This window comes from Manis javanica, chromosome 8 (assembly GCF_040802235.1).
Source record: "Manis javanica isolate MJ-LG chromosome 8, MJ_LKY, whole genome shotgun sequence".
Taxonomy (NCBI): Eukaryota; Metazoa; Chordata; class Mammalia; order Pholidota; family Manidae; genus Manis; species Manis javanica.
The window spans coordinates 54591278-54735456 of NC_133163.1; positions in this window are offsets into that span (position 1 = coordinate 54591278).

A 144179-nucleotide genomic window follows, 5' to 3' on the forward strand; every position below is an offset into this window, starting at 1 on the left:
TTTTAAGCAAGAATCACACAAAAATCAGGTGGTCATTGGAACAATGGAATTTAAACTCAAGAAACTCCTAACTACTCAACACCTTAACTAGGAGTATTTGTTATTAAATATGTTTTATGTAAAAATTACCACTTAGCATCAGAAGCATCAGAGAATAGAAAATATTGTGTTAAAATTTTTCAGTGACCATTTTCTACTGTTTTCCTAATGGTATAAAATATCAGATTTTACTTTTTAATAAAACTACTACTTAGCTGAGTTTCTTTCATTTCATATCACATATTACAATTACAATGTAGGTACATGGTGTTTCTGGTATCATCAATTCGGTTCATACCAGGTTATGATTATCTGTGATTAGGTTACTGATGTTGTTGTGTACATCTTGCTTGTTTGGCTAATTTCTTTAGACTCAGTCTCTCAAACAGAAAAGATTTCTGCATCTCTACATCTTTAAGGAATTTATGTTTTCCCATAAGCTTATTTTAAAAGATTTTTCTCTTGTCCACTTTTGAATCTTTCCAATATAATTTAACATGCAGTTAGGAAAATATAAAACAAAATATAGTGCTTTTTACTATGATTATGAAATGACTGTATAACATGGATAGAACTCAGTAATATGTATAATATTGTAAAACAGCAAAGAATTTTAAATAGGCAAACACCAAGCTTCATGTGATGCAACACCATCACAAATGCATGTAAAACAGGAACATATACCGTCCAGCCGTCCAGTGTTGCAAACTAATAAATGCATATTTCAATGCAAGGAATTTTGCATATAGGCTAGGCAATCATCAGTTGAAACACAGGTTATAAATTAATGAGTTATTTACAAAGTCCAACTGAGTAACAATAACAATATTGTTTTCTTCAGATTGATCTTTGCAAAAATTGCAGTAAACTATACCTTTACTCCAATTCTCTAGGCATAGACTCTGAAATGGAGAATTTCTTGCAGGAAGTTTATCAGGGGGGTCCTCTCAGTATCAAAACTTGTGTTATAGATTGAATGTCTGTGTCCCCTCAAATACATATGTTGAGACCCTAACCCCAAAGTGATGATAATTAGCAGGAGGGAGCCTTTTGCAGGTGATTAGGTTAGGAGGGTAGAGCCCTCATGACAAAGATTAGTATCCTCATAAGAGCTCCCAGGGAGATACCTTGACCCTTCTACCATCTGAGGTTACAGCAGAAAGAGGGCTCCCTATGAACAGGGAAGCGAGCCCTCACCTGACACCACATCTGCTGGTGTCTTGATCTTGGACTTCCCAGCCTTCCAAACTGTTAGAAATAAATTTCTGTTGTTCATAAGCCACCCATCTATAATGGTATCTTGCTACAACACCCAGAAGGGGTTTAAACAACCTGTGAGGGAGGGAATGAAGGAAGCAGATCTGGTACAGTAGCTATAATGCCATGGGAGTTCTGCAGCTGGGTCATCCTCAGAGTTGTGACTTGAAACAAGAGGGCTGTGACTTTGTATCCATGCATAGAACAGGAACTGGGAAGGGGTTTCAAGATAGCGGGAAGCATCTCCCTTGGGTTGATGGCAGTTTTAAGGGAGGGATTCACCTGTGGACTGATAGCAGGTGACACTTCTGGCAACTGAGGGAATGAGTGGTTTAATTTGAAGTAATGGGGGATATAGGCAGTTCACCCTAGCATTTACTACTGACCAATAACCCAGTATATCCTGGTGATGTTCAGGACTTTAACATATTTTTGTAATTATGGTGAAAATGTAATGACCATTTGTCAAACCAACAACTGTTTAAAGGTAATGGTTATTTAATGATGTTTTGAACAATATAGTAATACATTTAAATTAAATCATTTAAATATCCTCAAAGAAGTGAATATAAAATTATGTGTTAATAAATCATAAGACTGAAGTTTTAAATGCAGTAGGAACTTAAAAACTTTTTCGAAAACAAGTATTAAAAAGAAAATGTAAAATACAGTATATTAACAGTAATAATTTCTTGTTTTAAGTATTTTTTGGAGCAAAGGTATTTTATGCTTTGCATTCTTTTGTCTATGATCATATATTTTGATGAACAGGTGATTTTTAAGTTAATGTCTTTGGGGAATAGCTTAAATATGTATGAAAGCTTGAAGGAATCATGTAAGAATCATGACATTCAATGCTCGATGTCAGTATAGTTAGGGACAAGCACATGCAGACTCTTATGTTGATTTTGCAAGGCTTGGATTTCTTGACATTGGTTTACTTTGTCACTAGTCATCTGTTGGTATTTTTAGCATGGTTGTTTTGCCCTACAGGTTGCCTATTTGCTGAAGCACAACCACACTATCTGGAAAAGCAGTATACCATTATATATATAACTTTGGTTGGTAGTTAATTTTCAGCTTTATGCTGCATTTCCTTGCATCCTTGAGGAACTGTGTAATGCCTTGCCTCAAAGCAAGTATTGACATGCTCATCAGCCTTGGTTTATTTCCTTTTACTAAGGCACAGTAGTTCTGAAAACTGACTAAAATGTTATCTTTTCTAAGCTTGTCCTTATCAATGTCTCTACCAGAAACATGAAGTAAATGATTATTTTATGGAATAATTTAGTATTTCTAAGTAATGCTGATATATAGTTATTATTTTATTATAGTTATATAGTATATAAACAGCATAACTATATTAAATAATAGTTATTATTTTCACTTCTGTAAGTAGAAAATACAGGCAATGAGTGTCTCTGTAAGAGATAAATGGGATTTATATTGTATGCAAAAATAAAAAAGTCATCAAATACCTATAGGAAAAGACAGACTCATGAGGGAAGTTCATATAACCTTAAAATGTCAAGTCTTTATAACTTTACAAAAGTCCATATATTAAAAAAAATGACTAGGTTCTCTTGAATATAAATGGTATTGTAGCTTACATTTTATTCCACAGGTGAATATGTCATGTCATAGAGATTCTGAAGGGAGGGTATTGTTAATGTCCTCTGTATATAAAGTTAAATTTCAGTAAAATTTGAACTGAACTAATAAACCTCAAAGGCAATAGACCTGTGATTCATACTGAGTGTAGAACAATAATTGATGTCTATAATTATCTTGAGAGAAGTGATTTAATAAAGCATTAAAACAGACTTGAGCATATGTTTCTTGGTTTTGCTTCTATATACACAAGTTATCTAGATATATGGGTATATGGGGATCATACCATCTAGGAAGAAGATCTGCAGTAGGATGTGGTGATGGTATCACTAGTTATTATTCAAGAAAGTGCTAAGGAAAAAGTAGATAAGACAGTTAAGGAGGCTAATAATTGTTTTCTGGATAGATATGAGTAAATCAACATACAAATCCTTGATTGTTTTGGTCACTCTTGCTATGCTGGCTTCACAGAACTCTGAGTGCCTAGAATGAAGTTTCACTCCACCATGAATAGTTGAATTCAACCAAAAAATTAAACTGTACAGTTTGTGCAATGAAGTGTGAGTTTGATGGCTCTTTATTTCAAGTTAATTCAGTTGTTTTCATCCCCTTTTTTCCTCTCTTCTGTACTCTATTCTTCTAAACTAAGAGCTGCTCATCTAAGATACAGATGAGTAATGGAGATTCAAAGACCAGTGTTGAAGAAAATGAAAATCCATACTTTGAAGACATGAATATTGTGTCTGCTCTACCTAAGTCACCACTCCCCACCTGTAAGGCTAGCTTTTATCAAGGAATGGGCAGAGGACTGATTGCAGGAACATAATCACAGTATTCAGGAAGCAGGTAAGAGTGGAGTCCTTCCTCTTATCTTGATTTTTCCTTTAGACACAAGACAACTGTAGTTCCTTGAGCCTTGCCCTACTGTTAGGAGAAAAGGAGGACCTATTCCCTGTTCCTGGAACTGTATGTAGTGCAGGAGTACAGCCCAGCAAGTTGTTCTGAGATGACATCTTCAAACAAAATGGCTTGACTTTGTCTAGGTTTAGGAGGATCACCTATGCTACACGCTCACATTTATTACAAATAGACAAGGTTGTTGTCCTTTTAAATCCTTAGATAATAAGCATACTACTTCTGTTTTAAATATAAGCATTAAATAAAACCTACTTGATTTTTTTTTCAAATGGAAAAACGATCTTTCAGTGGACTACTTTAGAAAAATCCAAAAAGACTTCCATCTGCTAGCTATAGAGAAGATTGTCAACATTTTTATCTTTGTTTGGGATATAAGCTACTAAAGAGATACAGTGAAATTTAAGGACCACAGTACCTAATAGCTAGCAGATTTTCAAATATTTTGGGGCGTCTTAAAGTTTTAGATACATAGTCATTTCATTTTCTCCTTTCCTTCCTTCCCTTTCTCTTCCTCTTTTTCTTCTTTATTTTTTAAATTAGTTAAAACATTCTCAACCTGACTGTTAAATCTAGTTAATAGCAACATACTGCTGAATCTAGACAATTGGGTCGTATGTTTCCTAGGAAAAGGCTTTGCCCTATCTTCTGTTTCTGGACACAAAGAACGAGGAAACCCAAACTAATTCATCGGCTTGCTCTGACCACATACAATCTTTGATAGGCTTCCTTCTGGCTCCCCAACCCTAACTGTATCCCCCACTCCCAACCCCTGTTTCTGGCTTTCTGCCCACCTTCCCTCCCTTGTTAAATACTCCCTATGGTACTATGCTGGTCGTTGGGGAGATAATGAAAACCACATAGTCAATTCTTGAATTTGATTTTTCTTCCTCTTGTTGAGACATGAGATGAGAAAAAATGTGTATGATCTTAGAAGAGTGTTCATAGTTGATTACAAAATCATTAATATCCAACTCCAAAACATATTTTGAACAGATTCTTAAGTTTATCTGTTATCTACAAACATCATCAATGCAACATTTTTATTTAGCTGGATAGTTTATTTTTTTTCTAAATAAGCTATTTTTATTAATTCATCTGTGGGGTAAATGGCAGAATTTCCAGAATCTCAAGCCTAGACTTAGTCCATTTAAATATCAGTGGGTGTTTACCACTGCAGAGCCTTTCAGTTGATGAGGACAACGGGTGGAGAGAGAACAGCCTTCTCTCATGTCCTAGGTATGTGGTACCTAAGGGGTCTGGTGCCAGTCAGTCACCGTGGAGTTACCCCTGGAGCTGTTCCTGGAAGGGGTGGGCAGCAGAGGGGAGTGCGAGCCACGGCTGGACGAGACAGATGGAGCCAGGCCTGATTAGTGATCCCAAGCAAACTATGGCAATACGAACTCCCAACCTGTCCTTCCCCCTGTCCTCCTTCAGTTTCATGGGATTCACAGGGGAATGTGTTCCAGGAGGGGAATTCCCTTTTCCCCCTCATCTACGTCATCTTTCTTTCCTTCCAACAAAAATTCAATAGAATCCTCCAAAATTAAAGAAAACATGTTTTTCCTATGCCCCTAATTTTAATTTTATTTTAGAGTATCAGTTGGGAAAATTATTTCTCATTTTCAAAAATTTAAAGAAATGCTTAGCTAATCAATGAATGTTTGTTTGATATTTCATAATTGAACATTTATGTCCTCATTAACTGAGTGCTATCTAGCTGCTTCTTACTGTCTAGGTGTTGAATTATCTGGTTAAAAGTCGTCATCCTTCATAAACTCAGTCTGTAGGAGGCAGACATGTGCAATTTCCTTAACCTTTATGGGAAATACTATGTCAGCTGTTCAGCAAAGAAGAGAAGCAGATGATTAGCACAGTGACGATTTCATAACATTGAGCCCTCCTATTTTTGAAATTTAGTTGAGGAAAGTTAAAAAGCAATACAAGGCTCCATACAGTAAGCTCAAGCTTAAAGCCAGGCTCAATAGATTCTGCAGAGGTTCAGATGGAAGAATTCTTTCCATTTATGAAAGTTAATCGTAGGTATTACAAGACGGAGATGGAACATGATAAGCAGCAGACTCTGTTTATAAAGCAAGGTGAAGCACTCATTCTTTAGATCCTTTCAGGCAGATTCTGCTTTGCTTCAGGAAATGTTGTGGCAGGTTTTCCATAGAAGATGTTTGCTAATCATACCTGAGCAGGAAAAAATGGGCAATAAGCTGGGAATCGGGAAGGTCCCTTTTTGGTGCTCTGGTTGACATTATTATGTGAGTAACATTTGCACAAGAAATCTAGTTTCTTGCTTTATGAGATGAGGATAGTATTAAGTATGCTTACATTCCTTACAGGATTATTATATCCATGAAATTAGATAAACTTGAAAATATTTTATACAATTGAGGTATAATTTTTTTTTTTTTGTAAAATAACTTTGAGCCAATAGACATAATCAGAAAATACAGTGTCTGATTTCTTTATCCCGCTGGACCTCATCTGTGTAGTCTTTTTCTTCTCTGCAATTGTTAAAAATGTGGGTATCATTCTAATACCAAAAAACAGAGATTTTGTTGTATATGGTGAATTTCCAAGATAAATGGTTCTTACATTAATGGGAGTTGGGTACAAAAAGCTTGATTCAAGATTCATCTTATTGGAAATTCTAAGATACCCTTTAAAATTCCTAAAGCAGGTACTGTAATGCATTTAACTAATATGGAATCACAGTTAAGTTAGATGCTAGTTAATGGGAAAGTTGAAACACAACCTGAATTCTGTAATTTCATTTCATTCTTTTTTATGAATATATAAACCAATATGTTCCTTTTAAATCTTTATTATGTTTGAAAAGGGAAAGTGCTGTCACTGAGAGCTGCTTGTAATTGCCTATCACTGGCTATGTACTTTAGCTAATCAGAAGCATTAGTTCCCCTGTGGGGAAAATTAACATTCATAAGATACATTAAAGATCCTGTCAGTTTATCATATCTCTGCAATGTGTAAGCCTCCTTTCTAGCTATGCATAAATTAAACAGAGAATTATACATGTACTTTCTATGAATCTGCTTTATGCATTTTTTTGTTGTATTATATATTTTTCTAAATACTATAGCTCTTTATTTCTCATGAAAATTCAAACATCTAATTGCTCTCCACTATAACCACTGAACTCTAGATTTTTGATGATACATTAAGTGTTTAGTGATTTAATTTTTATATAACTAGTATAAAGCTTTAAGAAATTAAAATGGCCTTAAAAATAATTACTTTCAACCTTATTGTAAGTACTTATATTAGGTACATTATTAGGCATAAATAAAGAATTAAATATTGTCTTCTTGATATTACTGCATACAATACTGATAGTTATATCCAGTGTGGAAATTTAATTGCAAAACTTGACATCTGTGACAAAATTAGTTGCAGAAGGGGTTATCTAGCTTGATGATTTCTAATTGTTGCTAGAATTATTTATCACTCCATAGAAATCAGCTGATTACATGTGTTAAACTGTCTATTAGAGATGATTAAAGTAAGATATATATATTTGACTTTTAGGCTGATTTTCTAGCCATACTCAAATGAGCTTATTAGAAGAAAAATTTAGTTAAATACATATTATCTGATGAACTGAAATAGATTCAAAATATTTTTAAAAAGCAATTGCATTTATTAGTGCCATTTAAACTAGGAAAATGTAAAACTTTTTTTTACCTAGCATGTAGAATGGGGCCTAGAGACCCATTTTAAGACATTTAAAAAAGTGTCTAATAATTAATATGAATGGGGTATTGCAAGTGAAAACTGAGAGCCAATCAGTTAAAATAAGGTCTAAACACAATTCTTTATGGGACCCTAGGATTTAAACTGGCTATAGCACTGTGAGAAGAACATTTTATTCTCTGGTATACATAAAATTTATTGTCCTAGTTTGGTAGATGCAAATTATTTGCAAAATGGCTAATCAGAACTGGTTATAGTTTAATTCTAATGGTCTATATGAGTGGGAGATGTTGTGTCATTCTTACATTGAATGGTTTTATGAAGGAAAAATCAAAGTTCCTTCAAGTTTAATGAATAAATATGACTATAATGTATTCAGTAAAAATCTGAAGTACCTTATAAGTAACATTAATTAATGTTCATGCTACCCCATTCAAGTTAATAACAATAAATATTAAATTCAGAATTAGGACACATAATTAATTTTTTAGCTTTTGTTAGTTCACAAAGCAATATGTCTTTTTCGTCTATCTCTTATATAGCCTAAAATCAGAGTTGGTTTATTTGTGTTGTAGAGGTTATTAAATTTTATAATAGTTATAAACTTGATTTTTTTAAGTCTATTAGAGTTGTAAGTTCAAGGATCAAGATATGTTCTCCAGCTTTATCATTTGCAGCATATCTTTGTCATTTTTATAAAAAGAATTATTCTTAAAGCTAATGAATAAATGAACCTGGTGGAGCATTATTTTCACACTTCATTTTTTAGAAATATGAATACTGATGAAAACCTGCTGTTAGACATTAGGATAGTTTTTATAAACAAAGACGAGTATTTTTAGGTGGATCTAATATTTCCAATAGAAATGATATCTGTGTATTCTATTAGTTACATATATATATATACTATATTTTGTAAGCTAGTTTTATCATCACTGTGGTTTTCTCTAGTTCTAGTGTTTCCCTGTGTGGGCTAAAAGAACTGAAGCAGTTCAACATGAAACAGTCTATCATGCTTCCTTGGTAAAGAAGCTCCTTGGAATCCCAGGTGCTTTTGCAGGAGCTTTTATAGAAATGTGTGAATAACATAGCAAATATAAAGCAAAAATATTGATCTAAAAGCATACAACCTTGAGCTCTGTTCTCTGTGGGTAATAAGACAAACCAAATAGAATTTACTGACTATGAAAGATAGTCATTCAGTAGCTGTAAGAGAGCATCCTTACAGAGCATAGATGTTAACCAAAAGACAACCCTAGCGTATAGACAAAGAGAAGAGGAGGAGGAGAAGGTAGGTTCAGACGCACTGTGGGGCTAATGTGATCAATGATTTCCCCATCAAATATTGTACTAATAGGTCTTTGCTTCTGATGTTAGGCATTCTGTTGCAATACTAGTGTCAGAAATATAAAATTAAATGCCACCTATAAAAGGGGTAAGAGTATTATACTAATGTGTAGATTACAACTAGGCATTTTAAAAAATTTTGAGGCAATATCATCATGTGAGGTATGTGAAACTTTGAAATGATTCCTTCTAAGATATAATTGATAAGCACTTTTCATATTTAGCAATATACTCTGCATAACCATAAGGTTACATTCTGTTTTACAAATTGGTGAGTACAAATCTGTGATGATAGTAAGGATCAAGCTATTAGAAACATCAAGAAGATAGTATACTATATTTGATGATATCAAAATACTTGATTCTTAAAGCTTAAACATGGTGATATTCTAGCTTGGAAGCAAATAAATTATTTGAAAGACATATTTCATTTTCAAGTGCATGGGTTTAGATGTGTAAGAATATAAGGAATTTAAAATATGAAGGTCTGAACTGAATTTAAGGGAAGATGCCACATAGGTTACCCAAATGAACTGCCCCAGGAAACAGCCCACTGAAGTGGTCACAATTTAAAATCCTTTTACTCAATTTCAAATTTTATTTTCTTGAGAACTCAAAACATTAGTAATGAATGAAGAATAGAAAATAAAAATAAATCGTATGTTCTCCCAAAGTAGTGAATCTTTTTAAAGCCAGGAAGCAATGTACAGTCCTGAAGCTTGGTCCTATGACAGCTGGTAATCAACAGGAACTAGCAGTCCCACTGGGGCTCACTTTAATCTTGTTCCTTTGATACTGAGCGGAATTTTAAGACTCTACACCAGCTGCTCTTTTAGAAACATGCATTCTTGCAACATTTTTGCCTTGAGATTGGTTGCTTGCACATATTAAGAGCTATGAGAACAGATTGAAAATTCCTTTTTGGAGTGTTACCCTGGTAGCACAGCAATAGAGAGTCACCTCCTGGGTGCTGGGCCCATTAAAAAATTATTTTGTAGCCAAAATGTATCCTTAATATAAGTTGAAGATTTAGATAAAAATGGGCACACTGATATTTGGTGGCTTATATATTTTGTTAGTAAGGATGGCACAAAATTCATCTTGATAAGCCACTTACTTTTTATTCCTGATTTAACCAAAACAAGTAAGTAAAATGCTTACATCTTTATTTAGAAGCTTTCTATTATCATTACTTTCTGGGATCAAATTTAGAAATAAAACCCTTTGGGACTTTTCTTAATAAACTAAATGTTGTATCCTGGTTAATAAATTAGAGAATGAAAATACTTTCTTTAGGAGAAGTGACTTATCTCAATTCCAGTTGTCATTATTTTGTAAATGGGGAAAAGTAATATCAAGTATCTAAATGAAGTTCTTGGATTATAGCTCCTAAATCTGGTTCCTGAACTCAAAGAGGGTATAATTTAACAGCTATCCTTCGTTTTTTTTTCTCTCTCTCTCTCTCTCTCTTTTAAAGGCCCTCTCACTTTTAAATCTATCTCCATTTTTTGAGGTAAACAGAATCAAATTATACTTTTTCACTCTCTTGAATAAGCAGAGTGGTTGTTTTAAATAGTGGATTATTAAGATTATAGATAAAAGCAAGAATAATTTTTTAAATATTTTAAAATAACTACCTCCTGACTGAATGTACAGTAATGAATGACAAAAAGTGAACATTCTGATCTCATTTGACTTAATTTCAATGTAAGCTTAACATTCATATCAAATTAGATAAGACTAAGGCACTACACTATCTGTTTTAATTGACATAATCAAGGACTCATCATACTTTATTATATCATTACCATTTTAGGAAATGATAGCAGAAAATTTAGGAAATACTGTTTCCTTGTATCACTTTGTTTCTGGTTACTCTTTAATATAATTTGAAGCTAAGTACATCAGTTCAAAGCAACTTTTTATGTGCTCATAATTTACACTAAGATTAGAAATATTAATCATTCTTCTCAAAGGTGAGCTGATATGATAAATTAGACTTAGATAAGGTATACCATCTCTATTCCTTCTGAAGATAATACAAGGATTTCCTAACTTGATAGCAGAAATATGTCTGGTTTCTTTGACCCACAACTCTAGAAGTTAATATTATGTTCTGGGAAATAGGATAGCGCAGAGGCTAAGTGTACAGTGATATGATCAAATGGCTTTGAGTCAAATCCAGTAATTACTTTTGACGGACAAGTTACTTAATCAGCTGGGGCCTCAGGTTTCTCATCAACAGAATATGGGTAAAGTATGACATAAAACATGTAACATTCTTGGAAGTTAATGGCCTAGAATGGAAAAAGACCTTGCAAAAGGTAATTTTAGGTATAATATGTTAGGGTAAAGGGAATCATAGAAGAATCAAGAAGTTTTTGGAAAACCAGAAACTTAGACTAACAGGATTTTCTGAAGGGAATAATGCCAGAGCCAAGACTTCCTGAGGGATGAATCTTATTTTCCTATGTAGGAGTTACAGATATTTCCTAGTTTCATTAGAGATGCTACATTTCTGTGTTTCTCTGTCTTGTTTTGGGGCATTGTTCTAAGCATGAAGAAATCCAAGTGCCTTCTCTTTGAAATTAAATATAGGTTTTATGGACTGAATTTTATCCCCAAAATTTGTATGTTGAACCCTAACTCCCAATATGACTAATTGGAGATAGGCCCTTTAAGGAGATAATTAAGGTTAAATGAGATTATAAGGGTAGAGTCCTAGTCTGATAAAACTGGTGTTCTTATAAGAACAGAAACAAGACCTCCTCCTCCCCTTTCCAGCAAGGCCATGTGAGGACACAGTGAGAAGGTGGCTATTTTCAGGTCAGAAAGAGAGTTTACTCATCAGAGAAATGCAAATCAAAATTACAGTAAGATACCACCTCACACCAGTTAGAAGGTCACCATCCCAAAGACAAATAACAAAGTTGGTGAGGATGTGGGGAAAAAGAACCTTCCTACACTATTGGTGGGAATGTAAATTGGTACAACCTCTGTGGAAAGCAGTATGGAGGTTTCTTAAAAAACTAAAAATAGAAATAGTATTTGACCCAGTAATTCTATGAATTTACCTCAAGAAAACAAAATCCCTGATTTGAAAAGATATACAGAGCCTTATGTTTCTTGCTGCATTTTTTACAATAGCCAAGCAATGGAAGCAACCTAAGTGTCCATCAGGAGATGAATGGATAAAGAAGATGTGGTACATACACACAATGGAATTTTATTTAGCCATAAGAAGAAAACAAATCCTACTATTTGCAACAACATGGATGGAACTAGAGGGTGTTATTATCTCAGTGAAATAAGCCAGGCAGAGAAAAACAAATACCATATGATTTCATTTATTTGTGGAATATGAAAACAAAGCAAAACAGAATGAATAAACCAGCAGTAGACTAATAGACATTGAGAAGTGACCAGTGGTTGCCATGGGGAAGGGGTTGGGGTGGGTGGGTGAGAAAGGGGGGATAAAGAGGCACAAAAATTCTCAATTATAATATAATTTGTACAGTATGGAGAATATGGTCAATGATTCTGTAACATCTTTATATGTCGACATATAGTAACTGCACTAGTGGGGGTGAAGATTTAATAATATGGGTAACTGTTAAACCACTATGTTGTACATTTGAAACCAAAATAAGATTGTGTAGCAACAATACTTAAATTAAAAAGAAAAAATATTATATGAAACCACTGTATAGTAACACATATAACACATATACAGTTTAAGGAAAATTGTGTGTGTGTGTGTGTGTGTGTGAGAGAGAGAGAGAGAGATTCTGAAATATGCTTTAGATTTAAAAAGTTCTTTAATATTTAAACCTTCTCTTAGTAAATAGTATTTTTCCACAATTTATTATTAAGACTTTACTTCAGAGCTGAGTATTTATCTAATTCCATAAAAGATGTGGTTGTTCATTAACTTGTATAACCCTTTTGTGTGTGTGTGATCTTTACCCTTAATGGTGATACCTCTTTTCTTTCACTTACTAATATTTCACCCATTAATCATGATTCAGATAGCATTATAAAATGAATTGTGTTCCCTCAAAATTCACACATTAATTAAAGTCCTAACCTACAATGTGACTGTTATTTCTAATTAGGACCTTTAAAGAGGTTAATTAATGTTAAATAAGGCCATAATGGTGGTACCCTAATCTTGTAGAACTGGTGTCCTTGTAAGAAGAGGAACAGACAGGGAGCTCTCTCTCCGCAAGTGCTCATGTGTCTGCAAGATGTAATGTGACCACAGAGTAAGATAGCGGCTGCCTGTAAGAGAATAGGCCTCGGAATGCAACCAACTTTGCTAGCGTCATCTTGCACTCCCCAGTCTCTAGAACTGTGAGAAAATAAATTTCTATTGGTTAACTATCCAGTCCATGGTATTTTGTTAAGGCAGAAGCAGACTAAAAGAGATACTAGCCCAGCAACCAATGCAACATGACAATTCTATGACTATTAGAAAGTCTTTTTTGAAACTCCATTTTTGGTTATAATTTTTAGTCTTTAATTCATATTTTCTCATTTCTCCAACTAAAGTTTAGGCTGAGGCAGTTTTTACTTCATGTTAGTTTTGTACAGCACTGTCACCTAGCAGAGGAGTGAGTACAAAAGCAGACACTTGTAAGTTCATGGCTTAGGCATTTTGAAGCTCTAAGACCTGGAAAATTTATCTGGAAAATTCTGTAGTTCCTCATTCACTCTTGAATATAAAACTTTAAGGTGAGTGCCTTGATGAACATCTCAAAAATCTTAAAGGTAAGTATTCTTGATTTAGCAGGTTTTCTGAGTTTGATTCAATTCCTAAAAGAAGGATGCTTAAATCAAGTTTTCTTTTAATCATGATCATCACAATTAGCACAGTATTATGGCAATAACACAAAATGAAATAAATGTATGTGAACATTTTAAGTTGAAGAGTTTGTCAAGAAACAGAACATAAATGTCAATATATATCCTATTATTTTTGCAAGAAATTTTTAATTAGGTATTCAGCACACTACAAACATGATTTAGAAAGATTGCTTTTGTACTTCAAATAATTGTTTCCAGTTAATTTTCAGCCTAGAGGCACAGGACCTCTATTTTTGTCAAGAGTGAATACACGTAGAATTTTGAATGCACAAATAAATATCAGATTTAAAAGAAATTAAATTTTCCATGGGTAAAATGATGAAAATTTCCATAAGTTATTAGAACTTGACACCAAACCTGCTGGTTTTAATGCACAGGACCTATTTTTTAGCTGCTGAGCTGAAAATTGGTGTTGGCAGACACAAAGAAGCTGGTTTCATTTCAAGAATACAACTAAATACTAATTATAAAAGTGGATTTAAATTTACCAGAGGGAACATTTTTCACAAGCCTTATGAAAAGAACTGCTAGACAATACTCAATTAAGACACCAAGAGAGTTCTTTCATTCCTGTGTTCTATTAGCTCAGTATTACTCATAGATGAGATAAAAGCAGTATGTTAAACTTTTCATTTGCTGCATTTTTATTTTTGTCTTTTTAAAATGTGCAATCCTGTCTTTCCACACTGCTTGTTGAAATTTTGAATAAGTTTCCCTAGCTGTGAATATGAAGCATCATAGGAGAAAATAGAGGAAGAATGTTTAGATTTCTAGATTAAATGGTCCATTGATATTAATCAGGAATAGATATGTTTTGCTTTCAATAGTATGTACAGCACAAGCATAATGAAACAAACTCAGACAAGTATTTATATTTTCTTTTCACTGATACACCATTTCATTGAATGGTGAATCATGTTATAAAAAAATGTTTTTGAAGAATATAAAGAAATGACTGGCCAAAGAGGGTAATAGTTTTAAGGGTCTCATGTTCATTTATTCATTCAATTTATTATGCTATCCTTTATTGCCATTAATAGACATTAAGCTTGCACGTAAATCATCAAATTCTCTTTCAGTTTTACATCCTATCTTTTCACCATGTTATTCAAGTTGTATATATATGCAAAAAAAATTAGTTCAATTTTGCAGTCATATATAGTTATTTGTTAGAGTTTAAATATTTCTGTAAATGAAGTAAAGCTTTGACAAAAAACATTTTTTGGAAATTAGTTTTTAATGACTTGTTTCCCAAGAAGGAGCATATGGTAAAAAAAAAAAAAAATACACACAAAAGGCTACCAACCACTGGAACTTCTTAAAAAGTATGTATTTCTAGTTGAGTCACAGTCTTTGAAATTTAAACATGAATCTTTCTCAGCCTGTTTCAATAAAAAATAGAGAATGAAGGCCTGGTACTTTCTTTTTCTTAGGAGGAGGTCAGTTGACAGTAAAACCCATGTAGTTTTGGTGATTTATTTAAGACAAATCTATCAAAGAAACATTAAATTAATATTATAGCCATTTAGAGTAACTCTTAGAGAAAAGAAATTAGATTGAATAGCATAGTGTCCCTTTATCAGAGTACAGTCAAGAACAAACGATCCCTAGGGAATTATGAATTTGGGAGCATCCTACATTTGGCTTTCAACATGAATTGTAAAAGACAAATGGGAACAAGTCGAAATAAATGCTCACAGAATATAAATTTGCTTATTTCAGGTAAACCAGAAGAAATAAGAAAGAAGAAAGCATATTAACATTTCAAGATGTGAGATAAAAAGTTTGGGAATTGACCTTACAGTTATCATTCAGAAGATGATTAAAATGTTAATGGAATTTTATATGTTGCACAAAATCTTGGCAATATTTTGATGTTGGGTGATTTAATCTTCATATGAAAGTGGTAACAAATGGCTGGCTCAACAGTGAGTGAGCTTTCATTTGCATAATTACCTGTCCTTCTCCATCAATAGGTGTGAGCAGGCCAGGTGGGAAAGCAAGATCTGCCTACCTGAGGATTTTTTGCAAAGATCAGTGAATATATTCTCAGTTGTGCCCAGAACAAGTGTCAGGAGCTAAAAGGAGGGCAGCATGTCTAAATACACTTTCAAGATAGTAGAGAATGGGAGTATCTACTGGGCATCCAATTTGAGTGAATAAGGCAGCATCATTAGAAGTCTACTCATTGAACAAATGTGTACCAAGTGCCTATAATGTGCCATGTGATAGCCCATGGAACACAGTGATGAACAAGAAAACCCTGTTGCTGATCTAATAAAAATTACAGGTATGCTTACAGAGAAAATACCTGTATTAGGGAGAGCCAAGCTACATGGAGTCTTAAGTTCCTTCTCCAATATTTGTTCATTAAAGCATAAGGGGGTAAATTATTGTACAATGATATAACTATCAGATAGCTGGGGGTTTTTTTTGTTATCATTATGGTATTTACAATGAAGAGCATAATCATTTTGTCCAAAAGAGTCTTAATGTGACTAAGCCTTCTGCAACCACAGTGTAACACTGTGCAGAAACTTCCCTGGAAACTCTCCACTGATCATACCCAAATTAAAATCTGGAGATTTTAATTGAACCAATCCTCTGATAAATATTGCGCCTTCTCTGAAAGAAAGCAAAAGACCTTCAATTTCCCTTCGTTTCTAATTTTCTTGGAAGCAGTTTTTTATTTCAGTGAGACTGGCCAGAGTGAAAGTCAGTTGAGACTCAAACATTGACCAGGTCAACCATTTAATTCTGCTATGTGCTAATTCCATTTTAATCTCCATGTTCATTCATTTTCTTTTCTAAGACTATTTAAAACCTTATGACCTTATTTTCTCTGATATACCAAGGGGTTATTAAATGTGTAATAGATTTCTCCATCTAGTAAAAAAACGTCCGGCTTTCTAGGGTGTATGGTATTTGCCTTATGTCTACTCTTAGTTGCTCATACGTAATGACCTTTTGGGTGATCCCCTGCATTCCTTCATGATTTGGGCCTTTGTTTCACAATCTTATGGCCCACCTTATTTTCTGCAGTCATTCTGAGGGACTTCGATGTCTTTGTTGGTAATCCTTCTAACAATGTGATATTTGGGCTCCTTGACCTCCCCTCCCCTTAGACCATTGCTTCCTGACCTACCTCACCCACTCCCACAGTCACCCTCCACAACTGTTTTTTCTTGATTTCCCCCCTTCTTCATATAAATTGTATTTTGATACTGTGCATTACTATGGTACTATACACAATGGGAAAATATTTTGTTTCTTACTACATTTCTGGCCAACAATTCGCGCTGCTACTATCTTTTGACCTCAGAAAGACTTGCAGCCCATAGACCCAATTATCCTTTCCCTCTTCATGAACTTTTTACCCTTAGTTCCCTCTGTTTCTAGTTAGCATGCTATGACTTTCTTTTAATTACAGTCTTTACTATTGACATTTGCCTGTATCTCTTTCTGTTGTTTATGTTTGGGAAAATCAAACCAAACCAAACATATTGTTCAACCAAACTCTCTGCCCACGCTATACCTGCACCTAAGCAACTAAACCCTGGTGTAGATGTTCACCCAGCTGGGCATGGTGATGGCACATCTATGAAACTGAAACCATCTGTATCTTTGGGTCCTAAATGTAATTTGATATTAATGCATTTCCTTAGTCAACTTGTTCCCCTGTGGCCTGCAGTGCTGGAAGGACAGATCCAGAAAAAACAAATAAAGTTGGAATTCTAGATGGCAGATAAATATGCAGTAAAGTGGAACACAAAAACTAGACGGGTAGGGTTGCTAGGTTAAAGGTTATGTGGATTTACAATTTTGAGAGCTCCTTTCAGATTATTTTCTCCCAAAGAGAAGCTACTTATATTCCTACCAGCAGCATATGACAGCACTCCTTTCTTAGACCCTTGCTTGTATGGATGTTAGTAAATTGTTTTGTATTTCTAATCTGATAGGTTCAAATGGATGATACTTCATTCTTAATTATGTTTTCCTGAGTAATGTGAGATGAATTGCCTATTAATATAATTTTCTTACTTTCAAAGTCATTTTTTTATTCCTTTACAATTCCTAGAGTCTTTGTGTTAAGGTTTAGTTGTTTTGTCTTTCATATATTTTGTAAATATTTTCTCAGCTTAACATTCAGTAGTTAATAGTTCTTTGTACATTTTGGGTAACAGCCCTTTATCAGATACGTGTTTTGCAAATATATTCTCTTGGCCTGTGGTTTGCTTTGTCATTATCTGGACAGTATCTTTCTTAGAAGTATTTAGGAAACCTTAATGAAGTCCAGCTTGTCAAATTATTTCTTGGATTGTGCCTTTGGTGTTCTATCTAGAAAGTCATCATAATCCTCAGGGCCATGTAGGTTTATTCTGTGTTATCTCCTAGTAGTTTTATAGTTTTTCACTTTATATCTAGGTCTATATTATGTTTGGAGGTAATTTTTGTGAACGGCATAGGGTCTGTGTTTAGATTGGTATTTTTCCATGTAGCTGTCCAGTTCTAGCACTATTTATTGAAAAGACTATCATTTCCCCATTTTATTGCCTTTGTCCCATTGTCCAAGATTAACTGACTATATTTATGTGTATCTATTTCTGAATATAATTTCTTTAATGAAGATTGGATTTCTTTAATTGGATCTGCTTAAACTGGTAAAAGCTATTATCTCTTAAACTTTCCTTTACCCTGATATTCAGTTAATTCCTAAACTACACTTTGTGTCTCCATATTAAATGCCAGATAGGATTGTATGACTAGTAGTACCTATAGTTCTTCTTCATAAATTCATTATAATCATAGCCAGTTTATTTCTTTAGAAAGTGTGTTTCTTATTTTAAACATCCCTTAACTGGAGAATGGATATAATATGCTACATACATATAAAGGAATAATAGTTATAAAAAGGTGAACTGCTGATACATAAAACAATGTTGATGAATCTCAAATGCATTGTACTCAATGAAAGAAGTCAGACTCAAAAAGCTGTGTATTCTATGAATCAATGTGACATTCTGGAAAAGGTAAAAAGCATAGGGTCAAGAATCATATCAGTGTTTGTAAGAGGGTGGTGGTGTTGACTGAAAGGGGCACAGCAGAAATTTTGGTGGGTAATAAATCTATTAAACATGTTGATTATATGGATTTTTCAAAACTAGCAGAATTAGACATGAATACATTGTGTATCAGTTACACTCTAAAATATATGTGTATTTATTAAGAATTTTATTGTTTTTGTCATTATTTTGAATATTTTTTTTTCAGTTCCAATGCTAGATTTTTTTCTTGAATAGGTGAAACTTAAAACTGGCTGTCTTAGCAACTCCCTTAGTAATTTAAAAAAAATGCTAGAAATCCACTTGATTCTCTGTGTGTATAGTCTTGTCACCAGCAAAAGGAGATAATATTAGCTCTTTTTAATTTTTTCTGTCCTATTTTCATGATCTGGTTTTACTGAATTGTCTGGACACTCCAAGAACTATCCAGTAGTCGTTGTGATGGCAGACATCCCTATATAGGTCCAAGTTTCATTTGAGATATTTTAGTTTTTTGTTTGGAAAAGTGTATGTCTGTTATTTGAAAAGCTGTCTTTATTATACATAAAGAGTTTCTTTTTATATTTTATACTTAGCATCATTTATATGGAATGTATTAGATATAGTAAGTGTAGTAGAAGGTTTTAAGCATCCTTTCATATAATTTCATGACATTTTGCTATAGAGACTCACTGCTCTTTCAAGAAGATATCAGAAATTCTTAATTCTGTGAAATGATGACCAATGAAAACACCATTAAAAACAATTAAGTGGAAATTTATCATCTAGTAATATTTATTTTCCAGTACCCCCTTGCTTCTTTAAAATAACCCCTGAAAAGTTATGTTAGGGATGATATTCAGTTTGTATATATACGCTATGAAACTTTCACTTTAAAAACAATCTTCAGAAGATGTTATTTCCAACTTCAAGTTGAGCACACTTTTCTCCCAGTGTATAACTTCAGTAACAATAAGCATAACTGCTTGGGTTGTGCTGATGTGTTTTATCATATTAGCTAATTTTATTTTTTTACTTTCAGATTAGTTATATGTTTTATCCAACACCTCTGTTGAATATTCAATTGTATAGGTTAACAGTTAACAGCAGATGGGTTTATTGTAGAGCATTTAATAGTCTGGTTTTGTCAAATCCACCTGAATTTATGCCTTCACAGTTGTCAGCTTATTCATGTCACACTGTCCAACTTGAACTTATGAAATAGGCTTCAATTCTTTAATTATAAGGAAGAAATGTTTCTTAGTTTGGTTATATTGATTCTTTTAAATATGAACGCCTCTTCATGTAATTATGCCCCAGTAGTAGTAGATAAGGCAATGCTTTAAAGAAATTATTTTTTATTTAAAATAGTTCTCATTAAGAGAATAAATAAAATTGGTTTAAATTCTAGTTTATTTCAATTGACAGTATACTTAGGTCATAAAAATCATGTGCACTGGAGCCAGACACACCTGACTATAAATCCTACTCCTCACCCAAGCAAAGTAAATAAGCTCCATGAACTTCATTTTCCACAATTATAAATGGAAATATCAAATATTGTTATGATAATTAAATAAGATAATTTATAAAACAAACTAAATATTGGTACATAGTAAAATAACAAAAAGTAAAGTAAAACTTGGCACATAGTAAAATAAAATAAAAAAGAAACTTTTTGGCGATGGTGACGGTGGTAGTTTCTGTTTAAATAGCTACGTGATATACTGAATAATGAGGCATCCTCAATCTTGGTAGATTTCCAGAAAACATTTCAGGGAATAATAAGTATCTTTTTCCATCCTATAAGGTTAATCATTTCCCTGATGGTGTCAACTTTTGTAGGATTCTTGTTCACACCTTGCTTAAACTCATCTGAAACAAATCCATATCCAATGCCAGTAAAACTGTCTGGTAATCTGTGTGCTGGAGCTACTGGGACTTCAACTATGTTTCTTAACAAACTTGGAAAAATTTAAGTGTTTGAAGATATTTTCCCATCAGTAGTAACAGCAAAGATTTGACTGACATTAGGCTGATGAGATGGATGCTGTTTCTACTGCCTTTTCACACAAATGCTATTTACAGGGTTCACTTTTAGCATTTGGCTGAGTGCCGGGAAAATTGGTCCTCAGCAAAATCAATCCTTTGAATATTATTGACAGATCAATGCAAAACCACATGAATAAATTTTCGAACTCCTAATCGTGTTGCAGAACAACAACAAAAACTTTTCCTTTCAAGTGACAAAGTTTAGTTGTGCTTTGATCCATATGGAATAATGTAGTAACATATGGAAGAAACTTCAAACATACTGCAAAGTGCCATCAGTAGAAGATAAGTTATCATTTCAGAGGACTGTATGTGAAAAGGTGTGGAAGATTAGATTGATTATGCACTGATTTTAAGATATGCACTGACATACTTTCATGTATTTCCTATTTTTCCCTAAAAAGCAAAGTGCACAAAAAAGTAAATTCTATTCATTTGGGTTTATTCTGTCACTGATAAAAAAAAAAATGAAAGCCTATTGACGGTTAACTTTACTTCATCTTAAACATTATTCATATGCATTTATGTCTCTGGCTTTTAAATACAAGCAAAAAGAAGATAATAATTGAAGATACCTTTGAGAATAATTGTAACTGGAAAAAGTGAACTTGAAAAATGGAAATCAAAACAACTATTATGAAAATATTTGTTGAATGGTAATGAAGTATAGATGGGGAATATAAACTATAACTTAAAGAATAAATTCTTGTTTTGGGAAATTGTGGTTATTTCATAAATATTTTTGTGTAGTAAGGAATTTTGCTTCCCCAAGAAACCTCATTACAGCCAGGAATCTAATACCAATAGGGTAATGACCCTATATTTATACATATTTTATGCATATGCATTTCCCCTTACATGAATATAAAAAAAAATTGAAATGTGGACAATAACATAATCAAAATCAAAATAAGTAAACTTCAATAAGCATTTAAATGGACTGGACAGTATTATGAGCACTTTTCATATGAAATAGTGTCATTATAACCATTTTGCTAAAGAGAGTCTGCTTATATGCCCAAGCTCTCAGAGCTAGAAAGGGGTCACCTAGGAACCTAGGATGACAGTATGTAGAGGTACAATTAAAAATGAATTTAATAGGAATTTATGGCCTGTCATCTGATGCCATGCACTTCTAGGTCCTGAGATACAGCAAACAGGCAAAACCTGTGCTCTCCAGGGGCTCATACGCTGTTTGGGGAAGGAGATATTTACAAATAAATATACACAGTGTTCCCAGTTAGAGGTAAAGATTATAAAGAAAATTAAAGTAACCCAAAGGGTAGAGAGTTGAGGGTCTAGAATGAGCTCTGTGAGGAGGTGGCATCTGAACAGAGACCAGAATGCTCTTTGGAATGACCAGAGCTGTGTGTGGATGAAGAGAATTCCAGGCTAAGTGGGAACAAGTCTACATGCTTTAGGTGGACACATCCTTGGCACAGTCAAGTTATAGCAAAATGACAAAGGATGGATCTTGGCAAGGAAGATGAAGAATAGCAGAGCACTTGTAAAGGATGATTCAAGGAGTGAGCTAAGGCCAGGATACCAAGGGAGGAACTCGATATTTTCTTCCAAGGATGTAGGAAAACAGAGGAGTAACACAAAGAGAGGATGGCTCTGACTTCTGTGTAAAGCATAGGATACATAAATAAGATCAAGGCTATTTCCACTGTCTACCTTGGTCAGGGAAAGAGATAGATGATGGCAGCTGGATTATGTAGTGACAACGGTAGAAGTAATTCTGGATATATTGATTGGATGGATTGGACTCCTAGTGAATGAGCTCAAAGTGCTTCTTTTCTTTGTAACATCTGAAGTTATATAACTCTCCCTTTTCAGTTTAGTTTTTCTTTTTCTATAACCAGAATATTGCTTTTGAAAATAAGAGACAACTTTATCAAATATCCTTTTCAAATATCTTTTGAAAAGAAGAGACAACTCAATAAGTGCCTGTTGAATAAATAAATGACATAAATATATCTCTTTCCTATTTTCCTGATCTATTTTCACATGCAGTATTAAATAATTTATCATTCCATCTACTCTGGTAAGTTCAGCATGCTCCATAGCTGCAAGATCTTTTCTTTATAACAGTACTTTTCTGAGTAATCCTAAAATGTGGCATCGAGTGTTGGGTTTAAATTAAATAATCTTTTCTTGTAGTACTGTAGTGAATATCATATCTTATAAATGTCACCAATGCTAACCTTTATTGTTATATGCTGATCAGATATCCTGCAGATAAATTGTTACATCAGTCTTCACTTTTTTTCTGAGACCTAGGATAAAGTGCAAAGAACTGTTAAAAAAAAATTGTACAAAACGAAAATGGCTTCTAACGCTGCTATTATTTTTATCCTTACATATTTTTGAAGGAGAAATACTAATAACTGCATGTTCAATATATATATAGGCAATGAATGAAAAGAATGGAAAACACATTTTATTAAGAGACTGTTGAACTGGCTTTAAACACTGTACTGTGCATAACTTTGCTGTTTTTCTGAGAACTTTTTTTCTCTGAATTATGAAGCCACACAGTGTAATGATGTAGAGTTGTAGGTGAATACGTTTTCTGCCATTTGGAGAAAGCTGGCAGGAAAGGGAATAATGCAACAGACATACAAGGAGACTCTGAGGCAAGAGATGCACAGGAGCCCTGGAAGCTCCAGCCTGACTGCTGTGCTGAGGTTCTGTTAGGCTCCACAAGGATCTTATAAAGTCCCTCCTTAGTGAGAGGTGGATTTGTAACAGATTTCAATAATACGAGCAGCTGTTTAAAAGACAAAGTTAAAAATACTTGAGATAAATGTATGACTCCTCATTATAAACACTTCAGTGAGAACGTGTAAAATCTGAGGTCCTAAAAGTTTTGTTTAAAAAGAATGTATTTTCTATATTGATATTCTATAGATTATATAATATTTATATATTGAGAAGCTCAGCTGTCCAAAACACTACAAATGAGCAAGGAATACCATTAATGATATCGTTTAGTCTCATGGCTCTAAAAATATTATTTATATAGTAATGATTATTTCCAAATTTATATCTATAGGTCAGACATTTCCACTAAAGTTTATATACATGTAACTCATTCTTATATTTTTGAAACTTAACATATCGTTTCCTTGTTTAATAATTCATCTTCAAATCCTGTTGGCTTGACCAGAATCTGCTATTACCTGACCACTCTTCTCCGCTGCCACTGCTGTTTTCCTGCCACAATCATTTTTCACCAGAATATTTCATTGCCTTTTAAATCTGTCTCCCTGCCTCTGTCATTGCCCCTTTGATATAACTATAAGCAATGGTTATATTAAAACAAAAATTAGGTATCTCACTCCCTAGTTAAAATGCCTTTGGTAACTTTCCATCCCTGTTAAAGTAAAAGCCAAAATCAGAATCTGGCCTACTAGACTCCGCAAGATATGCTTCATCCTCAGTCTTTTCCTTTCTGTGACCCATTTCTTACCACCCCTGGACTCATCCCTTCCCTCTCCACGCTGTCTCCACGCCGTGTCTTGGAGCTGTCTCCCCCCATCTCCCAGACCTTTGCACTTACTGTTCCCATGGTCCAGGACACTCTGGACCCAGATGACCATGACACATACTTCCACCTTCTGTAGTATCAGGGTCCACATATTAATTCATGAATTTTTTAAAGTCTAAAATATTTTGAAGGAGGAGATTTAACACATGGACTCAGCTTTACAAGTAATAGGAGAGCTGAAAACTCTTGGGTTTAGGTAGTAGGAGGAAACCTTCTAGCTCTGAACAAGAGAGACCAAGGAAAGAGGCAGTGTTATCAGAATTTAAGTCCTTAAGTCAGTCCAGACTGCAGGGAGGTGGGAGGTAAGGCCACAGAGAAAAGGCAGCTATTAGAGGAACTGTTCAAACAGAGGAGAGGAACATCCTGTTTGCTTCCTTCCCCTAGGTCTTTAGTTCTCCCCATTAGCCAAGGCAGTTAGATGCCTCTGGCCTGGGTCAGAATCCATGAAACATAAAGTAGGTCAGGGTCAGGCTGAGCAATGGTTCTGAGGACAGATGTGCTCCTTCCGGCATGCATTTATTCAGCTATCTGAGAAAGAGTGTGGACTTCTCTGAACACTACAACTTCTCTCAACACTACATCTAAAATTGCACTCCCCCAACAATACCCATCTTTCTTTTTTATACAATTATTTTCCATTGTATTTATCATCATTAAATATTATATAGTTTGTTGTTGTTTTTTTTACTATTTTTTTGTACCTGTTTCTCCCAATAAAATGTGAGCTTTTAAGGGTCTGGACCATTGCCTGTTCTATTCACTGCTGGTTTCCCCAGCACTTTGGATTGTTTCTGGCACACAGAAAGTGCTCATTAAGTATTTGTGAATGAATGACTAAATGTGTAATATTACTAAATATGTAATAAATTAACTATGAAAATGATCATACAGTGAAGAATACACCTTGAACTGGAGAAGCTTCATTTAAGTGCTGTTTATGCCCATGCACAGAGCTAGTTAATTTATACTTCAGATGCAGTTTTAAAATGTTAGGTGGAATCATGTTTCTGCATCCTGCAGGTTCCAAGGAACAAGTTGGACATAGCAAAATGAAGCATCCCAGTAAACAGGTACACTCATGCCCCAAAGGAAGTCACTGAGCTGTCCAATAATTAAATTTAAAAAAGAGGTAACTAGGTAACTATCAAAAAATAAGCATAGTAGTCCGGGTTCCACTAGGGGGAAGACAAACAGATCTTCAGTGTCACTTAATGCATGGCTATATTACTGCTCCCAACACAGCTGATCAGGTTGGTGACCTGGAAGGGATAACAAATGATGAACATATTTTATTATGTAAAAGAGCAATCAGTATATTTCTTAAAATTTTTCCATAAGAGTTATAAAACTAAATAACATCCTTATGCTTAAGGGTTTAAACTTTAGTTCTAGAAAATTGTTTTATGGGTAATTTCCTTGATGCTGATAAATGCTATTCTCTGTGTGTGATATATATAATGCACATATAAAATATGATAAAGTATCTTTAAAAATTCTGTAAGTTTAGTCAAAAGACATAATTTCAAATTATCAAGTTATTTGACTTTGGGTAAGTTATTAAACTGTTTTGAAATTAAGGTTTTTCACATACTGGCTTACTGCAAAGACTAAATGAAATAACATTGATTTTTTAAATTACCTAGCACACTACACTACCTAGCACATAGGGAATGCCATTTTAAGTCTTTGAAATGCAATTATATATACCCAAGTACAGTTGAGTAAATATGTAAATTAGAAAATTGCATTTGGTTAGATATGATTTTCATAATCAGTATTTTGAGATAGAATGTTTGAAATATAATCTACAATTAAAAGTCTAAAAATCTATTTAGAATAACTACCAAAATAGAAATAGAATAATTCTACTATATATCACCAACTAGGTATATTATTAAACATCTTTTGAAAACTTAGGATTTCAGCTTATTTTCTGTAAAATTAAATTCAAAGTTAAATTGGTAGTTGAGGTATAAAGAGTCATGATGTCAAATGAAAATTCTCCCTTCTTAATGTTTAATTTTCACAGAGTGATAATACAGGTAAGTGGCATCTTTTCTCTAAATTCTTTGATACCTCTGATATAGACTTGCTTAAAAAAAAAAGAAAACCAATCACTCTTTATATCTCATGATGACCATTTCAACATAATTGCCTGGAAAAAAATCAATCAGGTGATTATGTGTTACTCTTTTTAAGGTATGCAGTTTGGGAATACAGCAATTCATTGGCCCATTTATTTTCCCCAAGCACAAGCATAAACAAAATTAAGATGCAGTTTTGATTTAAGACATTGAGAATTTTTTTCATGAAGAGTTAACTACATTTTTCATGGTCTTTGATTTTAATGTTTGGGATTCTATTGCTTTAAGGTGTGAAATGTGTTATAATTGCTAAAGCCCTAGTAATTTACAGAAATATAGTGGAAGTCACTGGAATGCTATTGATTTGGGGTTGATGTGATGAAGAGTGTATGGTTAAGAAAAGTTTAATTCTGCTAGTAAAATTTAATGATTAGGTAGTGTAGTGTGCTAGGTAATTTAAAAAATCAAAAATTTATGTTGATGCCCCACAACAGTGCATCAAAATACTGACCAAGAGATAGAAAAAACATGGGTAAGATAAATGAGTGAAATTTTTCTGAATGTTAAATCTAAAAAGAGGATGAAAATTTCTATAAATTACAGTATTAGATGCTAAAGAGGAAATATAGGGGAACTGAATAGACACTGATACATATACATACTAGTGAGAGGAAGAAAGAAATCAGTTGTGCTTATTGTTTGAGATGTTGCTCATGGTATGTGTTGTGCACCCCTGGCTTTAGCTCCTTTCCCTAGCCTGTGTGCAATGCTTCTCTAACAGGCTCAGTGCTGGGGTTCTGAATTTTTAGTACCAGGGTGAGCAAAGTCCTTGTGTTAATCTGCACCCAGGGCTATTCTCTGCCTTGAATGATTTTTGCTGCTCAGTTGACTTCAGCCTGCCACTGTAACGGGTTGATGGTACTGTATTCATTCTATGACAAAATGCTGACAGAATTTAGTAATGGAAGAGATTCCAGCTGGGCAGATCAGTTAACACTTCATGGAAGAAGTTACCATTGAACTTGGCTTTGATGGATAGATAGGATTTGTATAGACAAAGCCACAGCATAAGTGCTTTCTAAACAAAGAACAGTATTAATAAAAAATAAATAAAATCTAACATCTGAAAAGTATACAAGATATTCAAGGAGTCTTGCTGACTGGACAGTAGGGTATGGGTAGAAAGCAAGACTGCTAATATGGAAGAATGACTGTCAGATTACAGACTACCATATCAGGCCTCATCCCGGCTTTTCAGAATGAATACCTAGCCATTTGCTGTTTTATAATCTCTCTACTAGAAACAAAGAGTGACACTGCTTGGCATATTAAGGGCCTTCTTCCTAGAACCAGTAAGTATTAGGAACACCATTTCTGAGTCTGACTCTGAAATCATCAACCTCCACATCACACAACTTTTGTCCTCCAACTTTGAACTGTTCTCCTGGCACAACCAGGTCAGCTCTGTGGCTTGCTTTCCCTGGAGCTCTCAAAGGCAGGGTTGCTTATCCCTATCTATCTAGGAAACTAAATCAGTAAAGTGAAGGAAAAAGGAAAAAAATCAATCCAAGACACAACTTCCTTGTTAACGCCAGCCTAGTTCAAGGGCACTGGCCTTGTTTTCTGGCGGCTTCTTCCCTTTTTCTGATAAAATGTCTGGAAGGACCCTGACTCTAGCACATCTGCCATCACTACTCTGCACTTTCAAAATGATATCCAAGCTCCATTCCCAAGAGTGAGTTCCCTCGTGGCACTTCCAATACCTGAAATAGACTGCAATAAATATTGTAAAATCTGTACTTGAAATTGGGATGAATCATAGTCATAGTGACATGTTACAAAAGTGAGTGTGGCTAACATAAATAGAAAACATAATTTATTGAAAAGATTTGAGGACTATCATGATTAACAACAAAATATTGTGAAGAACAGGTTTGTGAGAAAGAAGGAAGTAGTGAGGATAAAACAAACCAGAATTCTGCCCCTGCTCCCTGTCCCAGGAGCCATACAGGCCCTCCATGATGGATACAGTAACTACCGTTACTGTCACTGGGCCCAAGTGTTGTCCAACCCTCTGTCTTGAGTCCGGTCATCCTATGTTTCTTTGTATTACCCACTTCGAACTCAAAGTTCTGCAAAACAGAATATGGTTAACTGTAGGTTATGGCCTTTGTCTTTGATACTGTTGTGACAAATTGGATCCTACCTGTCACCAAGATCTAGAAAATGGAGCAGTCCTCCAAAATATAAAGGTTCAAATGCAGGACAAAAATTAAAATAATCACAAATGTCCATTGGTCTACCTCTTGACTACCCAACATCCATATACATTTTTCTTCCACACTTACATTTATGAAGTTAAAATGCCCCAGGAATCTTTGGATTTTTTACTTCATATTATGGCACATACTATTAACTATGTTTAGTATATAACACTCCTGAGTCCCTGTTTCCATAAAGCAGCAAATGAACAATTTTAATTATTCTTAGATCTGTGAGTGAGGACATCCAGTGTCAACTCACTGGCAAAAGCACTCCTAAAAATTCACCCCATTCTCAAGTTATGTTCTATATGCCTTTGAAATCCCTTCTCATATCTGATCCCAGATTTTGCCGATGGAAATTAGCAAAGTCCTGCAATTCTTTCATGTGACCTTCTCTCCAACGTTTGACTTTGGCCAGATAGGAGCATATTAGAATTCAATTCCAGATATATATAAGTCTGGAGACTGAAATAGGCATGAGGGAATTTCCTCAAATAAGAGAGAATTTATATTATTATAGAGGAGAACATAACTAATTTGAACAGACATGTTCGGTGCGCATTGGGAGTTTGGGTTAATCCTAGGCTCTTTGAATGTTCATGTATATCTCCACTGCAGTGTTTGTGGTTTCACTGCTTCCTGATGAATCCCCTAAATTTGACATCAGAGACATGGAGAGGTCATGGTTTAATGGATGTTGTAGTTTCACAACTTGCAGAGTCAATTTCTGACTCCAGTTTTTACTACTGTGGGTAGAAATGGAATAAATTGTGTAGCATCATCACAGAAAGTTTCTCTCAGTGTTGCAGTTGTTCCATTCCATGTCCATGAAATTCACATGCCTTTCCTGCCATTCATACTTCCTATGGCAGGGGCTTCATAGACTCCCAAAACATTTAAATTAATTTTTAAGTGGCTATAGGTGATTATTAAGTTAGCTGTTTTTCTTCAGCTGCTAGATTCCAATCCTTGAATACCAGAAGATTTTCTGCCTTCTAACATACACAGTTCATTTTACCCAAATCATAGTCCAGCATTTGCCTGAGGACCTCTGTCTTCAGTCCAGTTATGGTGCTTCCTTCAATATATGGATACTGACCTACTTAATTCATGCAGGAAATTCTTTACTAGAAGGATTTTTTGCACAACATCCTAAGTTGGCAAGAAAACTTGAGGACTTATTTTGAAAATGGCTAAGAACCAGGGGAAGTTAGGCAAAAATCAACTTGGTCACAGAATTACCATGGACAGAGACCACTTCCGCAGTCACCATCTACAGAATGAGCCTCTCACAGTACACAGCTACATATCATTGTTGCTGCCATCAATGCAAACTCTTCTTCCATTCCTCCTTAGGACATTTCTTGATGAATCACATTTCTAGATGATTACATCTTACTGGCTGAACCTGAAGCATTTGCTGTCGGCTTGTAGGATGTAGGGAAAGGAAAACATCTCTGTTAGGTTGTTATATATAGGTAGATGCTCTACCTCCTTCATAGGTAAAGAGTTACCTCTAAAATAGGAAGAGGTTTTCTTAATAGGAAGTCCAAAAAGACAAATGTCCACAGCAAAGTTGGTAGTGTATTCTTTAGCTTTCCTTGCATTCCTGTTACGTAGCTGACAAATGACATTTTCCTGTTTGCATCCCTGTTAGATCTTAGAATTTGCTATAGTTGTATCTACATAACTCTAGCCTCTCTCCTCACTGGGAGCAAACATTGATGATGTGAACTTTTTAGGAGGTAAAGAGAAGTTGTTGAAGTCTGTGGGAAGGGTAATGAAATACTCAGGGTGAACCTTGTGGATATTATCTGACAGGAAAATGGATGAGTGCCAGCCAGTGGAAGCTGTGGTTCTGTTTTAGGATTTTTTGTAAAAGACAAAATGAGAGGTAAGGAGCGACTTAAGTAAATTTATGGCAGTAATGAAATAAAACTGAAGTCCAGTGCACAAAAGATGATATTTAATGATACATGCTATCTAAAGAGAAAAAATACATGCCTAGTTTTCTAGCATGAATGACTAGAAGAATAGTGGTGCCATTGGCAGAAATAGGAAAGTTAGGAAGAGAACTTTATTGTAGCAGAGGAGATAAATGATAAACATGATTCTGACTTTGTTCAGTTTGATGGGCTCTTTAAAAAAAGAAAAAAAAAACAACTGTGGGGCATTGGCAGTGCAGAACTGTTATGTGTACTCCTTCCTGATTTTTGTTTGATTTATTAGGTGGTTTCAAGCTCTCAAAGGAAAATGAAATGAGGTGGTAAATGGCACTGAGCATATGAGTTAATGATCATAAACCAGCAATGGATTTCTTATTGATGATGTACAATTTAGAAAACAGATTTCTGAAGTTTTAAAACCACTTGATAAATAGTGAATATGAAAAAACAAAAACAAAAACAAGTGATTTATGAAGCTTATTAAACAACTCTCAATCTTTTTGAAAATTCTGCACTTTATGAAGATGAAAAAAGCTGAGAAAATAAAACTCATAGAAATGACCAATGTTCTAATAAAAGCAGTATATTATATTTATAAATCTTTATTATTTTAATTAAAGCTGAGAGGCAATTATTTGATTAATTAGGTTTATTGGGAAGTCAGCTTATACAGAGAGATGTTTTTGTTAATTTTCAAAATGAGCAATTGAATTACAGCAATTGGTACATAATTGCAAGTAAGAAAATTCTACATACATAAATTGATTGGACTGAAAAGGAACATTCATTTTTTAATCCTGATAAGCCTATAGAAAAATCCATAAATTCACATGAAATTCAGTTTAGAACACTTATAGAAAAATGATTAACAACACAGGCTGGCTCACAGAAACAATTGCTGTATCAAAAAACATTTCCAATATTGAGGTACTTCTATCTGCATTTATTTAAAAAACTGATAAATACTTCTTTAGGCAGTCCATAACAATTGACTTTGGTGTGATTTGACAAATATTTCTGATTTATAAGACAAAAATCTTGATAATTAAGATAATTTAACTAATGTTCCTGTCTTCTTTCAATAAGACAGTTATCCAAATTTATGCAACATTAAACACAATTCCATCTTGTTTTATGTTGCTTAGTCTTAGATTTCTAATAATGATTCAAATTCTTTGTTTTCCTAATGTTATGGTCAGTAATTTCCAGGAAAAGTTCAGAATATCAAAGTCTTATCTTTGTTCATTTGTGTGTTGTATTCTACTTAGTATTTTAAATATACTGATTTTAATTGTTTTAATGTAATTTGATGAAAGTTGTGTTTAAGCCCATTATGAAAGAATTTTAGAACTTCAGCTCTAAATATTATTTAAGATTCACAGCAAATATTTAAGAACTTTTGTTATCTCAGTTTTTATAGAAGAGAGTAGGTTTCAAATTAGATAAGTAACTTACATAATGGAGAAGCAAATTCAGATTCTATATGAATCAAAAACATGCTATTTTTAACATTAAACTATTATTTTGAGTACTACCAAATTGAGTTTTTTTCCTGTTTATTTGCTAAAAAAGGTGTTGGGGGAGATTTATAGAGCACATGAATGGTTCAATAAGCTTATTTATTCAATAGTGAATAATATTTTTGCACATTCTGTATTCCAGTTTTCTTTCTCATCAATGATGACACAGTGAAGCTTACATTGTATCAGTGAAATACATAAAAAACAAAAAGATGTATAATATAATATTTTGTGATAGGTTCCTTGAGGACAAAATACAAAATGATAATGAGATAGAAAATAATGTGTGTGGGGAGGAGAACATTAGCATGTGTGGCATTGTTAATTTAGAGAGTGTCAGCCACTTTAAGACAGAGCAGGAAAGATCCATACAGTTATCTGCCAAGCAGTGTTACCAAAAAAGGGTTTCACAATGAGGAAACTTGAAAACAAACAAATGAACAAATACATAAGTTTACAAACCCTTGAAATGACACAGAAAAATAAACATATAAGCCAATAAACATTTGAAAATGTGCTCAAACTCAATGATGGAAATAGAAATTAAACCTACAATGAGATCTTTTTAAACATACAAGCGTATTTTTAAAAATTTAGACAACTCTAAGTTCCAGGAATAGTGTAGTACAACAGTACAATTTCCACACTACCAGAAGAGTACTGATTGTTACAACTACTTTTGAAAATAATTTGTCCTTTTTGGTAGACATGAACAAATGCACATGCATCAGGGCGAAATTAACACATAGTCTCAGGAAGAGGTGTTCAAGAATACTCTAGTAACACTGCATATGACAGGAAAAAGCTAGAAACAATCAAATTTCTATTGAGAGGTGAGCAGTTAAACACTTTGTAGGTTATACAGTGGAACACTGCAGAATTTAAAGTGTAAGAACTGCAACTGTAGGCATCACAGGATAAAAAGTTGAGAAAAAGTCTCAGATAATTTGTCAGATAATTTGTCAGATAATTTGATATAACCCAATTTAAATAAGATTTTAGCCTATGAAAAACTAAGTAATGTATTGATGATGGAAACCTTTACAGTGAAGATATAAATAAAAGCAATGATTCAATATTTGTATATATGTAAAATGATCACTACATAGATCTAGTAAACATCCATACCATCAAGTTACAAAAAGTTTTTTTTTTTAACTATAGTTACCATGCTGTACATTATATCCCCATGACTTATTTTATATCTGGAAATTTGTACCTTTTGACCTCTTTCCCCCACCAACACCCCCTTCCTCTGGCAACCACCAGTCTATTCTCTGTATGCTCATAAGCTTGTTTTTCTGTTTTGGTTTGAGATTCCATACACAGATGATTTGATTATTTGTCTTTCTCTGACTTAGTTAACTTAGCAGAATGTCATTAAGGTCCATCCATGTTGTTGCAAATGGCAAAATTTCCTTCTTTTTTATAGCTGAGTAATTTGTGTGATGTGATATGTGTGTGTGTGTGTCTGTGTGTGTGTCTGTGTGTGGTGTGTAATGCTGTTTCTTGATCCATTCACTTGTTGATGCATATTTGTTGCTTTCCCGTCTTGGCTATTGTAATATTGTTGCAAAGACGTTGGAGGTTCAGCTATCTTTTTGTGTTAGTGTTTCCAATTTCTTCAGGTATATACTCAGAAGTGGAATTGCTGGATCATATGGTAGTGCTATTATAAATTTTTTGAAGAACCTCCATACTGTTTTCCATAGGGGCTGCATGAATTTACATTCCAAACAACAGTGCATGAGGGTTTCCTTTTCTCTACATCCTTGTCAATACTTATTATTTCTTGTCTTTTTGATAATACTCATTCTAACAGGTGTGATATTTGTTAGAAGTAGCATCTCATTGTGGTTTTGATTCGCCTTTCCCTGATAATTAGTGATGCGCATCACCTTTTCATTTCCCCATTGGCCATCTGTATGTGTTCTTTAGAAAAATGTGTTTTCAGATCCTCTACCCATATTTTAATTGGATTTTTCTTTTTTTGCTACTTGGTTGAATGAATTCTTCATATATTTTGGATATTAACGACTTACCAGATACGTGATTTGCAAATATTTTCTTTTGTTCAATAGGTTTCCTTTTCATTTTGTTTATAGTTCTCTGTGCTGTGAAGCTTTTTACTTGGTATAATCCCATTTGTCTATTTTTGCTTATGTTTCCCTTACCTTTGGAATCAGATAAAAAAAAAAGAAGCAAAACAAATCACTAAGATCAATGTCAAGGAGACTACAGCCTATGTTTTTTCTAGGAATTTGTGGTTTCAGGACTTACATTTAAGTCTTTAATCCATTTTGATTTAATTTTTGTGTGTGGTGTAAGATACTGGTTCAGTTTCATTCATGTGCATGTGGTTGTCCAGTTTTCAAGCACCACTTATTGAGGAGACTGTCTTTTCCCCATTGTATGTTCTTGCCTCCTTTGTCATAAACTAATGGATCATATATGTGTGAGTTTATTTCTGGGCCCTTTATTCTTTCCATTGATGTATGTGTCTGTTTTTAAGCCAGTACTATACTGTTTTGATTGCTATAGCTTGAAATCAGGATGTGTGATGCCTGCTGCTTTATTCTTCTTAAGACTGTTGTGACTATTTGGTGTCTCTTGTTGTTCCATACAAATTTTAAGTTTTTTGTTATATTTCTTTGAAAAATGCCTTTGGAATTTTGATAACAATGACATTGAATCTGCAAATTTCTTTGAGTAATATGGATGTTTTAACAATATTACATCTTCCAATCCATGAGCATAGAATATCTTTCCATTTATTTATATCTTTAATTTCTGTTATCAATCTCTTACATTTTTCAATGTACAGTATTTCACCTCTTTGGTTAAATTTATTCCTACATATTTAATTTTTTTAGATAGTTTTGATAACTTATTATTAATATATAGACACACCACAGATTTCTGTATATTGATCTTATATTCTGTGGTTTTAATGAATTCATTTATTCTAACAGTTTTTTTTGATGGAGTCTTTTGCAGTTTCTATATACAATATCATGCCATCTACAAATAAAAAGTTTTACTTCTTTTCCAATTTTATGCCTTTTACTTTTTCTTTCTTCTTCTTTTTTTGACTAATTGCTCTGGCTAAAACTCCTAATATTATGTTGAATAAAAGTGGTAAGAATGGGCATCCTTGTCTTACCTGTCTTGTTCCTGTTCTTAGAGGAAAAGCTTTCAATTTTTCGCTGTTGAGTATGATGTTAACCTTGAGTTTGTCATATATCGCCTTTAATATGTTGTTGAAGTACATTCCTTCTCTGTCTACTTTGAGTCTTTTTTTCATAAATGAATGTTGAATCTTGTCAAATGATTTTTTTGTATCTGTTGATATGATCATAAGATTTTTTTGACCTTCATTTTGTTAATGTGCTATAACATATTGATTGATTTGTGAATGTTGAATCATCCTTGCATCTCTGAAATAAATCCCAGTTGATCATGGTACATGATCCTTCTAATGTACCATTAAATTAGGTTTGTTAATTTTGTTGAAGTCTTTTGCTTCTATGTCCATTAGGGATATTGGCCTGTGATTTTCTTTTAATGTGTCATGCTTGTCTGGTTTTGATATAAGGGTAATGCTGGCCATCAGAGCCAGGCAGCTAAGATGTGTTCCGTGGGTGGCAGCCACAAAAATCAGGGCACCCAGCAAGGGTGGAAGTCAACTCCTTTCTGGAAGATATTAGCAAGCTGGAATGAGTCCTAGCAAGAACACAAAGATAGAACCCACTGGTGTCTGTTCCCAGAGAGTGTTTCAGTAGATCTCTACATGTGTGTTACATTAGAAACCTGCCCCTTAGACCAATAATTAAGATAAATCAGTTTCTTTCACAGAAAGTCTGAATACTTTGCGGTCAACTGCCTCTGCACTGGGCCCTGGTGTGATGAGTCCACACATGCAAGCCCTTTAGGAGCTTTTTCTCAGTTTATTATAGCCTTATGGGTCATGTGGATACAAATCTCAATGGCTTTCAAAGCTAGATGTTTTGGGGGCTTGTCTCAGATACAGGTCTTAAACGTTGGGGCTCCCAATGTGAAATTTAAACCCTTTGCTCCTCAGGGAGAAACTTGGGTTTTGAGTTCCCTCCTGCTTCTGGGTCATAGTGCTGAGGGTTGGGTTTATGGTAAGATTGTGCCTCAGCCTCTCCTATTGGCTTTGATTTAGGGTTTTTTTTTCTCATATTCTCTGTGTGTGGCAGTTGCTAATTTTTAGCTTTTATTTTTTTCCCAGAGGAAATTGTTCTATATGTAGGTGTAGATTCAGTGTGTAAGTGGAAAGAAGTGAGTTCAGGATCTTCTTATGTCACCATTTTGAACTGGAACATGCGCAGGTGTTCTTTTACTTTTATTATTTCACATAAACTATATATATAGTCTTTTTTAAGCAATCGATATTAAACATGATTGATGTTAAAGGACAAGAATTAGTAGTAACAATTCTGGATTATATGAAATGTTTTGAGGACATAATTATTACCCCCATCTCCTCACATCCTAAACGATGTATAAGTCTGTAGTTAAAAGAAGGTGAAATGAAGATATTTTAATCCACTTTCCTCCAAATAACGGATAACCTACAATGAATGAAAAATCGAGAAAGTATTAGCCTTCTATATTCAATGGAAAAAAAAACTCATCCAGAAAAAAAACATGTATTTGGTGCTACTACAAAATATAGTCTATAATTATCATGCCCTCTGTTCCCTACAACAGAAAACACATTCCTAAAAAGTTAGACTCATAGTTCTGAAGATACTTTGATTATAACCATGTTTCAAAAGTTGTGGGTGGGCCGTCGGATTAAAGGACAGGATCTCTGTGGATACCTAGGTCAGTAACATAGATTAGTACAGCAGGTGATGCTGACGGGGATTGCTGAATTGCCATCTAAACTAATTTTCCAACCAAGAGGGATTTAATGAGGGGATATGTTCCAAGTTCCAAGAAAGTGACCAGCTTTATCCAAGAGTAACTGACTGTAGATTTACTAGTCCAGAAAGCTGCTTCAGGTTAGTTTCCCTGCCCCTTTTAATACTATTCCTCAAATATCTATCCCCATCCAAAACTGAATAATAATCTGAAAGAAACACTACAACACAGTTATACAGTTATAAAAAGAGAAATATACTTTAAAAGTGGTAGGAATTTAAAGAAATTATCAAAGCTTTGAAAGTATTTTGTAAAGGATACTATTAAAAAGTAATCTGGCAAATATCAGGGAACTCATGGTAGAAAATGAAAAACATTCTCACTTGTGGAGTGTAACAATGAAGCAAAACTGAAGGAACAAAATAGCAGACTCACGGACTCCAAGAAGGGACCAGTAGTTACCAAAGGGGAGGGGTGGGGAGTGAGGGAGAAGGGGATTGTGGGGTATCATGATTGGTGCGTATGGTGTGTGTGGGGTCACTGGGAAGATAGTGTAGATCAGAGAAGACAAATAGGGACTCTGTGGCATCTTATTACACTGATGGACAGTGACGTAACTGCAGTGGGGTATGGGGGGGACTCGATAATAAGGGTGAATGTAATAACCACATTGTTTTTCTTGTGAAATCTTCATAAGAGTGTATATCAATGATACCTTAATAAAAAAAAGAATGAAAAACATAACTAAATTAAAACCATATTATAAATGATATTTGTAGAATGTGTATTACTGAAAACATAGTTACTTTGGGGAAATCAAATAGAACAAAATGGAAATAAAGACAATAACATTTATAAGACAAAATGGCACCCACCTGCACATGTATACATATTTCTTATCATATGACAACTTGGGATGCTTACAATATCTGTGGCAAACAATGTGGAAGAATAAGGACTACCATATGTGCACGCTTGCAGAAATTTGCTTTTATAGTTGAATAAATTTACTGAAAAGAGAATGAATCTTCACTTGCTATATGTGTACCACATATACAAGAAAGGTGTGCTTAACAACTTTCTGCTCTTGCACAGAGATCTTTCCTTTAATTAACACAATTATGAGTAGTCAGGTCCCAGGTGTGTGTGCAGGATGGAAGGGCATTGCTTTTGAGAAAACAAAATTGCACCTAAAATACATAAAGAATAGCTAATGGCCACAAAAAAAATTCTTCCTAATCTTAATCATGTTGAAGGACATAGCAAGAAAAACCAATCTGATCAAATGCTGGTCACCAAATAGATTTCTTCTCGGTGTGATTTGTAAAAGAAGTAAGTAAGGCAGTGACTAAAAGCTTCCTTTTTTTTTTCTTTTAGATCCCTATACAGTTAGCTGTCAGTGAAGAGAATAAGTGCTTAGTAGAGTTTTCAAATTGAGAAATGAGATAAAGCAGTTCTTTTGTAACACAGAGAATGCCAGTGAAGATGAGTCCTGTTACCTCAAGTGGCTTACTCTGAGGACCTGTGTGGGGTCAAATCTGATATGACACAATTCAAATTTTACTGCCCAGATCAAGTCATGTGGCCAAGCCAAATATGTGTCAGAAGAGAAAGTAGAGCTTCTTTTGGGAGAACTGGTGGGGGAGCAAATATTGTGAACAATAATAAAATTCTATCATACACATCAAACACTTCCATTGTGATTTTGTATATAAAAAATGTTTTTCAACTACTTTAGAAAATTTAATTTCTTATTTTAAATAAAATTCATTTATAGAAATTTTTGGGACATGAGCCCATATATAATTCTCAGATGTCACTTCTAATGTACAATATTAAATAAGATTATTTTACTAACATATTTTTCTTTCACACGTACCTCAATTGTTAATTAGGCTAGAATTTACCTTAATCTGAATACCTTTTTTCAATAAACATGTCTCATTATTTTAATCATAAGTTTTAGTACAAGACAGAGTTGAAGTAATTGGAGGATTTTATAATAGTATTCATACATCTAGAAGTTTGGAGAATCAAGAAGGAAAAAATGTTTGCCATAGTTCCAAGATGATTGTTATACCCTATGAAACAAATAATGGGAAAACCAGGCTTACAGAAATAGTTTTCCCAATCTATTTGGGACTTATATGCTAGTTTATGTACTGAAATAAGATAGTTTAATTCAATTTGGTGTGAATATCAAGATTTTTCCTAATCTAGAAATAATTACAAATGATCCAACTGAAAATATGAACAATATTTTTATTGTATAGTCTTTAAACATTTTTTTAATCTACCACTGGAGAAAATAAAATTTGTGAATGATGAATGTCGAAAGATGAGAGCACATAATTAAAATGGAATGAGGTAGATAATATAGCCTTCAGATTTTTATAGGAAACATACCTCAAAGCCCTTGGTCTTATGCCTTGAAAAGCATAGGAATGGAGAACAAGGTTCTTTGCTGCAAGATCACTTTGCAAAGTAAGGAAGTAAGGCTGGTTATTGCTTAGGGAAAATAAATTATTAGCTCAGAGAAACGGGCACTTGGAAGAAAAGTGAATGTGAAATGTGTGTGACCGTATATACCTCAAATAAACACTAGAAAATTAGATTCTTCATACAAATTCATTTGTTGCCGAAAATTCAGTTCTGTGTAGTGGTTGCTTACATGAGGTTTAAAGAGATTCTGGCATCTAGGTTAAAAACTAAATGGAATCCTAAATGATGTTATATAATAGATACTTCCTCTGGCAAGAAAATTTTCATTAAAAAATAGTGTTTTATTCCCAGAAAAAAAATGTAGCTCTAGTAGGTATATGACGAACAACTGTTGGCTCACATTATTAACTGTAAGTAAAACAAAACAAAACAAAACTACTTTTTATTAAATTGAATGAATTTAACATTGAAGACACTATTCATGTGAATGTTTTATACTCAGCTGAAATTTATTATAGTCTGATCAGATGATTTTGTTAATGTGTGAGTGGTTGAGATTACCACAACTAGACACCTATGGTTAAAAAGATACCTTCTGGTTAAAAAGGAGGTAATTAGTCTTTATATTGTAGGTATTTCTTGAGGTGTGAAGCTCTACCATTTGGTTATAAATTGTTACAAAAGAAATAAATTCCTAACATTAATTCCTAACTTGATAAATATGACTTTAGCTTAACCTAATGATTCCAAATTTTTATTATTTAAAAGCTAACCTGTTGAAAATATACTAAGGAATATAAAACTTGCACACAGTTAGGATCTTTCTCTATAGGAGTCGAGATGAAAGTGGCTTATATAAAAACAAAACTGTTGTCCAATGATTGGAAAGGGGAATTGCCATAAAAGAAGTAACCTTCCTTTCAAAATACTAGGGGACTTTGTTGATGGCACTGAAACAATTGTATGAAGTACCAAATATGTGTAAAGAGATAAATTTATAATTTTACCACTTCAAAACTGTTTTTCTTCAGAAGACATTAATGAAAACATTAAACATTTCTATGAAAACTAAAAATGCTTTACACGATGCTATTGCCTGAGAATGTTTTTTCTACATAGTTATGGAAAGTGAGAGATTAAAACATATTTTAATCCAAAATATTTTCTCTTAGAATACTCAAAGGGGCTTTTATGAGCTTTAAACTTAAATTGTTTTTCATGATTCAATTATTCACTCACATGTATTCATGGTCACAATTTTATTATTCCTATCATTTTTAAGGCAGTTTTATGAACACAAAACCACCAGTTTCAAAGTAATAAATAAAAACAGTGGTGGAAATGCTCTGAATGATTTTAAGAGGTAAAGGAAAATAGAGAGTATAATAAAATGAGTCCTACTTTTGAGTACTTCTTTGTAAAAGGCTTTGTTACACAGTTTATATACATTAATATCATTGAATCCTCTTAGTAGCCCCAAGAAGTTGAGATATTCTTATTTTACAAAATAGGAGTCTGAAGATTAGAAAGAAAAATTGCTATAAGATTACATGGCTAATAAATGAACAAGCAGACACGTTCAGGTCTGCCTGATTCCAGGGATGGCTTTTAAACATTTAAAGCTTTCTGGCATAGAAATTGATAAGGACCCAAAAATGAAGTGTCACAGATAATTAGCAGGTTATGTATGGAGTGCACTTAGTCTATTAATCTTGACTCTATACCACATAAACTTGTATCTATTTCATTTTATGTCATAATTCTAGAATACTGCTATATTTGTACTTAGATATACATATCTGGAAAACTAACATACTACTGACAAACAATCAAGAAGTGCTCATTTTCTTAGCTTGCTTCACACCTTTCTCTTGAAAGAGCCAAAATCTCTTCCTTACCACTCAGGTTCGTTTGGTTTCCAAATTTAACCAATTATCATCAACATGTCTTTTCAAAATATATACTTCTCATCCTCTCTGCATTGGTCAAGAATGTCGTCATCTTTGCTCGATCCTTTGCAACCCGATCTCCCTCCCTCTCTACTTCTCACTTCCTCCAGATGTATAGTTCTAAAAACAATGAAGACAGCAAGAACAAAGCAAATACATAAACTAATCAGTTTTTTTACACCTTACTTTAGTGTCAGATTAGCTGCCAGGGTGATTCTCTTTGCAGCTATTCGAAGCTTCTTTATTTTCTTCCTTTTCCTTTCTATTTTTTCTTTTATGTTCTTGATATACAGTAACCTGGCCTTATTTAAAGTGTACAGTTTGATGAGTTTAGACATGTCTGCATTTGTGAACTTACAATTACCATCAACATACTGTCTCCCACTAAAGTTCTCCTATGCACCTTTGTAGGCTCTCCCTGGTTGCCTGCTACCTCCCTCTCTGGTCTAATCTGGTTTCAGACACTATAGATGAAACTTAATGAAAGTTACAATGTAACTATCTTCAAAGAAAAGTTCCTTAAGTTATTTTTTGAAATTCCATACCATCTATTTATTCCTGTGAATGAGGGATTTTGAGCAATAGTAGTATCAGATTTCCTTTGGAAAATGTGCATCTTAATCTGTGTCAAAGAAAAATTGCCCCAGATGGAGTTAGACAAGGAAGGGTTACTGCAGTAGAAGTCAAGAATATTACAGTAGGGGGGAGAGACTGAACTTAATTCTGAGAAACAGAAGCCAAGAGAATGTCTAAATGTTGATATGAATTAGTGGAAAAGTACTGGAGGACATTAGGGCATGGGTTAGTCAGTATGAATAGGCCACCTGTGTTTGCTACATGGTGCTCAAAGGAATGGCGCTCAGGTAATTGAGAAAGGCATTTCTGGATTGTAAAACTGGTAGGAAGCTGGGAGACTTACATCTCAGAGAGACAGAGAAAAAATTTACCATGACAAGCTTCCTAAAGGAAATGCACTAAGAAAGGGGAGGTAAGGGACCCATAGTCAGGAAGAAGCCTGTCTAAAGTCTAGTCATGCTGAGGGGAACATTAAAGCCATCTTTATCATCTAACATCTCACTTTGATGTTTCATTTCTATGTAACTTAGTGCTTCAGTTGAAATTACAAAATACTGAAGTGCATTATTGGTTAACTAATAAAGAGGAAATCTAAATGGCCAATGTGTCCATGAGAAAATGACCAACTAGTTATCAAAGAATTGACACACAAACCTGACTGAGGATACCATTTCACTCACAGTAGGAGAAAAATATTTTAAAAACTGGAAATGCTCATGTTTATGAAGAAGATGTAGAAAAATAAACTATCATACACAGCTGGTAGGAATAAAACTTGTAAAGAGACTTTGAGAGAGTGATTTGGAGTTTCATGAAAAGTTAAAATATGCCAAACAAAGCATTCATTGTGTTTCTATAGGTATATAAAGAAATGTTCACTCATGTAAGGAACTATGTATAGGAATAGTCACAGAAACACTATCTGTAATAGCATAAAAAATAACCTAAGACCTTAAATAGTAATAAGAATGAGAAAAAAAATGTTTTAAGTCAAAGGAAATCTAAACAGGTATAAAAGTAATTAATCTAAGAAATCTCTATTGATGTGGATAAGACTCCCAGACATTATGTTAAGTGAAAAAAGAAAGTTTCAGAAGAATATACAAGATTATACAGTTTATGTAAGTCTTACAAATGTAAAATAACATTACACATTGTTTAAGAAACATATAAAGGCTTATTTGTAAATAATAAACACTAAAATAAGAATATAATACACCTCTGCAGAAAGAGAGAGAGAGATTTCAGGAGGTGTATTTAGGAGCACCAAATCTATGCTGGCTAGTAGATACATGAATGTTATTTACTTTATACCTCATGATAGGACTGGAATATTTCATAATGTACTTAAGAAAGAAAGATATATATATAAATCATTATTTAAAAATATGAAACAATCTAAAAGACTTGTGTTTGTTAAAATATCAATCATTTACAATTTAAGTCATAAGATTGAACTTTCAGCAAATTGGGCTTTATTTAAATTTGACATAAATTGGTATTTTAAGTGGAAAAATAAGCATCTTAGAGTATCAAAGAACACTTTCAAAATAAATTAAGGAGACATGAGTCCACTGTTGGCCTTACACACACAGATTCAGAGAAGGGCATCAGAGTCAGGCAGCTGCAGGCTTCTCAGATCGAACTGCCCATAGGAAAATTTCTGACACTAAGACATGAAAACCAGATAAATATCAAGAAAATGTACTTCATTACCCATAGATAATCAGCATTATTTAGAATTGAAATCGCATATTGAGACTGAAGTATATATTATTTAAGCTTATCAAATGGTGTATTTCTCCCCAGTAAGAATGCTGAAAGTTCATGAAGATGTCACACTTCCACATTGTTGTAGAATAGTAAACAAATATTACTCTGTGAAAAGTAGCTAGCAAATACAGAAACATATTTAAACTCATCATTTTTTTGTTTTGATGCAATATTTTTAATTTTATTTTTTACCCAAGGGAATAATCTAAGAGAAAAATAAAATCTGTATGTGCATCTGTGTATGTATATAAATATGAAGTACATATGTATGTACAAGTATGTGTATGTATTTATATGCATATATATAGATAAAAACATCTAATAGTAATGAAATTTTCTTGAATTGGGTTTGTCTCTAGAAATAATATCTGTAGATGTTTGAATTGTTACTTGTAAATCACTAATGATCAAATACAGTGTCTTGAATTTCTTTTAGTACCTGATGCCTAAGTGTACATTGTTTCTGTAAGTACACAATAAATATTTGGAGATATATGTTCAGATGATGATTCACTCACCCTTATGAATCCTTAGTTTCTAGTCTACCTTTCCTGGCAAACATTATCATGAATTAGCTGTGATCATAGATAAAAGGTGTGTAGTCTGAGTTCAATGAAAAGAAAAAAACTGATCTACCCATGTCCATAAGTAGTTTTGAATAGATACTGTCTTTTGATAATAGAACAACTTAAGCCATCTTAACTTTATACCACATAAGTTTTTAGTAGATTAGTTAAAAACAATCTACCTGTAATAATAATGGTAATATTGAGAATAATGTTTTCCATTGTGTAATATAACATAATAATATAATGATCCTAATATCTATTGAGTATTTAAATGAGTAAGGCACTATTTTGATACCTTGAATGAATTATCTGACCTAATCCTCACCACAACCCTCTAAAACGAGTAGTTTTATCATGTATCTGTAGCTTGCACATGGCATCTGGGGCATAGAGAAGTTACTATTTAACTTGTGTAAATGGCACAGCCTGCTAATGACAGAGTTGGGATTTGAACCTATGATCTTTCTTAGAGCTGACAAAATGTATTGTTGACTAGGTATTTGCAAATTGTGGCTTTGTCATTTCTCAACTGAAGAATATTTGAGAATTTCTAAAACTATGGAGAAAAGTTGACCTTGAGTCTTCAACTAAATTCTTATTATGTGAAGGACATTAAAACAATAATGCTTCAACCAAGAACCTATTTTTCGAGATAATAGCTTTTATATTTTTTTCTTAGTATTTTGTTCTCCCCCCCCCCTCCCACTGTGGAACTTGATTGGAGAAAAATCTCAGTTTGGTAGTCTGTTCTCAAAAGAATACCTACTAAAGGCAAAAAACTTTCAAAAGAACTAATCGGTTTGCTCCCTGCCTGACAAAATATAGAAATATGGTACAATGAAACTCCTCAAATGAGTACTTGGCAAAGAGGGAAAAGAAACCTGTTGAAAAGTAATAGCTATTTGAATTTTTTCCAAGATAAATCAAGTACATTTCATTTAAAGTGGAACCCTCTTTCGTAGGAGTCAGAAGACAGATTGAGCGATGCTAAAGTAATTGGAAATTTCCTGCAATGTATATAGTCAGTCCATGAAAAACACAGCCAATGAATCATCTTTTTGAGTATCTATAGACATGATCAATCTGGCTGTCCTTCACTAAAGCAGTTTGAAAATATAATTCAAAATAAGAATATATTTTATTTAAATAAAATACAGGCATTAGTTGTTAATGTTTAGGGAAAATATATAATCACATAAGTAAAAAAGGAAAATGGAAATAGTCCTAATTCAAAGATAACTGCATTAATATCTTCATGTCTATACTTCTAGTCATTTTACCTTGCTTATGTCATACACACAGACATAAAAAGAAATTGTACTGTATGTCAGCTATATTTATTATTTGAAATTTTTTTTCACTTAGTTGTTATACATGGTGTATAGCAATAAATATTTCATCATCATTGTTTCTGTAAGTGCACAATAAATATTGGGAACCTCCTAATGACTAAATACAATATTCTTGTACTATGTATCTTATTCTAAATAACTGACATCCTGTCAGCCATTCAACTTGTTCACTAAGGTGAACAATCATAAATTAATGCTGATACAGCTAAATCTTTTAAAGTCTTCATTGATATGAACATATATTTTAACATTCTAAAGATACCACAGGACACTAACTACAATAATATCAGCCTGAGACTAAATGAATTAGTTATTGATGCCAAAAATACTTTTAACATCTATGATGTTTCCAGAACCAAACAGTTCATTAAAAAATGACTTCAGAAATGTAGCTATTTGGAAATACTCATCTTTCTAAACCAAATCATAATAGACGATGTGAGGATAATGTCCTGCTTGTTTTTTTTTCAGTTTGACATTTTGTTGAAAGGTTTGTATTCCTTTTACAGAGTTTTACATTATTTTATCAGATATAAGTTAGCAGATATATTTCATGAATGTAACACTGAAAACTCTGAGGTCACCTATGTAAGACTGACTATATCTTTCATTCATTTATTCACTCGCTCATTCAGTTATATTTGGAGTTGTATTCCCAGACTATATACTCCTTTCTGTGTCCGATAAATTTAGTCAACAGTGTACATTTTTACCTTCAGTCTAAGCAGCTCAGATAGACCTAGGGGCTTACATCATTAGATAAAGTATCCTTTTAGCACAGCCACCAGTAATAATCCCTCAGATCATTATTTACACAAGTATTAAATAATATGGATTATATTTTATTCCTAAATCTGCCATAGTTTCAAATAAATTACCCAGAATTATCACAAAATATTATAATTATTTTCTGTTAATGGACATGTACATATATTTCTCTTTTACATTGCAGCAAAATTCTTTGTGCAAACAAAAAATGTACAAAACTCAAGGTCTCATAGAAGTACCATTTATAATAGCCAAAAGGTGGAAAAAAACACAAATATCTACCAATGGATGTATAAACAAAATGTGGCATATCCATATAATGGAATATGATTTAGTCATAAAAATTAATGAATTGATACATGGTACAACATTGATGAACCTGAAAATAATTAAGCTACATGAAGAAGATTACACATTCACATATTATATGATTCCATTTAATGAATTATCCATAATAGGTAAATCCATAAAACAGAAAGATTAGTGATTGCCAGGGACTGGGTGGGTGGAAATAGAGAGTGACTACTCGAAAGGTACAGAATTTTCTTTTGGGGTGATAACAAATTTTGTAAGTAGATAGGGATAATGATTGTAAAAAAATGTGAGTGACTAAATGCCATTTAGTTGTTTAATTAAAAATAGTTAATGTGTGAATTTCACCTCAATTACATAAAAAATACACAAGAATTTAGAGGGGGAAATCTGCACAGAGGGTCTTCAGTAAATCATTTGTTTCTGAATTCTGAAGGATCAGTGAGAATCAAGTACAGATTTAAAATGTTTAGTTTCAGTTGATAAAAGCATTCTCCATTAAACTGAGAGTTCAAAAGGGGCTTTCTCTCTTGCCTATTAGAAAACAGAACATTAAAAAATAATGCCAACACTATACCAAAACAAATTGCCACAACTACTTTTCATTGCTAGTCAATGCAGTCCTGTCTAATTAATTCTTTGTAAGACTGGGTTGTGGATGAGACTTCTTTACCATGAAGTCGTTCTTTGAACTAAAATGAGTCCTGGAAATTTCAGCAGTCTCTGATACAGTGTGCCAAATGTCTAAGCAATGTCAGCTTTTATCTTTGAAGCTTGGTCTATTCTTTCAAATATTGATAGTGAAGAGCACCTTGTTCGCCTGACATTGCTTTTCTTTGTTAGAGACACAACATCCAGCCTGCGAGCCTTTAGGGAAGCTCAGTTCCTTGGTAGCTCAGACAAAATAGATGTGGTTAATTTAATAGAGTAATAAATAATAAAAGAAAGGAGAGGGCTAAAATTTGCTGGGGTAAAATATAAAACTGTTTCATCAGGATTTCTTCACTGATTCGTCTGTGTGCCAAAATATGTTATGGACTGTGATAGTATTACCATATCTACACCCCTTCCATCCTTTATGTAAGTTTACGATTTCTGCCATATATAGACATTTAATAACATTTCAGCTATACAAAAATATTTTTACTTTAGCAGCTTTTCTCCTACAGTTCTTATAAAAGTGCTGAGCTAATCAGGAATTATAGGACATACCACACACCTAGTAAACATAATTTTAACAAATTTAATTCAATAATGAATAAAAAGGGCAATACATCATGACTAAGTGATAGTCTAAGAATACAATGTTGGATTAATATTTAAAAATCATTTCATACAATTGAACAGATGAACAAAATGTAGAGAAAACCGTATTCTCAACTTAATAGATAAGGTGCAGGCATTTGCCGAAATCCAACATCCATACTTGATAAACCTTTTAGGAAAGCAGAGATATGAAGGAATTTCCTCAATCTGATAAAGAGTATTAGTTTCATGGGGCTGCCAGAAATAACACAAGCTGGATGCCTTAAATGACAGAAATTTATTCTCTCACTGTTCTGGAGCCTAGACATGTGAAATCAAGGTGCCATCAGGGTCTGTTCCTTGTGAGGGCTGTGAGGGAGAATCTGTTCTTGCCATTCTCCCAGCTTCAGGCATTTCTTGGATTATAGATGGTCTACTATGTCTTCACATCATCCACCCTCTGTTCTTTTCTGTCTTTGTCTCCAGAACAGGCATCTAAATAGGAAAAGAAGTAAAAGTCTTTATTACAACATGAACATCTATGTTGAAAATTCCATAGAATCTACAAAAATTCATGGGAACTAATAAGTGTGTTTAGCAAGCTTGAAGGAGATAAGATCAATAGACAATCAATTTTATTTAAATATACTAACAACAAACAATTGGAAATTGAAATTAAACAGTTACTACCATGTAAAAATAATTTTAAAAAATCTGAAATACTTAGGACTGAATCTGCAAATCTGTGTATGACTCAAACACTGAATACCACAAAACACTGTTGAAGATCTAAGTAAAAAGAAAGTTATTTTGTATTAATTGATTAGAAAACAAATAAAAGGAAGTGTCAGTCTCTCCAAATTTTATGTATAGATTCAGTGCAATCCCAACTAAACTCCCAGGAGGTTTCTTACAGAAATTGAGCAGCTTATTTTAAAATTCATAACAAAATGCCAAACACCTAGAATAACCAACTCAATTTTTAAAAATAACAGTGACATAATACTAACATTACCTGAATTCAACCAGTTTTTTTTTCTATTTTCCTTTTCTTCTCTTTTTGTATATATTTTATATATATGTTGAAGTTGTTTAACAACTCAGTGATCCTGATAACTATTTTATTTTTATATATGCATTTCAGTTTATTAAAATTCTATTGTTCTGCTTTCATGTTTATTAACTTTTCTTCTATGATATCTAATCTGTAATTAATCCAATCCAGTGTATTTTTCATCTCAGACATCATAGCTTTCATCTCCAGAGGTTATATTTGAGTGTCTCTTCTGTGTCTACACTTGATTCATTCAATATTTCCACTAGTTTTTGAACATATGAAATATATTTTCACATCTGTTTTAATGTCCTTTACTGTTAATTTGAACAGCTGTGTCAATTCTAGGTTGTTTTGATTCATTGAGTCTTCTCATTATGGTTCATATTTTCCTGCTTCTTTGTTGACTGGTAATTTGGATTCAGTATCATGTTTGAATTTTGTCTTTTGATGATTGGATATATTTTGTATTTCTATAAATATATTTGAGTTTTGCTCTGAGATATAATTAAATTACTTGGAAACAGTTCAATTCTTTGAGTGCTTGATTTAAAAATGTGTTAGACAGGACTAGAGCAGCATTTAGACTAAAGCTGATTTTGTCCTTACAATGAGACAAGACACTTTATCCAGTGCCTTTTGAATTTGTGTTTTTCAGTTCAGGGGGTCCTATGGAACATCGACTACAGTTTCTTCTACTCCTTTTGGGTGGTGCTTTCCTTGGTCTTTGGTAGTTTACTCAGTGCATGTGTGATCAGCAGTCCGCTGGTGCCCACGGGAGACCCGTGGCAGATGGTCAGAGTTCTCTTTTTGCTCAGTTCTTTGCTCTGTGGTTCTCTGCCCTGATCACGTTAGACTCTCAATCCGGGAAATCCACCAGTGTCACATGGGTTCTTATCTGTGTCATAGCCTGGAAACTCTCTTAAAGCACTGAACTGCAGCAGTCATAGAGCCATCTGTTTGTGTCTGTCTCTCAGGGGTCATCATCCTTTGTTGCATAATGTCCAATGTCTTAAAAAACATTTGTTTCATATATTTTATCTACTTTTTAATTGTTTCAAATAAAAGAGAGTGAATCACACATATCAATCAAGTATAAAAATCAAACGAATATTCATATTTGACCTGATTGTTTATAGTTCATAATGCGTGATCAAAACCGAAAGTTTCTGTGATGACTGCCCTTGCACTGTTCACCATGTAAGAACTTGTTCGTTATGCTTCAGAAGATTGGAGACTGTTGAGAATTAGGCTTGGGGTGAATTAATGATTGTGCATTGAGTCCCCTATACAGAATTTTGTTGTTGTTAACAGCCATTTGATCAATAAATATGAGAGATACCCTCTCAAAAAAAATAAATAAAAATAAAATAAAATAAAATAAAAGAGAGTGAATCACATATCCCTTTTATAGCATCTTGCCTCAAAGCAGAAGTAATCCTTCACTTTTTAGAAGCAAATATTTTTATCTTGGGCTTACAAAAAGTTGACCTCTTATTGAATAAGTTCTGTATGTTAAACATTGTTCAAGACATCATAAATGAATAGAACATAATCTCTGATTTTGAGGAGTTTAGCTTCTGGAGAGGAGGAAACAATTTAACTTTTCAGCAACGTATAAATGCTAAGGCTAAAGAGGAAAAAGCTTTGGAAGTCTGAGAGGAAGTCCAAGGGCAGAATGATTTCTGAATGTAATCTTTTAAAGCATAGGTAAAGAGAACAAGAGGAGATGGGCACACGGAAGGTTCGAAAGGGAAGGACCCTATGTATAACATCCTTAATGTTACTCTCCGGTAGAGCTAGTTATGTTTAATTTTATGATTTTTATTATAATAATTTTTAAAACACATTTTTCATATTGTAAGTATTAGATTAGTTAAATGAAACTATCTAAAGCCCAGCTGTGTCTCGAATCCATCATCCATATTGTAGGTGGGATATATTTGCAAACACTGCAGTCTATCCATGGCAATATTCTGTCTAAATCTCTTTAGTTTTATTCTTCCAATTCTATTTTATAAAAGCCTACTGTGTTTAATGTGTGTTCCAAGTTCCTTCATGATCTGTTCACTGACAGTCACTTTATCTCTATTTCATGTCACTTTCCTCACTGCATATAGGACCAGCCATATTTTTTCCTGTATTGTTGTTCTGTTATGTTTCAGGCTTACTCTTACCAGCAAACATTCCTACACTGCTTGAAATCTCTCCTTGGTATTTTGCCTCCAACACCAGGAGTCTACAGAGATTCCTGCATGCTGGAAATAAGACTTCCTCATCCTAAAGCTCCAAACTTCGATCAGCAGTTCTTGAGAGGAATCTATACCAGTTCAGAGCAATACTGTCTTCCCCCAACTCAATTTCCATGACTTTATTTGCCAAAGCAGAGAAGGGTGCAGGCCTTCCAGCATTTGCCTCCCTGTGGCTCCCTGCCTTCAACCATCACCACTGCTCTCACTGCATTTGACTCCAGTTTGTGTTGGTCACAAGCACCAACCTGCAGGTCATTCCTCATTTCCCCTCTGGTAAACCAAAACTTCTACCTGTTTACTAGATTCTATCCCTTTTTTCTTTTTATTCAGGGACATTCTTCCAGCCAAACTCCCCATTAGCATGTCACTGATTTTTTCCTTATTACTGTTTCTCATTAGCCATCAGACTCCACTGAATTTACCCCTGTAGCTATTCCCAGTTACCTCCCCTTTACATAAAATCTCCCCCCACCCCCCCCAAAAAAAGCCTTAGGTTCTTCTTGTTTTACTCCTTGTTTCCTCCCTTGCTTCCTTTCCAGGATTCTTCTCGCCTTCTCTATTCCTCTAGAAGGTTCCTTGCTGGTGCTTAAGGTTTGTTAGGAATATTTCTACCTTTGAAATTTTGCATTTGTTATTCCTTCTGCTCGGAATGTCTTTCTCCTTATATCTTTATGGCTTTCCACCTTACTTCCTTTAGTATTTCTTCAAATATAACCTCCCCAGTGAAAAGTTTCCTGACATATCTGTTTAAAATTTCCTATTACTTTCATCCTGGTACTGTCTATACACTTTTCCAGGCTTTATTTTCTCCACAGGATTTATCACCTAACTTATTATGTATTTTGTCTATTTATTTATTTTTAATTCTATGTCCATTCAATAAAATGTAAAATCTATAAGACAAGGGGTTCTTTCTTCTCCCTCCTCTTTCTTTTATTCAGTCATGTCTCTTCACTGCTTAGAAAAGTACATGGTAAATAGTAGATATAAATGCTTGCTGAATAATGAATGAATGAATGAATGAATGAATAATGCAAGCATGTACACATTTGTCTACTTTAAGTCTTAATTTTCTTTCAGTATTCATATATATAATTGTCCCTTCCTCCCCAAGTTTTATCTAACCCTGTGTGACCAGGTCTCATCCTGGTGTACTTTCCTTATAAGAATTGTGCTATATACATTATTAATTGCTTTTCTAATTGCCTATTTCCTGCCCTGAACCTGAATTGTAGGCTACAAGAGGGTAGAGACTAAGCATTATTTGTTGATAATATGTTACCAAGTATTTAGAAGAGTTTCTATGAAAACTAGATATTATGCTCCACAGATCCTTAATACATGTTTTGTGATTGGTTTAAAAGGTACAAGATAAATTCCAAAGTGACTGAAATAGTTTATAATTATATAACTTCTTGGCAATTATTCCTTTCGTTAAAACTAGTTGAAAAGAAAGGATTATTTTGTGACCTCTCTATTCTTGAACCTTCCAAGCAGCCATCAGGCAAGCCAGATCTCAAAACCTGTCACACAGTGGTGAGAAGAACCATCCCCTCCAGTCGTTAGGACAGGTTGGGTGTAGGCAACAGAGTTCTTCTGAATCCTGCGATGGAAGCCCACGCAGGCCAGGCTGGATCCTGGCCTTACCACAGGGAGATAGCCAGTGCCTGTGTTACTTCATTTACCCAGCAAGCAGCCAACACCTCAGGGGAAGGTGGAGCTGAGCACATTCCAGGAGGCACATGAACTGAGTCCAGAACAGAGATGTGTACAATTATTAAGCATCCATAATCATCAACAGTATACAGACTATAAAAAGGATAATGAGGCATACATTTTTACCCATAGAAAAGTCAAGATTAGTTTAAAGGACAGAGGCTTAGGCTTCTTTAAGACAATTTTAGTTGAAAATTAGGGAAGACAGTGTGGAAAAAGAAGTTGATGTTTACAACATTCACAAATACTTAGAGGATTGCTCTGCCAACCCAAAGGGTTCTAAGTATGTAGCCCTAGAAATAAAGCTCTCTATGAGGAGGGATGATTCATTGAAGTCATTGTGAATGATTGACAATGTAGTCCACTATCAGCCTATCAAAATGTTATAACTAGGATTTGTTATCAAAGAATTTTCTGGAGGCTAATACATCATTTGGTTCAATTTTAATAGTCAAATGAGGAATATACAAGGAATAATGCCACAATATTAATATTATATGTATATTAAATAATATAATATTTATATATTATAAATATATAATATTTCTGGCACTGGTAATTATAAAAAGTGCAGACCAAAATACTTTAATATTTAAAATGAAATCAGTATGGAAAAAATTGACTTAAATTCAAAATGCTCACTTAGGGATTCTAATATTTTGTACCTAATTAGTGAGATTTCATTAAAAATATGAATTGTATTATAGTTTGTATGAGTATTAAAACATTCTACAGAAAAATAGGAAACTAGAGAAAAATATATAAGAAAATTTAAGTCACTAAAAATTAATGGCATTAATAGTATTAGTGTCTTTCTTTTGATTGTGTTCTTTCTCTTCTACATTATGCAATATTGAGCTAGTGCTATTTATATAGCTTTGTAACATTTTCCCCTTACATACAATATTGTAAACATTTTTAGAAATCACAAAATAGTCTTCTGTAGAATAATTTTAATTTTAATATATAATACCGCAACTTAACGTTTCTGTTTTTTGACATTCTTTTTCTATTTCATGAAAGATCTTGAATCAGTGATCTTGCACAGTGAATAAATTCTTACATGGTGAACAGTACAAGGGCATTCATCACAGAAACTTTCGGTTTTGATCATGCATTATGACCTATAAACAATCAGGTCAAATATGAATATTCGTTTGATTTTTGTACTTGATTTATATCCTGAAAAATTGTACTAACATTCTTCCTAGTAGTTTAAAAATGTTCTTATTATGTTAATACCCTGATCCAAGTGAAAATGCATAGGTTTAAAAAATCTATTATTGCTATTTTAAGTACCTCTTTATCCAGAAGTTATGAGATACTAATTTTTTAAATGATTACATTAAGCATGTTTTATAAATTCATTAAAATTTTATTTTACTATTTGGTAAAGTACTTGATTTTGCCCATTTTTTTTTTTTGAGAGGGCATCTCTCATATTTATTGATCAAATGGTTGTTAACAACAATAAAATTCAGTATAGGGGGGTCAATGCTCAATGTACAATCATTAATCCATCTCAAGCCTAATTCTCGTCAGTCTCCAATCTTCTGAAGCATAACAAACAAGTTCTTACATGGTGAACGAATTCTTGCACAGTGAATAAATTCTTACATGGTGAACAGTACAAGGGCATTCATCACAGAAACTTTCGGTTTTGATCATGCATTATGACCTATAAACAATCAGGTCAAATATGAATATTCGTTTGATTTTTGTACTTGATTTATATGTTGATCCCACATTTCTCCTATTATTATTATTATTTTTATTTTTAATAAAATGCTGAAGTGGTAGGTAGATGCAAGATAAAGGTAGAAAACATAGTTTAGTGCTGTAAGAGGGCAAATGTAGATGATCAGATGATCAGGTGTGTGCCTATGGACCAAGTATTAATCCAGGCTAGACAAGGGCAGCAAGACATCCACGGATGCAGAAGATTTCTCTCAAAGCAGGGGGGGTGAGGTTCTGAGCCTCACCTCTGTTGATCCCCAAATTCTCACCTGATGGCCCCCCTGCGACTGTGCCTGTCTTAGGTTGTTCCTCCCTTGAGGAATCTTACCCGTCTCTGGCTAACCAGTCATCTTCTGGGGCCATACAGGGAAATGTAAAGTTGGTAAGTGAGAGAGAAGCCATATTGTTTGCAAAGGTTAGCTTTTTACTTCTTTGCATATTTATGCCCTGTGGCTTCTATGCCCAGCACTTGTCTCGAGGTATCTTTACCACCTGGAGGAATTATGATACTCGGTGAATTCGATATGAGGCACGAATTCTATTTAAGGGTTGTAATTAGGAAGGAAGAAGAAAAGCTATAGATGTAGCTTATGAAGGAAACATGGGAGGATTGATTATTTCTTTGACATATCTTTTTGTAGAGTACCTTAAGTATGTATAGGTTTTAAACTACTAACTAATTTGCACACACATATTAACATAATAGGAATACGGTGACATAAACAAAGCAAATCTATAATTACCATCCATGTCCAGTGAAGCCAAGAAAACCATTTAGGCACCCTAGGCATTTGTGAAAATTTATCTATGATATGATGGATATTGTCCAACTGTACTTGAACCATCAGACAAATTAAAGCAGCCCATTTCTGGGATCTATTCACATCCCATATGTTCTTTTAACCGTAGATAGTCTATAGTCATGAGATTTTGGAGTGCTACAACTTGCACCCCTCCCAACTCCTGGTTGAGTTCCAACAGTACAGATCCGGTCAAATTCGTTGTCTCACTGTATGCACATGCCAGCCTAGACATCTCCCTCCTCATTCCTATGGCAAGTCCAGGAGACGGTGTGCTGGATGCAGCCACAACCGCAGCATCGTCCGGATCCCTGTGGAGGCTTTTTGATGATCATCCCCCGGCACAAGTCCCCCAGAGAGTGCTGATGCCGGAAGCTCCTCCTCATATCGTATCTTAGTTCATTTTCTGGGTATCCAAGCTAGGCCTTGATCTTCTGCATAGAAACAAACAGACCCTTTGCCCACACTTTGACATGCCCTCTATACCACTGTGCAGAACTCATTGGAGGTGAGCACACAATAACTGCTATTTTTTTTTTTTTAATTAAGAGAAAGGAATATTATCAGAAAAAAGTACCTCCATAGCTGATCATCAGACACCCTTTAAGTGATCAACATTAAGGATATTTAAAGCATGTGTTGATCTTTGATTTACCAATAGTTTTATCCTGTTAAGGAGTAATCCCCCTTTTCTTTCTTTTTTTTTTTTTTTAATTTTTAATCTACACTTACATGAAGAATACTATGTTTACTATGCTCTCCCCTATATCAGGTCCCCCCTAACAACCACATTACGGTTACTGTCCATCAGCTTAGCAAAATGTTGTAGAGTCACTACTTGTCCTCTCTGTGTTGTGCAGCCCACCCTCCCCTTTCTCCCTCCCCCCCATGCATGCTAATCTTAATACCCCTCTTCTTCTTCCCCCCTCTTATCCCTCCCTGCCCACCCATCCTCCCCAGTTCCTTTCCCTTTGGTACCTGTTAGTCCATTTTTGGGTTCTGTAATTCCACTGCTGTTTTGTTCCTTCAGTTTTTCCTTTGTTCCTATACTCCTCAGATGAGTGAAATCATTTGGTATTTCTCTTTCTCCGCTTGGCTTATTTCACTGAGCATAATACTCTCCAGCTCCATCCATGTTGCTGCAAATGGTTGGATTTTTCCACTTCTTATGGCTGAGTAGTATTCCATTGTGTATATGTACCACATCTTCTTTATCCATTCATCTACCGATGGACGTTTAGGTTGCTTCCAATTCTTGGCTATTGTAAATAGTGCTGCAATAAACATAGGAGTGCATCTGTCTTTCTCAAACTTGATTGCTGCATTCTTAGGGTAAATTCCTAGGAGTGGAATTCCTGGGTCAAATGGTAGGTCTGTTTTGAGCATTTTGACGCATCTCCATACTGCTTTCCACAATGGTTGAACTAATTTACATTCCCACCAGCAGTGTAGGAGGGTTCCCCTTTCTCCACAGCCTCGCCAACATTTGTTGTTGTTTGTCTTTTGGATGGCAGCTATCCTTACTGGTGTGAGGTGATACCTCATTGTAGTTTTAATTTGCATTTCTCTGATAATTAATGATGTGGAGCATCTTTTCATGGGTCTCTTGGCCATCTGTATTTCTTTTTTGGAGAACTGTCTGTTCAGTTCCTCTGCCCATTTTTTAATTGGGTTATTTGTTTTTTGTTTGTTGAGGTGTGTGAGCTCTTTATATATTCTGGACGTCAAGCCTTTATCGGATCTGTCATTTTCAAATATATTCTCCCATACTATAGGGTTCCTTTTTGTTCTATTGATGGTGTCTTTTGCTGTACAGAAGCTTTTCAGCTTAATGTAGTCCCACTTGCTCATTTTTGCTGTTGTTTTCCTTGCCCGGGGAGATATGTTCAATAAGAGGTCACTCATGTTTATGTCTAAGAGGTTTTTGCCTATGTTTTTTTCCAAGAGTTTAATGGTTTCATGACTTACATTCAGGTCTTTGATCCATTTTGAGTTTACCTTTGTATATGGGGTTAGACAATGGTCCAGTTTCATTCTCCTACATGTAGCTGTCCAGTTTTGCCAGCACCATCTGTTGAAGAGACTGTCATTTTGCCATTGTATGTCCATGGCTCCTTTATCAAATATTAATTGACCATATATGTTTGGGTTAATTTCTGGGGTCTCTAATCTGTTCCACTGGTCTGTGGCTCTGTTCTTGTGCCAGTACCAAATTGTCTTGATTACTATGGCTTTGTAGTAGAGCTTGAAGTTGGGGAGTGAGATCCCCCCTACTTTATTCTTCTTTTTCAGGATTGCTTTGGCTATTCGGGGTCTTTGGTGTTTCCATATGAATTTTTGAATTATTTGTTCCAATTCATTGAAGAATGTTGCTGGTAATTTGAGAGGGATTGCATCAAATCTGTATATTGCTTTGGGCAGGATGGCCATTTTGACGATATTAATTCTTCCTAGCCATGAGCATGGGATGAGTTTCCATTTATTAGTGTCCCCTTTAATTTCTCTTAAGAGTGACTTGTAGTTTTCAGAGTATAAGTCTTTCACTTCTTTGGTTAGGTTTATTCCTAGGTATTTTATTCTTTTTGATGCAATGGTGAATGGAATTGTTTTCCTGATTACTCTTTCTATTGGTTCATTGTTAGTGTATAGGAAAGCTACAGATTTCTGTGTGTTAATTTTGTATCCTGCAACTTTGCTGTATTCCGATATCAGTTCTAGTAGTTTTGGAGTGGAGTCTTTAGGGTTTTTATGTACAGTATCATATCATCTGCAAATAGGGACAGTTTAACTTCTTCTTTACCAATCTGGATTCCTTGTATTTCTTTGTTTTGTCTGATTGCCGTGGCTAGGACCTCCAGTACTATGTTAAATAACAGTGGGGAGAGTGGGCATCCCTGTCTGGTTCCCGATCTCAGAGGAAATGCTTTCAGCTTCTCACTGTTCAGTATAATGCTGGCTGTGGGTTTATCATATATGGCCTTTATTATGTTGAGGTACTTGCCCTCTATTCCCATTTTGCTGAGAGTTTTTATCATGAATGGATGTTGAATTTTGTCAAATGCTTTTTCAGCATCTATGGAGATGATCATGTGGTTTTTGTCTTTCTTTTTGTTGATGTGGTGGATGATGTTGATGGATTTTCGAATGTTGTACCATCGTTGCATCCCTGGGATGAATCCCACTTCATCGTGGTGTATGATACTTTTGATATATTTTTGAATTCAGTTTGCTAATATTTTATTGAGTATTTTTGCATGTACATTCATCAGGGATATTGGTCTGTAATTTTCTTTTTTGGTGGGGTCTTTGCCTGGTTTTGGTATTAGGGTGATGTTGGCCTCATAGAATGAGTTTGGGAGTATTCCCTCTTCTTCTATTTTGTGGAACACTTTAAGAAGAATGGGTATTATGTCTTCTCTGTGTGTCTGATAAAATTCCAAGGTAAATCCGTCCGGCCCTGGGGTTTTGTTCTTGGGTAGTTTTTTGATTACTGTTTCAATTTCTTTGCTTGTAATTGGTTTTTTTAAGTTTTGTGTTTCTTCCTTGGTCAGTCTTGGGAGGTTGTATTTTTCTAGGAAGTTGTCCATTTCTTCTAGGTTTTCCAGCTTGTTGGCATATAGGTTTTCATAGTAGTCTTTAATAATTCTTTGTATTTCTGTGGAGTCTGTCGTGATTTTTCCATTCTCATTTCTGATTATGTTGATTTGTGTTGACTCTCTTTTTCTCTTAATAAGTTGGGCTAGAGGCTTATCTATTTTGTTTATTTTCTCAAAGAACCAACTCTTGGTTTCGTTGATTTTTGCTATTGTTTTATTCTTGTCAATTTTGTTTATTTCTTCTCTGATCTTTATTATGTCCCTCCTTCTGCTGACTTTAGGCCTCATTTGTTCTTCTTTTTCCTGTTTTAATAATTGTGATGTTAGACTATTCATTTGGAATTGTTCTTCCTTCTTCAAGTGTGCCTGGATTGCTATATACTTTCCTCTTAAGACTGCTTTCACTGCATCCCACAGAAGTTGGGGCTTAGTGTTGTTGTCATTTGTTTCTATATATTCCTTGATCTCTATTTTGATTTGTTCATTGATCCATTGATTATTTAGTAGCATGTTGTTAAGCCTCCATGTGTTTGTGAGCCTTTTTGTTTTCTTTGTAGAATTTATTTCTACTTTCATACCTTTGTGGTCTGAAAAATTGGTTGGTAGAATTTCAATATTTTGGAATTTACTGAGGCTCTTTTTGTGAGCTAGTATGTGGTCTATTCTGGAGAATGTTCCATGTGCACTTGAGAAGAATGTTTATCCTGTTGCTTTCGGATGTAGAGTTCTATAGATGTCTATGAGGTCCATCTGTTCTAGTGTGTTGTTCAGTGCCTGTGTGTCTTTACTTATTTTCTGCCCGGTGGATCTATCCTTTGGGGTGAGTGGCGTGTTGAAGTCTCCTACAATGAATGCATTGCAGTCTATTTCCCTCTTTAGTTCTGTTAGTATTTGCTTCACATATGCTGGTGCTCCTGTATTGGGTGCATATATATTTAGAATGGTTATATCCTCTTGTTGGACTGAGCCCTTTATCATTATGTAGTATCCTTCTTTATCTCTTATTACTTTCCTTGTTTTGAGGTCTATTTTGTCTGATATTAGTACTGTAACCCCTGCTTTCTTCTCACTGTTGTTTGCCTGAAATATGTTTTTCCATCCCTTGACTTTTAGTCCATGCTTATCTTTGGGTTCAAGGTGAGTTTCTTGTAAGCAGCATATAGATGGGTCTTGCTTTTTTATCCATTCTATTACTCTATGTCTTTTGATTGGTGCATTAAGTCCATTTACATTTAGAGTGACTATTGAGAGATATGTACTTATTGCCATTGCAGGCTTTAGATTCGTGGTTACCAAAGGTTCAAGGTTAGCTTCTTTATTATCTTACTGCCTAACTTAGCTCACTTACTGAGCTGTTATATACACTGTCTGGAGATTCTTTGCTTCTCTCCCTTCTTATTCCTCCTCCTCCATTCTTCATATGTTGTGTGTTTTGTTCTGTGCTCTTTTTAGGGGTGCTCCCATCTAGAGCAGTCCCTGTAGGATGCCCTGTAGAGGTGGTTTGTGGGAAGCAGATTCCCTCAGCTTTTGCTTGTCTGGGAATTGTTTAATCCCGCCATCATATTTAAATGATAGTCGTGCTGGATACAGTATCCTTGGTTCAAGGCCCTTCTGTTTCATTGCATTAAGTATATCATGCCATTCTCTTCTGGCCTGTAGGGTTTCTGTCAATAAGTCTGTTGTTAGCCTGATGGGTTTTCCTTTATAGGTGACCTTTTTCTCTCTAGCTGCCTTTAAAACTCTTTCCTTGTCCTTGATCCTTGCCATTTTAATTACTATGTGTCTTGGTGTTGTCCTCCTTGGATCCTTTCTGTTGGGAGTTCTGTGTAATTCCATGGTCTTTTCGATTATTTCCTCCCCCAGTTTGGGGAAGTTTTCAGCAATTATTTCTTCAAAGAGACTTTCTATCCCTTTTCCTCTTTCTTCCTCTTCTGGTATCCCTATAATACGAATATTATTCCTTTTGTATTGGTCACATATTTCTCTTAGTGTTGTTTCGTTCCTGGAGATCCTTTTATCTCTCTCTATGTCAGCTTCTATACGTTCCTGTTCTCTGGCTTCTATTCCTTCAATGGCCTCTTGCATCTTATCCATTCTGCTTATAAATCCTTCCAGGGATTGTTTCACTTCTGTGATCTCCTTCCTGACATCTGTGATCTCCTTCCGGACTTCATCCCACTGCTCTTGCATTTTTCTCTGCATCTCATCCCATTGCTCTTGCATTTTTCTCTGCATCTCTGTCAGCATGTTCATGACTTTTATTTTGAATTCTTTTTCAGGAGGACTGGTTAGGTCTGTCTCCCTCTCAGGTGTTGTCTCTGTGATCTTTGTCTGCCTGTAGTTTTGCCTTTTCATGGTGATATAGTTTGCAGATCTGGTACAAGTGACCCCCTGGAAGAGCTTCCCTTCTTGTTGGTTTGTGACCTTCTCCTGGAGAATAGCGACCTCTAGTGGCTTGTGCTGGGCAGCTGTGCGCAGACAGGGCTTCTGCTTCCTGCCCAGTTGCTTTGGGGTTTATCTCCGCTGTTGCTGTGGGCTTGGCCTGGCTGGGGCTGTTCCTCCAAAATGGTGGAGCCCCGTTGGAGGGGGTGTGGCCGGGAGGCTATTTATCTCCGTAAGGGGCCTCTGTGCTCCCTGCTGCCCAGGGGGTTAGAGTGCCCAGAGATCCCCAGATCCCCTGCCTCTGGTCTAAGTGACCTGTCCTGCCCCTTTAAGACTTCCAAAAAGCACTCTCCAAACCAAAACAACAGCAGCAATGAGAGAGGGAACAGAAAGGAAAAGAAAAGGAAAAAACACGCGATTTTTTTTTTTTTTTTGTCCTCAGGTGCCGGTCCCAGGCACCCGCTCACTGGTCCTGCTGCCCTGTCTCCCTAGCACCAGGGTCCCTGTCCTTTCAAGGCTTCCAAAAAGCACCCACTCACCGGTCCCGCAGGGAAGGAACGCTCGATATTCTTTGTCCTCAGGCGCTGGTCCCAGGCACCCGCTCACCAGTCCTGCTGCCCTGCCTCCCTAGCACTGGGGTCCCTGTCCCTTTAAGGCTTCCAAAAAGCACTCGCCAAAAAGAGAGAAAAAAAGGGGAAAAACGCGCGATTTCCTCCGTTCTCAGGTGCCGGTCTCAGGCACCCGCCCACCAGTCCCACAGGGATAAACGCGCGATATTCTTTGTCCTCAGGCTCCGGTCCCAGGCACCCGCTCACCAGTCCTGCCACCCTCCCTCCCTAGCACCGGGGTCCCTGTCCCTTTTAGGCTTCCAAAAAGCACTCGCAAAAAAGAGGAAAAAAAAGGGGAAAAACGCGTGATTTCCTCCGTCCTCAAGCGCCGGTCTCAGGCACCCGCCCACCGGTCCCGCAGGGAGAAATGCGGGATATTCTTTGTCCTCAGGCGCCGGTCCCAGGCACCTGCTCACCGGTCCCGCCACCCTGCCTCCCTAGCAATGGCGGCCCGTCCCTTTAAGGCTTCCAAAAAGCACTTGCTAAATAAAAACCGCTCCGGTTTCTTTCCACCCGCCGGGAGCCGGGGGGAGGGGCGCTCGGGTCCTGCCAGGCCGGGGCTTGTATCTTACCCCCTTCGCAAGGCGCTGGGTTCTTGCAGGTGTGGATGTGGTCTGGATGTTGTCCTGTGTCCTGTGGTCTCTATTTTAGGAAGATTTTTCTTTGGTATATTTTCATAGTTCTATGTGTTTTTGGGAGGAGATTTCCACTGCTCTACTCACGCCACCATCCTGGCTCCGCCCCTGATTTTGCCCATTTTTATTTGAAAAATTACACTGAGGATAGTGTACATTCAATTTATATGTTATAATTATTTCCCTCAGTTTATTTATCTCTCAGTTCTGTTTTTAGTATTTCTTATTGAGGTAAAATGAGTATATAACATCACATAAGTTTCAGGTGCACAATACTATAATTCAGCTTTTGTGTAGACTTCAAAGTGATCATTACCATGTCTATTTACCTTCCATCACCATAAAGTTGAGCCCCTTCACCCATTTTGTCCACCCTCCCATTCCCTTTCCTTGTGGTGACCACCAATATGTTCTCTGTATCTATTAATATGTTCTGTTGATTTGTTTTATTTCTTAGAGTCCACATGTGAGTGAAATCGTACAGTATTTGTCTTTCTTTATCTGACTTATTTCACTCAGCATACCCTCAGCGTCCATTAATGTTTTCACAAATGGTGAGCTTCCTTCTTTTATATGGCTCAGTATGTGTATATGTCTCACATCTTCTTTTATGTATTTATCCATCGATGGACTCAGGTTGTTTCCATATCTTGGCTCTTGTAAATAATGCTGCAATGAACATAGGGGTGCATATATATTTTTGAATTAGTGTTTTTATGTTCTTTGGAAAAATGCTCAGAAATGGAATTTCATGATCATATGGTAGTTCTATTTTTAATTTTTTAAATTGAAGTATAGTGACATAATATTACAGTAATTTCAGGTGATTAAACAATTATATACATTACTAAATGCTCACAACAACAAATATAATTACCATCTGTCACCAAAACAAGTTATTACAGTATTATTGATGATGTTCCATATGCTGTACCTTTCATCTGTGTGACTTATTTATTTATAACTGAAAGTTTTACCTCTTGGTCCCTTTAACCTATTTTACCTGTCACCTACCCCCTCTCCCTTATGGCTTGCTATTTTTTTTTTTTGAGGACTCTCCATAAAGTTTCTATAGTGGCTGCACTAATTCACATTCCCATCAATGGTGTATGGAGTTTCCCTTTTTTCCTTATCCTCACTAACACTTTATTTCTTGTCTTTTTGGTAATAGTTATTCCAGCAGTTGTGAAGTGATAGCCCATTGAGGTTTCGATTCACATTTTTCTGATAGTGATGTTCAACATCTTTTCATGTATCTGCTGGCCATCTGTTTGGCTTCTTTGGAAAAATGTGTATTTAGATCCTCTGCCCATTTTTTAATCAGGCTGTTTTGTTGTTATTGAGTTGTTTGAATTATTTATATACTTTATATATTAACCCTTTATCAGATATATGCTTTGCAAGCATCTTACCCCCAATCGATAAACTGACTTTTCATTTTGCTGATGGTTTCCTTTGCTGTGAAGAAGTTTTTCAATTTGATTTAATTTCTTTTGTCTGTTTTTGCTTTTGTTTCTCTTGCCTTTGGAATCAGATCCAAGAAAGAAAAAAAAAAACCACTAAGACCAATGTCAAGGAGATTCTTGTCTATGTTTAACTCTAGGACTTTTATAAGTTTACATCTTAAATTCAAGTCTTTAACCTATTTCAAGCTAATTTTTGTGTATGTTATAAGGTAAGTGCTCCAGTTTCATTCTTTTGTGTATGGCTGTGCAGTTTTCCCAGCACCATTCATTGAGGAGACCATCCTTTCCCTATTCTTGGTTCCTTTGTCATAAGTTAATTGACCATATATATATGTGGGTTTACTTCTGGGCTCTCTTTTCTGTTCCCTTGATTTGTGTGTCTGCTTTTATACCAATTCCATATTGTTTGATTACTATAGTTAAAACTAGTTGAAAAGGCAGGATATTTTGTATCTTCTATATTCCTGAACCTTCCAAGCAGCCATCAGGGAAGCCAAATCAGAGGGAATTGTTCCATATATCACTGCAGATTTGTTGTGCTCCCAAGAGGAGGTGAGTTCACAATCCTTCTATGTTGGCACCTTGAACTCTCTCCTGTTTGCAGTATTTTTTGAAGTAGTGTTCATGTGTCCTGAAAAATTCACTAGTCATTCTTGTATTCTTTCTTTATCTGCTTTTATACTTAGAATATTTTTCTCCACTTCTTCACTTTATGTGAAGATTCCTATGTGTCAGGCACTTTCCTTAACAACATAGTCACCCCTTTAATCCTCACAAAATCCCTATAAGAAGTCACTATTGTTTATATACAACAGATGAGGAAACTTTGGAAATATTTTCCTTAGGAAATTTAGGAAAGTATTAAGTGATTTTCTCACAGCCATAACAGCCTGTAATTTGCAGAACCATGATTTCAATCCAGGCAATCTAAATCCATATTCACGCACTTAAACATTATGAGGAACTGCCTATATTTCCTCCTATTGAATATATGGCTTTATTTAAAAATTTCAATTCTTATAGTCTTTTAAATTAATATATATGTATTAATGTATGTAATCAGTAGGTTATTTAATTTTTACTTTTTTCCCCATTGGAAGGGTTTATAGTACCAAGAGTGTTTTCAAATAATTCATTCTTGCCTTATGATAAAAAAATGACACTCTGAGCACATACTGAATCTGTATATAATGTAAAATTTTGCTCTTGAATTTCTATCTAGTTCTCTATTTTATGATCAGATTATCACCAAAATTATTACTTTAAAATATTTCCATATTTTAAATTATATCCTCCCTCACTACTTTCTAAATGAAAAAGGTCCTTGGCTATTTATTGCCTATTTTATTTATTAAGTTTTAGAAATATTTGTGAAGGTGTAAAAAAGTTTCTCTTAGATTTTTATTTTTTATTTTCTTAAAGTAGATAAGGTCATTGAGGGACAATTCATACTTTTATGATATTAATTTTCTCATCCAGAATGTGGCACAAACCCACAATTATTCAAAATTTATTTTCTATGCCTTATAATCTATTATACTTCTTATGTAGAGTTACTGAATATATGTATGCACGTACATGTAAAGAAAAACACTCCTGTTTCTCCTTTACTACATTCAAACTGCTAACACATAATACAGACACTAGCTGCATAGGGTTTCCCCCCACATCAACTTTCTCTAATCCTAGCTGGGTTTCCCACAAGTCAGTTCAGTTCTGACATGAACCAGAGTTAATCCAGATCCCACGGGTTAAGGGCTCAGTGCCATAGGACTGCCCCCAACTTCAGATGCCAATTACAAGTAATAGTTCCATTTGTCAGTTTGTTATATAACAAAGGGTAATAAAGGATACAGATGAGCAGCTCAGTGAAGAGATACATAGGGCAATGTCTGGAAGGGTCATGAGTACAGAACTTCTGTCCCCATGGACCTGGGGCATGCCACTATTCCACCACACAGATACGTTTGCCAACCCAAAAGCTCTCACAACCCTGAACTTTAGGAATTTTTGGAGGCTTCATCACACAGCAGGATCAATCATTAGCTCAGCTCCTTTCTCCTGCCCAGAGGATGGGGAGAGGGCTGAAAGTTCCAAGCTTCTAGTCATGGCTTGGTCTTTCTGATGACTCGTGTTCATCCTGAAGATATCCAGGAGCCCAACAAGAGCTATCTCATTAGAACAAAAGACACTGTCACCCAGAAAATTCCTAGAATTTAGGGGCTCTAATGTTAGGAATCAGGGTTAAAAACCAAATAGTAGAACAAATGATGCTTCTGTGCCAGGAACTAGGGGCAGAGAATTCACACACTGTTGTGATTTCTCATACGTGTGTCTATTCTCTCAAAAAAATGAATGAATGTTTTCTTCATCTCTTTACAAAGTAGAAACCTCTCATCTCTTTTTATTCAATGCATATATCTTTAGCCTTCAACTTACAAACCACTAGAAATAGTATAGTGGATTTAAACCTGTAATGTACTTTTACAAATTGTTTTTGATCTAAAATAAAAGAATTTTTAATTGAAGAGTTGCTTTTAAACTACTAAGCACTGTTATTGTTAAAGCTGTTTGAAGTAGATTCTAAGTGTGGTCAGAGATAGACAGGGCCTGCACAGAGAAGCTCTCCATTTGTGGGCCCTTGAGCGCAGCTCTCGTGAATCTGAAACAATTAAAAATAGCCTCTCTCTACCCAATTCATGAATCATCTAATAAAGCCAATTAGATCTTCTAAAAAAAAAAATAGCAGGAGCTTTCACTTAATAAGCCTAGGAGTTATTTGGAGATGCTTGGTATTCTCAATTGTTTGTTCATTTTTTGCAGGATACAAACCTTCCAAATGTCAATAGTCAACATACAGTAATAGTTTCATGAAAACACAAACTTAAAAAGCCATGGAAAAATTGTTTTGGAATTTCACTTAATGATTTTTTCCATTTGTTAAGATACACAAAATTGAACATATTTTTGAATATATTTAAACCTAAAAACAAGCTATCCCAGACTGTGTTACACAAAAATATAGGTTTAATTGAAATACTTTTCATTTGAAATTAAGTGAAATACTCAGTTCTCTGATGAGCCCTTGTAGTTTATGTTGGCATTTTTTGTCAGCATAGCTTTGAGAGCTCAACTAAATTTCCTTTACAATTCTTACATCACAAATGAGAGATTGCTGCTCATAGAGAACTTTCAGGGTACATTAAAGAGGTGTGTATATAGGGTTTATTTGCATGTAATACTTTATATAAGATTATATTTTTAATGCTATAGGGTTTGATGTTTTGTCAGTCATGGTTTTAATATTCTTGAGGAAAAATGAAAATGCCTGGACAAACTAAAAGTAGTTATTGAGAGCTGATGTGCCATGATTTGTGACATTTGTTTGGGGGAAGAAAAATATATAATTGGAAATGGATTCATATGCAAAAACGTGTAACATGTCAGGAATTGTGCTAAAACTTAATGTTGAGCAGAGGTTTAAAGTATGTGAGATTATTGTTTTTCAAATATAGAAAGTGTTTAGAGAGGCCATTTTATGTATTCAAAGTCATGTAATTACTAATTAGTATAGTTTGGAGTCCATCATCTTTTTGTTTACATTTTCTGCTACACTATCCTGCCTTTAAGGGTTTTGACATGTAACTGAAGAGATGAAATTGTAGTTCAGTGCAATGTAACTAGATAAGATTTTATGTGTTTGAACTTGACTTTAAAGGATAGAGAAAGTAAAGTAAATGAAAAGTAAAGAAGCATTGTAGAACTGATGAAGAAAGTGAGCAAATACACAGGTTCAGGAGGTTGACAGAGCAGAGAGACCTGCTTGACTGGAACATGTACAGGGAAATTGGGTTCAAATGATATTAGGTTGCAAAGAGTGGGTGGAGCTTAGTTAAGTAGGGTCTCTCTGATCAGAGTGGTTCACTTATAACAATGTGTGTATTATGGAGCCATAGTTGTCTTTATCAGAGAAATAACATGATGGAAGTGACACTGAAGTTTGAGTAAAGAGGGTTTGAAGTAAATTAGAAGGCAAGAGGGTGAGATATGAACACTTAATGTACTTTTTTAGGAAAATAATATTAATTCAAATTTTATGTTTTAATTCAGGGCATATCTATACTCAACACAAACACACATAATATATATTCATAAATTTATTTTTGGTATTAATCAGTTAAACATTTATTGAGTACTCCTTATATGTCAGAAATTATTTAGATTTTTAGGGTATAGCAGTGAACAAATATAGTCCTTGTCTTTCAAAAACATAATTCTAGTGGGTAGTTCATACAATAACTATACACATAAATCCAAAGATGTCAATTTGTGTTATTAAGAAAATAAAGTGATTTTTTATTTCCTATGAATAGTCTTTGTAATATAGTTATTAAGCTTTAAAAAATATCCATTTTTCTCCTTTTTTTGTTTTTCAGTGTATTAATTTTCTTGCTGAGTAACATTATAATCAGTTCAGTGGCTTAAAACAATGAAAATTTATCACAGTTTCTGTAAATCAGGAATCTGGACACTATCTATTTCCTCTGCTCAGGTTCTCACTGAGGGTGCACTCACAGGGTGAACTGAGGATGAATTCTCATCTGAGGCTCAAGGTCCTCATCCAAGCTCACTTAGGTTTTGGTAGAAGTCATTTCCTTGCAGCTCTAGAACTCCTGGCGGTTTGCATCATCAAGACCAGCAGGGTGTCTCTCTGATCTTTATATTCTTTTTTAAGGGCCCCATCTGATTAGGTCAGGTCCACTCAGGATAATTTCTCTTTTGATTAACATGAAGGTAACTGATTAGAGACTTTATTTACATCTTCAAAATCCCTTCACCTTTTACCATATTCTCTTGGTTAGAAGCAAGCCTCAGGCTCAAGACGAGGGGGTGCAATGAAGGGTACTGTTAGTGAGAATAAATCGGGCCATCTTAAAATCCTATCTACTACATTCTGTGACTATAATTTAGGAATACTTTGAGAGCAAATGGTATTTTGCTTATGTTATCTTAATGTGAAATTTTCGCACTTAATTGTAACCAGCAAGATAGTACTAAAAATGCCCTCATATTTTCCATAAATGTTAAGTAACACCATGATTGTTAAAGTTGTATTATTTTTGCATAAAACTAAAAGACTTTTATGACTATTCTCTTATTAAAGTAATTTTAATATAATCTATAGAAATATTCTTCAGTATTTGACCTAATTCAGAACTGGTGCTTTGGAAAATAATCCCTCTATAAATGTGAATATGCATGGACACTTTCACGATGTGAAGAGTGAGAAATCTTAAAAGATTTTCCTATTGTTTGTGCTTTTATATAATTCTAACATTTACCCACATCAGTCAAGGAATACTTGTACCCCTGTGTTTTAGATTGCATAATACAAGATTGTTTTATTTCAATCTTTTATGGAATAGAAAAATATTCAAGGGAATCCATTGTATTATACTGGATTTCATTTAAAAATGCTAATGATTTACTGAAAGTTATCATTAATAAACAAAATGTTAATGTACATGGAAATATTTTATACTGAAGTAATCTTTAATTTTGAATATTTATGCCCTAGGTTTTACCAATTTATGTGCTTACATAATTGTACTGAATATGCAGAAATAAAAAATACAGCCATTTTTAGGGCAAATTTATTGAATTTAAAATTTCTAAATGTTATGTGTCTTGATTAAATCAAATCCACAAACTGCATCTTTAGCTTTCTTTTCTTGCCTTTTTAACTTCCAAGGTAGGTTTCCTCTTTTTTACTTCTCATTTGATGAGACAAAATGAAAGTTCTGTCATTGACTCCTTGAATTTGGAACCTCTCTGAGTAGGAGCAGAGGACGAGAGCTTTGACCAGAGATGCTATCTTTGGTTCTATAGGGCTTCTCCCTCTTCAAGCACTGTATTCTCTCTCTTATAAAAAGTAAATTATCATCTAAAAGGTTATACATAATTAGAAATATAGCCTTTCCACTATTAAACCAGATCTTCTTCCTCTGCCAGCTCCCTGGTTGTTCATATTACTGTGATGAGAATGTTTACAAGTGGTTGAAAATTCTCTGTTCATCAGGGGTTCTTTTACTCCTCTAAAATTTAGAAGATTTTAAAAGCTGTATTGATCTAAAAGCACTTTCTTCCAGCCCATGTTGCTTTCTCTGTAAGCTTTGCTACCCATTAATTGCTCTTGAATTGATAGCCATGAGAGGTAACTCCCACTGTGGTCAATTATCAGGCAGGAGAACTTTGAACAGTGGGGTGTATCTGTTAATATGATTCTTTGATCAACTCAGAAAGTACAAGGACTTTTTAGGATGACATCTAATACATGTGAATTTTATTTTGTGCAGGAAACAAAGCCTGATATAAAATTCCAGTAATTTACAAGGACCATCATACTAAGAAAATACTAAGTGCTGTAATGCAGGCAGAAAGAAACAGCACATATCATTATACTTTGACAAGGCAGTGCAGCCTAGTAGATACTGTTCCTAGATCCGTCCAGCTGCCTACCAAGACATAACATAGTGTCTACTAAAAAATTCCTGACTTCACAGATTCTATCTCACAGAACCCTGAGTTTTACTTTGGGAATTCTTGTTAGAGTAAAAGTACAACCTCAGCAAAGGGTAAAAAGTAACATTTAAGGCAACATATGACAAAATATTCATCAGGCTATGATTGTGGGTGCCACAGAGGCAAAGAAAAGGATTTTTGTTTCATCTCCTGGTAGGGAAGATAAGAACCATAAATTTTGAAATGTCTGCACTGTCCTTACTCCTTTTACACCTTGTTCCCTTTGCCTACCAATCTGCCCCTTGCATTTGACAGCATCTACGTATTACAAAAACATCCACGTGTAATCTATGGTTAGGCATATAAATAACTTCATTGTCCTTCAAGAAGACATGAGGAAGAGACTTGCATATGCCCCAGAAGTGGACAGAGGCAGATAATCCAGTGTTCTGGAAGCCAGAGCATAGCCTAGAATAGGAAGAAGGCTCCATGAGGGGATATCCTATTGACCATATTGACTCCTCACCTAGTGGGAAGAGGTAAGGTCAAGGTAAGGTGAGAACTATACATTCTAAAGACTGGATCCAGCACAGGAGTACCTGATTTCCCCACCTGCAGTGGAAATGTTCTTATTTGTAATTTTTTTCTTTAAATTTTTCTGCTGATGTGTACACATTTCACTTAATCCACTGATTTATATTTAATAACTAGTATGTTTTGATAGTTGAGCTTTTTTCTTCATAAATTAATGAAATTTTCTTATTAGTATTATATAACATCACTAAAATATTTATTTTCCATTTTAGAAGGTATATATATAAAAATTAAGCCTATTAAGTTTCACATGATAGCATTATGAATATCTAGATATTTTGTAAAAGAAAATATTTTAAGTCTATTGACAGTATTCAGGAACTGGTGCAATAAAATTATGAGATTAATTGAGCAAATATAACTCCAAGCATTTCATAATAATCACATCAATGGAATAATACTTCATTTTTATTATTATAATGGTCTCTGAGAAAATGTATATATACATATTTGATTTCTTGGAATTCCCTCCATTTGCTCTTACGATTTTAAACTCTTCTGATTTCATTTTTTTTTTATATCATTCACCTACAGTTACATGAGCAACATTATGGTCATTCAACTCCCCCCATTATCAAGTCCCCACCACATACCCCATTACAGTCACTGTCCATCAGTGTAGTAAGATGCTATAGAATCACTAGTTGTCTTCTCTGTGTTGTACAGCCTTCCCCATGCCCCCCACCACATTATGTCTGCTAATAGTAATGTGTCTTTTTTCCCCTTATCCCTCCCTTCCCAACCACCCTCCCCAGTCTCTTTCCCTCTGGTAACTGTCAGTCCATTCTTGGGTTCTGTGAGTCTGCTGCTGTTTTGTTCCTTCAGTTTTTTCTTTGTTCTTATACTCCACATATGAGTGAAATCATTTGATACTTATCTTTCTCCGCCTGGCTTATTTCACTGAGCATAATACTCTCTAGATCCACCATGTTGTTGCAAATGATAGGATTTGTTTTCTTTTTATGGCTGAATAATATTCCATTGTGTATATGTACCACATCCTCTTTATCCATTCATCTACTGTTGGACACATAGGTTGCTTCCATTTCTTGGCTATTGTAAATAGTGCTGCGATAAACATAGGGGTGCATATGTCTTTTCCAAACTGGGCTGCTGCATTCTTAGGGTAAATTCCTAGAAGTGGAATTCCTGGGTCAAATAGTATTTCTATTTTGAGCTTTTTGAGGAACCTCCATACTGCTTTCCACAATGGTTGAACTAATTTGCATTCCCACCAGCCATGTAGGAGGGTTCCCCTTTCTCCACAACCTCACCAACATTTGTTGTTGTTTGTCTTTTGGATGGTGGCGATCCTTACTGGTGTGAGGTGATATCTCATTGTGGTTTTAATTTGCATTTTTCTGATGACTAGCGATGTGGAGCATCTTTTCATGTGTCTGTTGGCCATATGAATTTCTTCTTTGGAGAACTGTCTGTTCAGCTCCTCTACCATTTTTTAATTGACTTATTTGCTTTTTCTTTGTTGAGGTGCATGAGCTCTTTATATATTTTGGATGTCAACCCTTTATTGGATCTGTCATTTTTTAATATATTCTCCCATACTGTAGGATGCCTTTTTGTTCTATTGATGGTATCCTTTGCTGTACAGAAGCTTTTCAGGTTGATATAGTCCCACTTGTTCATTTTTGCATTTGTTTCCCTGGCCTGGGGAGATATGTTCATGAAGAATTTGCTTATGTTTATATCCAAGAAATTTTTTTCCATGTTATTTTCTAAGAGTTTTATGATTTCATGACTTACATTCAGGTCTTTGATCCATTTCAAATTTACTTTTGTGTATGGGGTTAAACAATAATCCAGTTTGATTCTCTTACATGTAGCTGTCCAGTTTTGCCAACATCAGCTGTTTGAAGAGGCTGTCATTTCCCCATTGTATATCCATGGCTCCTTTATCGTATATTAATTGACCATGTATGTTTGGGTTAATATCTGGACTCTCTGTTCTGTTCCACTGGTCTGTGGGTCTGTTCTAGTGCCAGTACCAAATTGTCTTGATTACTGTGGCTTTGTAGTAGAGTTTGAAGTTGGGAAGCCAGATCCCCCCTGCTTTATTCTTCCTTTTCAGGGTTGCTTTGGCTATTCAGGATCTTTTTTGGTTCCACATGAATTTTAGAACTATTTGTTCCAGTTCGTTGAAGAATGCTGTTGGTATTTTGATAGGGATTGCATTGAATCTGTAGGTTGCTTTAGGCAGGATGGCCATTTGGATGATATTAATTCTTCCTAGCCAAGGGCATGGGATGAGTTTCCATTTATTAGTGTCCCCTTTAATTTTTCTTAAGAGTGTTTTATGGTTTTCAGGGTGTAGGTCTTTTACTTCCTTGGTTAGGTTTATTCCTAGGTATTTTATTCTTTTTGATTCAATTGTGAATGAAATTGTTTTCCTGATTTCTCTTTCTGCTAGTTCATCATTAGTGTATAGGAAAGCAACTGATTTCTGTGTATTAATTTTGTATCCCACAACTTTGCTGAATTCAGATATTAGTTCTAGTAGTTTTCGAGTGGAATCTTTAGGGTTTTTTATGTACAATATCATGTCACCTGGAAATAGTGACAGTTTGACCTCTTCTTTACCAATCTGGATTCCTTGTATTTCTTTGTTTTGTCTGATTGCCATGGCTAGGACCTGCAGTACTATGTTGAATAACAGTGGGAAGAGTGGGCATCCCTGTCTTGTTCCTGATCTTAAGGGAAAAGCTTTCAGCTTCTCACTGTTAAGTATGATGTTGGCTGTGGTTTGTCATATATGGCCTTTATTATGTTGAGGTACTTGCCCTCTATACCCATTTTGTTGAGAGTTTTTATCATGAATGGATGTTGAATTTTGTCGAATGCTTTTTTGGCATCTATGGAGATGATCATGTGGCTTTTGTCCTTCTTTTTGTTTATGTGGTGGATGATGTTGATGAATTTTCGAATGTTGTACCATCCTTGCATCCCTGGGATGAATCCCACTTGGTCATGGTGTATGACCCTCTTGATGTATTTTTGAATTCGGTTTGCTAATATTTCATGGATTATTTTTGCATCTATGTTCATCAGGTATATTGGTCTGTCATTTTTTTTTTTTGTGGGGTCTTTACCTGGTTTTGGTATTGGAGTGATGCTGGCTTCATAGAATGAGTTTGGAAGTATGCCATTTCCATTCTATTCTTTGGAAAACTTTAAGGAGAATGGGTATTATGGCTTCTATATATGTCTGATAAAATTCAGTGGTGAATACTTCTGGGCCTAGTGTTTTGCTATTGGATAGTTTTTCATTACTAATTCAATTTCGTTGCTGGTAGTTGGTCTGTTTAGATTTTGTGTTTCTTCCTTGGTCAGTCTTGGGAGGTTGTATTTTTCTAGAAAGTTATCCATTTCTTCTAGGTTTTCCAGCATGTTAGCATATAGATTTTCACAGTATTCTCTAATAATTCTTTCTATTTCTGTGGTGTCTGTTGTGATTTTTCCTTTCTCATTTGTGATTCTGTTGATGTATGTAGAGTGTCTTTTTTGCTTCATAAGTCTGGCTAGGATTTATCTATTTTGTTCATTTTCTCAAAGAATCAGCTCTTGATTTCACTGATTTTTTTCTATTGTTCTTTATTATCAATTTTATTTATTTCTTCTCTGATCTTTATTATGTACCTCCTTCTGCTGACTTTGGGCCTCATTTCTTCTTCTTTTTCCAGTTTCAGTAATTATAACTTTAGACTATTCAGTTGGGATTGTTCTTCTTTCTTTAAATATGTCTGGATTGCTGTATACTTCCCTCTTGCAACTGTGTTGGCTGTGTCCCAGAGACGTTGGGGCATTGTGCTATTGTTGTCATTTGTTTCCATTGTTTGCATGAAATATCTTTCTCCATCCCTTGACTTTAATCTGTGTATGTCATTGGGTTTGAGATAAGTTTCTTATAAGCAGCATATAGATGGGTCTTGCTTTTTTATCCATTCTGTTACTCTATATCTTTTGACTGGTGCATTCAGTCCATTTATATTTAGGGTGATTACGATAGATATGTACTTACGGCCATTGCAGGCTTTGGATTTGTGGTTACCAAAGGTTCAAGGATAGCCTCTTTACTATCTAACTGTCTAACTTTAACTCCCTTATTATGCTATTATAAACACAGTCTGATGATTCTTTATTTCTCTCCCTTCCTATTCTCTCTTATCCATTCTTTATATGTTAGATGTTTTAATCTGTACTCTTTTGTGTTTCTTTTGACTGCTTTTGTGCATAGTTGATTCTATTTTTGCCTTTAGTTAGTATTTGGTTGTTCTGCTTTCTTTGGTATGATTTTATTTTCCCTGGTGACATCAATTTAGCCTTAGGAGTGCTTCCATCTAGAGGAGTCTCTTTAAAAATATCCTGTAGAGGTGGTTTGTGGGAGGCATATTCCCTCAACTTTGGTTGTCTGGAAATTGTTTAATCCCTCTTTCATATTTAAATGATAATCATGCTAGATACAGTATTCTTGGTTTGAGGTCGTTCTGTTTCATTGCATTAAATATGTCATGCCATTCTCCTCTGGCCTGTAAGGTGTTCTCTAGGGAAGTCTGGTAGTCTGATGGGTTTTCCTTTGTAGGTGATTTTTTTCCTCTCCCTGGCTGCCTTTAATACCCTGTTCTTGACTTTGATCTTTGCCATTTTAATTATTATATGTCTTGGTGTTATCCTCCTTAGTTCCCTTGTGTTGGGAGATCTGTGGGCTTCCATGGTATGAAAGACTATTTCCTCCCCCAGCTTGGGGAAGTTTTCAGCAATTATTTCTTCAAAGACACTTTCTATCCCTTTTTCTGTCTCTTCTTCTGGTACCATTATATAAATGCAAATATTGTTCCATTTGGCTTGGTCACACAGTTCTGTTAATATTCTTTCATTCCTGGATATCCTTTTATCTCTCCTTGCCTCAGCTTCTCTGTATTCCCGTTCTCTGATTTCTATTTCATTAGCAATCTCTTGCACCTCATCCAGTTTGCTCTTAAGTCCTTCTATTGATTGTTTCATTTCTGTTATCTCCCTCCGGACTTCATCCCTTAATTCTTGCATATTTCTCTGCAGTTCCATCAGCATGATTATATCTTCTATTTTGAATTCTTTTTCAGGAAGATTGGTTGTATCTATCTCACCAAGCCCTCTCTCTGGGCTTGTCTGAGTGGATTTGTGACTGGACCAGATTCTTCTGCCTTTTCATGGTGATAGAAGTGATCACCGGCAGGTGGCATATGTCAGCTGAGAGAACAAAGTCCTTTCCTGCTTGCTGGTTGCCTTGCCCTTCTCCACTGCCTGTGCTGCTTACCCACATACAGGAAGCAGTCTCTGGGTTAATCCCCTGACCTGCCATGGGTGGGGCAGCCCGCAGGATAGCCCAGAGCCCTGTGCGGAGGGGCAGGCATGTTGGGTGTGTTCTCCTGGGAGAACAGTGCCCCTTTGTGCCTTGCTCTGGCTTTATCTGTCTGTGCCAGGAAACTATGCGCTGGCGGCATCCTCTGAGTTTGTCCTGATTAGCTGCGTGTTGGGAGGAGACTGTGTGGTTGCTGTGGCTGGGGCCACTCTCCAGCTTCTCTGCCGCTATGGCAGGTCAGCCAGTCCCCCTTGCAGCACTGGCCCTGGGGGGGGGAATGAATGGCAGCCTGCTTATTGCTGTGAGGGGCTTTGGGTCAGGGTTACCCTCCAGAGCATTGGGGCACCTGAAGTTCCTTAGGATTCCTGGCTACTGGGCTGTGTGTGCTGGGACAATTTTGTCCAGCTGTTAAGCCCCTGCCCCTTTAAGACTTTCAAAAAACACCCGCTTTTCTTTTGTCCCAAGGCAGCCATCTGTGGGGACCCAGTCATAGTCTCTGTCTCAGATTTTACTTTTCCATTTCTCTAATATTCAGTACACCATGCAATGTGTGTCTGTGCTCCCGGTGCAGATTTGTAGGGCTGGTTATTTAGCGGTCCTGTGCTTCTGCTTCCTCCCCACTCTGATTCTTTTTCTCCCCGCCGGTGAACTGGGGTCAGGGGACTGCTCGGGTCCCGCCGGGTCAAGGCTTTGTTTCTTACCGTTTTCGTGAGATGCTGAGTTCTCACAGGTGTAGATGTAGCCTGGCTGTTGTGTTGTATTTTCTGGTCTCTCTTTTAGGCATAGTTGTATTTGTTGTATTTTCAAAAATATATATAGTTTTGGGAGGAGATTTCTGCCACCCTACCCATGCCAACATCTTGAGCCATCTCTCCTAATTTCATTTTTAATTTGACATTATTTACCTAAATTTTACTTAACTTTAATTTCACCTAATCTAGAAATATTAGTATAAACTCTTTCCTTCTGTATTCTTGATAATTTCATATTTTTATCTAGTGACTTCAGTGTTGAGACAAATTAATGGGAAAAATTGGGATCTTAATTATTTGTAATGTCAGAAATTTAACTCCAATGATGCTTTGGCTGATTTATATGGTTTTATAAGGTAAGGACAGCTGGATTTGAGATGCCATAAATAATATTTTTCATAATTCCAAAGAAAATCAATTTTAAATAACACATATGACTTAATTTGATAGAAGATCAAAGGGAGTTTATGTTTATTAAAGAGTCCCAATAGTTCAACTGAATGGAAATAAATTTCTTGACCCAAATGTCAGGAAGAGTACTGAGCACAGGAAAATATTCTCAGATAGGAAGATGTGTGCCTTCTGATATGATAGGCTGCTTCCCATGTTAACACAGTTAATTGTGGCACAAAATTCACAGCTGGGCCATAAGGGGAGAATGTGGCAGAGGAAAGGAAAATGATCTTTCTTCAGTCCTAATTAGGAAATATGACTAATTCTTTCTTGGCTTATAAAAGAAAGTAACTCCTAAATGTTTTTTCAACATGGTTGGGAAATAAGTAATTTTAAAGAGCATTACATGCCCCCCTTTTCTCATCAATCATATTGAAAACCCCTAGCTTAATAGGAGTATCAAAAAAAAACTACTTAGAACAAAGTTATGTGTAAGGCTTAACCTTATTTAAAATGAAAAGACAGTATGTCTTTTATTGAACTAAGAGTTTCATTTTAGTCCAAATTGTGACCTTTTATTTCCCCCAGGGTAGTGGTTATAAAATTCATTGTGTACTTTTGAGAGTCATGAAAAAAGTCTCGTTGCTAATATTTTAAATTATTTTTGAGAAATAGCATATGTTATTATAAAATAGCCTAGAAGAAAGCATAGTTTTATTATGCTTTTTTAAGTTTTTATTATGTGCAAAGTGAATCAGGCAGAGAATCAAGAGATCTATGATTAAGTTCCAATTCTCTCAATAATTAGTTGTATAATTTTTACCTTTTCTACCTGATGTCTTCATGTGTTAAATTGTGGGAGCTAGTCATATCTAAGCCTTTTTCAGCCCTAAAATTCTGTGATACTTTCTTGCAGGATAATAAGGGAGGAATTTCCTTTTAATTATAAACTATACATGCTTTTGATATTTTACACAGATTTTAAATGTATGAAGCATTGACATTTATAAAACTAATAACAAAATAGTCTATCCAATATTAATATTTGTAACCTAAGTGTTCTTTGTAGATTACACTTATGGCAATACATATGGCTTAGTAGATGATGTACTCAATGTTGAATGAATGAACTCTACAGTTCATAGAACATTATATATTTTTTTCCATTTTAATCATTTGGGAGAAAATCATACTGAGCTGTATCCATTCACTTATTCAGCACATTTCCTAGAGTAATATGGTAAAGCACCTTGCCGTGCCAAATAGGAAAATGTTGGGTCTTCCCAGGGTGTTGCCAGGTGAGAGAATTGCTGGGAAACAAGAGGCAGTGAGAAACACTTGGAAGATGAGACGTCACCAAGAGAAAAGACACAGCCCGACATGGATGATGTATTTTTCTTCCAGATTTGTTGATAGATAAATCTAGGATATATGATTTTTCAACAAAATTATTAAATGGTGAGACTCATATTTTTATTTTTATCATTTCTATTTTAGATAGCACATAGAAATGTTAATATGCTTTGTCAACTTGAATAATTCAAGTGTTTGGTGTCATAAAGGAAAGGCTTAATCTGAGTCCTGTATTATTGTACTGCAAATTGAATGTTAGGAGGGAACTAAATTCTTTTTTTGCAGGTATCGTCCAAGCTGTTAATTCTCATAGACTTACAGTCTACTGATTCTACCTGTCATGTCCTTCTTCTCTGGGAAACTTGTCTGATTTAGGTACATTTTAGAAAACTGAACTTGGGATGGATAGGATCAGGAATTTGGTTTCAGTGCAAAACAGAACAAGGAACTTTCATCTCAGAGAAAACTGAGGAATTTAGTTTTGGAAATTGTACAGCAATTTAATACACCTACATCCATTATAGAATAAATTTGAACATCAAAGTTCATCTTCTTCAGGCTAGCCCAGCTGTCTCCAGGTTGTATGTAAACTAGGCCCATCCCTTGAGTCCTGAACAGACATACCTTGTTTCTAAATATTGAGAATCTGAGCCATAGGCATTGCCTGACTGCTACAGGTCTTGATTAAACTAGAAATGTGTTTAGAAAATGTCATGATCTTTTGGTAATCTTTTTTGTTTACTTTGGTTACATGAGACATGGAAAAGCTATTTCTTAAAATGCTCTTTTCATTACTTTCTGTGATGTGGTAAGGTAAGTAACAATAGGGTAAGAACAAAGGAGAGAAAAAGCAATCAGAATATATTACAGGTAAACCCACTCCTGTGGATGAGATGTCTTCAGCTAGCTTGACCTGAAACAAACACAAAAACAAAACAAAGCACATATAAATCTCCTAAAAGGGAAATCAACCTTCATTCCTGAGTCATTATGCAGTCAAGAAGTGTGAAATCAGATGAATGAGGGAGTATCGAGGGGATTGTAGTCAAAATATGAACATCAAGCCGACTAGAAACAAACAAACAAAAAGGCTTAGGTAATAGTTTCATCTTTTCCAAGTATCTAATAAAATATTACAAGATGACGGTGATTGTCTCCATCTCAATTACAAACGAGAAGTAGAAGTTTAAATTGCAGCAGAAAGAATTGGTGTTAGCCATAATAGTTATTGTTTTTTCTGAATTAGATTATAAACCGCTGGAACGATTAAGCAAGAATAGTTTGTGAAAGTTCCAGCCTTTTGCTATAAGAAAGTTCATAATGTATCACATTTGGTTTTAAGGAAGAATCAGGGCTAATTTCTTTGAGATTACATTTCTTTGAGATTTGTAATCTGTAATTATAGCCATATTTATACAAATTATTTTTATGCTTGTTCATAAAATTTCAAGACCAAGACTTAGAAAGTACTCACTGGTTGAAAATAATTTTTTGATTCTCTCTTATTTTATTCGTCTGTCACATTTCATGATAGAGCATATAGAAAGTACAGAAGATGGAATATAGAAGAAAATATATGTTTCAGTAAAATTTTTAATGTACCCCACATTGTCACATGCCTTAAGAGAATAACGTAAATTATTTTCATTTTAACAAATAAAAGGAAAAAGGCTTAACTTGCAGCAAAAAAAGAATACGAGTCAGGCATAAAATACCTTTTAGTTCTAACTCTGATACCCAAGTATAAACTCAGTATAAGGTGTTTCCTTCTGCTAACATTCCCACTTTATTTTCTAAATGCCCCAGAGAAAGGAAAATAAATGTAATTTAAACTGTTGAAACCGTGGAACTGAAGTGTACGTGAAATGAACCACAAAAATATACCAAACAAGTTGTGATTTTATTAACTTTTGTTGAAGGTAGGAACTATAAAGAATCCATGTCTACCAACTTTAGAAAAGACTACTAAGTTATGTATTTGCCCCCACAACTATATTAATAACAGCATACCCTATTGAAAGAAAAGCATTGACAAAATTAAATGAGACGTTGGATGACTTCTGAGAGGACCAGTATTAACTCCCTTATTTGGTGTATGGATGTATCAGAGGTGAAAAGGGAGTCAAAGGTATGGTAAAGAAATTTCCTAGTCATTTATTTACCAACAGTTTAAGGGAAATTAGGTGGTGGAGATGATACCATTTCTGTTACCCATGCTGCTGGAAAGTGCATGCAGCTACATAACATAGTCCTTATTAGAAGGAATTACACTGAAATGAAAAGCCAAAAATTAGAAAATGTAAAGTAGCAATGGAAGATTCATTATTCACAGTTCCTTTAGACATTTGTAGCAGAGAGCTGGGAAAGTTGAGATTGAAAACAAATGAAGAATCAATGAGAAAGAAAAGATAGAGCACTTTAAAACAAATTAGCCTATTTGTCTCAGAAGCAAATAAACCAAGGATATACGGGATAGAGCAGGAACTGTGTATTTCATGTTGTGGACTTTATTTCAAAAGTGACTTCTAATCTTTGATGCAGTGAATATCTTAAAATAGTTGCAAAGTAAGTGAGGTTGTCATGTTCTCTTTATGCAGCTAAAAGAGCAATTTTGCCCTAAAGTTGGCATAATTTTTATAGTTCTCAGTGAATCTTTATACATAAAATATGTGCAAATATAAAAGCAAAATGGGAGTTACAGGAAGGTCATCTTGAAAAGAACGTGTAATGAGACTCATACTTTTCTTGCAAGCTGACATCACTGCACTAACGAAGTTTGATATCAAGTTACTTTATCTTGCCCTTGGATGACCTTGTTCAGCAGAAAGTTGTGGAAAAAAATACAGTATTACAAGGGGAACAAATTACATTTCTTTTCCTTTCCAGTAGAAAGGTCATTATAGTATTTATTCCACTATTAAAAGTAAATTAAACCACTCTGAATTATTAAGTAATATGATGTTGAAACATAAAAGTATAAAAATGCAGCTTAGTACTAGCATATAGCTCTCACTTTCAAAGAGCAGCCCTGAGATCTGCATTTCCCTCCTTTGTGCTCAAAACTGCTTATCTTTTTCCCAAGAGGATAAACTCAATGGATTTAATATACATGTAAGAGTTGTTTGTAGCACTCTTGAATGGTTATACATTTTCAATACGGTTACTCATCCAGCATTTGTGGTTTCTTTTTAAATTTCTTTACTTGGCATCATTATGAAAAGGCATTCAGCGAGTCTCCCATTATAGATTTGCAAAGTGAGTAACTCAGAAACCCTATCCTAAACACGTTTAGAAGTAACCGTAATGAAAGTGTTCCTTTGGTAGCTGTCATTAGGGCTATAGTGTAATTATTGTTATCCTGAGGAGAAGGCAGCCATTAATTCCAGCTATAGGGTTCTGGGAAGGCTTAAGAGCAGTGCTGGTATTGCAGCTGATTCACAAAAGAAGAGTTCATGGTAGATAGTGGCAAAACTAAAGAGTGACCTAACAGAGATTTTATGAGCGTATTTTAAGAGATATGAAAATTCATGGAATATTTTGATTTTACTTAGTTAAAGAAATATTTACTTGTTTGATTTTGTGCATGTGGAATGTTTAAAAGTCTGAAATTTGTAATTCAGGGTGCATTTCAGGCTAATGTTCGACTGGTACACACTAACAGAACCGTTCTGGGTATTAAAATAATGAAATGCTATGAGTCTGCTTGATTAACAGTCACAGCTTTAGCCTTCAAATATGTCCCTCTATTCTGTCCAGCCCAGAACCTTTCTTGGAATTCACTACCTCCCAGGATCTAATAATGAAAGCAAAAATCTGCCTGGCAGGGCAGGGCATCTCAAAGAGCCTAGTTCAGACCAAAGCTGCCTCGTATCAGTTTTTATCAGTTAGTGAATTTACTCTAGTGGTTACTATGCATTTTGAGTTTAAATTCTGGGTAGATAAATTACAATGAAAGATATATCTAGAAAGAAAGATTGAAAATATATTGTGAAGAGTCTTGACTATGATGCTAGGATTTAGGGGAATTTAATGTTTTTTGTTTTAATGACAAATAGGTGTTGGAATCAAATACTGTAATTATTAATAAAGAACTCTAATGGTAAGGTAGTGCATGGATTTGATGTGTCTAAATTGGCTAGGAAAAATCATAAGTACAATAGAGCAAGTGATATCAACCAATGTGATTTTTAAAATCCATTCTTACTCCTTTTATATCTAATCTGTATTGTTTCTAATTCTGTTAAGTAGAACTTCTTTTTGCATTACTCATAAACTTACATAAACACAGTGAGATCAAGTTCCCTTTATGGGAAGACAGCTGGGAGAGTGGGTTCAAGTGCAACAAATTCAAAGTAAATTACCATGTCTGTATGCATTTGCACTCTTTAGGGTTATAAGAAGGACCAAGACACAAGAGGATAGCAAGAGAAGTGTTCCATAGTGAATTCCTCCTGTCTGTTCCTTTCTTAGGAGGTCCATGTCTAGCGTTCAGGACATTTTACCAGCCAAAATTACAAGTGAAACACATTATTTGTAAAGATTTCCACCATTTCCAAGATTTAGTGCTTCCTGAAGAATTAGTTTTCTTAGTTCAGGAACTACAGTAGCCTACATTGAGACAGCACTAACTTCATTTGATTGCTTTGCTTCATAATACACCAACCTCTATAGCCCACAATTAAGCAACATTGCTTGAAATTATAATTCACTTTGTGATTATGATTTTGCAGGTGCAGTTCTTACCCTCTCCTTTCAACAATCCATCTGGGAATTACTTGCTTACCTTCAGCAACTACCTGCAACTATTAGAGCAGGGATCAGCTTTGCTTTTTAAACTGGCAGATTGATATGCCTTTGGGAAATAACTCCTGCCTAATATATTTCATAGTTATTATATCTTCCAGGTCAGAATGATTAATTTAAGGAGCTTACTTTGCCATCTGTGAGATGAACAAGTCTCAGTGATGTTATGTTGACATTTTGCATGCTGAAAGTAAGCACTGCTAGGGAAATATTGCCTAGTTAGCTAGATTCCCATATCCTTCACAGGAAATTATGTCAACAAATTTAACTAAAGTCTATGGTCTGATATTTCACCTTGAGGTCTGGAAACAGGATTTTATCAGTGTACACAATGCCAAAAACTAAGTAGTATGCTTTTTGCTGAGCAAGGTACTGGCCTCTTGAATGATAAGTCTTAAGAAGTCTTTTGATGAGGCTTAAGCTGTATCCCATGAAGCTCTAGAACTTCACTGTCCAATATGGCAGCTTCTAGCTATACATGAATATTGAGCACTGAAATGTGTCTAGTGCAATTAAGGAGCAGAATTTTTAATTTTATGATAAATTTTAATATTAATTTAAAGAGTAAAAGTGGACATTCAATTTAGTTTGGAAAACTATAGTTATGTTTGAAACAATATATATGTGAATTTATTTTTACAACTAATTTTCTGAAATCTTCATACAGATTACATATTTCCAATGAAGATTAAGCATCTGAATTGTAAGTACAAAATGCACACTGAATCTGAGTAGAAGAAAAAGAATGTAAAATATTTCATTAATAATTTTTGTCTGGGAGAGCCTTTACTTCTTCATATCTGAAGGATCACTTTGCCAGATAGAATATTCTTGGCTGGCAGTTTTTATCTTTCAATATTTTGAATATAGCATGCCACTTTCTCCTAGCCTGTAGAGTTTTTGCTGAGAAATCTGCTGATAGCTTAATGGGGGCTCCTTTGTAGGTTATTTTTCCCTGGCTGCCTTTAATATTCTTTCTTTTTTCTTGACTTTTGACAGTTTTAAAACAATGTATCTTAGAGGTCTTTTTGCATTGAGATAATGAGGTGTTCTTTTGGCTCCATGGACTTATATACCCATTTTCTTTCCTAGGTGTGGAAAGTTCTCAGCTATTATTTCTCTAAATTAACTCTCTGCTTTCTTCTCCCTTTCTTTTCCTTCTGGAATACCCATTGTTCTTATGTTGGTTCTCCTAATGGAGTCAGATAGTTTCTGTGTATTTCTTCACTTTAAAAAAAATTTCTGTTCTTCCTTTTCTTCCACCGGAATCATTTCTATATTGCTATCTTCAAGCTTGCTAATTCTGTCTTCCATATTATCTGCTCTGTTTCCAGTGCATTCCAATATATTCTTCATCTCTTTGAGTTACCAGCTCAAGAATTTGTGTTTGCTCTTCTAATTGCATTCTCTTTGGTAAAGTACTCCTTATATTGATTAATTTCATTCTAAAGATGATTGTATTGACTTTTTTGTTGAATTTCTTCATAACAGCTATTTTGAATTCTTTATCAGTTAGATTACATTCCATGTCGCTGGGTTCAGTTGTTGGAAAATTGTTATTTCCTTTTTCTAATACCATATTGCCATGATTTTTCATGGGATCGAGGAAAAGTGCTTCTGGCACCGCTTTCCAAGTTGGAAATACCTTTCCGTAGGCAAGGCTTTGTTTACCATTTGGTTCTAACATTCAACTAGTTGGTAATTAGGAGCGTCCCTTTTGTTTTCCAGAAGGTGGCACTATCGCACAAGGTTTTGGTTTCTCTTATCAGAGCTGAGTCTGTACTGAAATCGGGAGTGCAGGCATTAAAAAAAAAAAAAAAAAGGTGGGTGAAGGTGAAAAAAAAAAGGGTGGGGCCGGGGGTGGCAGAGTAGGGGGAGGTGTGTACTTAGCTCTTGGGGCTTCGGTTGTGCCCATGGCCTCATAAGGGCGACCTTGAGTCGGGGTGTCCCAAAGGTCGTGGGTGGTCCCCTCGTCGGAATCCCAGGGCAGGCAGTGGGAGACTCCGCCCTTCGCTTCTTCGTCCGCTTCCCTTTGCTTTCCTTCCCCCATCACCGCCTTTTCTCCTCAGAGAGAGCGCCGGGTCCCTCCAGCTGCACCGCGTGAAGTCCCCAGAACCCCACTCACTGCCTTCACCCTCCACCTCCCACCGCCTTCGCGGCCACCACCGCCCTGCTGCCTTCGGCCCCGCCGCCGCTCGCGTCCCGCCCCCACAGCCTCCGCTTTGGGGGTGCGCAGGTGGACGGCTGTCTCCAGTGTCCTGGTGCGCTGTGCAGAGGCACCTCCTTCAGGTGTGGAAAACCGACTGGTCGTGAGTCAAAGGGGAAGAAAGGACTCACAAGGCCACGATGTCATCCTCTCGCTAATGATTGTTATGTTGCTTACATATTGAAATGATACTTTATAAATATTAGGTAATATAAATACAAGGTTACTTTCACCTATGACCTTTTACTTTTTAAGCAGGCGTCCCTTAGGAGATTTGAAATTACATGGGCAGCTCACATTATGGTTTCATCGGACAGAGCTATGTGTCAGCTGAGCAACCCTTCCCGTATCAGACCTCCCTTAAACAGGAGCCACTCTTCTCATACTTTGGTTTTCCACTAAGATTTAATATCAATAAAACTATTTTTGAAAATCATGGTTAGAAACCTCATCAGATCAGAATGAGTATGGTGTTACTTTATTTTGGTTTTTGTACTTGTGCTCCTTGAGCTTTGTCAATATAAGGTTTGGTGTCTGTCATAAATTTTAGAAAAATTTTAGCTGTTCCACTTCAATTATTTATTATGTTCTGTATGTCTTCTAGTATTCCGCCTATGCTTATGTTACACTTTTTGTAATTTTCCCCACAATTTTTGCATATGTTCTTTTCTGTTTTTATTATTGCTTTCCTGTTTGCATTTTAGTTTGGGGGAGTTTCTGTTAACCTATCTTCAAGATCACTAATTCTTTCTTCTGCTTTGTCCAGTATACTGATGACCCCATCCAAAGTAGTCTTTTTTTCTTCTCTAGTGTTTTTGATTTCCAGCATTTTCTTTTGATTCTTTCTTGAAGTTTCCATCTTTCTACTTTAATAACCCATCCATTCTTACATGTTGTTGACTTTTTGTGTTAGAGACCTTAATATTTTAATCATAGCTATTTGAAATTTGCTGCATGATAATTCCAAAAATCTGTCCTGAGTATCATTCTGAGGCTTGCTTTGTCTCTTCAGACTTTTTTCTTGACTTTTACATGCCTTGTGATATTTCACTGAATGACAGCCATGGTGTTATTGGGTAAAAGGCTGAGGTAATTAGTCCTTTACTGTGAGAATGTGAGTTAATCTGGCTGGGAGGTGGGTTATGTTTATTGTTTAATGTAGCTGTAGGTTCCAGAAGCTTCAAAATCCTGTAGTGTCCTTTTGTCTCTCTGTAAGAACTCCTCCTTAGACATAGCCTGCATTTGCACCTCTCTCATCTGTAATCCCCTGTGGTTATACTGGATCCCTGTTGTCATAGTGCTAAGTGTAGGATAGAGGAAGCATTCTACAAACACAGGATTATATCTCAGTCTTTAAATGGGGCTATGTCTGTGGATGTGACCTTCACAAGTGCTTTTAGCTTCTCTACTCCCACCCCACTAGGTGCACGGGAAGAGGTGCTAAGGTCTGAGAAATGCCATTTTCTTAGAAAGGATAAGGTCTAAAAATATCTTTCCCCTGGAGAGTCGGTGTTTGTTATGAAAAGACTGTGAGCATATTTCACAGTGGTTACTCTTCTCTCCCCCGTCAGATCCCAGAAGGGATCTTCCTTGACTCTTCACTGTAGAGAGCCTGCCAGGGCTCCTAAAGGTAAAAGCAAGCAAAGTGTTGGGATCCCCCCAAGAATGCAGCCTCCAGTAGTTTCTCATCATGCTAGTCCACAGGTTGTCTCCATCAATTTGTCACAATTACTATTTACATGTTCCAACTCCAACTAGTTTATTTTTCCAGAGGTTTCTGCTCCAGGTAGACAGATCTTAGCTTTTACTCTCTGGATTCTTCTGTCTCTCCAGATTTTGAATTGGCTGTTTGCCCTGTGACCTCAGTTCTCATTTGACTATCTTTCTCTTCATATAATGAAAGTTAAGAAAAGCTAGTATTTGTATCTCTAATTTTTTAATGAATCGCATGCTACTGAGCCTAGTACAAAGAAGAGTAAAACAGTGTAATTCCTAGTGAAGCTTATCATGTTTATGGAGAGACAAAGCCAACCTTCTTAAAACAACTAACATCCACAACAAAAGATTACTTACTGATGAAATTCGGAGAGTGAAGAATGGTTTTTAATGCCACTTCAGTGCAGGAGACGAACAATATACTTTGGAGTCTAGGTAAGCGTACAGAGCATAGAACCAGGGCAAAAAGTGAAGACATTTAATTAAATTGCCTTATTTTATAAATGAAAAACATTGGCAAGAAAAACTTTTTTAAACAGTTTAAAAATGTAGCAGAGGATAGCTTCTCAGTTTTCTAAGTTTATTGTTTCATTTAATGCATGATTGAGGATTAAAAATTGTCATTGATACACCACGTTTATGTGTGTTAGCATTTTCAGGTGGTGTATCTCAGCTAAAGTAATACAATTTAAAGGTATCATTTGGCACTAAATATTTGGGGCTAACTCTGGTTAACACCCCTGCTTTGCGGTCACATGGAAGTTGGGATTACATCTCCAGTTTTCATCAGTCTGACTGACATCATTGTGAAGTGTGTGGTAATGACTCTGAAACGGGAATCATTTCCTTATATATGCACTTTCAAACTACAGGCATCAGAAAATAGTAGTACTTAAATGGTATTTCCAATAATTTTTTTCTGGCAATAATTCAGTCTGTTATTTTTTATTTTTCCCTGTGGGAATGTGTAAAATCTTCAAACAGCACTTAAAAATCAGAAGTTTTTTAATGGAAGATATGGTCTGGATATTTATGCTCTTGTAATAAAATAATAAACTATATAACATTGAAAATTTCAGCAGTAGTATCTTTGATTTATTTTTAAATTTAAATTTATGGGCTGGAATAAACTTCCTGTAACAATTGAGTCAAGTTTAATAAATGAGGGATTTAAATGTGGGGGGTTTTATGTTAGGTTCTGGTATGAAAATACAATTTATCAAACTTTACTTCTTACTACTCACTAATATGCAACTAATGCTCATTTATACCTCTTCTTATAGTCCCACCCTGGAATGGCTATATAAAATAGTCATTAAAAATGTGGACTCTGAAGTGTGGGTATAAATCTGAATTATAATTCTTATTAGCTACTGAATGTTGCAAAGCCTTTTAATACTTCCATATGCAGTTTGCTCTTATTGCAATGGGGAGTACTACCTATTTTACAGGGATTTGAAAGAATTAGAGTAATAAATTCACTTATTCACTAAAGATTTGTAACTACCTACCATATAACAAACTCAGTTTTAGATCTTGAATAAACAGCAATGAAGAAAAAACTGACAAAGTCCCTGCTTTTATAGAGCTGAAATTTTAAGGAAAGTGATAAATAATAAACAAATACATAACATTAGAGGCAGTAATAAATGCTCTAAAGAATAAAGCAAGGCAAAAACTAATTGAGAGTAAATGGAACTGCTATTTAGATGCAGTTATCAAGGAAGACTGATCTCAGAAGGTGATATTTGAGTAGAGACCCAAATGGATAAAGTGAGATCAGCCAAGTGGTTATCATATGGAGGAGAGTTGTTTGTTTGTTTTTTCTAGACCAGCAAGTGAATGCAAAGGCCCTAAGACAGGTATATGCTTAACATTTTAAAAGAATAGCAAGAAGGCAAATGTGGCTGAATCAGAGTTGGAGATTAGAGAGGTAGTGAGGGAAATGCCAGGCCTTGTGAAGCCACAGTAGAGTTTGGATTCGTTCTGAATCAGGAAGAGAAGCCATTAGAATTTTGGGTAGAAGAGTAACATGATCTGCCTTGCAATTTTAGGGAATTGCTACTCTGGCTTCCTGTGGAAGAAGAGACCATAGGAGAGCAAAGGAGGTGGAGCAAGAGCACCTAGGAGACCGCAACAGTGGTCCAGGAGAGACGTGAGTGTGGGCTTGATGAGACCACTGGTTTAAAAGTGCTAGATTCAGGATAGATGTTGAAAATAGAGCCCACAAGATTTGTAGACAGATGGCCCCCAAAATTTTTACCTGAACACCTACAAGAATAGATTTGACATTCATTGAGATAGGAGATGCTGAGCCAAAGAGCAGGACTTCAGCTGGGGAGGAGCATGGGATGGGCAGGGACCAAAACATGATCTGTCTCATACAGAGTTCAGTCTATATTAGCTCTTCTTTTCCACCACACATTGTATTTCTATTCCTGTGTACCTCTAACTTCACTCTTGCTCCTTGTCATTCCAATCTCTTCCTTTCTTTCACAAGCTAGTTTGAAACCCATCTCTAATCTCATCCTAATAATCTTTCCTTTTCATGAAATCTTTAATGTGAATAGGTTTTCTTACATAATTCCATGTTGTTTTATATTTTTCTCTCATTCAAAGGTCTATAACATTGTGAGTATGCACAAAGATATCACATTTCTTATCTGTAAAACTTTCAGATGACATGGTGTCAGGCAAACCAACAAAGTGTTCAGCAAAACATGGTTCCTGGTGTCACTGGAATATTTGTTACAGAATTTTCTTTCCCTGTGAGAACTCTTGTAGACATTTAGGTGTTGGGCGTGCCTATAATTAACTACAGGCTCAAATTTATGCCGATCAAGGCTCTAAGTTCTATTGGAAGCAGTGATCTTCTTTGTGTGGATGTTTGTTAAATGTTTCTGATGCATGTTCTTATACATTGGTTGTTTATTGCCTCTGCTACTTCAGATGTTCTCGTGTTGGAATTCACAAACGATTAATAAGCTTCACATTTGCCTGCTCCCAGACTTCTGTCCTTAATATCTTCTTCCCAGGACTCCCTTCCTTTTCTTCTAATCTTTATTCTTTTAGACCCCTGGCTAATTAACCAATTGATTTCCTACTATTAGGGCCACTCCTGTAACTGAATCTCCTGTCTCAGAACCAGAGACTAGGACTTGCGTGCAAGTACTTTTCTGGTCAGGAACATCAGGGGGAACATGAGAAAGAATCAAACAGGGAAGGAGGGAAAGTTCTTCAAGAATACATCACTGGGCTGGTTACCACTGGAGGCAGCTGGGTCTCTATTCCCTCGGGGTGCTGTGAGGAATCATGTGAAACACCCTCAGCTTTATCAGCCTGAGACAGGACAGAGACTGATTGTACTGGCTCACTACAAAAAGGGGCATAAAGGATGTTCCACACACAGAAATAAATAATAAACACCTGATTCTCCTACTAAAATAGTTCATTTTTCAATGTTCATGGATCATAAAATAGACCTTATATTTTGTCCTGTTATGGTTCATTCTCAGTTAACCTCTCAGCTTTTTCTTAGTTGGGCAAATTAAAGTTGTGTGTTTCTTAGCAGTGTTTCAATGAAGCAGCTGTCTCCTAAAGATCATTTCTAGTGTTTTACTGATATTCTGGATGGCTTTTAAAAGAGTGGATTATGGTTTTAAAAGTATAATTATCATAGTTGACTTAGTGTTTTATGTGTCACTGAAGTTCCTCTTAGCAAGAATGGTCTATGTCAGCATTTAAAATCATCAGGGCTTATTTACTTTTGAGGGATATAATTGGCTTCATAGGGATTTTAGAGGGAAGGAGAAGAGGTCCATGACTTTAATCTCTATGCTGCATCCCTGTTCTCCAAAAAGCCCCCACCTTCCCAAGGCCTAAATTCCACAGTTGAGATCCTTTCCTGTGGTCTAGATTTTTATCCTCTATTAAAATGCAAATCATATATTCTTTATACCTTAATGTATGTGTGTTATTAGATCTTCGCCTGAAATCAAGTTTGATATTAATAGTTAAGAATAAGGGATAAATGAGAAAACACTAGTATCATAAGGTATCAGTTGGAGTTTGATGATGGAAAAATGCCTACTCAATGTTTCTTAGAGCTCTTTTTAAAAGAAGGAAGTATTACCTCAGTTGAAGAATAGTTAGAACAAATGGCCCTTAAGAAGATAAAGGGAAATGGAGACAAGTTTCTGATGCACTTTAATAGGGAACTTGAAAAAAGAGAGAAAGATCCAATTTTTGCTTTGCTGATTTTTGCCTACCAAAATAATTGAGTGTTTTCTTGAAGAATGGAGTTAAATAGAAGGCAAGTCTGTATGTAACTGGAAGGAGCAAGAATGCCATGTATTTGCCAGCTTGAAGCTAGAAAATGGGTGCCTTTTTAGATTAGAAATATCTTCTTGACTAAATCAAGTACACTATAAAGAAAGCAAGTCTATTCCTTTTTATGGTTTTAAAAGAGCTTCATGGCTGGTTGTAGTAACAGTAAGTCTTGGCTTTGAAGTCCTGCTAAACTGGTATTTTGAATTAAGTTGCCAAGTCTTAGAATTATCATCTCTTCAGTAACAATTTTGATATATAACTCTCCTTATAAACTTTAGCACTGTGTTTAAAGCAGAACAATTTTGAAACCCCAGATTAATAATTTATTAACTTAGATCATTTATCCAGCTTCTGTAAGCCTCATTTTCTTGATCTTTAAAATGGGATAAAAATAACTCCTTGCTTTAAAGTTAAGTATTATGCATAACATATTTTAGAACCTTTATTGTAATTTTATTATCTCAGATTTTGTCACAAAACATTTAAACACTAGCCTGTTAATAGTGGTACAGAATATAATATTGATAGCTCAATAATAGATCACTATAGTATACTTAAACATGAGATACTATAGTCTAATACAGGGCTAATATCAGATAAATCAGAGGAATCAAAACATATTTCACTAAGTTTATCTAAATGATTAGCACACCTTACCATTTTCTCTCAAGACCAGGGTGTTAACTGAAAATGATGATAAATATTTCAGATACTTCTTTTTTTACCTTTGGTATATTAAAAGATTATATCCCGATATTCTGGAAAATTTAACAGTTTGCAATATACATACCTCTAACACTTTTATTTTGTATGTTAACTTGTTTAGAATCTGACTATAAATTCATTAATTTTCATAGACTTTCTATTCAATAGAGAGGCAATCACTGTTTGGGAGGTAATATAGATGAAAAGTATCTCAAGATTTCCTCACCTGGATTATTTTAAGAGTTTCACTGTGTCCAGTTTTCATTCACTTTAGACTTTTTGCCTTTTCTATATGTGACATTTCCTTTGAGTTCCTAAAGACTAATTAGAGACTTGTCCTTTCTATAAATGTTTTCTATACTTCTTTTTTCCTAGACTCTCAGTTCATTGTTTTCCATGCCACTATTATCTGGCAAAGCGGAATTATTTGTTGCTTCCCTGCAGTCACCACAATTTGCTGATTTTATATGTGGGCATTCATTGCTTTTCACATCTGAAGACTGTTATTTTTGTTCCCATTTCTGTATGTTTAACATTGGCAGCTGAAAAAAGAAGAACTGGGCCACACTTATCCACTGCCTTCTTACTGCATCAGAGCAAGACTGTCTGCAAAGGGAGAAGCTTTTGAAGTTAATCATTACACTAAGTGAGCCTAACAGATTTAGAAAAAGGGCTTGTTAATTAGTTAATTAATAATATAAACTGTGTTATCCATGAGAATTAATATTTGTACTTGGAAATGTGCATAACCTTAACTGAACAGAAACTTAAAGGAAACTGGCATATCTCTACCTCACATGGGTGGGAAAATTAAAGAGATATATGGACCAGATGACCCATGGAGGAGAGGTCCTCGGATCCCTGATGACATGTAAACATTGGTGAAACCTGGCATTTCCTTCAAATAGACCAACTCAAATGTGGTGAAGGAGCAGGGGGATGGAGGAGGTAGAGAAACTTAACGAGTAAGATTTCCTCTTATCAACAGGAGAAAGTAGATTTCCAGCAGTGTAGATGGAGATTTAGATGAGACTGTTTCCCTGGGGGAAAACAGTATAAAGCTCAAGGAGGGGAAACTAGGTAGAGAGGGGAGAAGCACACAAGTTAGACCAATTCTCAAAGATCCCTTTCCTTTGAGTCCTAGGGCGCAGTCTGTAGTAAAGGAGACTATGTTTTTATTCCTACATTATACTTACCTTTTGGAATTGTTCCATTTACCTGTATAGCATGAATTAATTATCCCAGAGGAAACTGAAGGGGCAGAGAAGTATAACGTGGGAGGTGTTTCTCACTTCTCCTCACTGAGTCCAGCAGGAAGTAGTTGATTATAAAAATGAGTTCAGTTTGGTGACCAGACATTCAGTAATGTTGTTTATAGAGAATCTGGGATCGCTAGCAAAAGACTTTCAGTGATGAGGATTCTGAAGTAGGTGAATACAAGAAAGCCTGTCAAATCTTATTTTCATGTCATATGCCAAAGAAAACTACACTTGGCCAGGAGGAAAAAGGAAAGCTGGAGATGTCGGTTGTGACATCTGTGCCATAAATACTGTCTTCTGGTTAAAAATTGTCTCCCTCTCTTTCTCTATCACTTTGAATTGAAATGGATTTTTATCTCAATTAGGGCATGTATCTCTAAGTTATATAATAAAAATATTTGTTTAGTAGTACTCTATTTACAAAGCATTGTCATCTAAATCACCATTGAGTTCTGTCCTATTATGACTTACAGCCAGGGATCTGGGAGTGGATAAGAAAATGATACTTGCATTGATCATATAGTTTTAGTTCACAATAATTTAGATTTTTAAAAAAGAAGCCATTTAATAACATTTGTGTAATACATTTATGAAGATTGATTAAAAGTGATAAAATAAAAAGAGGTTGAAAATGAAAAAAGTACTTATTTTATTGATCTATCCATCTATCTATGTATCTCCTATCTGGCCATCTAGCCATCCATCCACCATACCAATTGTTCTCCCCCAAAAACCAACTAAAGCAAATTATAAATCTACCTATGTTAAAGCAAAGGAAAATAAATTAGCAATGTAGAGTAAAAGTTGCTATTCTTTAACCTTGACCCACTTTCTCATGCCACAAAACTTTTGTACACCTTCTACCCAACTTCTCTCTCTCTCTGTTTCATTTGGCTAACTTATTGGAGGAACGAGGCAGATGGCTATGGCTGTAAAGGATAGCACAAGTGATCCTTGTGACGTAGCTATTCTGTGTCTTAACAGTGGTGGTCATATGAATGTACATATATGATAAAATTGCTTAGAACTAAATATATTCACACTTATAAATTAATATAAAATTTGATATCTGAACAAAGTCAGTGGGTTTTATCAATGCCAGTTTCCTGATTGTGTATTGTACTATAGTTATGCAAGAACTGACCACTGGGGGAAACTGAGTGAAGGGTAACAGGATCCCTCTATATCATTTCTTACAACTACATATGAGTCTACAATTATTTCAAAATAAAAAAGCTTTAAAAAATGATGGTCCCAGATGTGTCCATAATATTTGTGTTATTTGTATTACATTAGCCATGTCTGCTTATTAAAGAGATTGAGATTTTTCACAAGTGCATAAAAAGTTATGGTCAGCGATAATGGATTATTTATCCCTCAGGGTAAACTCCCCACTACTTGATTTAGATCTAGTTAAGTTCCTTAACTAGTTCCTACAACCAGTTTGCTATATTAAGTGGCCAAATATCTATCCAATCACTTGGCATAAAAAGAAAAAGATGACTTCCCATTTCAAACATATTTTAAATATAAGATTCCATGAAAAAAAAAATTTCCTTGGTTTGCTTCTATATAACCGGCTATTACTTTTTTATTTTTTTCTTCCTTTGGGCTATTACTTTTTATTCTCCTTTCCTGTATCCTCAGTCTCTCTTAACCTGTACATGTTGGTCAGTCCAAGATGTCACTCTTTTCTCTTTTTTTTCATTTATATTTTTAAGAAATGTGAAGGCTCTGAAATTTTACCTTCATGGCAAGCTAACAAGTTGGCATGCTAAAGTTCTATAGATGCTGGCAGAAGGCATGAAACTCCTGAGTCAGAAACAAAGGACTTTATTGCTCATGGCACAACAGGCAGAATAAGCCTCATGTTTCCATTATTTTCCCTTTTTTCCCTGAGGTCCACAGAGATGATGCAGAGTGCCCCAGGTGATACCATGGCACAGATCTATCACATGTTCATGAAGCCCTGAGCTGATCTTCCAAGGTCTACTAACAAATTTACCCAACATTTATGCTAGATGGAGTCATTTTTTTTTATTATGCTGGTCAGGAAAAAAAATTAACCTCTGCTCTGAGTGGGTGCCCTCTCTTTATTTTGCAAGGCAATTTGCTACACAAACATCCTTGAGAAAGATAGTCCCAAACAAAAACTACAGAAATGTCTTGAAAAATTATTTCCTAATACTTGTTTTTCTGGCATCTCATATGGTTCCATGGTTTTCAATATCATCATTATATGAATGATTCAATTTATAACCCCAATTCTAACTCTATCCTAAATTTACACTAACTTCAAATAACCTACATATGTCTTTTAAGCACTGCAAACCAAATAATGTTAAACAGAAATCTTGGGTTTTCTCTGTTCCTTCTTTTTCAATTAATGCCATCTATAGCCACCCATTTTCTCAGGTCCAAAACCTGGCAGTCATCCTACTTTCTTTCTTCCTTCAATTCTTATACGCACACTAGTAAATCTTGTTGGCCCTGCCCCTAAAACATATTCTGAATCCAAATTACATTGCAGAGATGATTATTACTACTACTATTGTTTCACTTACAGGTAGAAGTGGTCATATAATAGGTGAATGAAAGTATAGTGTGGTAATTCCAGAAAGGCTATTTAAGAGAGCTGACATAACACAAACTAAGACCTTTGTTGTTGTTTTTTTTCTTTTGTCATCTTTCCTCTTTCCTGTAATACACAATAGGACACTCAAAACTTGATAACCTCATGTGTCAGCCTGGGAAAATATGGAAGACTATAGACAGCTTGTCAGGAATTGTCCTTGACATTATAATAACTGATTTGAAATTGTTCTCTCTCCTGGATTTTAAGAAAATGGCCAGTGAGGATAAAGCCTAGGAGGATGGATGATGGGACGACTTTGAATCTAGACTTGAGAGCATCCAAGAGACTCCTGCTCATTGATAACTCACTTTCTGGTCTGATAGCAAAGAGTTTCAATTATTTCATTCACTGATTCTTCATCAGAAGGACACATGTGCCTGATTTCTTCTTTCCTATTGAGTCTCCTATCTCTAAAATTAAGAGACTGAGAAAGGGGCAATAAGGTCTAGTCCATGTTTCAACACCAAATATGGGCATTTTTAAGTGTCACATGCCTATTTTCATTGACCTAGAAAATAAAGACAACAAGGAAATTGTACTGAGTGCTAAAAACTTTAGAAATTAGATGCTAGCTTGATGACATTGTTCCATAAAACTCAGTTCAAATGCTACTTCCTCTGGGAAGTTCTTCCAAAGAAAAGACTGGGCCTGAATTAAATGTACCTTCTTTGTGTTCTAATTACAGCCAAGTGCATGCTACTATTACAACATTTATCTTCCTGCATTGTAATGAGGCTCTTAAATTGTGTCTCTTCCAGTACACTGGAAATCTCTTAAGGCTGGCTTTCATCCTATATTTCTCTGTCTTGAGAGCTAAGGCTAGGTTAGATATATATTACATGCTCAATAAGCATTGATTGAATAAATGAATTGATGACTCAATGAATGAATGGAATAGGAAAGAAGGAATAGGTGAATTACCATTTATTTAGGACAGATACAGTAGCACAAAGTAGTTGTGAATTGCTTAAGTTCTATACCAAAGAAGAAAGACCTTGATTATTGTTTGTGGATTTTATGAAGCTCTGCAAGAGTCCTAGAAATGGAGCCATGTAACTTTGTCCCAGAATCCTAGTTTCTATATTATAAAATTGGCATCATTTTATCTATACCAGAGAATTGTTACTGAAATAAATAATATTAAACTTTTCAATATATCCCCTGATTTATAGTAAGTGCATAATAAACAATCTTATGGCAAATAATAGCCAAGATATGGAAGCACCCTAAGTGTCCATCAGTAGATGAATGGATAAAGAAGAGGTAGTACATATACACAATGAAATACCATTCAGCCATAAAAAAGAAACAAATCCTACCATTTGCGACAACATAGATGGAGCTGGAGGATATTATGCTCAGTGAAATAAGCTAGGTGGAGAAAGACAAGTGCCAAATGATTTACCTCATTTGTGGAGTATAACAATGAAGCAAAACTGAAGGAACAAAATAGCAGACTCACAGACTCCAAGAAGGGACTAGTGGTTACCAAAGGGGAGGGGTGTGGGAGGGCAGGTGTGGAGGGAGGGAGAAGAGGATTGAGGGGTATTATGTTTAGTACACATGGTGTGGGTCACAGAGAAAACAGTGTAGCACAGAGAAGGCAAACAGTGAATCTGTGGCATCTTACTACACTGATGGACAGTGACTGCATTGAGGTATGGGTGGGGACTTGATAATATGGGTAAATGTAGTAACCACATTGTTTTTTCATGTGAAACCTTCGTAAGAGTGTATATCAATGATACCTAAATAAAAAATAAAAGTAAAAAGTTATATTCACCTACTTTAATCACTGTTTTTAGATTATATGGAATAAGGTAAATATTTGATGTGAATTATTCCTGACCCATAGGCTTATGTATTCTAGTATCTGTTCTTACTTTTACCACTGAGACTAAGAAATGCAATGGGTGAGTTGTATACAAACTGGTTTTAGACAATAGATGCTATATTCCTTTGCAGAAAATATGCCAAACATTGAAAACTATTCCAGCCATCTCTCTACTTCACTTGATTTTTTTCTTGCGCTTAAGTGGTGATATTTAAAAGGTCAGATGCATCAAGTATTTAGTGTTACTATTACATTTTATCTATTTTTGTTGGATAAGAATAGTTCAATTATTTGCTGCATTTAGTGGGACTTTATAGTAAGAGATACTATAGTATCTAAGAGAATTCTCTTAAAGTATCTAAAAGAATTCTATAGTAAGAGATACATTCCTGCAATGAAAATTGTGAAAACAAGAAAAAAAGCTGTGCTTCAAAGTATATTTTCAGGACTCTTTCAGGTAAGCCTTATGCTCTCAATTTCTTGTGGACCATGGGTGGTTAGCTAGATAGGTGGGAAGGAAAATAAGAAAAAATCTAGAAATGGAAATGAAACTTTATTGATACCCAGTAGGTTTCTTCTTATCACAAACCTTTCAGCTCTTCCAAAAATCTGAGCCAACTGAAATGAATTCAGAAATGACATTTCTGGTGGTTTGCTTTATTCAGTAAGAATAACAAGTGAGAGCATTTCTCCTAACCTAAGCTATAGAATAATGCATCACTTTTTGTTATTACTGTAGTTTAAGCTAATGTTGGAGATCAGCATCATCTTATACTTTATGGGACATAATAAGGAAAATATATGCTGGATGTGAAAGAATAAAATACCATCATGTTCATTCAACAAAATTTATCAAACATTTAATATGTGTATCATTTCATGATTCAGAAGTCTGTGGTGATATAAAGCTGTGAAATCATAATTCTCAGCTTCAAGAGCTTATATTAAACTGGAAGAGACAAGGAACAGTGGAAAAGCAACAAGAAAAAGCTACTGATAACATGTAGAAAGAGGTTATTTCTCTAAGAAATCTATCAATTGCTTAAGAGAAATATATAGATATAGATAGATATTGAATATTAAAATGTACCTTAATAAATATTATTAATAAATATTGTTTCAATTTGTATGTTGGTATAGAATTCACTGCTTCATGATATTTTCAATGTGTTATTTAAGTAACTTAACTACCATGCCTGCATTATTGATATTATTGTTTCGCTTTTACAGTTAAGGATATGATCCTCATTGAGATCATGTTTATGAAGTAAGAAAAAGCATGTATGTATTTTCATTCCAAATCCAGTATAACAGAATGGCTTTCAATTGTAAATCACTATTTTGATATGCATATTTAACCATGTGCACAATAATATGAGAAGCAGTATAACAATATAGTTGATACCGTGGGCACTGGAATCAGATACAGCTGATACATAGTTTGGCTTTGACACTTAAACTGGTTATGTGATCTTAATCAAGATACCAATTCCCTTTATAACTACATTTTTGTTTTTATCTGGATGATAGGAATAACACCAGTCATTGCCTCACAAGACAATATATCAGTTCAGGTACTTTCAGCTACCAGTGCCAGAATGGTTTCTTAAATAACATACTCACTGTTTTTAAATTAAGATTTTACTTTTTAGAGCAGTTTAAGGTTCAAAGCAAAATTGAGGGGAAGGTATAGCAATTTCCCATATATCTCCTACCGAACAGATGCATAGCTCCTTCATTAGCAAAATCCCCTGAATCCCCTGATAGTGTAGTATATTTATTATCATTGATGAACCTACACTGACACATCATAATCACCTGAAACCCATAATTTACTTTACAGTTCACTCTTAGTGTTATCATTCTAGGGGTCTGGACAAATATATAACAACATACACACCATTATGCTGTCATAGTATTTTCACTGCCTTGAAAATCCTCTGCACTCTGCCTATTTATCTCTCCAGCTCCCCAACCCCTGGCAAGCACTCATCTTTTTACTATCTCTTTAGTTTTGCCTTTTCTGGAATGTCATATAGTTGGAATCATATAGTACATATAATTTTCTGATTGGCTGCTTTCATTTAGTAATATGCATTTAAGTTTTCTCCATGTCATTCCATGGATCAAAAGCTTATTTAATTTTAGAGCTGAATGATATTTCATTGTCTGGATGTACCAGTTTGTTTATCCATTCACCTACTGAAGGACATCTTGGGTTGCTTCCCAGCTTTGCAGTTATGAGCAAAACTGGTATAAGCACTCCTGTGCAGGTTGTATGTGGACAGGTTTTCAACACCTCTTGGTAGATACCAAAGAGAATAATTGCTGCATCATATGGTAATATTATGTTTAATTTTGTAAGAAACCACCAAACTGTCTTACAAAGTGGTTGTACAATTTTGCATTCTTCCTAGCAATGAATGAGCATTTCTGTTGCCCCACATCCTTGTCAGCACTTGGTATTGTCAGTGTTCTGGATTTTGGCCATTCTAATAGGTGTGTAATGGTATCTTGTTGTTTTAATTTTCATTCCCCTGATGACATATAATAGTCTCTATTGAGGTGATTCTTCTCAGTAGTGAGGTTGTTAAGGTCTTTGGCCCATTTTTTTAAATGGGTTGTTTGTTTTCTAATATTGATTTTTAAGAGCTCTTTGTACCTTTGGGTAACAGTCCTTTATCTGATATGTCTTTTGCAAATATTTTGTCCTAGTCTGTTGTTTGTCTTTCCAGTCTCTTGACATTGTTTTTCACATAGCAAAAATTTTTATTTTAATGAAGTCCAATTTATAAATTATTTTTTCACTGATCCTGCTTTTGGTGTTGTATCTAAAAAGTCATGCTATATCCAAGGTCATCTAGGTTTTCTCCTTTGTCATCTTCTAGGAGACTTTGATTATTTTTCATGCAGAAGGTAGGTGGTTCAAGGTTTGGATCTGCAGCTCAGCATTATGAAGATCCCAGGGTTAATCCATCTGTCCAGTGTACCATTCTCAGGGTGTTTGTGACATCTTTCCTTCTGGTCTGATATTTGTATGATGCTGGTTTCCTTCTGGTCAGATGTTTGTATGTGCCATATGCCCACACAGAACCATGTAGAAAGGGACTGTCCTGCATACCTTCCACTTGCCCCCTAGGTCTCTTCTTGAACCTTCTCTAGCTATTCCATGTTACATGAGGCTAACAATAATGGACTTCTCCTGCCAAATCTGATTTCTGGCTCAATTTAACTAATCATATCTGCAGGTTGAAACTAGAAAGGAGAATTATGTTTGGGTATTCATTTCCCATTACTTCTTTCTAGGCAGATCATTATGGGCTACTTATCTACCACACTGATGTTCCTTTCAACCCAGCTATTCTTACAGAGCATTTATGATGCCAATGACTTCGTGTCTACATATACTGGACTGTTAGTGATACGTATGTATATAATCTTAGAAGTCATTACACAAGCAATTTTTTCAAAATGTTATAAAATTAAACAGATTTCCCTAACATCTTATAAAATATCCATGAATAGACATATAAAAAGAAAACTCTACACCAATAAAAGCAGTAACAAATAGCATGTGATATTGTGATTTATGATAAGAAATATATGTTTGGCTTTTGTCCCCATTCTTGGCATAAACCTCCTAAAACCCTTGGGCTTTCTTAAGTGATGAGAGCAATAAAAGTGTCTTATGTTTTATTAATGAGACTTTCAAGCCTGTAGATAATCTAACCATGGGGAATCAACTTGTGGTTAGAAGACTGGTGCATTCAGTCCCAGCCCCTGACCTCCTCCAGGAGGGGAGAGGGCTTGGAGAAATGTGAGTCAATGACCAATGATTTAATCAAGCATGTATATGTTATGAGACCTCCTTAAAAACCCAAAGGAAGGGATATGGAAAGCTTCCAGGTTGCCAAACTAGAACACATCTGTATGCTGGGAGGGTGGCATAGCCCCCACTACACCCTTACAGGAGCTCCTGTTCTCTGGCTCCTTCTGGACCTCACGCTCTGATTCTCTTCATTTCGTTGTTCATTCATATCCTTTAATATCCTTTGTAATAAAGCAGTAATCTACTAAGGAAGCTGGTTTCCTGAGTTCTGAGAGCCACTCTAGCAAAGTAATTGAACCCAAGAAGGAGGTCTTGGGAACCATCATTTTATAGCCAGTTGGTCAGAAGCACAAGAGACAAACCTGGATTTGGGACTGACATCTGACAGTCAGTGTCTTTTAAGAACTGGAGAATTGCTTGATGTGGCAAAATCACACATCAGGAAACCTAATTATAAAATCAGGAATAATCGATAACCATAAGAAAAATTCATATAGATTTCAAAAATCTGTTTTAACTCTTGGAATTTGTACTTTATAATGTGAAATAAACCTGACCTGAAAACACAAAACGTGCTTTGCCCCTTTCCACCACAGTTTCTGTGGTTCAGAATTTCAGGGCTTAACAAACTTTAAAAACTGTGCTGCTCACTCACTTTTCTGAAAAGTTGCTTCATGAAATAAACAGACCTGCTCTTCTCTCCATTCTATTTGCCTTGAGAACTGATAGCAACATAATTTCCTTTCCCTGAGCTAAACAGGAGGGTAAACAGGCAAAAAAACAATTTAGTAATTTGCCATAAGAAATTCTTGTTGCTAGAAGGTAAGACTGGGAAAAGAATTAAAATAACTTACTTTTCAAAACTATTTGCTGATCAGATCTTGTGGCAAGACTCTCACTTCACTGTGTAAACTCAGCTTAAACTATTCCCTTGTAAACTTTCTAATCACAGTAGATTTTCCACCTAAAAATCATTTGGTCTAGTACCTAAGACCATTTAATTGTACTCCTCTTATCCTTTTGAGACACTACTAAGATTCAGTCAAAATAGCATCCTCTACTGCAAGAAGTCTAACAAACTTGGGTTTGATTAGTAGTTTTTTCTTGTGGTCTCTTGCAGAGTCAACATTTGATAGCTTCTACCTTACCTCCAGCTGTGCAGAGCTGTTACAGCACCCAGATGGAGACCACAGATCCTAGGCTGTATCTGAACAAGAAAGAAGGATTTTGAGGCGGTGGATCAATACATTCCATGGTTTTAGATTTTCTGAGTAAAGAGTAATTGGGAGTGTCAGGTAGAAAAAGAGAAAGGTTAACAGTATATTTGAAAGTAGTTTTCACGTATTACATTGCCTAAGAGCCCCAGACCATCAGGAAGTGAGGAATAAGAAGAAGATATAACTCTATTTTATCTTCCTGGAAAAGTGGAATAGGACTAAGGTATGTGTACCTCAACTGGGCCTGCAATTCCAGATCTAAGAAGGGTGTTTTCACCTATTTGCAGAGGGTGGGGGAACAGAGTGACCTGAAATTCCCTTTCAGTTTTGCTACACATGAATTGAATTTAGGTAGATATTACTTGAGAATGAATAGAGGTCAGGGTGGGGGGAGGATCAAAAGTACATTTTTTTAAAAAGACTTTCTTACTAGAATAGATTAGTATCTGGACACTGAAATCACCTAGGAAGATTTTATAATATAACAAAACTCAGGAGACTCTACTAACAGGAATTATGATTTAATTGATTGGTTTAGGCAAATAAGCAGTTAGGATTAAGAAGTACAGATCTAGAACATAGGTTGGCAGACTAGTTTCTGGGCAAAATCTGACCAGCTGCCTTATTTTGCACAGCTTACAAGCTAAGAATAGTTTTTACAATTTTAAAGAGTTGAGAAAAGAATATTTCAGGACAGATAAAAATTATATGCAATTCAAATTGTAGTGTCCATAAATAAAGTTTTATGAGAATATAGCCACTCATTCATTTGCATATTGTCTGTGGTGGCTTTTGTGTTACATATGCAGAGTAGCTGGGACAGAGATTGCAAGGCCTGCAAAGCCTAAAAATTTCAACATCTGGACCTTCACAGAAAATGTTTGTGGACCCTTGATCAAGAAGGTTCAGGGGAAAACCATACTCTTAAAAGGGGCTGCTGCACAATTCACAATAAAATTTAAGGAAACTCTTTTCTATTTAATACATGAGAGCTTAACCTTTAAAAATTGAAAACATAATTACATGGAGAAAACACAACCACTATCAAAAGGCACAGGAAGAAAAGAAAAAAGAGGCAAAAAAAGTAAGTCAGGTAAATGAAACACAAGAGCAATGCTGGGTATATTCTTGTTTATGCCTTTCCAGTGAAAAATCAAAATTTTACTCTCTTCACTATGGTTTCCTCTTACAACAGCAGAAGTATGCCTGGGAAAGCACAGCAACAAAGAAACACATCAGCTGGAAAACTACCCTGTATTCTCTAGTACAACTGCCTCTGCACAAGGTTCTTTTAGGAAGCTGAACCCAGCGCCTGCACTGAAATTCTTTGGTTTATAATCTTGCCTTGTCCAACCACATTCTTATATATTCTCCATAATCTGCATTAAAATAATGTTATTAACCCTGTATGTCATTGCAGTTCTAAGTCATTATTTTAGCAGTAAACATGGGTGCGTTAGGCTGCTCAGAAACAGTTTCGCCAGCAACTCTATATGGTCAATTAAAGGTAATGCAATGGATAGCAGTTCATGCTCTGCAGATTAGATGCCTTTCCTCCTGGCATTTAACAATGGATTTTGTATTTCAATGGTAAGCCTGAAAGTATATGAACCACTGGAAATGGTGAGAAGCAAGAGACCTTACAAAGGAAGAGTTAGATTTACTGACATTACATAGAAGTATAACTTTAAGCAAATAATTTTTAAAAATGAAAAAGCCTACAGGTCAAAATTGGTAAAATTAAGTAATATGCATTTTGGGATAAAACGTATAGAAATTATTAACAAAAATCCAGAATAGTGGTTATTTCTGGGCACAAGCAGAACAATGTTCTGAACAAGGAGTTCAAATGTAATGCTATTGTTCACTCATTTTTAGTGTGGGAGCATCATTGTTTATTTTTTTGTCTGTAAACTGTACATTTTCCTTTACAGAAAGGTATAGTTAAGAAAATTGCAATATGAAATATTTGAATATAATATTGAGTATGATTGAAATTTATGACAGTTTTCAATAGATACAATAAGAATAAATTTAAAATCATGGACTTTTACTTACATTTGAGTTTTTATGCCAATATATGGTAGAAATACAAATTGTGTCAAAGACTATCATAATAATCAAGAAAAAAATTTCACAACAACTTGGGAACATGACTCAAGTATTTAGTATCAAAAATAACTAGGTGGTATAAAAAATACATAAAATGGTTATTATCTATGTAAAACCATGAAAATCTTAAAACATTCTTAAATTATATTGTAGTAACTTTAGAAGATAAACCTCTAAACTGAAAACAAAAAAACATAAATTTTCAGTCAAATCTCAATATTTAAATCTGAAAGGATGGAGTGAATTCATGCATTTATATATTTATTGGGTGGGAAGGGTTATATGTAAATCCCCACATTGTATTTCCAAAGACAATCTTATAAATGATGGATTTGTCTTTCAGAGCTTTTGCTGACCTTATTCTTTCCATTTGTGGGAGTGTGAACATACATATTTTATATGTCAAAGTGAAATATTTAAATGCCTCATTTCACACCACTATGTATATATATGTGTGTGTGTGTGTGTGTGTGTGTGTGTGTATACATTTAAAGGATGCTTCAGAAATACTCTAGTGCTAATGTTTCCTGAAATGTTTTATATATGAATATATATATATGAATATTGCTTTAAATGGATTATTGACAATTTGCTTTGATTATATAAATTATATACCTTTCATAACAGAATATAAAGTTGTTTTGAGATTTAATGAATCCTGAATGTAATGATGATATCAGTTGTAAAATTAGTCTTTACTACAAACCCTAAAATATTTCATATATTTATAACATTTCATGGAATCTAAATTGGAATTCTATATAACACAGCTATTACTTTATGTGCCACCAATAAATAAAAATTGATCTAATTCTCAGTGAATCATGAACTATAAGGAAATGACCATGCCCAGAGATGTTAAAACATAAAAAAAAATCCCTAGGTCTTAAAATTCATCACAATAATATAAAATAGTTTATCTGGTTTTTTTGTAGCCATGATCTACTATCCAAAATTCTCAACACTTAACATTTTTCTTTTCTTTTTTTATTTGCTCTGATTTTCTGATTAGCATTATATATTACATTTTATACTTCAAAGGAAGATTTTATGTTTTCTTCAGTTCTACTGTAATTATAAGTTTCTTTCAACAATCCCCCTTTGGGGAAAATGAAGAGTTTATCCTTTAGCTACAACTGTATTTTAACAGTCCTGATACATTTTACTGAATGGTGAACTGAGAGCTTTTCTAATGAGATTCATGTTATATAAAAAGTAAGTGTGATTGGTTTTTAGATAGAGTAGGTATTTTCCTCTTTCTGGATCATTAGTGATGAAATATATTCTTTAACAAAAGATTCTGTAGAAAGAGGCTCTGTAAAAGATCTCTGTACCTTCTACTTAATATTGCTGTGAATCTAAAACTGCTTTAATATGATATATATATGATATACCACATATATCACTAGATATGATATTCTGAATGGTGGCTTTAAGTATGACCCTGAAATAACTAGACAAAAAAAAATGTAAAGTTTTGAGAAATGCACAAGGGTAGACCACATAGAAAATGTATTTAGTGTATACATTAAGTAATATCCAGGAGTGATTTAACAGTTTCACCAGAAGCACAGTGACCATGCTATTTCTACATTATTCCTATAAGGTCAATTCATACTTTAAAATCAGATGAAGAAAGATGGAGAATTTCTGGGTGTTCTGTATAGAGAAATCTAATCAAATTCATATCTATAAAATAAAAGCCTATCTGTTTTTCATAACCCATGAAACTGAACCTAGCATCTGCTAGCCAAAGATTAGATAAATTCTGTAGCACAAAAGACCCCAAATCACTGTTGCCCTTCAGAGATTCTCATCCAGAGACTCTTCACCTTGCTGCTGAGTCACACTGCCTGGATAGATAAGCTTTCTCTTAAGTTCTCCTTTCAGGGAGCTTTCCTCCCTCCTTCTCCAAGCAGTCGGTACACAACTGCATAAGAGAGCTGGTAAGCAGGTACAGAGTTACCTTGTTTCTGGAGTTTGAGGGATTTTAAACCTTCATACTGGCCTCCATGTGTCATTTAAGAATTCTGTAATATCAGTTGCCTACTTTCTTGTCTTTATGGTGGCTACTTCTTCCTTTTATACTCTGCCAAGATGAAACAGTACATATGACCCATCTCTGCCTAGAGAGAAAGGCTCTTTGGACTTTAGTTCTTCAAGTTGTCTTGCCATGCCTCCTCAGTCCTCTGATGGACTAAAAAATTTATGATTTTATAGATTATTCAGGTTGTTCTTGTTGTTAGGGTTCTTCTTAGTGAGTTTTTCTTGAGATTTAATACTTCCAAAGCAGGAGTAGACGATACTAGATTTTGAGTTTGATTTAACATTTGCAGTGATTTGTGTTTCTTATGGATTGAGAGAGGAGGAGCTTGCTATTGTTTCAGGTTGACTTTTGGTTCAGAAGTCATCCTGTAAATTTCTGTTACTCAGATATAATTGTCACTACATTTGAAGGAAGATGCGTTGATTGTTTGGGTTAAACTATTTTAAAGCTAACATTTACTGAGTATTACTTTATGTGTAAACAATTATAAGAGCAGCCTTACACATATTAGATACTCAATTTTATGGTTGGGGTAAAATAGGCCTAAAGCTGTTATATAACTTTTCCAGTGTCAAATTTGCTAATAATTGTTATAAATTAGGGCTTTCAAACTCCAAAGCCTAGGCTCTTATTACTGTGTTATCCTTTCTCAAATCATGATAAAATATGAAGATTGAAATTACAGTGAGTCACAATGTAATAGCTTAGGCCCAAACTAAAAGTGAAATTGCCTTTTAAGTTACAGAAACTAGAAAATCAAGTATAAATTAATGATTGATCATTATGGTCATTCATGGCACAGATATTTCAGTCACAAATAGATATATATTTTTTCATATATATATATATATATACTCGCATATATGTATTTTCATATATCTACTCACATGTACATATATATATGAACTGAGTTACATATGTATTCTACATTTTAACTTTAATAATATATTTTATTTTCACAGGTATATAAAGCTCCAAATTCAAAACCTGTATTTGAAAGAATAATAGCTGAATATGACATTGCATCATAACATCAGCAATATAGAAGAATCAAACTTAAAGAAACATGCTTTCCTAGTGAAAATAGAAATTACCTCACAGAAGAGCAAATAATCTTTGGAAGCTTTGCCATTAAACAAGAGAACCAAAATTTATCTTTGCATCAGTCTCATAGGATTATTATTTTTTTAACATTTGAATAATTAAAGAATTTTAGAGTTCAGATATGGGAATTTTTTCATATATGAAACAGATGGTAACTTAGACCATAGGCATATTTTAACATTAATTATTAAAATGATGAATGTCAGAGACCAAAACCACTTATGGTAATGATTATTTCTGTATTGATCTACTGCGTGATAACTATATTTAGTTAAGTAAAAGAAAAAGTATTGATAGGACAGAGCCCATGCCTTGTTGCTTGTGTTATATATTTAAAATAATAAAAAGATATATAGAAATATTTGTGTGAAGTTCTGTAGTCACAGATGCTTGAAGGATTCATTTCTTGGTTAGCAACTTGAGTCCAGAGTTATTTATAATTTTACAGTTTCAAAGCAATATAATTGATTTTGCAAAAGACAGCATTTTAAATAAATAAATCTATTTAAATTTAGTCAAATGGATTGGTACAAATATGTTTTTGTCTGGTTTCATACCTGGACACATGCCATGTACTTAGATATTTTCTAGCTAGTTTTTGCTGACATATGGGAAAATTATGATTTTACATATTGTGCAGCTAAAACTTGTTACTTGATGTTCTTGAGTTTTCTGGCTGTAATGGGAATATTTTTGGTAATCCTCTTGCTGCATATTTCTTAGCTGGTTTCTCTGCTCATCAACCATGATTTGGAAATCTATAAAAAGAACAGAGCAAATACCATGTGGGTGCTGGGCAGGGAATGTGGTATAGGAGAAATTCCTGTAGAGAGGAAGATTAGACAGGAAGCCTTGCTACTCTTTTCAAACATGATGATTTGTGGAAAAGAGATTAAGGATATGGAGACAGGAGAGACAGATGATCAGATACATGTGTATGAATTTCCTCCTCAAAGTCCAGTGTCTTAGGTTGAAGGGAAAATAATAAAACCCAGATCATTCTGTCCCAATTCCTATTTAGAGTCCTAGCAGTGGTATGCCACCGAGGTAACTGAACAGTTGTAGTGCAGAATGATACACAATACAGGTTAAGACTGAGGTAGAACTTCTGACTCCCCACATCCTTAGTATGCCACATAGGCAGTCAGGAGATATCGACATCCCCAAATCAGGGGACAGGAAGGTGCTAAAACAGTTGATCCACTAGAGGTTTGAAGTTGGGACGAAAAGACTTCTCTCTTACATATATATCGTGGGGACCATGCACAGCAGCAGTGTGACAACACATTGGCCCTAAAAGCAAGCATATCAGGACTTTCTCACAGTTGTTCTCAATCAGATCAGACTGCTGCAGAAAACCTTGTGGATACTGTGTAGATCATAGCTCCCATTCTCTCTCTCAGTTATGGGATCATTTAAGCTGCCTGCTCCTACAAATACAAGTAGGTGTTATCCTGAAGGGTAGCAATCAAGTAGGAGTAAGGGATATATTTGAAAGATGGCATTTACCTTACAGGGGCTGAATTATCTGAAGGAAATTGTTTAAACTAAAAAAAAAAAAAAAAACCCAAAACCCTTCAATTCCTCAAATATTCAAGTTGAAAAGCTTTCTTCTCTAATACCCAATAGGGTCTCTGCTTAGAAGATTTGATTAGTTATAAAAGAAAAGGTTAAAATTTTCTTTGTTCATTTGAATAGCTTTGAGTAAATATTCTACCATTAGTAATGTATTACTCATAATTTTATTTTGTTTCCTTTGTTTGAATGTGTATATGTACATTCCATTTAATGTATTTATATTGCTAAGAAGTACTAAAGAGAAATGATAAAAGTAATGTTTAGTTTGTTATTGCTTTTAGTTGGAAACTTTTATAATGGAGCAACAAATATACTTTTCTTTCTGTTTCTAGTGGTGAACTCTCATTTTCTCTTAGACATATTTACCTTGATTCCAGTTTGTCAAATGTATTTAGTTCTTGACTGTGTTCTCATAGGATATTGCACATACACAATATTTAGACTTATTCTGCTGTATTGCAAACTGGAAACTTTGACCTGGGCTACCACTGAGACAGTGGCTGCCTTTCAGTAAAGCTTTGGTTTCCTGTGGTCTTCAGCCTGTGATGTAATGCTTGTAACAAGATAGATACTAAATATGTTTGTTAGAAATTGAATAAAAGTAAACCCAGAAAAAGAGAGGTCCACCTGGATTACACATAAATATTTTCTTTTTTTCAACTTTTTGGTTTAATTTTCAAAGTGCTTCACTTCTTTTGCTATTTTATCAAAATCTTTGTAAGATCACTCCTACCAATAGCATAATTTCATGTTTATTTACCCAAATATTTCAACTTACTTTTGAAATATGAATCCATTTACTTCATGTGCGTAACAAAAGAAACAAATTAGTGTCTTGAGGATGTGCATTTGATTCTAAGGTGGAAGTGTTGCCTGAAAATAGATGTTATAATTATACAGTATCACTATTACACTGTCATTAGGGATTGCTCTAGAATATAATTAACCAGAAAGATGATGCATATAATGCATGAATCATCTTTGTATTTGGTGTATATATACAAAAGAAATAGAAAGTTAATAGGTACTTTAAGATAATGAAAGTTTCCCTGAATTCCATTGCTCTTTCCCTGATTTAAATTTCAGTTGAATCAGGCATCATCTTTTCATTTTGCGACCCTTCTGAATTAAAAATGAGATAAGAATTTTAGGTGATTTAAAGCAATATCTAAAAGGTGTTAAATCAATCTTCAGTTTCAGTTGCTTAAAAGTGAGAATTGTCACTCTCTACTACTTAATTTGATGCACAGAATTTATGATACATTAAATAGATAACTAGATTGAATACATAGAGGTTTTTAAATGAAATAAATCCTATTTTAATTAAAACTGAAATGTTGAATTGGGTTTAGGAGCAACTGAATAAGCAGTAGAATGTAATTTAAAGAGCACAATGGCAAATTCAGGAGATTCAGGAGTTATTTGAGTTACTATGTATTATGTAAAAAGTCTTGAGCAGACAGACACTAAAGAGCTCAGTCAGTCCATTTACTTCTTCTGTCAGTTTCCTCGTATGTAATTTAAATTAAACAAAGAATACCTACAAATTACTTAGCAACTTTAAACATTTTATTCAGTCTGTGGGAAAATGATGAACTCTGTGCAGTGTGCCGGAACAGAGTGTTTATTAGTCTATTGCTGTTTTGTTTATTTTGTTTTGTTTTTAGCCTTTGAAGAGTCACTATCTTCCTGTGTCCTGTGCTCATAAAGACTTAAGAAAAATACCCCATTGATTTTTTTCCACCATAAAAGCAATGCATGTTCCTAATAATTAGTCAAAATATTCATGATACGTAAAGAAAAAGGTATTAGATACCTGGTAAATTGTGACACGGAGTAAGTCCCTGCACTCTGTCTTCTATTTCCTTCTTTGAGGCAAAATAATGGAGGTGAAGAACTTTAAGCATTTTGACTTGATTTATTTTTCTTCTAATTACTGATTACAATTGGAGCAGAAGTAAAGAAAGAAGGCAGGAGACCTTGTCCAGTACCTTTGTAAACAGAATGAGAACTGATCTTTTGGTAAATGGACTAATGATATTTGCTAGAAAGAGAGTCTTCATCTAAGGAATGCTTTGAACAAGATGTCCTTAACTTAGTATTGCTTATGTTAACCAAACCCAAGATGTATAGATTAAGGAGGCATGGCTCCCTGACAAATGTCACGTAAGCTAGTTGAACATACAGAATGGACACGTTTCATATTACAAATGCTCATTTGTGAGAAGACCTACAAATATCATTTGATTTATCATTTATTACTCTGGGCCATAGAATATCATGCAAGAAAAAAGGACCCGGGGAGCCATCTGAGATATCTTGGACCTCTAGTTCATCTGTGCCTCTCGATTTCTTATATCCTTGAACTTATTATAAAGCTTGATAATGTATAAGTCAATTTGAGAACTCACTGTTTGTATTCACTCTCATAAACTGAAGCAATTTGAGATGAAGTATCCGATTGAAGATATCAATTCTATGCAGATCTCTCTGATAGAGAAGGTGAATAGGACTTTATTTTCTCTGCACCTGTTATACCAGTGGAAAGAGAATGAATGTTCTTCTTTATAAATGGGATGAAAATTAATTTCCTGGCTATCTGAGGGAGAATGGCCTTTGGAAACTTACGGACACTCTTCAGAAATAGGTTGCTTCTCTCTGAGGTTTTGATCCTTGTATGGGAGGCATACTCATGCTAATACTGACGGAATGAGGAGGATATGCGGTGACCCAGAACTACTGGTCTATGATGCATTACTTACAATCTATAGCTTCTTAAATAGGACCATTTGAAATGATATCCTTAGACCTCATTAAGAGAGTCCTTCAACTAGGCTGAATACTTTAAATGTCCTGACTCTGATTCCCCATTGCCTGAACCCCATTTCAAGGTGAGGATTCCACAGGTCCAAGGAATCAATCTGAGTTTACACCCCTGCTTTTACACCCCATACTAGTATTTCCTGACCAAATGGTTCTGAACCAATTTCAGAAGTCTATGTTTCTGATGCCTGGGTCCAAATATAGACTACATGGCTTGTGTGCAAACACCTAGGCTCAAGAGTTCATGGGGCTGTTTATAAGTCAGGAACATGCAGGCTGGACTAGTCCTCAGCAAGCATGAAGCTTCTCAAGACTCAGAATGGAACTAGATGCAAAAGTAAAAAGAAGGAGACAGGCCAGGGTCTAAGAATTGGTAGCAGGACTATGTGGAGTTACAAAACTCTAAATTTAATATTGCTGCCTATATATCTTTGTCAAAATTAGGAAAATGAAACATATATTAACTTCTTTTTTTTGTATTTTAATTCAGACTTGAGGTAATATATCTTGTTTATAGTTTCTTTTATTTATTTATTTATTTTTTATTTTGGTACCATTAATCTACAATTACATGAAGAATATTATGTTTACTAGGCTCCCCCCTTCACCAAATCCCCCCAACATACCCCTTCACTGTCACTATCCATCTGCATAGTAAGATGCTGTAAAATCACTCCTTGTCTTCTCTGTATTGATAAATGTCAGTTGACACATCATTTTCACAGAGTTCACAGTTTATATTAGGGTTCACCCTTGGTGGTGTACTTTCTATGGGTTTGGGCAACTGTATAATGACGTGTATCTACAAGTATGGTATTATACAGAGTATTTTCACTGTCATAAAAATCCTCTGTGCTCTGTCCATTCTTTCGTTCCTTCCTGTCACCTCTGGCAACTACTGATCTTTTTAATGTCCCCATATTTTTGCCTTTCAGAAAATCATATAGTTGTAATCATATAATATGTAACACTTACTGATTGGCTTCTTCACCCAACAATATACACTTTAATTTTCTGAATGTCTTTTCATGGCTTGATAGCTCATCTCTTTTTAGTGCTGAATAATGTTCCATTTTATGGATGTACTACATCTTATCCATTCACCTACTGAAGGACATCTTGTTTTTTCTGAAGTTTTGGCAACTATGAATAAGCTGCTCTACACATCAGTGTATGGATTTTTGCATGGATATATATTTTCAATTCTTCTGTGTACATACTGAGGAGCACAATTGCTGGATCATATGATAAGAGTATATTTAGTTTTGTAAAGAAATCACGAAATTGTCTTCCAAAGTGGCTGTATCATTTTGTATTCTCACCAGTAATTAATTAGAGTTCCTATCATTCCACATGCTCATCAATATTTGGTGTTGTCAGTGTTCCACATTTTTAGCCATTCAATAGGTGTGTAGTGGATCTCATTGTTTTAATTCACATTTTCCTCATGACATATGAAGTGCTGTATCTCTTCATGTCGTTATTTGCCATCTGTGTATCTTCTCAGGTGAGGTGTCTGTTAAAGGTTTTGGTGTATTTTTTAATTGGATTGTTTTGTAATTGTTGAGTTTTAAGATTTTGTATATTTTCGATACCTATCCTTTATCATATATCTTTTGGAAAGGTTTCATTTCAGTCTGTGGCATGTCTTTTCATTCAACTGCCAGTGGTTCTCACAGAGCAAAAATTTTTACTTTGATGAAGACCAGATTATAAATTCTCTCTTACAGGAATTGTGCCTTTCATGTTGTATCTCAAAGTCATCACCAAACTCATCAAATTTATCTAGATTTTCTCCTATGTTTTCTTTTGGAGTTTTATGATTCGGTGTTTTGCATTTAAGTCTGTGGTCCATTTTAAATTAATTTTGTGAAGAGTGGGAAGTCTGTATTTAGATTGACTTTTTTTTTTTTGGTGTCATTAATCTACAATTATATGAAGAACATTATGTTTACTAGGTTCCCCCCTTCACCAAGTCCGCCCCATAAACCCCATTACAGTCACTGTCCATCAGCGTAATAAGATGCTGCAGAAACCCTACTCATCTTCTCTGTGTTGTACAGCCCTCCCTGTCTGCCCCCCCACACATTACACATGCTAATCGTAATGCCCCCTTTCTTTTTCCACCCCCCTTGTCCCCCCCCTTCGCACCCATCCTCCTCAGTCCCTTTCCCTTTGGTAACTGTTAGTCCATTCTTGGGTTCTGTGATTCTGCTGCTGTTTAGTTCCTTCAGTTTTTCTTTGTTCTTATACTCCACATATGAGTGAAATCATTTGGTACTTGTCTCTCTCCACCTGGCTTATTTCACTGAGCATAATACCCTCTAGCTCCTTCCAAGTTGTTGCAAATGGTAGGATTTGTTTCTTCTTATGGATGAATAATATTCCATTGTGTATATGTACCACATCTTCTTTATCCATTCATCTACTCATGGACACTTAGGTTGCTTCCATTTCTTGGCTATTGTAAATAGTGCTGTGATAAACATAGGGGTGCATCTGTCTTTTTCAAACTGGGCTGCTGCATTCTTAGGGTAAGTTCCTAGAAGTGGAATTCCTGGGTCAAATGGTATTTCTAGTTTGAGCATTTTGAGGAATCTCCATACAGCTTTCCACAATGGTTGAACTAATTTACATTCCCACCAGCAATGTAGGAGAGACCCCCTTTCTCCACAATCTCGCCAACACTTGTTGTTGTTAGTCTTTTGGATGGTGGCAATCCTTACTGGTGTGAAGTGATATCTCATTGTGGTTTTAATTTGCATATCTCTGATGACTGGCGATGTGGAGCATCTTTTCATGTGACTGTTGGCCATCTGAATTTTTTCTTTAGAGAACTGTCTATTCAGCTCCTCTGCCCAGTTTTTAATTGGATTATTTGCTTTTTGTTTGTTGAGGTGCATGAGCTCTTTACATATTTTGGATGTCAGCCCTTTATCGGATCTGTCAATTATCAATATATTCTCCCATACTGTAGGATACCTTTTTGTTCTCTTGATGGTGTCCTTGGCTGTACAGAAGCTTTTCAGCTTGATATAGTCCCATTTGTTCATTTTTGCTTTGGTTTCCCTTGCCCAGGGAGATATGTTCATGAAGAAGTCACTCATGTTTATGTCTAAGAGATTTTTGCCTATGTTTTTTTCTAAGAGTTTTATGGTTTCATGACTTACATTCAGGTCTTTGATCCATTTCGAATTTACTTTTGTGTATGGGGTTAGACAGTGACTCAGTTTCATTCTCTTACATGTAGCTGTCCAGTTTTGCCAACACCATCTGTTGAAGAGACTGTCATTTTCCCATTGTGTGTCCATGACTCCTTTATCGAATATTAATTGACCATATATGTTTGGGTTAATGTTTGGAGTATCTATTCTGTTCCACTAGTCTGTGGCTCTGTTCTTGTGCCAGTACCAAATTGTCTTGATTACTGTGGCTTTGTAGTAGAGCTTGAAGTTGGGGAGCAAGATCCCCTCCACTTTATTCTTCCTTCTCAGGATTCCTTTAGCTATTTGGGGTCTTTGGTGGTTCCATATGAGTTTTAAAACTATTTGTTCCAGCTAGTTGAAGAATGCTGTTGGGAATTTGATAGGGATTGCATCGAATCAGTATATTGCTTTGGGCAGGATGGCCATTTTGACTATTAATTCTTAGCCAGGAGCATGGGATGAGTTTCCATTTGTTAGTGTCCTCTTTAATTTCTCTTAAGAGTGTCTTATAGTTTTCAGGGTATAGGTCTTTCACTTCCTTGGTTAGGTTTATTCCTAGGTATTTTATTCTTTTTGATGCAATTGTGAATGGAATTGTTTCCCTTAGACTGACTTTTTGCATGTGGATGTTCCGTTGTTCCATCATCATTTGTTGCAAAGACCATCTTTTTTCCATTGTTTATCTTTGTCAGATTAGTGATTATACTTATGTAAGTCTCTTTCTGGGCTCTCTATTCCGGTTGATCTATTTGTCTATTATTTTGCCAATATCACATATATTACTTTTGTCAACATTATGTAGACATTTCAGTGTTTAGATATTTGACATGTATATCATCATCATCAGTTGTTCTCTTGTCCAGGGTAAGACAAACATTCAGGAAGGCCTTCTACACCTTCACCCAAAGGTATCTGGAATAAAATTTGAAAGAATTTGACAGGAATTATTTTTTTTTAATCCTTGTATCCATTTCATTTTATCCACCTATTCCACACCCTGGACCCAGAGCTGTTTCATTTTAGATATTTCTAAGCTCCATAACCCATTGTAAGGCCTAAACTTTTGCACATTTACCTCAAATACGCCCTTGCTATATCTGTCCTTTCACCTTATATGTTTGGTTTCATAATTCCTTTATTTTCCTCAATCTATCTGGACACTTCTGTCTTCCTTCACTAACCTAAATCCTTGTTTTTCACTGGTACTACATGTCAGCAGACTTTTTTTTTTCATTCCATTAGGCCTTACCATTTGTAGTATCCTACAGTCTTCCCCTCCTCTCTGCTTCAGCAGCTGAGCACTAATCTAAAAACCTATATTTCTAGGTGGAGTAGTGCCATTATCTATTAAGGGGGTCTAATCTCCCCAGGGCTATGAGTATGCACATCATTTCTTTCACTGTCATTGTTTGTTCCCTGGAACATCACAGAAGTGATTCCAAAACTTTATCGCTATTCTTAAAGCTCCAACTTCAAGAGTTCTTAAGTCTGCCTATATTTTTTTTAATAACTTACAACTTGAACATGTATATTTTTTTAGTAAATAAAGGCAATCTACTAAATGTGAGAAAACATTTACAAGTATTTTCTTTACAAATACATCTTGTTTTTTCCTCAAGTATTGGCAACTATGAATAAAGCTGGAGCATTCTCAGGAGTGATTCTAAAACTTCACTGCTATTCTTAAAGCTCTAATTTCAAGGGTTTTTAAGTCTGCTAGTATTTTTTTTTCAAATAACTTGAACTGTAATTGATAATTTGGGAACTTCCATCCTTCTTTTAGGTGTATGCATCCAGAAAAAAAGGAATTGCTTCTTTGTTGTTGTTTCTCAGAAATGCACTCTATTTATTTATTTACTTTTCTTTCCACTTTGGACTCCCTTTACTCATTTCTCCCACTCCCCAACTGCTGCCTCTGGTAACCACCAATCTGTCCTCTGTATCTTTGAGCTTGTATTTTGTTTTTAGATTCTACATGTAAGAGAGATGATACAATATTTGTCTTTCTCTGACTTACTTTACTTAGCATAATGCCCTGAGGTTCATCCATGTTGTTGCAAAAGACAAAGTTTCATTCTTTTGTATATATGTACCAACCTTCTTTATCCATTGAGCCATCAGTGGATATTTAGGTTGCTTCCATATCTTGGATATTGTAAATAATGCTTCAATGAACATGGGGTATATATTTATTTTCAAGTTAGTGCTTTTGTTTTTTTTCTTTTCAGATAAATACTCAAAGTGGAATTGCTGGATCATATTGTAGTTCTATTTTTAATTTTTTGAGAATCAGCCTTACTGTTTTCCATAGTGGCTGCACCAATTTACATTCCCACCACCATTGTGCAAGTGTTCCCCTTTCTCCACATCCTGCCAACACTTATTTTTTATCTTTTTGATACTAACCACTGTGACTGGAGTGAAGTGATATCTCATTATGGTTTTGGTTAGCATTTTCCTGTTGATTAGTGATGTTGAGCATCATTTCATGTGCCTGTTGGCCATCTGTATGTCTTTTTTAGAAAAATGTCTACTCAGATCTTCTCATATTTTAATTGGATTGTTTTTATGCTAATGACTTGTATGAGTTCTTTGTATATTCAGGACATTAATCCCTTATCAGATATATGATTTGTAAATATTTTCTCCCATTTAGTAGGTTGGCTTTTCATTTTGTTGATGGTTTCCTTTGCTGTGCAGAAGCTTTTTGGTTTGATACAGTCCTGCTTATTTATTTTACACTTTTGTGCCTTTGCTTTTTGTGTCAGATTCAGAAAATCATCACTAAGACCTATGTGAAAAGCTTACTGCCTATGTTTTCTTCAAGGATATTTATGGTTTCAGGCATTATGTTCAAGTCTTTAATATGTCTAGAGTTAATATGTATGTATGGTTTAAAATAGTGGTCCAGTTTCTTTCTTTTGCATGTGGCTATCCAGTTTTCCCCACACCATTTATTGAAGAGACTGTCCTCTCCCCATTGTACATTTTTTGGTTCCTTTGTCATAAGTTAATTGATCATAATCATCCACATTTTTTTTCTAGGCTCTGTTCTGTTCCCTTGATCTCTGTGCTGGTTTTACATTAATGCCATACTGTTAGATTACTATAGCTTTGTAATATAGTTAGAAATCAGGAAGCATGATACCCTCAGCTTTTTTTCTTTCTTAAGATTGCTTTGGCTATTCAGAGTTTTTTTGTGGTTCCACACACATTTTAGGATTATTTATTGTATTTCTTTGAAAAATGCAATTGTAATTTTGATAGGAGTTGTGTCAATCACATAGATTGCTTTGATAGTATGGAAATTGAATTAGCAATAAAAAAAACCTCCCAAATAAAAATCTATGATCAGATAGCTTAACTGGTGAATTCTGCCAAAAACCCAAAGAAGAATTAATACTTTCTAACAAAAATAGAAGAGGGAGGTCTTCCAAACCTTATTAGGTCAGGATTACCTTGGTACCAAAAAGTTTCACAAGATTCCACAAGAAAAGAAAATTATAGGCCAATATCCCTGATGAACATAGATGCAAAAATCCTTAATAAATATCAGGAAACTAAATTCAGTGACATCTTAAAAGGGTCATACATAGTGATCAAGTGGGATTTATTCCAGGGATGCAAGGATGGTTCAACATTCACAGATCCATTAATGTGATACATGATATTGAAAAATGAAGGATAAAAATCACATGATCATCGATGCAGAAAAAGCTTTGACAATTTATTTCTTTCCCACAGTAATATATATTCTATGTTGTTTCTTCACCTGCTGGTTCGCCACTGCTCCTTATACTCCCCTTACCTGAAGAATAGATTGCTGACTTTATACATGACAATGAATAGGTGCATGCATATTAAAGCACACTTATGGAAACTATAGTGACCATGCACAGTTAATTAATGGAGTCCAAAAATTGTTCAAAATTGGAATACACCTATATACAATTCATTTAATCAAACTAATGAAAAAAATGTGCCCTTATATTGATGCAAAACAGCATTTTAAACAGTTCAATAGCAATTTCTAACTTCAAAGAGTAAAGATGTACTAAAGAAATTTACTGAACATGGTAAGGTATATCAAATAAAATATACTGAATGCTAAAGTAAAAAATCAATTTATATTAGTCATAATTATGAAAGAGATGTCAACTCTACTATTTTAAAACTATTTAGAGGTGCAAGTTACTTCAGTAAAATCTGAAGTGAAATTAGTCTTGAAAACAAGGAAAAATTATTGTAGTTACAGATGAAATAAGGTATAACAGAAATATAAGAATTAAATTATGTTTTTAAATTGAAGGTGCCTAAAGAAAAGAAAAAGTACAAAAATTAATAGCCTTTGTTTTAACAATCAGTAATCTCATTTGAATCTTAGTTAAATACAATTTATACAACATGACAAAATTTAAATTATTATCAGTAAATTTGATTTTGGCCACTGTTATTATTAGATTAAAATATCTTTTATTATTTATTTAGAATTTTTTAAAATTATGACTGTACATTGAATTTTATCAAATATTTTTGCTGCATCTATGTAGATGATATTTTAAAGTACTATTTTTATGATTGAATTACTTTAGTAGATATATTGTTTTCTTAGATTACTTGGGAAAATTCTGTTTATATTTTATACTTAGAATAATATCATAAATAATAAGGTTTTTAATCATTTCTTATATGTCATACTGTACTGTTATGGTTGCTTATAAAATAGGTTGGGAGTGTTTCTTCTTTTCCTAGTCTGTGGAAGAGGTAATAATTTGATCATAAGTTATTTTTCCTTTTGTGTTTTATAGGGCTATTCTATAGAAAAAAATGGAACTGTTATTTATTTATTAATTTTTGACAGGGGCAGGGATGGATTTCAGTTGGTAAACATTGAAATACCCATTCACCTACTTTATAGTTTTTTATCCACTCAGAATTTCTCTTTCTCCTTGAGTCAGTTTTGGAAAGTTGCATTTTTCTAACAAATTGTTTAATTCCTCTTCATTTCAAAATTTATTAGCAGTTTTATATTGCTGTTTTCTTATCCTTTTAATCTCTCCTTTAGCTGTAATTAAACCCTTAATATTTCTAACATTGCTTACATCTTAATTTTCTCTTAAAAAACTCTGCTAGTGGTTTGAACTTTTTGTACTTTTATAATTTTACTTTATATATTAGTATCTTAAATTGCAGTTTAATATTTATACAGAAAAGTGCACATATGATAATTATATTACAATAAACTTTTACAAACTGGGCACATTTAGGCAATGCACTCTGTTTAATAAACAAAGTAGTCCTCAGTTTCTGAAGACCTGTCATGCAGTGGTCATCACTCCTTGACTTCCACCCCAACTGTGCTCACTTAGGCTTCTAATAGCTTTGTCATTGTCATTTTGGTATTTCCTATGAATGCCTGACTTCTACTGGTGAACATTCATATTAGGTTTGTGAAATTTATCCATGTTATTCCATGTTATTTTAGTTCATTTATTCCCACACAGTATTCCACTGTGTGAACATAAATAGAAGTGATTCATCCATTCTATACGTGGTGAGCTTTGGAGTTCTTTCCAGATTGGGGCTATTAAGAACATGGACATGAAATTTTTGTTTTAAGCACATTAGTTATATTTCTAGGAGCAGAATTTCTGGGGCATAAGTTACTCATATATTCAGTTTTAGTATGTTCTGACAAACAGTTGTCTAAACTGTTTGCCAAATCAAGTACCATCCCCTCCACTACCACCAATATATAAAAGTTCCTATTAACCCAAGGGCTTTCTAACACTTGATATTATCCATCATTTTGCACTTTATTCCTGTGAGTGAGTGTGTTATATCACTGTGGTTTTAATTTACATTTATCTGGTGCTTAATATGTATTTACTGTTAGGTTTGTAAGTTTCTGAACCTTTTCTGTTGGGTATTTTCCTGTAAAATCCTTCCTTGTAACTTTTTCCAATTACTTCACCTCTTAATTTCCCGTGTAAAATAAATAGATCAAACAGAACGACCTCTAAGTTATATTCAGTTTTAAACATCTTAATCTATACAAAAAAAACGAAACCCCATAGTATGCCAAAACATAGTGTTATTAACCAAATTAATCAATGAGCCATTTGGCTGTTGATTTAAGAAAGGTATATTCATAATTGACTTCAGTGGGTTGTTTTAGTGTTAAGAATTTGAAGAATGACAATTCCACTTATTCAATAGGAAAAAAAAAGTCAAATGTTTGAAGAGTCAATATCTTTCTGTTTAAGTGTTGACTTAAAAATATACATATTTCCCCAATTCTACTTATTCATATAATCTGAAATATATTTTTACATATCAATATATTTGATCAATTTTGAAGGGCACTTTTTAATGTATGAGGGTATAAATTAGCTGATTAATGTCAAAAAAGGGGGAAGAAGGTGTGAAATAGAGTTCTTGGATGTGAAGAAATACAAAACTGGGAGCTTAAACTGAAATGATGGACAAATATAAGAGAGAATGATTTGACAAAAAATATTTAAAGAAGCTCACAGTTGATATCCATATGAAAGTCAAATTATAGATGTACAGTAAAGAGTTAACAGCAGGCCTACATTACTCAAACTCTACATTTCAAGGAAAAAGACTGGAACTTGACAGAACTCAGCCTTGGAATATTCTGCCTGATAAGAGTATTTTTGTTTGTCTAAAGATTGGGCTAAGGCAGATAGCTTATGCTAATAATAATGTGATTAGTGTAAAGGTCTGTTTTTTGTATGCCTGAGGCTTTGTGCTGAGGTGTATCAGCCTGCCCATCCAGGAGAATGGTGCAGTGCTCTTTCCTGGTTGGTAATATTTCACACATGCTGTCACACATTGTTGCTGGGAGAAAAACACTGTTTCTTTGACTCCATAAGTTTGCTCTTGATTTCTCCTTGACTTCACGCATATGCCTTTTCCTTCCCTGATTTTAATCTGTGTTTGTTTGCTGTGATAAACCATAGTTGTGAGTATAACATTTTTTCTGATTTTTCTGAGTCCTTATAAATCATCAAACTTAAGCTTGTCTTGGGGGTACCCAACACATTATATATCTAACTATTCCACTATTTAATAACCTATTTTTTTCTGGCTAAACAATAGACCCACAAATTAGAATATTTTAAAATATTGAATGTTATATATATGAAGAAATACATGAAAATTTGGCAGTTTTTATTGATAGTAAAAGTTATATAACATGCTACAGCTGAGAAATGTTTGTCCTTTTGAGTTGGTTTGCAAATTATTTAAAAATCACATCACTTAATAGCCATATGCATATAAAATAAAACATGTGGAGCTTCTCTTATACTTATTGTTTCAATACCTGCAGTATCACCCTATTTGCTATCAATACCTTTCTGCTATTAACAAGGCACCTCGAGGGCTCTGAAAAGCAGCTTCTGAAATGAGCCATTTATGTAAAAGTATAAAAAACAGTATCAATCAATAGTTTGGTTTTTGATAGTTGCTGTGATGAGAAGCAATTGTACATATATATGAGGGTGATACTGTCCAATCTGATTCCAAATTTCAGAAGTGTTGCAGTGCCCATACTGATTATTGCTTATAATAGATGTTATTGAGCAATGAAATTAAAATGTTATTTTTATTTAATTTGTATTCACTTTTTAAAATGGTTATTAGGATTTTAGAACATAAATACTTAGTATGTTGTTTAATGACTCAAGAAACAAACTATTATGTATTTCTTATGGCCTAAGTGTAAAATGGAATAAAATAAAACACAACACTAAGCTAGGTGCTGAGAATGGAGAAAGTTTGGGAATGTCTTTATCTATGGTATTTTAATAATAAAAAATCCCAGGCTTTCCTCACCTCAGACTTAGGTCCAGAGGTGGATCTAATCTATGTTTTATAGGGACCAACCAGAAATTAAACAACCACCCTAACTAATTCTGATGATTTACATTTGCATTTGCAGAATCATTCTTTGTTACTGTCTGTGATTGTTCTTTGCCTTGTGACTAACTATAGATCTCATGAAGTTCAGCTAACGATATTCCTCTTACTATGGTCAACTAATAAAGTGTTTTATGTTAATTTTTTTTGTATGTATTGGGCATTTTAGCAGCAACCCACAAGTTTCAAAGACATTGTAATCTTAAGACCTCCCATTGGAACCAATTAGCACTTAACATGTTTATCATGAACACTCTAATTGTTCCATAATACATGCACTCTCAGTTAAATTTTAATGATGTTATTTATTTAGTTCTTTTGACAATAGGCTTTTACATTGTACTGTGCCTTTGATGGTATTAATGAGCCTGTATAAAGTAATTCTTATAAAAGAACTTCTATATAATTCTTTGATCTATGGAAATGTTACAGTTGTGTCACTCATTAGCTTACAAATGTTGAAAGTAAAGGGCACCATTAAGTCTTGCAAGGAGATTTACATCTGAACCAACTGTGAAGAAAGAAAAAGATTGTAAAAGAGTGCTGGCCAGAAGTTAACTATATAGATTAAGCATCATGAGAGATGCTGTGAGAAAGAAAGGCAATGCAATAAAACTATTTGGAAATTGATTTCATCATTTCCATTTTCATGGAAAGTGCTTTGAGTACTTCTGTAGCAAATGATCAAGTTGAAAATGATTAAAGTCAGTGATTGGCTCCAAGCATTAATTTTTTTTAAAATAACACCCATTATTAGTCCAATAATTTATCAAGATACTTTGAGAAGTGCTGTACTAGACAACTGATGTAATATTCAATAATACTCAATGAATGTTTATGGAATGTCCATTGTATATTAGTCAATGCCTATGATGAAGACAGGTAGATATCACCTCATCCTTCTGGACATGGTCAATTCAATAAGATGCTGAAATTGTGAGGATATTTATTGCCTTGGTATGATTTGACATCATGTGCCAGTTGTAATCTGATTAGTCTAAAGTGACCAGAAAATAATTCTTAGAAAAGAGATAAAGTAAGATCTGAAATATGAGTGAGACCCTGTGTGTGTGTTTGCAAGAGAGAGGGGATGGGGTAGAGAGAGAGAGAATGATTGGGGAGGTAGATATTTAGTTACTGTATTTCCCACCAGAATAGAAGCTCCATGAGAACAGAAACAGTGGTTTCTGCTGTCCCAGGTAATGAGAAGAGTGTCTAGATGATTGCAGGTGCTCAAAAAAAAAAAATTCAAAAAATAAATAAATAAAAGGGCCAAGAATATATTTAGTCAAGTTGATCATAGATTGGAGAAGTTTAGCACTGAGAGAAGGAATGTACAGCAGAAACCATCTCTTGATTCATTACCACATGTTATGGACTTAATGTCTGTGTGTTCTGAAAATTTGTTTGTTGAAATTCTAATCCCCAGCATGGTTCTATTTGGCAATGGGGGCTTAAGGGAGTATTTAAGGTTAAATAAGATCATAAGGGTGTAGCCCCAATCCAACAATATTAGTGTTTTTATAACAAGAGCCACCAGAGAGCTGGCTTTCTTCTATTCTGGTGAATGTGCACAGAGAAAAGGCCATGTAAAGATGTGGTAAGAAGGTGACCACCTAAAATCCAGGAAGAGAGCTCTCAGAAGAAACCAAATTTGCTGGCATCTTGATCTTGGGCCTCTAGCCTTGAGAACTGTGAGAAAATACATTGTTGTTTAAGCCACTTAGTCAGTGGCATTTTGTTATAGAAGCCCAAGCAGATTAAGATTCAATGTTTTTCGCTAATCATCAGAGAAATGCAAATTAAAACCACAAGGAGATATCACCTCACACCAGTTAGGATGGCCACCATCCAAAAGAACAACAAATGCTGGCGAGGATGTGGAAAAAGGGGAACCCTCCTACACTGTTGGTGGGAATGTAAATTAGTTCAACCATTGTGGAAAGCAGTATGGAGGTTCCTTAAAAAACTAGAAATATCAATTGACCCAGGAATTCCATTTCTAGGAATTTACCCTAAGAATGCAGGAGCCCAGTTTGAAAAAGACATATGCACCCCTATGTTTGTTGCAGCACTTTTTACAATAGCCAAGAAATGGAAGCAACCTAAGTGTCCATCAGGAGATGAATGGATAAAGAGGATGTGGTATATATACACAATGGAATACTATTCAGCCATAAGAAGAAAACAAATCCTACCATTTGCAACAACATGAATGAAACTAGAAGGTATTATGCTCAGTGAAATAAGCTGGGTGGAGAAAGACAAGTATCAAATGATTTCACTCATCTGTGGACTATAAGAACAAAGCAAAAAGTGAAGGAACAAAACAGCAGCAGATTCACAGAACTCAGGAATGGGCTGTTACCAAAGGGAAAGGAACTGGGGAGGGATAAGGGGGAAAGAGGGGCATTACTATTAGCAGACATAATGTAGTGGGGGGGGGCGGGGAGGGCTGTACTACACCAAGACAAGAAGTGATTCTATAACATCTTATTACACTGATAGACAGTGATTGTCATGGGGTATGTGGTGGGGACTTGATAATGGGGGGAATCTAGTAACCACAATGTTGTTCATGTAATTGTATATTAATGATACCAAAAATAAAATAATAAAATAAAATAAAAAAGATTCAATGCTTTATCATTTCATATATAGTCTATTCCAAATAGGGAACCATTTAAAGTTTTTAAGCAAGGGAGAATTAGAACATTTTTCTGGCTGCAGAGTGGAAGATGGTTATAGGCTATTGTGGAAAAGTGGCAGTGGGAAGGTTTAGATATATTTAAAGAAGTAGGCTGACAGAATTTTATATCTAAGTACATAACACAATGAGTGATTCCTATGTCTTAAAATTGTTACTTAAGTTTATGACAGTAACATGCACATTTGTGTGGTTGGGAAAGCTGAAGGGCTCAGTGATGGTGATGATGAGTTTGATGTTTTAAGATATCCAATAAAGACACCCAAGAAGCAGTCATATGTGCATGTCTGGAACTCAGAAGGAAGGGTGAGCTAGAAATACAGAGTTGCTCATCACTGACATATATGTATAGTTAAGCAATGGGAAGATTTTGTAAATGATAAAGAAAGAAGAGGACCTAGAAGAAAGGTCTAAGGAAGAAAACAATTTAAAGGATTGGAAGAGACAAAGAGCTTGCAATGAAATATGTCCAATCAAACAGTGGAAAGATAAAGCAGGGAGATTTTTGAGGAATAATTAGTAGAAGGAAACTTTCAAAAATGGGAAATGATATGTGATTTCAAGTTGGACATAGTATATTTCTACAAAATATGAAGAAAGATATTTCCTCCTGAACCTGTTATGGAAAGCAAGATGTGAGTGAAGGTCAAAAGGTACTTATTTCCAGGTACAAATAGTTCTGGGGATATATGTACAACATGATGGCTATAGCTAACAGTACTGTTATATTTATTTGAAAGCTACTGAAAGAATAGATTTTAAAAATAAGCTTTGGAAGGAAAGTTTAACAACAAGGAAAAAAATAAACTACGTGAAGTGATGGAAGTTAACTTTGGTGATCATTTAACATATACATATATGTAAGATGTGCAAATCATATACATCTTAAATGCACACAATGTTACATGCCAATTATATCTCAGTAAAACTTGGAGAAAAAAGAAGTGATACTCTGTATTCAAATACTTTTTTCACTTATCATAATTTAATTTCAAAGACAATGAAACTACTCTGAGAACCCATCTTAGCCCCTGATATATAGAAATCCTTTTGAGTTACTTTACTTTTCAGGGTGCATTCATGATCCTAAACTTTCTTAGCTTACAGTACTGACCCTGGTGTCAAGCATGGTTTATGGGCCCTATGCAAGTTACAGGATTAACTTATTTACAAATAGTATCTAATGTGTATAATTATAAAGTATTGTCAATTATTTGACAATAAAAATCTTTCCCTATTGCAAAAATATAAAGATACCAAAAATAGTTTTTTTTTTTTTGTAGATATGAGGCGGGAAAGAAAACATTTAATTAAAATGAATGCTGAGTAAAACCTTGATCCTAAGACTCCTGGTCACAAATTCAACCTGTTAAGAGAGAAAAAAATGAAAAGCTTGATGCTAACAGTATGGTGGTTTGAGTATTAGATTTTTAATTTCTGATTATTTGAATGCATTTGATTTTTATAGTTAAGTAATTATTTAGACTCTATTTTAAAATGCTCTCCTGTGAAATTAAGGAGTACCTTAAGTCCCACCACAGGAAGGATGACAGAAAAATATGGAGAAAAATTATTTTCTTCCTATTTCAGCTAACAAATGAGATTCCTCATTGTCCTATGTCTCTGGAGATGAGGTATAAAATATTAATATAGACAATGAATGGCATTTCCCACATGAGCTATGTAATATAAGGAGTTTCAATGGAACAAAAGAATGTTGAGAAAAAGGAAGACTAGGAGAACAGTAATGATACTGAGCTCTGCGATCATTGAGAGTCAATCTGTTTAGGGATTTTTTAAAAGTAGGTACCCATTTGTTTTTGGACAGTGATTTACAGTCTAATTAAAGGCACTTCTTTTTTTGATTATACAGACTATATGGGTTTATAATTTCTTGTATAAATAGAACTTGTATTATGTAGTACTCAAAATAATAGCAAGAGAAGTAACTTTAAAAAAAATTGGATGAGATCCCTGCATTTGTTGGGTTATCTTTGATAAATATTCCAAATTTATTTTTCCATTCTCATAAGTGCACAGAAATTTAAAAGGGCACCAGGGTCTTCTAACCCAACTGGGATCATGGGAGGCTCTGCTAGCTACATGCAATATGCAATGTGTGAGTTTTTTTTTTTTTTTAGTATAGTGGACTATCTTTGAAACAAATGAGAACCTTAGTAGTGCAATTTCCCAGACATTTATATTCAGAAGAATGACAATAGACTTGCTTTGGAAGAATTCATAATTTCCAAAAAAAATTTTTCTAGTTGTACAAGTGTGAAAATTAATTGCTTAATAAAGGCAGAACAAGGTGTTTTGGGGTCTAAAGTTTTTATAATTCTGATAGTGTCTTTTAAAAACAGGATTTAAAATTATGAATAATCAATTAGGTAACTTATGTCCATTTATTTACATCAATAAATGAAATGAAAACAAATTACAAGCTGTAAGATGCTTATTAATACCATAAACATAATAAAATCCAGAAAAATATTAACTCCTGACGTATTTCTGATTGTTCCCATAGTTTTGGCTGGTATCTTCAGATTTCCTCTTCATATGACTGTTATTTTGTAATAAATTTTCTAAAGAGGAAATAGGTAATTCAGTATTTTCTCTATGGCAGTTGATCACAATTTGTTTTTATTTATTGAGATTTAGCTCCACCCAAGGACTTGCTCACCGTTTGTAACATCACTACAGATGTATGATTCACACACTAGAAATTACATTAATTTAATTTGTCTTTTGGATGATTCCCATGAGTAAACATAGAAGAAAAAAGTGTTGTGCATCCATAACTACTTATGCTGTGTGATATAATCCTGATAGGAGAATTTGACTAGGGATTGATTAGATTCAAATCCTCCACTTTTAATTGTGCTCATAGAATGTTTTGAAGGATTTCTATGAGTAACTTCATACTCTATTCATTTCAAACTTCATTTCTCTTCCATTGTGTATATACATCTAATATAATAAACTACGGTCACAGTAAGTTCTCAGCCCTGTACCTCTGTTGTAATGCTGGGTAAGTTGACACCGTAGAACTCATATCTACCAGATGGCTACCAATAAGTATACATTAAAGTCACTGCAATTCACATGAAGACATCCCTCTACACCTTAATTGAATGTAGCACAAATTTAACTTTCCCTTTCCTAGATCCCCAGAATGTTCACAATCCCTTCAGCAACATATGAATGTTTATAAAGCACAGGACTTTTACTTGACTGCAGTTAAAATATTGCTTTTGCAAACTTTGTAAAAATGTAAGACAACATGAACACATTGTTAGAATTTTTCCCAAGGTCTAGGATGGGGCCCATGAAAGTGAGCAGCCCTGAAAGCTTCATTTACTTTGCATTAATCTACCTCTGGACTTCTATTCTTAATGACACATTTTTATGGCTACTAAAAACATCTTCTGTAAAAAAAAAAAAATAGATGCTATATTTCAGTGACTGGCAAGGTGATTAATTATAGGCTTAAATTTGGGTTATTTTTCATGAGGAAATAATTGCTATGATTATCTTTAGAACTGATATGCATTTAAATGAAGTATTTTTAAAGAAATGTTCTGAATTGTCTAGATTTTGTAAAATTTCCAAATCTCATTCTTTTTATGGAAATAAGGTCCTGTGATACATGAGCTCTTAAGATAAAATCATTTTAGTGATGACTAAATATTAGAATGTCAAGATTAAGTTTTGTACTTCATATTTTCCATCCTTTGTTTCCCTAAGAAACAAAGTTATTGTGAAATACTAAATTTTTCTGAAAATCGAAATTAAATCTATGGTTTCTGTTATAAAGTGGGAAATACTAGGTTTCATTTTTATAAATATAGCTTTATTTTACATAAATTAATGAAGACTCAACTGTTTACAACATAATGTTTAAAAAGAAATTATTTGCTAGAAAATACAGTCTATTAAAATTTCAGTACAGCAAAAGCTATTTGTCTATTACCACTTTCATGCACTTACTTTTATAAATAAGTAATGGGCTATAAATCCATACAAGTTACAGAAGGACTTTTGATAGTCAGCACAAACATGTAAATGGACTTTTAGAATTGGCACCTTTGCCTGTAGCAAACTGAGGTAAATCCTTAGCGATTTGGCAAACTTTCACTTCAACTTTGAATTCAGTGAACCCCTCTGTTTTGATAAGCTTTGAGTCTGGGCTTATATGTTAATTTATTTCTATTCCATAGCGAATACCGAAAGCCATTTTCAGAAATCAAATCTGCATCCTTAAGGGAAAAACATTCTAAACTATCTATAGGAAGCTTTCAATGGGAATCTTGTGGGCTCTTAATAACTAGTTTTGTAAAAAGTAGACACTATTAAACTGAAACTCCCTTCTATTGAAGATTTTTCTTTGAATCTCTAATGATTTTTTTCAGTGTGGTTAATAGTTTCAAAATATGTCTGAAAAAGAAGCAAAATATATTACCCAGGATAATTCTTTCTGAAACTTGACAACACTGTCCAGACTCTCTGCATAGCAAAGACTGTGGCATTTGGAGATGATTTTTCTAACATGAGGAATTCTAAATACAACTGTAAAGATAATGCAGTTGTGTCTAAACAATATATAAATTTAAAGGAGTTCACATTCTAAACAACACAACAGGCATTAAAATTGGCTCATATTTACAAGTACTTAAACAGTATAGGAAAGTTGTTAAAAAGCTTTCCTATATGTATAGCATCCAAGAATTAATTTATTCTTCTTTGAAACTAAAGTGGGTCTTACACTAGAAAACTCTTCCACTAAAATAAGTTGACCCTGATATCTTTATTTTATAAAGTATTTGTGTTATACAAAAAACATTACATTTGGCCAAAGAACATTATAAACAACCTAAATCAAGTAGGTAAGTTTTCATCATCATAACAACTTATATAAAACAAAAAGATATAGAGTGATATAGGAAGAAAATATTTCTTATCTTAGGCCATATAAATACAAAAAAGTTATTAGGCCATATAAATGCTATATCATGAGTAATTTTTAGATCACAAAAGTATATTACTAAGTAAATATATACTAAAGCATTGTGCATGAAGTAGGTGGAAATAGGAAGCCTTCTTAAATATATGCATGACTGTAACACTGAATGTAAGTGAGTCAGGAAGATATTGCTCAGAATTTTTTGATGAAGCATGGAAACCTACTGTCAAGAATTTACTTGTGTAATTATGAATACATAGGACAACCTAGAATTAAGTGAAAATAATCAGGGTGAGCAGCACTACAAAAACAGGTTGTTCAGGGTTCTGGAATTTGGTGGAATCTCCCTTTGATTATGGCAGTGGGTATGATCTGGAAATATTCTGCTAAAATGAAGAGGTGTACATTCCAATGTGTTCAACTGCCAGGAGAGTAATATGAAAATGAGAAGCCAAAATCTTAAAAAATAAGGAATTATAAGCAGTGTGGTGAAGCAAAGAAAACCTGTCCCAACTAAAAGCACTTGAATATATTCATTTAAACATTGTGCTGTTCAGTCAAGACATCTGCAGGCTAAAAATAGATCACAGCCTTGATTTTGTTATTCCCTGCCATGATGACTTATTTAAGTAAGAGAAAAGTAATGTGTTTGTTTCCCTTTGAACATCTCCTAAAGGCTAGGAACCAGATTGTACTCATTTTTTTTCTTTATTTTGGTATCATTGATATACAATTACATGAGCAACATTGTGGTTACTAGATTCCCCCCATTACCAAGTCCCCACCACATACCCCTTTACAATCACTGTCCATCAGCATAGTAAGATGCTGTAGAATCACTACTTGTCTTCTTTGTGTTATACAGCCTGCCCCATGGCCCCATCCCCCACTACATTATGTATGCTAACCGTAATGCTCCTTCTGCCTCCCTTCCCACCCACCTGCCCCCAGTCTCTTTCCCTTTGGTAACTGTTAGTCCATTCTTGGGTTCTGTGAGTCTGCTGCTGTTTTGCTCCTTCAGTTTTGTTTTGTTCTTATGCTCCACAGATGAGTGAAATCACTTGGTACTTGTCTTTCTCTGCCTGGCTTATTTCACTGAGCATAATACCCTATAGTTCCATTCATGTTGTTGCAAATGGTAGGATTTGTTTTCTTCTTATGGCTGAATAATATTCCATTGTGTATGTGTACCACATCTTCGTTATCCATTCATCTCCTGATGGACACTTAGGTTGCTTCCATTTCTTGGCTATTGTAAAAAGTGCTGCAATAAACATAGGGGTGCATATGTCTTTTTCAAACTGGGCTCCTGCATTCTTAGGGTAAATTCCCAGAAATGGAATTCCTAGGTCAAATGGTTTTTCTATTTTTAGTTTTTTGAGGAACCTCCATACTGCTTTCCACAATGGTTGAACTAGTTTACCTTCCCACCAGCAGTGTAGGAGGATTCCCCTTTCTCCACATCCTCACCAGCATTTGTTGTTCCTATTCTTTTCTGTGTTGGCCATGCTAACAGGTATGAGGTGATGTCTCATTGTGGTTTTAATTTGCATTTCCCTGATAATTAGCAATGTGGAGCATCTTTTCATGTACCTCTTGTACATCTGCATTTCTTCTTTGAAGAATTGTCTGTTCAGGTTCTCCAACCATTTTTTAATATGGTTATTTGCTTTTTTGGTGTTGAGGCATATTAGTTCTTTACATATTTTGGATGTTAACACCTTGTCAGATATGTCATTTACAAATATATTCTACCATACTGTAGGATGCCTTTTTGCTCTGCTGTTACTGTCTTTTGCTGCACAGAAGCTTTTTATCTTGATGTAGTCCCACTTGTTCATTTTTTATTTTGTTTCCTTTACCTGAGGAGATGCATTCAGGAAAAAGTTGCTCATGTTTATATTCAAGAGATTTTTGATTATGTTTTCTTCTAAGAGTTTTATTGTTTCATGACTTACATTCAGGTCATTGATCCATTTTGAGTTTACTTTTGTGTATGGAGTTAAACAATAATCCAGTTTCATTCTCTTACATGTAGCTGCCAGTTTTGCCAGCACCAGCTGTTGAGGCTGTCATTTCCCCATTGTATATCCATGGCTCCTTTATCGTATACTAATTGACTATATATGCTTGGCTTTATATCTAGGCTCTCTAGTTTTTTCCATTGATCTATGGGTCTGTTCCTGTGCCAGTATCAAATTGTCTTGATTACTGTGGCTTTGTAGTAGAGCTTGAAGTCAGGGAGCATAATTCCGCCTTCTGTATTCTTCCTTTTCAGGATTGCTTTGGCTATTTGGGGTCTTTTGTGGTTACATATGAATTTTAGAACTATTTTCTCTAGTTCATTGAAGAATGCTGTCAGTATGTTGATGGGGATTGCATTGAATCTATAGATTGCTTTAGGCAGGATGGCCATTTTGACAATATTAATTCTACCCAACAGCATGGGATGAATTTCCATTTATTAGTGGCCTCTTTAATTTCTCTTAAGAGTGTCCCATAGTTTTCAGGGTATAGGTCTTTCACTTCCTTGGTTAGGTTTATTCCTAGGTATTTGATTATTTTTGATGTAATTGTAAGTGGAATAGTTTTCTTGATTTCTCTTTCTGCTAGTTCATCATTCCTGTATAGAAATGCAACAAATTTCTGGGCATTAATTTTGTATCCTGCAACTTTGCTGAATTCAGATATTAGATCTAGTAGTTTTGGAGTGGATTCTTTAGGGTTTTTTATGTACAATATCATGTCATCTGCAAACAGGGACAATTTAACTTCTTCCTTGTCAATCTGGATGAATTTTATTTCTTTGTGTTGTCTGATTGCCATGGCAAGGACCTCAGAACTATGTTGAATAAAAGTGGGGAGAGTAGGCATCCTTGTCTTGTTCCCAGTCTTAAAGGTAGGGCTTTCAGATTTGTGCTGTTAAGTATGATGTTGGCTGGGTTTTTCATATATGGCTTTATTACGTTGAGGTACTTGCCCTCTATACTCATTTTGTTGAGAGTTTTTATCATGAATGTATGTTGAATTTTCTTGAATGCTTTTTCAGCATCTATGGAGATGATCATGTGGTTTTTGTCCTTCTTTTTGTTGATGTGGTGGGTGATGTTGATGGGTTTTCAAATGTTGTACCATCCTTGCATCCCTGGGATGAAGCCCAATTCATCATGATGAATGGTATTTTTTATGTATTTCTGATCTTGGTTTGCTAATACTTTGTTGAGTATTTTTGCATCTATGTTCATCAGGGATATTGGTCTGTAATTCTCTTTTTTGTGGTGTCTTTACCTGGTTTTGGTATTAGAGTGATGTTGGCCTCATAGAATGCATTTGGGAGTATTCCCTCCTCTTGTACTTTTTGGAAATCTTTAAGGAGGATGGGTATTAGGTCTTCACTAAATGTTCGATAAAATCCAGCAGTGAAACCATCTGGACCAGGAGTTTTGTTCTTAGGTAGTATTTTGATTACCAATTCAATTTCATTCCTGGCAATTGGTCTATTCAGATTTTTTGTTTCTTTCTGGGTCAGCCTTGGAAGGTTGTATTTTTCTAAAAAGTTGTCTACTTCTTCTAGGTTATCTAGTTTGTTAGCATATAATTTTTCATAGTATCCTCTCATAATTCTTTGTATTTTTTTGGTGTCTGTAATGATTTTTCCTTTCTCATTTCTGATTCTGTTTATGTGTATAGACTCTCTTTTTCTCTTGATTAGTCTGGCTAGGGGTTTGTCTATTTTGTTTATTTTCTTGAAGAACCAGCTCCTGCTGTCATTGTTTCTTTCTATTGTTTTATTCTTCTCAATTTTATTTATTTCTGCTCTAATCTGTATTATGTCCCTCCTTCTACTGACTTTGGGCTGATTTATTCTTCCTTTTCTAGTTTCTTTAATTGTGAGATAAGACTGTTAATTTGGGATTGTTCTTCTTTTCTGAGGTAGGCCTTTATTGCAATATACTTCCCTTTTAGCATGGCCTTCGCTGCATCCCACCGATTTTTGTGGTGATGAATTATTATTGTCATTTGTCTCCATATATTGTTCAATCTCTGTTTTTATTTGGTCATTGATCCACTGATTATTTAGGAGCATGTTATGAATCCTCCATGTGTTTGTGAGCTTTTTCTTTTTCTTTGCATAATTTATTTCAAGTTTCATACCTTTGTGATCTGAGGAACTGGTTGGTACAATTTCAATCTTTTTGAATTTACTGTGGCTCTTTTTGTGGCCTAACATATGATCTATTCTTGAAAATGTTCCATGTGCACTTGAGAAGAATTTGTATCCTGTTGCTTTTGGATGGAGTGTTCTGTAGATGTCCATTAGGTCCATCTGTTCTAATACGTTGTTCAGTGCCTCTGTCTCCTTACTTATTTTCTGTCTGGTTGATCTGTCCTTTGGAGTAAATGGTGTGTTGAAGTCTCCTAAAATGAATGCATTGCATTCTATTTCCCCTTGTACTTCTGTTAGTATTTGTTTCACATATGTAGGTGATCCTGTGTTGGGTGCATAGATATTTATAATAGTTAATCCTCTTGTTGGACTGAGCCCTTTATCATTATGTAATGTCCTTCTTTGCCTATTGTTACTTTCTTTGTTTTGAAGTCTATTTTGTCTGATACAAATACTGTAACTCCTGCTTTTTTCTCCATATTAGTTGCATGAAATATCTTTTTCCATCCCTTTACTTCCAGTCAGTGTATGTCTTTGGGTTTGAAGTCAGCCTCTTGTAGGCAGCATATAGTCTTGTTTTTTTATCCATTCAGTGACTCTATGTCTTTTGATAGGTGCATTCAGACCATTTACATTTAGGGGGATTATCTATTGTTATGTACTTATTGCCATTGTAGGCTTTAGATTCATGGTTACCAAAGGTTCAAGGTAATTCTATCACTATGTCACAGTCTAATTTAACTCACCTAGTATGCTATTACAAATACAACCTAAAGGTTCTTTTTTTTCCCTCCTTTTCCTTCCTCTTCCTCTTACATTCTTAGTATGTTAGGTATCATATTCTGTACTCTTTGTCTATCCCTTGATTGCCTTTGGGGGTAGTCGATTTGATTTTGCATCTCCTTAGTAAATAATTGTTCTACTTTGCTGTGGTTTTATTTCCCCCAGTGACAGCTATTCAGCCTTAGAAATACTTCCATCTATAACAGTCCCTTCAAAATGCACTGCAGAGGTGGCTTGTAGGAAGTAAATTCTCTCAGCTTTTGCTTGTCTGAAAATTCTTTAATCCCTCCTTCAAATTTAAATGATAACCTTGCCAGATAGAGTATTGTTGGTTCAAAGCCCTTCTTTTTAATTGCATTAAATATATCATGCCACTCCCTTCTGGCTTGTAAGGTATTTGTTGAGAAGTCTGATGATAGCTTGATGGGTTTTCTTTTGTATGTGATCTTTTTTCTCTTTCTGTGTGCTTTTAATACTCTGTCCTTATCCTTGATCTTTCCCATTTTAATTATTATATGTCTTGATGTTGTCTTTCTTGGGTCCCTTGTGTTGGGAGATCTGTGCACCTCCATCCCCGAAGCTACTGTCTCCTTCCCCAGATTTGGGAAAGCAATTACCTCCTCAGTGACACTTTCCATCCCTTTTCTCTCTCTTCTTCTTCTCGTACCCCTATAATGTGAATATTGTTCTGTCTGGAGTGGCCACACAGTTCTCTCAATATTCTTTCATTCTTAGAGATTCTTTTTTCTCTTTGTGCCTCAGCTTCTTTGTACTCCTCTTCTCTAATTTCTACTCTACTTACCATCTCTTCTGCTACATCTAATCTGCTTTTAAATCCCTCCATTGTTTGTTTTATTTCAGATATGGAATTTCTTAATGATTCAATCTCCATCTTAAATTCGTTTCTGAGTTCTTGAATATTTTTCTGTAGCTTCATGAGCATATTTATGATTTTTATTTTGAACTTTCTTTCAGGATGATTGGTGAGTTCAGTTTTATTTGGTCCTTATTCTGGGGTTTGTGAGATTTTGGTCTGAACCATGTTCCTTTGATGTTTTATGTTTCTATGTGTCACTCCTTAGTGTCTAGAAGCTCCAGTCTCCTGAGCTGCCCCACCCCTGGAGTGAGGTCGGGGGTTGCAAGGGAGTGGCACTAGTGCCTGGTGGGGGGAAAGAGATCTTTCCTGCTCCCTAGCTGCAGTGCCTGTCTCCAGTGTCAGAGCCAGTGGGCTAAGCACACAGGTTTAAGCATTGCATCTGTGCTTTGCATCTCTAGCTGTTGTAGGTGGGGCCTCCCTCTGACTTACCTGACACCAGAGCAGTAACTGCCAGTTTGTGAGCAGGTGCTGGCAGTCCCAGAGGAAGGCACAGCAGGCTGCATGTCACAGTGGGTGGGGGGCCTAGGAGCTGAATAGCCAGCCAGGAGGATGGAGCGCCTGAAGCTCCTCAAAGTGCCCAACCTGCTGGACATAGACAACCTTGTCCTCCCACATAACCTTGTCCACCTTTCCCTTCTTCTATGCAGCAAGCTCTATGCAAACCCCACCCCTTCAGCAGCCCTCTCATTGCTAGGAAGCCTCTCAGACTGCCTGCCTTTCCTTTGTCCCAGAGCGGCCGGATGTGGATCCCCGTCTTCCACAAATGGCTGGAACCTCAGTCTCTCAAGCCCTCCACCTGTCTCAACTCCCCAACCCAACCAACCTCTGGAGAGCCACACAGTGTAGGTCTGTGCTACAAAACACATCTCCAGTGCTGGGTGTTCAGCAGTTTTAGGCTTCCACCCCCTCCCTGCTCCGCTTCTCTTCCTCCCACTGGTGAGCTGGGGTGGGGAAAGGGCTTGGGTCCTGCCAGATCAAGGCATTGGTATGTTACTCTGTTTCATGAAGTCTGCTCTGTTCTCCCAGTGTGTTTAGTCTGGTGCAGCCTTCTTTTCTGTTGCTGTTTTAGTATTAATTGTATTAACTATATGTTCTTAATATGTGTGGTTTTGGGAGGAATTCTCTGTCTCACCTCTCATGCCACTATCTTGAATCGCTGTACTTATTTTTAAGATTTAAAAAAATCAATTATTAAGTCATGGTTTATATACAATAAAATGTACTGATTTTAAGTCTTCACCTCAAGAATTTCTGACAGATCCATAAACCCAAGTAACCGTCACACTAAAAAAAAGTATATACATTTTCATCATCCTTAAAAAGTAAATTCATCACTTCTTGTGTTCAACATCTTGTTCTTGAGATATTGATGAGTGTATGAGTATCATACCAAAAGATATATTATTGCTGAGTATTATTCCATTAAACAAGAATAACACAGATTTGCTGTTGATGGACTCAGCCTATTTGCAGTTATGGCCTATTGTGAAAAAAGTTGCTATGCTTGCTCATTCATGCACAGGACTTTTTTGGACATTTTGATTTTTCTCAGCTGAATACCTATGAATGCAATTGTTGTGTCATATGTTAATGTAAGAACTTCATAAGAAACTGCCAAACTATTTTCCAAAGTGGTTATACTATTTGGCAATGCATAGATTTGTGCAATGTTCGAGTTCCCATTGCATCTTTGTCAATACTTGGAATCGTACATTTTCAAAATTTTTGCTTTCTTAGTTGGTGACTAGGAGGTTCTTGTGGTTTGATTGAGATTTCACTGACAAATAATGGTGCTGAATATTTGTACATGTACTTAATACCCATTTTTTTTATCCCTTTTATGAGGTGTTTTTTCCAATTTGGGGTCCATTTTTATTTGGCTATTGCATTCTTGTTATTGTTTTTTATATATTATGAACAAATGTTCTTGTTTTAGTTTTTAGTGTGTACTGCCTATATCTTATGAAATACATACCTAAGAATTTTATAATGCTATATAAATGATTTTATTTAGAATTCTAATTATTTGTTCCTATTGTATTGAAATGAGATTTTTATATTTTCACCTGGCAATCTGTACTTTTTTAAATTTATTTATGATTTCTAGTAGTGTTTTTATAGATTGTTTGAAATTTTATATTAGCATAACCTCTGAATGGACAGTTTTATTTATTCCTTAACATTTGTTGTGACTTTTTCTTTTTTCCTTATTACAATGGCCAGGGCCTCCAGTAAAATGTTAAGCAGAAATATTGAGATTTGACATCATTGCTCTTATGCCTTAGGGAAAGTGTCAATCTTTTGTCATTACACATAATATTAGGCATTTTTTTTTCCATAGTGCCCTTTATTAAGTTAAAGGGAATTCCTTCTTTCCCTAGTTTGAATTTTGCAAAATGTCTTTATCTATTGAGATATTATGCTGACCACTAAGGATTTAAATAAGAATCAGTAACAAAGATGTCTAGAAATCTCTAAACATTTAAAAATCAAACAGTATAAATTTAAATGATCTCTGGGTGAAAAAGAGAAACCCATCACTGTACAAACTGGAATTTTTGATTCCTAAATTTCTCAGGGATCCATTTTGGCAGATCTGCCTTGAATGATGTCAAATTTACTTCTTTTTAGTTCTCAAAATCCATTTATTTTCATTTTTAGAAAGTTGAAACAACATTTTAATAAGTCTCCAATTACTCATCACCTCTCCCTGGCTCCAAAATTTATCAAAGATTACCAACTGTACAATTTTTATTATGTAGATCAGTTAGTACTACAAGTCAAAACCCATTTAGACTAAGAGATTGTAAGTAAAACTATGTTCTTAGATATTGATTTTGTGAGTCCTGTACCTAACACTGGCTTCCTTTAGGTATTATTATTATTATTATTATTATTATTATTATTATTATTATTATTATTATTATTTCCATTTAGTTAGCACTTTTTAGATTGCAAAAGAGAAAGCAGATGTTTGCCATAACATGCTTACAAGCTTTATTAATTTGAGACTTTAGTCTCTACATCTTTTCTTCAGCTCCATTGTGCCCACTTTTATTAGTCTTTTATCACATTTCCTTTCCTGTCTATTGCCTAAGACTGTTGAAAAGCTGAAATGACTAAAGGGTTTTTTGTGCAAATCAGTTTTTTTCAGGTGTCCCCTCTTTTTCCCATACAGGTTATTCGAGATAATGCAGTCAGGATTGCTTATTTTCAGCTTTCTAAATACTAAGATTCCGATCTTAGTATTTGACCTGAGAAGTACTATAATTGTGCAGATTTCTCTCCACCTCTATGAGAGCATCATAGTGTAATGAAAATTTTATAGATTTTTGTTTGTTTCAGAGGAAAATTGAAAATCTCAACTCTGCCAACTTCCTACAAGTTTACTTCTTTGAGCTTAAGTTTCTTCTTCTATAAAAATAAAGGTGACAATTTCTTTCTTGGATTCTGAAAGAAATTACTAGAGAAAAATATCTATGAATGAAAACAAAATATACAGCTTATGGATTATAGTGATCATTAAATGGCATTTAGTGTTTCAACTGTATATTAAGTTAAGAAGATACTGTTATTAGTTCAGGTACAAAATAAATACAGGGATGGGGAATTACATTAATGAATATTGAAAGTATGACCTATTTGGAGTGAAAATTTTAAGTAAATATTGATGTATTACCAAGGAAGTAACTATTTGTTCTGGATATAAATCTATTTCTAATTGGTAAATGTTATAGTACTGTAGGTTATTCTAATGAGAAATCTCAGTGGGAAGACTTTAATGGCACAATTATTCTCTACAATAAAATAACAATTAGTTTTGTATTTTACTAATTGTTACTACCATAGGGTATCAACAATGCTTACAAGCTAAATGTTGAGTCACTTTGAAAAAAAATTCTTATATTACAAGGCTACTTCACACAGAACTAATGATGTTGTTATACTAAAAATAGCACTTAACCTAAGATTTTATAAATTTCTTTATAAATTAATATAATTTATTTTTGAACTTTTAAGATTTACAGAAAAAGTAAAAAGATTTATCTATTGAAAGCCATCATATTGCTGCCAATTCTACACAATTATGAGTAAAGCCGCTAGAAACATTTGTATACAGGATTTTTGAACATAATTTTTCAATTCATTTGGGTAAATATGTAGGAGAGGGACTGCTGGATTATATGGTAAGAAAATGTTTAGCTTTGTAAGAAACTGCCTAACTGTATTGCAAAGTGCCTGTACGATGTGCATCCCCACTAGCAGCTAATTTGTGCCTCTGCATCCTCACCAGCATTTGGTATTCCCAGGCTCTTTTGGTGTGTGTGTCCTGGGTAACATGGATGGGTGGGTCGGTGCAAGGGGCTTCTGTTATTCTCATGAATGTATATTGATATCTCCTTGTTTTAATTTGCCTTTCCCTATTGATGTATGATGCCTTTAATTTTGGAAAAAGGTGTAAGGTCTCTGTTTAGGTTAATATTTAGGGGGATTTGTATATCCAGTTTTTTCAACACCATTTACTTTAAGCTTATTTTGTCCCCATTGAGTTGTCTTTGTTCCTTTGTAAAAGATCAATTGATTATATTGGTATAGGTCTATTTCTGGGCTCTCCATTCCATTTTGTTGACCTACATTTTTTTGACAATACATATTTTTTCCAGTTTTATTGAGACATAACTGACATACAATACTTTTTCATTTTAAGGTGTACAGCTTAATGATTTGACTAACATATTTTGTGAAACCTATATGGTTGTACTTAAAATCATGCTTGATTGATTACTTTTATATTAAGCCTTGTAATTGGTATTGTCAGTCCTCCAAATTTGCTGTTCTTCAGTGTTGTTTGGCTATTTTTGGTCTTTTGCCCTTGGCTGTAAACTTTAGAATCACTTTGTTCATAACTGCATAGCAACTTTCTGGGAGTTAAAAAAAATTGAAAAATATAATGTAAAATAAAAATTAGGAAATATAGAATAAAAAGGAATATCCTTACTTCAAAAAAACTAAAAATAAAAACAACTTTCAACATCTTCCTTTATACTGATGCTTTTAACTCTTAAAAACCAGGAACTATACAAACATGCCAACTATAGTCCCTTTTAATCAACATGTATTGCAGGTCTTAATCAGTTCAATAAGATAAGCGAAATACATAAATGATAAAGATATTAAAAAGAAACAAAATAAATTTATTTACAAATAATATGACTGTCCTCATGGAAATACTCCTCAAGAAAAATGTTTTTTTAAAACAGTAGAAAATTGCCTTGCTATATGAAATAATCACCATTTCTATACATGAGCAATAAGAAGTATAAGTGCCTCACATTTTTATTGCTAGTGTTGTAGTTTTCAAATTAATTGTTTTTAGAAAAAAATTTAAAACTGCAGAGAAAATTTTAGAACTTCATGGAAAACATTGAAGATAATACATACATAGATAGTCAATATTTTAATAATCTCAATATTTCTTAAATAGATGTTTATATATAATTATTTGCAGTAAAAAATGTCTAATTCAAGTCCTCTGCCCATATTTTTCCAAAGAAGACATTTAGATGACCAACAGGTACATGAAAAGATACTCAACATCACTTATCATCAGGGAAATGTAAATCAAAACCACAGTGAGATATCACTGACAGGCTACTATCAACAAGACAAAAGATAACAAGTGTTGGCCAGGATGTGGAGAATAGGGAACTACACTGTTGGAATCTAAATTGGTACAGTCACTATGGACAGCAGTATGGATGTTCCTCAAAAAATTAAAAATAGAACTACAAAAATTCTAGCGATTCTATTTCTGGGTTTTTATCTGAAGAAAACAAAAATACCAATTCAAGCAGATATATGTACTTCTATGTTCATAGCAGCATTATTTACAATAGCCAAGATATGAAAGCAATCTAAGTGTCCATCAATGGATGAATGGATAATGATGTCATATATATATATATAGGTATACACACACACACATACACACACACACACACACACACACACACCACAATGGA